This window comes from Lacerta agilis, chromosome 11, assembly GCF_009819535.1.
Source record: "Lacerta agilis isolate rLacAgi1 chromosome 11, rLacAgi1.pri, whole genome shotgun sequence".
NCBI lineage: Eukaryota > Metazoa > Chordata > Lepidosauria > Squamata > Lacertidae > Lacerta > Lacerta agilis.
In genome coordinates, this window is record NC_046322.1 from 16,274,882 (window position 1) to 16,396,777 (window position 121,896).

The window sequence follows — 121,896 nt, forward strand, 5'->3', positions numbered from 1 at the left end:
TCCCCCCCTTTTCTTTTCTGGAAGCAATTAACGTGGAAATGAGCGTTAAACTTCCACTAGATTGCCAGAAGTTGCTTTTGCGTCACGTGAAAATTCAAATATAATGCAGAAATGAACAGTTTGGGAAATGAGATAAACTGCCATGTGAAGGCAGCCTTTGGGAGGGGATTACCTGGAAAACGCTCCCCACCTTGTAAATAGCTTAAATAAAAAAAGCAAATAATAAAATTAGGGACAGGAAGGATGTGTTTATTATGTGGTAAGAGCCCTGTGGGTTAAGAAAAATTATGAGAGTAGCATGTTCTGTTGTGGGGGCAGGATTGTGAGTTTTTACATACTGCAACTAGGATTCAGAATGATCGAAGTAAGCTAATAAGATCCACCGCACCAGGGAGTTAGAGCTACCGGTAGTTAATGTGCATTAGGCACACAGCCAAAAAATCCAGATATCAGGAGGTCATGAACTTGTAATGTGGAAAATGGTCAGGAATTAAAAACAGAAGGAACCCTGCAGAAGCTTGTTTCTCTTAAAAACAATGTATTTATTATTATGATATATTTATTTGTACCCCGCCATTTCCCCTGACAGGACTCAAGGAGGCTAACATAAAAATGCAAATCACTAACTACACAGAAAAAGCAATAATTTTTTAAAAAAAACAAACCCAAACAATTAGGCACTGTTAGAAGTAAAACCATAAAATCTATCAAACCATACAAATAATTACAATAAAAGCAACACGTACTATTATAACCTCATTTACACCATTTAAAGAGTTTTGATACTACTTGAAACAGTCATGGCTTCCCCCAAAGAATTCTGGGAGCTGTAGTTTCTTAAGGGTACTGAGAGTTGTTAGAAGCCTCCTCGCAGAGCTACATGTGCGAGTTCATATTTCAAGACTGACTTTTCAAAGCACATGCCAAGCTTTCCACACCCCAATGCTTTTTAACAAGATCCTTTTCTTCCATTCTAGAATTCTTTTGAACATCTTTCGCTAGGATTGTGCTCTTTTCTTTTCCCACCCCACCAAATTCATATTTACTTTTTTACCAATTCATATTTCTTTTGCACCCTGATCTTTGGTACAAGGGCATTTTTAGCTTTGAATTTAACAGAAGAGGAATCAACAAACAGTATCACTATGGATACGACCCAACCAATCTCTAGCATTTTCCAATCATATCAGCTGTCCATGGAGTTTTAACAGTGCTTACTCTCAGGTAAATGGATTACAGCTTAACTCTTCTTCAGGCTTGAAAGCGCTTAACTTTGGCTGGATTGTGCTAAGCATGCTCACATGTATCTGAAGAGGTGTGCATGCACACAAAAGCTCATACCAATAACAAACTTAGTTGGTCTTTAAGGTACTGCTGGAAGGATTTTTTTAAAAAACATTTTTTAATTTTGTTTCAACTATGGCAGACCAACACGGCTTGTTGTTGTTGTTCAATCGTTCAGCCATGTCCGACTCTTCGTGACCCCATGGACCAGAGCACGTGACCCCATGGACCAGAGTCTTCTCTTCTCATGAGGTGGCCAAAGTACTGGAGCCCCAACTTCAGGATCTGTCCTTCTAGTGAGCACTCAGGGCTGATTTCTTTGAGAATGGATAGGTTTGATCTTCTTGCAGTCCATGGGACTCTCAAGAGTCTCCTCCAGCACCATAATTCAAAAGCATCAATTCATAATTCAAAAGCATCAATTCTACCTACCTGTAACTAGAACTATGGATGGCACCACATTGAGCCGCATGAAATGGAAGTCCATCAACTGTGTATCTGAAGAAGTGTCCATGCACACGAAAGCTCATACCAATAACAAACTTAGTTGGTCTCTAAGGTGCTACTGGAAGGAATTTTTTTTTTTTAATTTTGTTTCATGCTCACATCGTAAGCAACTTGTGTGTGGCTGATTATAGTTTCCCTGTTGGCTTTCAGCCAATCCCTTCCACCCTCTGTATTAAGCAAATTACGAATAGCTAAGCGCTAACATTCTTGGAGGATCATGCAGCCTATAAAAGTATGTTTGGGTTTTATGTCCAGATGGATTGCTGCTTCTCGCAGATATAAACACACGAGAGTGGACAAAGACTGAGAGTTCGTAATCTGAACAGTTACAGATGCCTCTGTGATGCTCTTAGGCATACCAGGCATGTTGCGTCGCAAGGGAACATTTGAAACAAGAAAGAAAGCAAAAGAGTAAAGGCAGGCAAAGTCAGTGCTTGTGCACCATGTCGTTATTTCAGTACCAAAAATACGTCTCTGCATATCTTTCTGCACCCACCCCTCCTCCAGCACGATATTCTCTTTTGTGCATATTAGGGTGAAATGGCTGAGTTTGGTGTATCAGTGCCTTCTCTCCAAAAACGACCTGTCAATCTCCTGATAAAATAAACTTGTGTCACCCAGTGGGGCATAAGCTTATTATTTCAGCACCGCAAATGCAAAGCACCACTCAATATTTAAGAATGAACTGCTTACTTAAAGGAAAAGTGGGGCTAGTTGACTCAGCTGCCTTTCTGCGCTCTTCTACGCTTTCCTGTTCCGACTTGACTATTTTCGGATTCCATGGCTGAAAACATTGCTGGCTCTCTCTGTCTGGGAGGCGCTGGTTCATCCTAAGTTTATCACAACTGCTTCATAAAGTTCTTAAAAACTTGCATTCTAAAAACAACAACGCTGCCAACACTTTCCTAAATAACATTTTCAGTCATCACCCGTTACCGCACCTTTAATTTTCTTAACAATAACCGGTCATTCATAACACTTGTCTTACTTACAGAAAGTGTCCATCTCAGCTGGGAAACGAGTCAGCTGTTTGAATAATCCACCTTCAATGTTCCAGTTGGGTACACAGCACGAGGTTGTCTGTCTAGTTTGCAGGTAGCTTCCACCTTCCAGAGGGATACCTGCATAGTATAGACCAGATAGATTGTGTTGTGCTCTGATAAGGTCACTGAGGCTTAGCTAGAATCTAGTAATGCTTAATCCTCATTGGTCTTGCCTGCTTAGCACAGGGCTGTTTCCTTGACAACGCAGTTGCAGTTGCTACAGCATCCTTGGCCACATGTGATGTCAAGGTTTGATGTCAACATAAAAAAACCCCTACAACTTTATGATTTATTTCCTACCAGTCCAATGTGTACATCTGCCTGTTCTCTCTCTCTCTGTGTGTGTATAGAGAATCTTTTACTCATTGGTTTCCCCCCTTCTCGTTCTGGAAATCATTTGTGTCTTATTTGCCTAGGAAATGCATTGCAAATTCATTAGTAAACACAGGGAAGCAAACACATCAGTCCCAGTCCAGTAGTATTGACAATTGCTCTGACAACCCATTTATTTGAAAGGAACTGCAGCCTGGAAAATAGTGGTTGAGGCAATGACAAAAAGCAGCTCCACAGAATGTGATGGTGGTCTAGTTCCTCTCTTTTCTTCTGTAGTAGAACTTACCTGGCATCATGGACATCACAGCAATTGAGTGGTCCCCTATCCTCAGCTCCATATCCTTGACTGCTGAGGGTGAGAGTGAGGAAACATGAAATGTCAAGACATCACAGTGTGAGGTACTGTATGTTCTACTCAGGGTGATGGTGGTGGCCTAGACTTAAGTCTTCCATTTTAGGATATTTCCTCCCTCCGCTATCAGAATCAGTTATGGGAATCACAAGTAGGGAAGGACACTGTTGCACTTAGGTCCTGCTTCCAGGCTTCCTGTAGGCCCAACCCTTCCGTTCAGACAATTTACAGTCTCAGGAATAGAGTGGATCCTGAAAACACCCATCTCAGGGGTCAAAGTCAGGGTGCATCTTCAGCATTCACTGAAAACCGTATAGCAAAGGTGGGGAGAGAATTCTACCACAGAGAATGCATACCCCCTCAACCGTCACGATTTCAGTGGGACATCCTGGAATTACAGAAGCCATCCTGGCTTTTGATTGGATCCCAGAATGTCATGTTTCTTGGTCCGGCACTCTGGCGTGAGTCAGCTGGCTCCCACAAGAACTTGGGACCAAAAAACTAGTGTCCCAATATCGATCAGCAGGATGTTGGAGGGTATGAGAATGCCAGCTCTGTCCTGGGCCACCGCCTCCTGGAACTGCTGAGGGTGGTGGAACTACCAAGAACCAGGAACCTTCTGCATGCTAAGCAGATGCTACACCTGAGTCACTGAGCTATGTCTCTTTCATACTATCCTATGGCGCATGGGATGCTCATAGGATTATAGCCAAAATATGTTATCATGTGTTAACTGGATGTTGTTTTATCTTCTTCTTTTTTACTAGTTATGCATTTTATGTACTGCTGTTGCCCACCTCAAGTGCCACAATTAACCAACAATTACACTAATTATCCCAAGCTAAAGGAATATCCATTTTGCATCAAAACACAGGGACACTGGCAGAAGCATTTTGAGGTAACAGATTTCTGTTATAGAAGCTGTGCCATTTCTTTCCCCATATTGCTGCTCAGTCATGACTGTGAGTGCAGTAATTAGGCCATGCTAGGATTCAAGATTTCTCTAAGCAAGTGCATCTGCCAAATCATAGAAAAGAAGGGGATGCAATGCATAGCACAAAAATAAATTGGAGCAACATGACAAAAATAGAGCAAATAATTACAGACAAATGACATCAAAGGTCATATGAATATAAATATAATATTTCTAAAACTGTGGATAGGGAGAAAAATTTATCCATCTCTCATTATATTAAGGCCTGGGGGCTACCCAATGAAACTAATTGGCAGCAATAGAATCTAAACAGGCACACACCCAGCGTAATCCACTGCTACAAGTCATGATGGAGGCCACTTACTTAGATGGATTTAAAGAAGGAATAGACAAATTCATGGACCAGCAACTATTTCCTACAAGAGTTAAATGGTGCTTCCATGTTCGGAAGCAATATACCTCTCGATGCCGGACACTGAGGACAAACAGTTCAAGGACTTTGGCCTCATGCCCTGTTTGAGAGCTCCCCCTCTGGCTGGTGTTTGAAACACAAACCTAGAGTGCGTCCAGATGAGTATTCATTGTGGGATCACAAGTATGCATCGGAGTACAATTTTGTGCATATCTACTTGGAAGTAGACGCGGGTGGTGCTGTGGGTTAAACCACATAGCCCAGGGCTTGTCGATCAGAAGGTCGGCGGTTCGAATTCCCGCAACAGGGTGAGCTCCCGTTGCTCTGTCCCAGCTCCTGCCCACCTAGCAGTTCGAAAGCACGTCAAATTGCAAGTATATAAATAGGTACCACTCCAGCGGGAAGGTAAACGGCGTTTCCGTGCGCTGCTCTGGTTTGCCAGAAGCGGCTTAGTCATGCCGGAAGCTGTATGCTGGCTCCCTCGGCCAGTAACGCGAGATGAGCGCAGCAACCCCAGAGTCGGACACGACTGGACCTAATGGTCAGGGGTCCCCTTTACCTTTACCTTTACTCGGAAGGAAGTCTATGGAAGTAAGGCTCTGCCGCCACAGTCAGAGGCAGTATGCTTCTGAAAACCATAGAAGGGGAGCGTGGTGTTGCATTCAGGTCTTGCCCTTGGGTTTTCCACAGACATCTGGTTAGCAACTGTGAGAACAGGATGCTGTGGCTAGATGTTGGAAGCTGCCCAGAGTGGCTGGGGAAACCCAGCCAGATGGGCGGGCTATAAATAATAATAAATTATTATTATTATTATTATTATTATTATTATTATTATTATTATTATTATTAGACATTGGCCTGATTCAGCAAGTTCTTCTAAAGTCCAGCGGGGAAGGACTGGTGTATCTCAGCTAAGTGTATATAGCAGCCAAACTTGCAGCCTTTAAGCGGAAATTGTGTTTACAGACCCTGCATTCACTTCTGGCTTATCATTGGTCCAGGACTTAAATGTTATCTGAATGTGTTTTGCAGTATCCATATCGCCCTATTGTTAGCATCATCTCAAATGCCATGTGATCCAAGACCCAAGTTGTAAGCACTTTCTCATTACATTATCATATCCACAGCTTCCCCCCGTTGTTATTCCAAATTCAATTTCATTACCCTAATTATACTTCATTGTAACATCTTTCTAAACTAAAAGCATCAAATTACAGATTGCCATTTATCCTTTTTATTTAGCACTTCTAGAAACACAGTCTAGGTGGATATTGTGTATGTCTGTTCCTCCCCCCCAAAAAAACCTCACTTTGATCAATTTCAAACACTACCCACTGCAATGAATCTGTTGAAGGCTGCCAGCTATAACATCCAGAGGTGCAAACTTCAATTTAATTACAAAATAGGGGTAAGATTCATCAGCAGAAGCCCCACTCGACAACTTCTGCTTGTGCAAAGGGCTTTCTCCCCTCTCCCCCCTGCATGCACCCCAAAATTGGCTTGCGGAGATTGGGAGAACCCCTGGAACTGTGTATGGGGGAGAAGAGGGGGCTGTTCCATCTGGCAAGCCAAAAAATGCTTCTCCTGATAGAAGGAGCAGCACAGTGCAAATTTGAATCTACTCCTCTGTCATATAGCTATCTATGGACTCAGCTACATTAGTAAAAAAAAAAATCAACACTTTGAATGCGTTATAAACATGCAACACCAGATGGCACCAGAGAGCAAAAAAAATTCTATGCAATTTTTACAAAGCTTTTCCTTTTGTTATAACGATTTAATTTCTGACTTATTTATAGTGGTTTTTCATGTGTGTAGATCCACCCTATATCTTTATGTATAAATAAAGTATGATATTAAGGGTTGTATTCAACACTAGTCCACTGAAATTAATGGACCCAAGTTAGTCATATCCATTAACCTCTATGGGTCTACTCTGAGCAGGACAAGCATTGAATACTTCCTAAGTATACTAATAGTTAGCAACATGGGTGTTACTCAAAGCACGAAGTAAAAGGAAAGTGGGGTGTTCTAAGTGACACCCCTCATTAAGTTCCAAAAGTCGCCATAGATGATGTGGTGCTTATTCTGCTCCTTTTTCTTCAGCAGTTGAATGTTGTTTCTTGCCTCTCCCACAGATATATTTACTTGTCCAGGTCTCTAACTGCCTACATGACAGTGTTAAAAGGTGACAGTGAAGTTTAAAAGGGAAAGAAGTAAACATATTGTGCCCTTGGATGGAGAAGAACTGGATTGTTCACAATCCTGTCTTGATGTGTGTATTTATAACCAAAAGGTCAGCAAAAGAGACCAAAAGGGCCTCCCTCAGGTCCATGAGGACAAGCTTGGACCAACAACATGAACTCAGCATGGAAGAGTAAACCTTTCTGAGTGATCAATTTTTATATATACTATATTTCAGAAGATTCCTGTTCCATACAGCCAGCATTTCTAGTTTCATTAAAATCTACAAAAGAAACAAGCACTCCCAGCTCCAAGGAACTTTCTGTTCTTCCATTCAGCAAAAGACTCCATTCAGCAAAACATAGCCCCCAAGACGCTTGCTACAAAATATAACCTGACAGCATTAAATGCCTTGGATTTGTTTTTAAATAAGCATACCAAGTAATAAGACAGAGTTGACACATAGGGTCTTGCTACCAGATTGGGATCAGATAAAGATCCTTAATCTCTGGAAAATATGAGCCTAGCTCAGGATATACTGAATATTTTCTCCACTGTCACTATGGACTCAAAGTTAAAACCGTGTTTATGGAAGACAATCTTACTCGGCTACGAGTGATCTCCAAAGAAGAAGAAGATGGTGAATAACATTAGAGTCACTTTACAACTCAAGCAGAAATATATAAGGTAGGACCCTCTTCTAAGGTATAGATGCTGCAAGATCTCTGTCTCAGTTTATTGGTTTCATAATAAAAACATCAACTAGTTCACTGCCATGTTTTTAGAACCGGCTGTGTAAAATATGTGACAGCTTAAGTATCAGTTGTGTGGTTGCAAACAGGAGCCTGGAGTTTTGTAGGCTACAGTGCCTGGAAAGAATGCATGTATGGTAAGCATGGGGGCCTGATTTATAGCACAGAACATCAAGCCAGCTGAGGATCATCATGTTTGCAGAACACTTTATGCCCACACAACGTAACACTTCAGAAAGAAACAAAATGCAGTCACACCGCCAGGACAAAGAAGTTGAGCTAAGGACTGAGCTAGACATTCACTTAATCCATAGCGTACACTTTGTTTTTCCTAAAGAAATTATAGGCAAGCACATCACCCCCATGCCCACTATGGCATTAAAAGCCTTTGAAAAAGTCCCTATGGGGATTCTCCCCTGCCCCAAGACTCCTTGTGACAGGGAAAGGAGCAGGGCTGATCTCCAGATCATGGTGCGGGAAGAAGAAGAAGAGTTTGGATTTGATATCCTGCTTTATCACTACCCGAAGGAGTCTCAAAGCGGCTAACATTCTCCTTTCCCTTCCTCCCCCACAACAAACACTCTGTGAGGTGAGTGGGGCTGAGAGACTTCAAAGAAGTGTGACTAGCCCAAGGTCACCCAGCAGCTGCATGTGGAGGAGCGGAGACACGAACCCGGTTCCCCAGATTACGAGTCTACCGCTCTTAACCACTACATCACACTGGAGAGAAGATATAAGCCTTTCCTCCTTGCATATAGACTTCCCGTTGACTCCTTCTCTCCCACTCCTGTAATTGCTTATTCCTTTATTTAAAGTCCCCGTAAGCTAGTGGCCATGGGACTTGTCAACCCTGAACCTACTGACAGTCAATCTCAGTCAAGATTTAAGGAAACCACCAATCTAGTGCCCTCTAGACTCCCATCAGCCCAATTCTTAGCAAAAGTATTTCCTGCTTAATGTGAGAAGGTCAGGGGGAAGGGGCTGCCACATGTGGCCCCATCCCAGCGACAGAACTTAAGAGTACCTGAAGAAGGCTCCTGTTGTGTGTAAACAAGCCCCCATGAATTCAGTACGACTGTCTAATTAAGCACAACAAAAACTGTACATGATAAAAGTAATCCAAAGCTGAATTGGGCTGTCTGAAAAGAGCAAATATAACCACATCCTCTTAAAGCAGGCTGCATTTATGGAGAAGGTTTATACTCCACACATAATGAGGCTTGGTCCAAGTGTGAAATCAAATATGAACGGGCTTCAGTATTTGTGACTTACAATAATTTAATCCAATTAGTAGCTTGAACCTGAATAGATAAGCATGGCATTACAGAGCCAGAGCAAGGAATGGCATGACTAGCTAACCCATAATCTGCGTCGATGTTGCTGAAGGGCAGGATTAACTAATGCAGTCATTCCAGTTCTCCCCTTTGTTTTTCTGCTTCTAAATTATTCCAGGGTAAGGCGAGATGTAATATGCAGATGTTCTGAAACCTGGAAAAGAATGGAACAAATATGACAAGATAATTTCCAGTAAGATGTGCATTGAAAATAGATACTTCTCAGAAGATGTTTTTTTCTGAGAAAAACTGAGCATATTCTTTTTCTCACACCCATAGAAAAAGAAGGCCACTTTATAGAACTTTCTCCAAAGAATCTTCACCCTATTTTTTGTGACGCCCACAATTTCCCCTCCACAATGCCCCACAATGATATCCAGTCCATGTGAAGGATGAAAAATGGTGGCCAGGGTGCCAACACAGGGCTGGTGACATCCATCTGGGATATTCCAGGATGTGCCTCATGCAATTCCATTGGAACTTTATGTCATCCTTGAGGAGGAACCACTACTTGCATGTCCCACAAAATATAGCCATCCTCTCTATGCCTGGGTCCAAAAGGAATGAAAGGTATCCTTCAGGATTATGTTCTGGTCAGCTCTATAACTTGTAATGCATATCTTAGACAGGATAGGATCCTGCCTAGTATATGTTCTAATCTGGAAAGTCTTCACTAGGGTCCACTCCAGATGTTCCAACAACCATATCCTTCCCTCAGGGCACTCTTCAATAGGGGCTGAGTCTAGGAATGGTAGTCTGCTCAGAGCATCAGCATTGCCATATTGATGGCCCATCCTGTAACTCCATTGTTGTCAATCTCATTGTGTAAGTACTATGCTTCACTCTTTCTGCAAAATATGTTTTGCTTGGTTTCCTCCCTTTTTTCCAGTCTCTGAAACACTCTCGTGTAGAGAGGTGTTCTTCATCATTTTGATCTGTGTTGGGAGTGTCATCAATCCATGTCTTTATTTTGACACCTGGGATTTTGCCAGGTGCTGATGAAACTCCACTGGGCAATCTATGTGTGTATTTATGGGCTTATGGTGTTCCTTATCTGCTGGTAAACCTGGTGCATGTCAAACTTGCTCAAATGTTGGCCTTCTCCCATCACTGTAAAATGAGGCACTTGTCTGAACTTAAAGGCTTGACTGAATATGACTTTACAGTTCCCATAAATATGGATACAACCAACAGGGTGAACTAGGGACACTATGCATGTTGCCCATTCAGAAAACCACATTGAGGAAATGACGCGTTGCTATTTTAATTTATCCAGCTCTGTTTTTGTTTTCTATTGGAGGGCATATGGAATTCCTCTGGCTTCTTTTTTGGAAAATGTGGGCTGGCTGATCTCCTGGATCTATATCCTGGCCTTCACTCCCCTCAATGTAAAGCTCTCTTGGTAGAACCTGATAATTCCTGCTAGGGCTGGAACTTTCTGTACATCTAATGTCAGGGCCTGGTTGGATGAGGAGGAGAGCTGGGAGCCGCCAGCCCAAGAACCCCCCAGGAAGAGCTCCAAAGATGACATCTTTGGGCCTGAAGTCTAGCGGTGGGACACTGAGGAGACGAGCTGGGAGCTGATAGAAGCAGAAGACTTGAGCGATCAAGGACTGTTGGGAGGACTGTTGGGAGGAGGGCCTTACAGGACTGAATTAGAAGCTGAGAGTCACAGTATGCATGCAGAGAGTCCCAGTCCTGCTGACTCTCTTCCCCCTTAGACCCCCCTCTTGAGGAGGGTCCTGCACATTACTGAGCAATGCACCAGACTGGCCTAGAAGAGGAGCTCACTCCCTTGGTGCAGCCTTCATCTGCTCGGGAGGGATCCAGACTGAAAGTCTAGAGAGGGAACGGCGTGCCTAGAGCTTTGTTTCAGCAATGCCTTCATTAAGACGAACCAGGGACATTGCTATGTTGTTGTTTTCTGCTAATAAAAAGCTAATTGCATTCCGTGCCTTTCTCTTTCTCTCTCTTTCTCTCTTTCTCTCTTTCTCTCTCTCTCTCTCTCTCTCTCTCTGTGTGTGTGTGTGTGTGTGTGTGTGCCTGTCCTGTGGATGACCTGGCTTGTTGATAGCTCCTTGACATCTAAATTATATGCTTCGTCCCAATCTACTAGACTCTTTCAGCCATGTTTGACCTTTCTCCTTTTGCTATGAAGTATTCCCCCCCCCCCTGCCAATTATATGTAACAGGAACAGTTACTCATCCTACCACTGGGATATTTTCCCCAGTGTAAGTCTTCATTTCAATGAATTCAAGCCTGCCTTGCACTGTTGGTAAGTTTCTTTCTTGACTGCTCTAACAGAAACTCCTGTATCTAATCCTCCTAACACTGGAACAGATTTTTTTTTGGGGGGGGGGGTACACAGGACATGCACAGGGGGAGTAGAACGGTATGTCCCATTGCACAAATGGAAATCTTTGCACTAACAAAGCACAGTAGTTGAATACTGCCAGGATATTCTATACAGCTTCAGTTTTCTGAGTGCTTACACTGTACAATTATGCTCCATAAATAAATTAACCATGATTTCATTTTAAAACCTCGCAATGCTGGAGAAACAAAGATACCTCACTTTTCCCTGACAAAATCCACTACGTCTACTACTGCTAACAGGATTAAGAATCAGGTTTCAGAACATGGATTTCTGAAATTACACTGTGCAATTAAGCCCACATGTCATGTTCCTAATCTTTTGATCCTTGAGGTGGAGGACAAACATTTATGCAAAACAAAATTGCTTCATTAGGAAAGGCTGCCTGAGGTCCTAACCAGTCGTGATATTTCGGGACAAGGAGGGCTTGCTACATAAAACTTTCAAAATAACTTGAAATTGGGTGATTAGCTCATCCTCTCCCAGCTTTCTTATTTGCTGGAAGAACAGATACAGCACAATAAAGGAAAATAATAGTATATGTGATCTATGTCGAGCATGCATGGTTTTTGCAAGAGGCAGAGAAAGTGGAGCAGCTGGTTGCCAATAACTTTAATTCTGACTCAGTATAGACTATAGTACTGATAGCGGAATTTCCCGCAAAAAAAGGGAAGGTTGACAGCTATGATTCTGAGAACGTCAGCCTGTTGGACTTACTAACAGTTGCTTCAGAGATGCCAAGAGATCCAACAATGTTAGTAAAAAACAAACAAACAAAGGGAGAACTGGCTGCACACGGTGGACACATTAACACCACATGGCCTCAGCCTAGATGGCAGTGCAAACATCACTTAGCTTCAAAGAATGAAGGGCTTCTGAGATTTCCATCCTCAAAGCTTTGTAACAAACACCTTGGGAACAGCATCGTTTTTATTAGAGGTGCAAGCTGAACTGATGAAGGTGTAAGCTGAAATGTTTTACTATAAGAAATTAAAATTCCTGTTTTGTTAGAAAGATATGGAGGTCTCGTACACCCCAGGTAGTGTGGTTGCTGACCTTCTGCATATAAGTTAAATAAGCAAGGGAGACAATATACAGCCTTGTCATACTCCTTTCCCAATTTTGAACCAATCAGTAAAACCATATCCAGTTCTAACTGTAGCTTCTTGTCCCACATAGAGATTTCTCAGGAGACCGATGAGGTGATCAGGCACTCCCATTTCTTTAAGAACTTGCCATAGTTTGCTGTGGTCAACACAGTCAAATGCTTTTGCATAGTCAATGAAGCAGAAGTAGATGTTTTTTCTGGAACTCTCTAGCTTTCTCCATAATCCAGCGCATGTTTGCAGTTCTGTCTCTGGTTCCTCTGCCCCTTCGAAATCCAGGTTGCACTTCTGGGAGTTCTCAGTCCATATACTGATTAAGCCTGCCTTGTAGAATTTTAAGCATAACCTTAAATGAGCGCAATTGTGCGGTAGTTGGAGCATTTTTTGGCACTGCCCTTCTTTGGGATTGGGATGTAGACTGATCTTCTCCAATCCTCTGGCCACTGCTGAGTTTTCCAAACTTGCTGGCATATTGAGTGTAGCACCTTAACAGAATCATCTTTTAAAATTTTAAATAGTTCAGCTGGAATATCATCACTTCCACTGGCCTTGATGTTAGCAAGGCTTTCCAAGGCCCATTTGACTTCACTCTCCAGGATGTTTGGCTCAAGGTCAGCAACGACACTACCTGGGGTGTACGAGACCTCCATATCTTTCTGGTATAATTCCTCTGTGTATTCTTGCCACCTCTTCTTGATGTCTTCTGCTTCTGTTAGGTCCTTTCCACTTTTGCCCTTAATTGTGGTAATCTTTGTACGACATGTTCCTTTCATATCTCCAATTTTCTTGAACAGATATCTGGTTTTTCCCATTCTGTTCTTTTCCTCTATTTCTTTGCATTGCTCGTTTAGAAAGGCCCTCTTGTCTCTCCTTGCTATTCTTTGGAAATCTGCATTCAGTTTCCTATATCTTTCACTATCTCCCTCGCATTTTTGCTTGCCTTCTTTCCCCCGCTATTTGTAAGGCCTCATTGGACAGCCACTTTGCTTTCTTGCATTTCTTTTTCATTGGGATGGTTTTCGTTGCTGCTTCCTGTATAATGTTATGAGCCTCCATCCACAGTTCTTCAGGCACTCTATCCACCAAATCTAAATCCTTAAACCTGTTCTTCACTTCAACTGTGTATTCATAAGGAATTTAATTTAGATTGTATCTTACTGGCCCAGTGGTTTTTCCTACTTTCTTCAGTTTAAGCTGGAATTTTGCTATAAGAAGCTGATGATCTGAGCCACAGTCAGCTCCAGGTCTTGTTTTTGCTGAGTGTATAGAGCTTCTCCATCTTTGGCTGCAGAGAATATAATCAATCTGATTTCGATGTTGCCCATCTGGTGATGTCCATGTGTAGAGTCGTCTCTTGTGTTGTTGGAAAAGAGTGTTTGTGATGACCAGCTTGTTCTCTTGACAGAACTCTATTAGCCTTTGCCCTGCTTCATTTTGATCTCCAAGGCCAAACTTGCCAGTTGTTCCTTTTATCTCTTGACTTCCTACTTTAGCATTCCAATCCCCTATAATGAGAAGAACATCCTTCTTTGGTGTCATTTCTATAAGGTGTTGTAAGTCTTCATAGAATTGATCAATTTCGGTTTCTTCAGCATTGGTAGTTGGTGCATAAACTTGGATTACTGTGATGTTAAAAGGTCTGCCTTGGATTCGTATTGAGATCATTCTATCATTTTTGAAATTGCATCCCAGTACAGCTTTTGCTACTCTTTTGTTGACTATGAGGGCCACTCCATTTCTTTTACGGGATTCCTGCCCACAGTAGTAGATATGATAGTCATCCGAAATGAATTTGCCCATTCCCATCCATTTTAGTTCACTGATGCCTAAGATGCCAATGTTTATTCTTGCTATCTCATTTTTTACCACATCCAGCTTACCAAGGTTCATGGTTCTTACATTCCAGGTTCCTGTGCAATACTTTTCTTTACAGCATTGGACTTTCCTTTCGCTTCCAGGCATATCCGCAACTGAGCGACCTTTCGGCTTTGGCCCAGCCGCTTCATCAGCTCTGAATCTACTTGTACTTGTCCTCCGCTCTTCCCCAGTAGCATGTTGGACGCCTTCCGACCTGAGGGGCTCATCTTCCAGCGTCATATCTTTTATATGCCTGTTGTCTTTGTCCATGGAGTTTTCTTGGCAGGGATACTGGAGTGGCTTGCCAGTTCCTCCTCCAGGTGGATCACGTTTGGTCCAAACTTTCCACTATGAGCTGTCCATCTTGACCTGTCCATAGCTTCCCTGAGTAATTCAAGCCCCTTCGCCATGACAAGGCAGTGATCCATAAAGGGGATGACAAACCTAGACAGCATCTTAAAAAGCAGAGACATCACCTTGCCAATAAAGGTCCATATAGTTAAAGCTATGGTTTTCCCAGCAGTGATGTATGGAAGTGAGAGCTAGACCATGAAGAAGGCTGATCGCCAAAGAATTGATGCTTTTGAATTCTGGTGCTGGAGGAGACTCTTCAGACTCCCATGGACTACAAGAAGATCAAACCTATCCATCTGAGTGCTTACTGGAAGGACAGATCCTGAAGCTGAGGCTCCAATACTTTGGCCACCTCATGAGAAGAGAAGACTCCCTGGAAAAGACCCTGATGTTGGGAAAGATGGAGGGCACAAGGAGAAGGAGATGACAGAGGACGAGGTGGTTGGACAGTGTTCTTGAAGCTACCAACATGAGTCTGACCAAACTGTGGGAGGCAGTGGAAGACAGAAGTGCCTGGCGTGCTCTGGTCCATGGGGTCATGAAGAGTCGGACACGACTAAATGACTGAACAACAACAACAACAACAACAACAACATGATAAATGTAGGGTTTTAGTGCTTAACTGCATCCTACCAGGATCTGGAAGAAACTTGCTTAAAGTGCTACTTGATACCTTCCCCCCCAATTGAAGCTGAGCAATATATTTGCTAAAACCCTTGAATATCAACTTATTCCGCCATCTGGCAATATTCAAGGAAAAGCATATTTATCTGCATTGTAATTGCCTCTTTGAATCCAATTTTCCAGCTTGTTGAATTAAAAATGATAATTTTCCTTGTTTAGGTCAGAGGAAGCCCCCCCCCCCCTTAAGCCAGGAACTGGTGGCTGATACTAAATATATAAGGAAATGTAAGCTTACATCAAGTAAGATGTGAGAGTTGTATGTCAGCTCAGGATTTGGCCTGTTCATTTTCATAAACAGGCTACCTATATTATTCCACCATCAGTCGTTTGGGTTTATGAAAAACAGAGACTTAGCCTTCTGCCACCTTCAATTTTGGCAGTGGAAGCCTTTGAGTTCTAAGGGCCATACTGTGGGTGTGCTCAGCCCATTCTGTAGGACTGGTGGCAGTTTCATGGCCGTTCCTGCTTTTGTAGGATTGGGGAGTCTAGATGAATTTGCTTCTCCTTCCCTCTAGGTCTAAGATCAGTTTGACAGATTAAATATTATGGGCTAAGGCAGAAAGTGGAAGCCAGGCATTCTGCCACCAAAGAATTTGGCTACAGCAGGCAAGGCTGAGAATATCCTTACGGCCATGATAAAGTCAGCACAATAAGGTTGGCAGGAGGTCATCATCACCAGTTTTGCTGGGGCTAAGGAGATTTGCCTCTTACTCTCACTAGCCTCTGGGCTCAGACAGAAAAAATGTGCGGAGACAGACATCAAAGATGCCAGTGCTGTAATGACAAAACTAGACATTACTTTAGACTTCGGGCAATTGCTGCAAACAGAAAACATGTGCCTGACTCCATCCCTTTTCCTCTGTGGAATGTACAACATACCGGTAGCTTGACCTCAAGGCTGAGGCTCTATGAAGTAATGCAGAAGATGAGGGGGGAGGCAGATTGTGTGGTTACCACATAATGTCTTGTTTGTTTATTACATTCATCTACCATCCTTCCCCCATGGAGCTGTCTCCAATTATGCTTGTAACTTCCAGCCCAATATAATGAAAATAATAAAAAATGCATTATAGCAAGGGAAATTGCTCTGCAAAAATGTGTATATTAGTGGGAACTGCATGCTAAAGTGTGTATGTTAGGAGAAAGTCACTGATGGATTTTTTTTTTAATGCAAGTAGATATGGAAATGTGGTGAATCGAACTCAAGATTGAAGAAATGGAAAGAAAACCCTCCCTAGGTCAATAAGATTTACTTCTGGGTAAATATGTATGGGACTGAAGACTTCATTCTTCATTCAGAGCAACATTCTAGGTCTGTACCACTTAGGGGAGTGCGGGACTTATAAGAAATAGGAACTGCAGCAAACCTTTATACTCTCAGCATGAACAAATATATTTTAGCTGTTTCTTGTAATGCTAACTGCTAAACCTTGGGGTAAAGTGGTTCTGTAGAGTAATGCATTTAGTGTTCTAAACTGAGTTCTCCTGCAATATAGATTTAAGTGACAAATACACAAAAGAAACTTGTTTCCCCGAACTAGTGTTTCACCAAAACTGTATGTTCTGGATCTAAAAGTTACCTGAGGTGAACTGCCCTGAGCTAATAACAGGAACTGCTGCATCAAGGACATTCATTATATAAGGTTAGGTTAGGTTTATTGACTTCCTGAAGCAATTTACAGGCAAGTAAAAAAATACAATAATGAAACCACAGTATCAGATTTAGCAGCACAATATAATGTCAGATTGGTGTTGCCCAACTGCCTAGGAAAATAACATCAAAACATATTTGCCTGGTAAACAATGTACTGGAATGTATACAGATCCAGCATCTCAGGACACATGGAGGCAGTAGGGCAACACCACAACACCTTTGAACAGACTGAACCCACTCTTAATGGAAATAACAAGCTACGTATTATTTCTTATGACAGCAGCTGTCAAGAGCTGGAGTCAAGTCAATCGGCAATAAAAACACAGTGTTAGTGAAGCTAACACTTTATTCAAAGCAACCAAAACAGTGCAGACCTAGTGGTCCAAGCAACTCTTCCCAGTAGGTTTTGCCCCAATGAGGCAGTTGCAAGGATTGAAGGTCCCTGCCTGCCCATAACTGCCTAAGTCCCCTCCTCTCCAGGGTTTTCCCCAAGCAGTTGTAGACTGCGTTTGCACACAAGCAACTTCTGCTCTGCTCTTTCATTTGTCTGCATTTCTAGGAGACTCTAGGGCAGGGGTCTCCAAACTACGGGATGCGGGCTGGATCCGGCCCAATTGCCTTCAGGATCCAGCCTGCGAACGGTCCGAGGATCAGTGTGGGCCATGGGCTTCTGTTCTTTTTTCTTCTTCTTTTTTTCGGCCATTTTTTCCTGCACCGCCATTTCCCCTCTCATGCACCGCGGTGGCGCCTCCTCCCTCCCTCCCTCATTCACTGAGCCACCGCTGACACGCAGCGTCTCAACAAATGAAAAGCCATGCCGGAGCTTGCCTCAGCACGGCACGGGGACTGACCAATCAGTTTCTGCGCCGTGCTGAGGCATGCTCCAGCACGGCATTTCATTTGTTAATCTGCTATGTTTCGGCGGCAGTTCAGCGAATGAGGGGCCACATCGGAGCTCACCTCAGCACTCGGATGAAAAGCTGCACCGGAGCCCACCTCAGCATGGCGCGGGGACTGACCAATCAGTTTCCGTGCCATGCTGAGGCAAGCTCTGGCATGGCTTTTCATTTGTTGAGCTGCTGCATGTCGGCAGCAGCTCAGCGAATGAGGGGCCGCATCAGCGCCCACCTCAGCACGGCGCGGAAACTGATTGCTCAGTCCCCATGCCGTGCTGAGGTGGGCTCCGTTGCGGCCCCTCATTCACTGAGCCGCCACTGACACGCAGCGGCAGATCCTGCCAGGCACCCCGGCTGCTCTCCCTTCCTGCCTTCTGGGCGGTCCTGGCTGCGCCAGAGGCCGCCGCTGCCACTCGGTGAGAAGCCGGCCAGTGCCAGTGCTGCCACCACCCTCACCATGAAAGAATTTTAGTACCTGCAGCAGGTACTCCGGACCCCACAAGGTCTGAGGGACAGTGGACCAGCCCCCTGCTGAAAAAGTTTGCTGACCCCTGCTCTAGGGGGAGGGGGGCTGGTTGCAGCAGGAGGAAACATCACAGAAACATGGACCCAATATGTGTGGAATATGACACTTATGGAATGTTTAACTCACCATCGGAGGTTGATAAGAGGAATAACAAAGAAAGATTGGTTTGACTCCGCATAGTCTCCATTTATATCATTTACTTACGTACAGTAATCTCCCTTCCACCTCAGTTGCAACAGCCACTATGGAGAAATTGTCTTAACACTTTACATTGAAGTATGTGGATGTGAGCTGAATTTGTAACGTAATTTCCCCCCAACTTTGTTTTGATGCCATGTGGATGGCTGCATACAAGACTGTACATGTGTTCGTCTCGGAAGACAACTTTCTGTTTGGTAACTGTTTTTAAAAATGTGTGTAAAGTTTATAGAAAACAACAACAATCCAGAATAAATACAAGAAGTGCTAAGCGCTTTTTCAACCATGGTGATGACACTACCTAAAGACACCTGAAGTCTAGTTGGTTGTAGTGGCGGAAGAAGAGGAGTGCGGGGGGAGTGCATCGCCCTCAACAGTGCGATCCTGGTGGAGTGCCATCACGGCTGCCCCTCCACCCACGCTGGGTGTCACACCCCTGCAGGTGGTGTGCCACGCCCCCAAGACATACACCACACCCCTGTGGGAGGCACACCATGCCCCTGGGATGCACACCAGCCCCGCCCCTGCCTGCTCTCTGCCCCCTGGTGCCGGAGCATGAAGCTCTGCCACTGGTTGGTTGTAGAGACTGTAAAATGCTTCATCTGTGTTGTTCCTTAATGAGGACTGCAATGGGGGAACCGGCTAGTCAGAGAATTATAAAGTAACACATTGATTTGCTATTTGCTTTCAGGAAGTAACTGGCTTCAAGTTCAAAGCAATTCCTCTTGCCATATCTGAAGCAGAACCATTCATTATTGCATAAAGGTTATAGCAATGGGTTTTGGCACTCAAATGCTCCCCTGTTTCAGCTCCATTTGGTACTGCTAATGGATCTGATGAAACAGCATCCCTCAGAGGTTCACTCGACCTTTCGTTTTAAAATCAAAGCAAAACTTGTACTAATTACTTGAGACATCAACACTACCCTAAAGGAGTTTTCCATAATTCTTCCAGATGACAGCGTCAAAACTTGAAAGTTTAAGTAAATATTAATGAAAGCATAAAATGGTTAGCATCCATTGGAAGGTAGTGACTGGCATGCAAAAGTGCTGAGTGATACCTCCAGTGAGAAGCTGTGTAGTATAGCGAGTGGACTAGGATCTGGGAGATCAGGGTTCAAATCTCTATCCAGCTATGAAGGTCACTGGGTGACCTTCAGCCAGACACAGTCTCTTAGCCTGATCTTCTGCACAGAATTGTTGTGAAGATAAAATCAGCAAAGAGAGAGCAGCATATACCATCTTGAGCGCCCTGAATGAAAAGTGAGATATAAAGGCCCTGTTTGACCCAAACAGTGTCAAGGTTTCTCTTCCTGCCTTGGGTGATATTTATGCCTCAATTTTGAAAACTAAAGGTATCTCCGCTGCAATTAAAGGAAGAAGAAGAAATAAGATCCCAAATCTTGATGCAAGTAATAAATTAATGGAGGACTGTTTTTTTTTTTAATGATTAGCAAAATTATTTAGGGGATGAAACTAGAGAGAACCAATCAGAGAGTGTGGCTGATAATTTGAAATTAGAAGGATTTCATATTAGGGAAAACACAGAGAAGGTTCATTCTCTGGCCTGCTCTCTCTCTCTTACAAGCTTTAGCTGAAATTGGTTTTCCTTTGGCCCTTTCTTCCTCTATCCAGCAGCATCTTTCACGAAGGCATGCTGGCTTGGTGTTTTGGGGAGATAAATACATTACTTCTGGTAAAAGAGCCACCATAGCTGCTAGAGGGCCGTGGAAATTTGTGTCCTGGGCTTTTCAGACTCATCTACCCATGTGCTATCTGAAACCAAAGGGGCACATCAGTTGCCAGATGCAAACTATATTGGCATTGTATTTTCAGCTTTCCTGTCCCACCACTAGGAGACCAATTCTTTCTGTCTTGGAACTGCTCTAGGCTTAATAGAAGTTAGGTCTGCAATGCTCTACAGAAATGCTGTACTGAAGCATAACAATCAGAGTTGTGTGTGACTTGCAGCAACATTCTCTTGCCAAACTAATGACAGCTTGCAAAGGTAAAATGTTATTGTGTAATTGCTGGCATATGAGTCTAAGTGCATCCAGCTGCCATCAAAGGGTGAACATTGATGAGTCCATTTTCTATGCTTATTGACAAGGTTGACATGCCACAGGAATCCAAAACCTGGGGCAGGGGATATATATTCACCAGCTCATCTCTGCCAGGGTAGCATTTCAATGAAATATGTATTATTTATATCATTGTGACATTAAACTGCCTTAGGCAGAGGCCTGGGGTGATATGCAGGTGTACAGAGCAGCATCAAACCTGCCATAACATTTAAATAGAGGATAAAATGAGAAGCTCCAAAGGTGAGCAGGTATTTCGGTAGTTTGGGTTAGGTCTGACAGACAGTATTTTGCTGGAAGCATTCAAGCTCATGCCAAGAAATGTAGCTTTGTGTTAATCAAATGGATTGCAGCACTCTGTTGACCTAGTGCAAAAAACCCGCCTTTAAAAAATACCATACTTTATACCAAAGCTTTCCAAACTGTGTGTCGCGACATGTTAGTTGCAGTGTGTAGGTGTGTTGTGCAAACGCTCCCTGCGCTCCTCCCAGGGCTGGAAAGGGGTTAATTTAACCTCCAGTTTGCTAGTAAAACTTAATTACTGTGTCACAAAATAATGCATGTCTAAAAAGTGTTGCCAGCACGAAAAGTTTGGAAAGCTCTGCTTTATGCACCTAGGAAAGTGATGGGGTGAAACACGCGGGAAGAATGATTGATTGATGGGAAATAGGTGTAGGGGAATTTTTTCCATTTTGGTTCCTCTTCATTTCTCATTATTCCAGTTTTACAGTTCTCCACATTTCCATGTCAGTTTGCCAGGTTTTTGTAAAACAAATCCTCATGAAAATTCACCAGCATTTTAGTGTGAATTGCTCATAATGTACACAATTGTTATGCAATTCTGCCAAATAAAGACATTTTTGCATGCATTTTCACGGATATATGCATTTATATGCACACTTTACCCAAGTGTATGCGGGGTTTTTCATATTACATATCTGGAGAACTGCACTGCAAAATTCATTGAAGTGCAACTTTTGAAGGATGGCTGCCATTTGGTTGACGCATTGTTTCAGGAAGTATGAATATATTCATTTTTGAATGTGGACAGCGTTGAATTTCTCCCGTTTCTCATGGGAAGTCATATAAACTCTCCACAATGAAATCAGAATTGATGCAGGATGAAGGCTGATTGTTGTATAATTGCTCTGCAAACAAATTGGAACAAATGATCAGTGAAGACCAGATGTAGTCTTCCCTTTGCATAAGCTTTCTGGAAGCAAATCAGAATAAATGCCCATCTGAAAGAGCCCAAAGTCACACTCAGAGCTTTATGGATCTGTTAAAGTGAACCTTTGTGGCAAATTTGGAGGTTTCATCTTGGGAGATGAAGGCTGAAGAAGGAAGCAAAACTAATTTCAGTAAGACTAATGATCTCTGGGGAGTTCTGTCTGTTCCCTGAAAAGCAATTTCACTTCCCAAGTCTGCAATGTTATGGGCATTGCTGAATTAGACTGCAAGGACTTACTAGCCCTTGTTTTTAGGATGTGGATCCAACCTTTCTACATAAAACAACTAAGGACAAGCTAATAACAGACTCTGCCCATGCAGAATGCACACACACAACCAAAAGGAAGCTGCCACTTTGCCATTTCTTAGAACCCTTGAATCAAGTAAAGCAAGTCCTTGAATCGAGTAACGTAAGGGAGGTAAATTGGGGCATTTTAACTATGAGTAGTTTCATAAATGCTAAATTGCCAACAAGGGGGGAAACTGTGGGGCATAGCAAAACAGAGAGAAAAGAGCACACAAATATTTTTTCTGCATTGACAACCGATTTCTAAAATACTTATTGTAGTTATGTTGGTTTTAATGTCTGCTAGCAAGATTAAAGGAGGCTTAAAGTAGCCCTTGCTTGGTCAGTCCAGAATGTAGAAGCTGCGCTGGGTCAGAATGCTCATCAGCATTATTATTCATCTTCTCTCCAGAGCTTTGACAGCATTGCTAGATCTGTCAGCTGGGAAAGAGTGTGGTGCTGTCTGGAAACCAATTTGATTCCTCAGCCTCCAAGGGTTGACCATTCAAATAGAGGGCCACACCTCTGTTGTGGGCAGTCACCAGCTTGCAAGAGTGCCTCTTCCTGCCCTCCTCCTGCCCCAGTGAGGAAATCTGCCCACTGCGGCTGCTTTGCTCTGCTAAAATGGGCATGGGCTTGGCACAGAGTCAGTGAAGAATTATAGCTGTCAAAATATTGATGAAATTATTCACTGCCTGTGAAGCAGCACTTTTTGTTTCTAGAGGAACATATGGGCTTTCATCCTACCCAAGGGTGCTTCTGTGCCAAAGCAAAGGCTCTACTTGGCTCGACGCTGCAATTACAAAAGTAGCAAGGCTTTGTCACTGCCAATGTAAAATGGATCCACCCTAGGGGTGGAAGCACATTGTGGAGATCACACAAAGTTACAGAAAGAGGAGGTGTGTGAAGGTGGTATTGCATACCCTCCAACATTCGTCTGATTGAAATAGGGACGTCCTAAGGAAACATGGGACATTCTGGGATCAAATCAGAAACCAGGGCAGCTTCTGTAAATGTCCCTGGAAAATGGGGACACTTGGAGGTGCTGGTACTGTATTGTACCACTCAACCTCGCTGGTGCTTTGGTAAAGCACCAAAAACAGGTGCAGGGAGGATGCTTCTGTTCTCGCAGTGTTTCATTAAGAGGCTAAAGTATACATGGTCATCTAAAGTAAATTCCAAATGGGTTGTGGTGCAAACATGAGCTGATAGCTTAGCAGAGCCAAGCAGAGACAGGGACAAAGGTGCGCCCCTGTCAGGCCAGTAGTTGGGTACCAAGACAGGAAGATGAGGCTCCAGTGGGCAGAGGCAGGAGACACAGTCAAGATCAGGGCAGCAATATGGCCAGAGGCATCTGCTGAGTTTATAGCCCCAACCCACACATTTAGCTACGCCGTGCAAGAGGTTTAGGGCTTTTTACTGGTGTTAAATGTGCCTATGTTATGGCTGTGTGTATCTCCCCTTGACGTTATATCCATAAATCGGCACCTTTCATATGAAAGTTACGGTAACATATGTCTTACATGCTTCCTTAATCATGACTTCATTTTGGGAGGAGGATTCCATTGTCTGTGCAGAACCCCATTATTTCCTACAGGAGGTGATAATTAAACTTTGCTCGTAACGCAGGATTAGTGGACTGATTGTTACTTTAGGTACTAAGACGTCAGGATATTTACACATGTCTTCCAGGTCATGTTTAAGGTAAGAACCAGTACCAAGGTTAAAATAGGTCATAATGGGATAAAATAGGTTATAATCATTTTTAATTGTTCTTTATTGATTAAATTTTTTTGCATAGTTATACAAACATTGTGTAATATCACTTAATAGGTAAGGGGGGAATAAATAAAAAAGAAAAGATTTAGAGAAAGGAAAAAGAAGAAAAAAAGAATTAACAAAGCCAAAAAAACCACACAAAGAAAACAGAAAAAACCAATTTACATAGTGAAAGTACACATCTGTACAGTCCTTCCAATCATTCTCATTATACTGTTGATATATCATTCTTTTTTACACAGATTTATATTGTATGATTTCATTTCTTTCTATTGTATGTACCGCGTTCCCCCAAAAATAAGACATACCCTGAAAATAAGCCGTAGCAGGATTTCTTATGCATTTGCACAATATAAGCCATACCCCGAAAATAAGACATAGTGACACGGCACCTCCCTTAAGACAGCCTGGATAGGTGTGGCTATGCAGCGTACCGACTCGGAGCGGTTAAAATAAGATATCCCCCCAAAATAAGCCATAGTGTGTTTTCTTGAGGAAAGAAAATATAAGACAGTGTCTTATTTTCGGCGAAACACGGTACATTCCTTTAATATTTTCTTTACAAATATCACTCAATTTCTGCTAAGATGGAATTATTTGTACAATAAAGTTTTAAATAGTCCTTAAATATTATCCATTCTCTAGATGTTTTTTTCTTTCAATATTCCTCTTACTGATCCCGTCGGTTTTGCTGATTGTAAATATTCTAACATGAGCATCTGCCAATCTATAATCTCTGGTAGCGTTTCATTCTTCCAATTTCTTGCTATAAGAGTTCTAGCTGCTGTTATACTATACATAAACAGCGACCTTATATCTTTTTTTATTTCTAGTGGTAATATACCAAGCAGGAAAATCTCTGGATTTTTTTAAAGGTTCGTATAGTTAAAGCTATGGTTTTCCCAGTAGTAATGTATGGAAGTGAGAGCTGGACCATCAAGAAGGCTGATCGCCGAAGAATTGATGCTTTTGAATTATGGTGCTGGAGGAGACTCTTGAGAGTCCCATGGACTGCAAGAAGATCAGACCTATCCATTCTCAAAGAAATCAGCCCTGAGTGCTCACTAGAGGGCCAGATCCTGAAGTTGAGGCTCCAGTACTTTGGCCACCTCATGAGAAGAGAAGACTTCCTAGAAAAGACCCTGATGTTGGGAAAGATGGAGGGCACAAGGAGAAGGGGGCGACAGAGGATGAGATGGTTGGACAGTGTTCTCGAAGCTACTAACATGAGTTTGGCCAAACTGCGGGAGGCAGTGAAGGATAGGCGTGCCTGGCGTGCTCTGGTCCATGGGGTCACAAAGAGTCGGACACGACTGGACGACAACACACAGGTCAACCACATATGATACTATGACCCCTCCTCTTTTTTTTACATCTCCAACAGATTGATGATTTTCCTTTATACATTTTAGCAAGCTTTTTAGGGGTAAGATGCCATCTATATACCATCTTCATGGTATTTTCCCTGAGGTTATAGCATGCTGTGAATTTAATATGTCGTCCATAATCTCTCCCATTGTTCCATATATAATCATGCCAGCTTCACTGATGCCATGATTTATACCAATAAACCACATAAGAAGTTCAACTTGGCACCCATCATGACTGTGAGGGCGTTTGCAGCCACTGGTTGGCTAAGGTGCTGTGCTGAGAAATTTGGAAGTGTAGGTGCCTGTTCTGTTTTATTTTGATAATGTACTTTACTGTTCTTAGCTTTTCTAGCTTTTTTTTCTTAGCTTTGTCATCTTTCAAGTGTTATTTTAGCTTTTGCAAACAGCTCTGGGCTTACATTAAAACAGCCTATAAAAGAGGGCAAGGTATATAAGCAACATGAGCAAATATCCCAAGCCATGTGAGCATTTGGGCAGGCAGCTCTGAGCCTTAGGAGCATTGCTTGCCTGTGATGAATTGCACACATAACTCAGGAAGAAATGCAAAGGATGGCAAGTCTTCCCTTAGGTTATAATCAGCCCATCAAAACTGTAACTAGGAGTCAGAAAAAGTCATTCGTGTAAAATAATTAGTTTGGAAGGATTTTTTTTTAAACCTCATTACATTGTCTCTTATGACTAATGATGTATGTGTCTGATCCAAAAAGACAAAATAATTACAGGAGCTAAGAGAAAACATATTACTTTAAGTATAACACGTTCTATTTGTATGATTTGCAAGTGACAGAAAAATCCGGCATTTCATTGCTAATGTGCTGGGCACATAACATGGGCTAAATTTTCTTTTATGATCTACTTGGGCAACAAATACATTTTATAAACCATGCATGAGGAAGATGTGGTCATTCAGATATTGCTGGATTATAATCCTACCATGCCGGCCGTTGGCCATGCCAGCTGGGGCTGATGGGAGATGGAGTCCAACAACCTTATGGAGGGCCACAGGTTCCCCCATCCTTGTTATAAATTTACAGATATGCAATCTCTTGCTGTGAAGAACAGCTTTTAAATACCACCCATGCATGCGGAAATGTTACTTGGGTTTCTTGGGGAGATTTGGAGGAAGGCACTTGGAAGCACGTTGGACACACCAAATTGCTATTTGGCACCCAATACCTAAGAATTAGAGAGAGAACAAACATCAAACAATGAGCATTGTTTAAAACTGGCACTGTTAACGTTTCAGTGAACTGGTAACCTTTCCCTCCGCCATAAATCCCTCGAACTTTCCAACCTTAAACAGTGCTTTGGTATAGAATGCAAGTGGAAACTTGCAAAAGTGTCATGGGAAGACATCAGTTTTGTTTCACAATAGTTTTGTTTGTAGACATATGGAAAGCACACTATTATTAGGTTTATTTCTTCTGTGCCACTGCAGATTCCCCTAAATGGTTTCACAATTCTTTGCTCATTCTCTTATGCTTATAACCCCCTAATCCACTCAACACCCTACAAATGTGACACAAAAAATATTTTTCGAACTCTGGCAGATGTTTGCATTTTTTCCCGTATTTCAATTACCATCAGAAGTTGTGGAAGGTCACAGCAGCAGTTATTTGTGGAGGTTAGCTTGATAGCAATATTTGGTTTAGCTCTAGTCCAAAGCCTTGAGTGGAATTAGGCAAAAGCCCTATAAACACAAATCAGTTACTATTGCAAAAGCCCTAACAAATGGAAAGTAGTTACTATTTGCATCATCTTCATCAAATTCTCTGTCCAATCCACCAACTTTCAAGACTGAATTTATATTGGTTTTTGAAGCAGCAAACTCTGTCTTCTGCTCTTCTGTGTACCAGGCTGAAAGCTGAAAATAGTTCCATTACCGTATTTTTCGCTCCATTGGACGCACCGGACCATAGGGCGCACCTCATTTTTAGAGGAGGAAACAAGGGAAAAAATATTTTTCTGGTTTTCCTCCTCTAAAAGCCCTGGGTGTTTTTTTGGGTTTTTTTTAAGGATCAGCTAAAAGTTTTGCAGCTGTTTTTGCAAAGGCAAAAGGCCTTTTTTAGGATCAGCTAAAGGTTTTGCAGCTTTTTTGCAAAGGGAAAAGCCCTGGGTTTTTTTTGTTTTTTGTTTTTTAAGGATCAGCTAAAGGTTTTGCAGCTTTTTTGCAAAGGGAAAAGCCCTGGTTTTTTTTTTTTTTTTAGGATCAGCTAAAGGTTTTGCAGCTTTTTTTGCAAAGGGGGAAAAGCAAAGCTCCTTTTGCAAAGGGGGAAAAGCAAAGAGGAAAAGCCCCATTTTTATGGGGTTTAACTCACATTTCTGAAAAAATCTTAAGGAAAGGGAGCCATTTCTACTGTTTCCAGACAGATAATCTAATCAGCCAGTCACATGTCCTGGGGAAACAAACAACCTCCCTCTGCAGCACATTCAACAAAGGAGGGCGGGGCTGAAAGGGAGCCAGGACTCTTATCTCTCTCCCGATCTCTTGCTGATCAGCTGCTGAGCGGGTCCTTTCAACACTCCCTTTTCTCTTTGTAAAATAAAAAGCACAATCTGCTTTTGGCCCCTGGGCAATTCAGCTCCAGGGACCACCATTCGCTCCATAAGACGCACAGGTATTTCCCCTTACTGTTCAGGAGGAAAAAAGTGCGTCTTATGGAGCAAAAAATACAGTAAATCATCCTCAGGACCATTCAGTGTCTATAATGAACGATCTATCCCTGTGATGCAGGTCAGTAAATGATTTTCTTTTCATACCCAGCTCCTGTAGCCACATTTTCAGGGAGAAGACCTAGGGGGTACCAACAGTAAGTATTTAAAAAAATAAACCATGCTCTGCCAGATAACCAATACAGTGACGTAACACACAGAGAGAGATGCACCAAATTTTGCCAGACCCAGGGCTTTACCCTTGAATCACTAGGTGCAATCTTAAATTCACACTCAAACCATCAATCTTTCCTAAGTTCATATCTGATTCACTAGGTTATGTCCTGTTTCCACCTGCCCTGGGTCTATCCCTGGCACAGCCCAGCAAGTCAATATTTGTTTTGTTTTAAACAACAACAGGCAAGGCAATATTTCCAGCTACATCTATTGTACCAGGACATAACACAAGCAAGCTGACATGCCATTAGGGCAGAATCCAGCTGTGCTAGTCCTGAGGGTAATGCAAGAGGCAAGGTCCAAGTCTGGTCCCAAGTCCAAGGAGTCAACGAGGGGTCAGTCTGATGAAGTCAAGGCAGGGTGCAGGGCAGGAATCCAGGCAGGGTCAGGTCAGGAACAGGAACACAGGCAGGATCTGGCAAAGCAGCAATGTTGCTCCTGCAGCCTGGGGCAGGATCTGACCGCCCTTTTATCTCTGAGGAGGTAATGGCCAGTCCCAATCCCCCCCCCCCCGATGACTCACCATCCTGTCTTGCCTGAAGGCAAGCACTCCTCCTGTGAGTACTCAGGTCCCTCCTTCTCTCAGCCCTGAGTCTCTGCAGCTCGGGAGATGCCGGAGGGTTGCTAGACCCAGGGGCCGCCTCAGCCTCTGATGGCCCAGCTGACTGCAATGAGGTATCCTCAGCACCTGGAGCCAGGACAGGCTCAGGCCCCTGACTCGGCCCAGCTGGTGCTTGTTGCAGGGGAACCTGAGCAGACTGAGGCTCTTCAGAATCAGCTGGTGCCTGCGGCAGAGGATCCGATGTGAACTGAGCCTCCTGCGGTTCTGAGTCCGAGCCCGAGTCCACCACACCAGCCCTCAATGATGGTATTGACATCACTTCAACCCCCCCCCCCATTCCATCCTTTCTATTATGTTTGTTACAACATAAATCCAATCTTAACCTAATTTAATCAGAGATAGTAAATTGACTTCAGTAAGACTTATTTCCAGGTGTCTTTCAGACTGCAGATCATGCTTCTTAATGTCTACTGATACTCTCCCTCATGAAGCTGTGTAGAGCACTTAGGAATAGTTACATGCAAGCAGGAATTTATTTATTTCTTAACCTATCTCTCATCCTTTTTCTTTGGAAAACGTAGAACAGTTAAATGGGCTTTCCAGCAGCCCATAATACTTAGCTTCAACAATACTATAGAATCCAAGCCATTTGATGAACCAAAATTTATTCATGGCAACTCTGTAGGTAAAATTGCACACAAGATATAGAGCTACCATTAAAAACAACCTTCTGTGTTGATGAGCAGCATCAAATTAACCTGTGTTGTGATGACATCATGTGGTACCTTTCCCCATCCCTGCTCCTCTACTGGTGGAGTAAGGCATGGTGCAATGACAGCATGCAACGTACAGAGTGTATTGATACTACGAAGAATTTAGCATATCCTTTATAGGTCCACCTGTAACTACCAAGCTAAAAACACATTGTTAAAACACTTAGGACCCCTTCAGACTAATTCTCTCCCCCCCCCCATGTGTGTCTGTGTTTGTGTGCGCACACACAGGGGGTATTATGCCATTGATGCAACAATAGTGCAGATTTATCTACACATCATCCTACTTTATTAGTTGTTCCGAGATGCTTCCCCATTGTTAGCCCCCCCCAGACACTATAGCACAACAAAAGTGGTACCAAAAAAAAAAACCCACCCAGAAGAAACATTTGTGGTACAAAAAGTGACTGAGATACAGCTAAAAGCTGCAGGGCATGCACCAATTATATAGCCAACTTGACACCATCATAAGCACAAATCATACATGCACAATAAAGAGAATATTGAGGGGCCATTAATGCTGATAATATATTTAGATATATTTTAGCAAAGAGCTACCAGGATCCATGATTCAAAATACAAGTTGTTAGGCAATGCTTAAGAAAGTTATAGTCAATAGTTTCTCTTAAGAAAACTGAATAAGATGCATTAAGCTACAATGCTATGATTCACACCCTCACCCATTGGTGATATATCCCTACATCTATATATAGATGTAACACACACACAAACACACACACAAAATCTTGTACAGTATAAGAGACGCTGCTTCTTTGTAGCCTGTCCTTTCCACCTGAGCAAAGTTTATCCATTCCTTACATGCTCCTAGCTAGAATCAAGTCTACCTGTACCCCCAAAACAACCTTTGATATCTGGGAAAGGATTGTGTGAGAGCAATATTCTCCTGAAAACATTTCCTGGATATGCTTCTGCCTCCCAGCCAATTTCTATTATGCAGTTTCTAACATCAAGTACCGGAATATATTCCCAGGCGCCTGAGCAAATTACCATTCTCTTCGTTAAACCAACTTTGTTTGCATTCCCTTGGCAGTTGCAAATGCAAACATGGTTGCTCCCTAGACTCTTTCTTTTGGTTTGCTGTTGTCCAGGATTCTTCCTGCCGGCTCTGCACAGTCCAAGTCCATACCTGCTCACAGATACATAGATAGATAGAAGATAGATAGATGTGTGTGTGTGTGTGTGATATAAATATGAATATAAATTATAATAAATATATGCAAAAGCAATTCGTGCTCCAGGACTGACCCCACCCCACCCCACTCGAAATTAAAGTAACTAAATAAATCATGGGACCTCACTCGTCCCTTTAAACAGCGAGTTGGCGGGAAATGTTTTCGGCGCCGCTAAGCGACTTGAGGGAGAAACCTTTCCCCGCCACCCACCCCGCTGCGCACGCGCGCCCTCGTTCCTCCCGGCGCCTCCTCCCCGCCGAGTGGGTCGCCATGGTGACGGGACGCGGAGCTGAGCTCGAGGCGGCCTCGAGCCCAGTCGGGCGAGGAGCCGGGACCGCTCGCGGCCATGACGGACATCCTGTGCGATTGGCTGAACAGAGAAGTGAAGCTCTCGCGGGCAGTGAGTGAGTGCGGGAGCCTCCTTGCAGGGTTGAGGCGGGTGGGCGAGGAAGCCCCGGGAGGTGTGGGGCTCAGGCTTCCCGCGTCCCTCTCAGGCGGGCAGGCGCTTCATTTCGGCTCGCCTGAGGGAACACCCCCCCACACACCCCCTAAACCAGATTTTCCTCCAAAACCCTAGACGCGTGGAGACTTTTCTTCTTGCTTTTGTTGTTGTTGTGTTGCCCCTCGTGAGAGGAATGGCGCTTTGCACATGCTCAGGAGCACGGTTTGCTGCTGATTTATTTGCTTCCCCAACAGACATTTTATAGAAGGGGAGCCACGCGGGTCATCTCGTCCCGACGCGCTGCAGTGCAGGAGTTAAACAGCTAAACATGACATTAACGCCTTGCCTCCCTAATGTAATGCCCAGTATGGGGCTCGAACCCACAACCCTGAGATGGGAGTCTGGTGTGCTACCAGCTGAGCTACCCCTGGTTAATGTAGATTCTACTTATTTATCTGTTTCATGAAATCTGCACACCACTTGATTGTATGGGGTGGGTGAGTGGAAACCTCAAAGTGGTTTACAAGAGAGATAAAACAATAAAATTGCCAATAAAAAAAATTCCAATTAGCAATAAAAAGGGGGGAAATGACAGATGCAATTAATAAAACATGCATAGGATAGACTAAAATGAATTAAAACTCACACCAGCTTTCTAAACATCTGGGTAGACTTGTATAAATAAAAATGTCTTTGGCAGGCAGCAAAAAGCATACAGTACAGTGAAGGTGCCTGGTGACAATAGGCAGGAAGTTACAAAGTTTCAGCACTGTCACACTAAACCAGGGGTCAGCAAACTTTTTCAGCAGGGGGCCATTCCACTTGCCCTCATACCTTGTGGGGGGCCAGACTATATTTTTTGGAGGGGGGGATGAATGAATTCCTATGCCCCACAAATAACCTAGAGATGCATTTTAAATAGAAGGACACATTCTACTCATGTAAAAACACGCTGATTCCCGGACCGTCCATGGCCCGGATTTAGAAGGCGATGGGGCTGCATCCAGCTCACGGGCCTTAGGTTGCCTACCCCTGCACTAAACCATTGCATTCTTACAGATGCAGTGTGGGCCTTTATATACCCAGGTAGCAGAGTAGTAAGAAACTAACAAACAAAAGTACTTCAACAACAACAAAAGACTAATGCAGCAAACAAACTAATACAGCAAATTTAAATAACATGAGCCCATTCAAAACAGACAGTATGATCAAACTGCTTTAAGTTTAAAGTACTTGCATTAGTTGTTCTTATTCTTCCATCATTGAAAAATACTGTTAGTACCAGGAGGACTCTTCTTTCTGACTGCCTTTGCATAATCAGCCATGACAGAATTGCACAAGGAGCAGCTATTCTGTTGGTGGAAATAACTTTCACCCAAGTAACAAAAAAGTTATTACTGATGTTAATAACTGCTAGAGTACCAATATGCCCAAGCAGGGTTGGTGGGAGTGGGTTGGGTTTAGCCAGGGGAGGCAGTAATATTAAGTGTCAATATTAATAACTAATACTAGCAAATAACCTGTATGGCACTTGGAGGGATTCCATGCAGCTTGGTTGTCTTCTTTGATTTTGAAACTGGGGTTTTGAAACTTTGGGGATTTTGAAATGTTTTGTGAGCATTTGTATCAATTCTGAGAGTCTAGAATGATCAGAGGAATTTGTTTTTAGATATGGTACATTTGGAGAAAATGCAATGAAATCAAGCGAGAGCAGGTTTTGGTTAAAAATGAAATGACAGTAATACTTTATTGGAGAGGCTGTAAGTGTCGTAATATGTCGACAAGCAACTTCTCCTGATTTGAACCAAATGAGGCATATAGAAGTTTCCTTGTTTCCATGTAACTATGATGCAGCACAGAAAAGCCCCACTCCTGAATTGTACATTGGGTTGCATGGACAGAATGTCTGGTGTTTTCCACACTATAATGACCGTTTGCTCATACGTGCAAAAAGACACATCATGGCCTCAGTGTGGTTTTGTTAAAAGAACTATAGACCCTATATGGCACCGTATTTGAGGGAGGGACTATTTTCTAACCTAGGAATAGGGGGACCTGCGGCCCTCCAGATGTTGCTAGACTGCAGTTCCCATCATCCCTGAGTCCCTTGGCTGAGGTTGATGGGAATTGGACTACAATAAATCTGGAGTGCCATGGGTTTCCTATCACTGCAAATCATATTATTATCAGGTCCATAGAAGGTTGTATCTGCATTGGCTCACCTATCTCCCACTGTTTCCTCTCTTGTCATCCATCCTCCTGTTTCCGTGGCAAGTTGGGAAAGGCAGAGCAGCAGGGTGGGAGGGGGAGCAGGAGCAGGGGCTATTTCTTTTCTTGTTGCCTTGGACCTTTTCTCTAGGTTGGCAATCCTACACTCCTGAGCGGTCTATTCAAAATAAAGCAGGCTGCAACCTTCAGTCAGTTATTTGGCTCAAGAACCTTTTGATTGACTTATCGGGCAGAAGATAGCTTGAAAAACATTACTTTAGTTATTTTAGTGCAGCCTTACAAAAACTGTGGGTAGCAGGTGTGATCTTCCCTTTGCTCATACACAAAGGAATGCCTCTTCCCCTGAGAGCACCTGCTGTGACGCATGCAAGCATTATCAAAAAAGAAGTTGCAAATGTGTTTTCTTCTTCAGTTTATTCATGTGCAGATCAATGCACTTCTTATTGATTGAATGAGTTCTAATTGATTCAAACTCATAAATCTTTTTTCTTTTTCTAAAAATAGGAACTGGTAGAAGCTTCCCAAATAACCTTGTGTTTTATGACCTGTCTAGCACTTTACATTACAACCTCCACATTTTTTGGCAGTCCTAGAAAAGCAGTGGGTTGTTTCTCAAATGCCTTGTGAGCTGTATTTGCCTTAGCGGCTCAGAATTTTGAGTAGGCCTCGCTTAACGCCTTAAGACAGCAGAATTGTGTATGTACATTTTGCACACTTTCTGAAGTGGAGGCTCCTTAAGTAAAACACCTTTCATGGATGGTGTTCATTCTGAGTTACACAACATACCTCTAAAGCTCCCACGTGGCAATGATTTTCATCACCGGAGACTTTTCTGCAGTTTCAAGGGACACAAATCTGTTGAATTTCCTCAATTAATAAGGACTCTGGAGTACAGACAGTCCTTGTAGATATATGTTTATCCCATTGTTCCTACTATTTCATCTACAAATGCCTTTCCTCCAGAGAAGAATATCATCCACACAGAGAGATGAAATGCCCCTAATGAGAAGCTGAACTACCAGATTTCTAGAGCTCTTTAGGTTGTGGGAGAAGCAATTAAAAACTCTCAAATTACCATTGTATCTCAAGACTTCTTCATATTGCAAATTGGGGTTTTCTTACACTTCCCAGAAGAAGCATCTTGAAACATAGAGAATTTAACAAATTATTCCAACTTACTTTTAAGTTAGAACTTAAAAGAGGCAATAGTGAACTGCTGGTATTTTAATAATTTACTGTAGGTTGAATCCAGCTAAATAATACTCAAAACAGACCCATTGAAATAACTGGATGTGACTTAAATCAGTTGGCTTGAATGAGTACTGGTATATTTTATTTATTATTATTTATTAAATTTGTATACCACCCTTCATCTGAAGATCACAGGGTGGTTTACAAAATAAAAATACAAAATGAGAACACAAAATACATAATAAAACAAAAACAAACCAATGGGTCCCCTTCCACAAACACATGCTGAATATGACTTAGTTGGGTGCAACTCTTCATTTTAAAAATTTGTTTCATTAGGGCCAATTCATGCATTAATGCTTCTAGAGCAGGCCTGCACAAGTGTCAGTAATGCCCAGGGCATATCTGTGCAAGCTGTGGTACACCAAGTCAGTGACCCATCAGGGTTTGATAACTACCCTATCATTTATGCTGCCTGCCTGGGCCTGTAAAAAGGGGGTGGGTGTCATTGAGTGCTTCATAGGCCACAACGTGTGGTTAATAGACTTGGTGGGTCATGCGGATACAGGCCTGATTTAGATGGAGGAAGCACCTTGGTGAGGTGGATCATGTGGTTTCATCCCATGCTAGCTGAAACCTGGCCTGAGAAAAGGCAGTGTTGACTTCTCTGTGTAGATCAGAGGTGGGGAACCTGTGGCCCTCCAGGTGTTGTTGGACTCCAACTCTGATATGTCCCCTTCCAGCATGGTCAATGGTCAGGGAAGATGGTATTTGTAGCTCAGCAACATATTGAAGGCCACTGGTTAGCCGCTTCTGATCTGGATGTTACTGCAACTGCATGGGAGGAAGTCACAGGAAAATTACATGCACTTCACGGTGGTAACATATGAATCAGCCCTTAGGTCTGAACAAGTTGGGGGGAAAAAACCTATCCTTTTTCTCTTTAAAAATAAACCAGAAATGGAGTCTTTTGCCAGTGAATTTTCTTCAGGTTACCTCATCGGAGAACTTCTCAACAAGTTTGAACTCCAGGATGACTTTGCTCAGTTTTCGCAAAGCAGGTTAGTAGATGGTATATACACAACATCAAATGGTTAACATAGTAGGTTAAGTGGTGGTTCCAAGTCCTGGGGTAGGGGGCTTAAGTAAGATGCCCTCAGTAGGGGGAATCCTACCTCCTTGCCTGTTGCCACTGATGATTCATTAGCTTTCTCCCTTTGGGACCAATCTGCATCACTGCTCAATACAAGAGGGAGAGCCAGGGTTGTTGCTCCTCCATGTTCCTGCCTCTGCTTGTTTACTTGAAGATAGCTAGAGAGCAGGCAGTGACAGAAAGGAGAAGGACCAGGAGGGCCAAGGGACCATGGATGTTTGACATAAGACTTAGACATCTGCCTAACAATCCTGATTGCCGATGCCAGTCCAAATAGATTAAGATGACAGCTGGTGTAAAATACAGTGCCCCCCCAACTCAGTTTAGGAATATTGAAGGCATATGGGGGTCTGCAGGTATGAATGGGTTAGCCCCTCCCCCTTGATGATAGAATGTGCCTCCTAGCTGACATGTGATTGATTCAATCTCAAGGCCATCTATGCACATAGAGTTTCCAATTCTGGAGATGGGAAGGTATGTTGCTGCCATACACTTTAGTGTAGAGGTGGTGGGGCCAGCAGAAACGAAGGCCTGAATAGGGATAATGTTTATTGCTAAAAGGTGACTAATGATGTTTGGCCAACAGTCCTAGGCAACTACATTTCCCATTGGAAAAGGAGAGGAGGGATGTAGCCATATTTACATATTTCATCCAGCACTTCCCCATGTAGATGCTATATATACTTGTTGAATTGTGATTTCCATGCTTATCAAAACCCAGATAGATACAATAAGAAACTGGGATTGGTTCCATAGCTCAGTGAGTGCATGCTTTCCATGTAGAAGGTCCTGGGGTCCAACTCAGGTATCATTAGTTTAAAAACCTATTTAATGTATCAGGGTTAGGCCAAATCTCTGCCTTAGACCTTGGAGAATGGTGGCCAGAGTAATTAATGTTGGGGTAAGGCTGCAACCCTAATCCCACTTATCTGGGAACAAGCCTCATTTGATTCAGTAGGACTTACTTCTGAGTAGACAAAATTGGATCACCCTGTAAATGGACCAATAGTTTGATTCAGCACAAGGCAGTTTCATATGCTCAAAATCTTTATGTTTCAAAATGTGGTCACCCAAATGTTTTGATCTGTTCCTAATGATAATTTTGTTTAGCTCTATCTCTCTATAAATGAACATGCTTATTGAAGAATGCTGGGCTTTGGGATCAGTTTTTGGGAAGATTTTCACATTTCGAAGGAAATACAACCTTATATAATTGCAGAGTCTGTTTACGCTTTCAGGCTTGCCAGTGCAAAACTTAATAACTTTTCTCGCATGGAGCCCACCCTTCAACTCCTGGGCGTGCAGTTTGACCAGAATGTGGCCCGAAACATCATGACAGAGCAGCATGGAGCTGCCACCAAACTGATCTACCAATTATATGTGGCTCTAGAGAAAAAGAAAAAAGCAGGACTCACTGGAGTTGCCATGGATGCAATGAGACCCTCAGCTCCCGCAAAGCTCAAGAGCGTGGGAACTGAAATGTATCGAGAGGTGAGCTTGTTGAGATAAGAACACCTTTCCCAATAGAGAAGCAGAACATCACATGTGACTATACCTGTCAGATATACCCATGACACGAGAGATCAAAATAGAATTCCTGTAAACTAAATTTCTGTTCTGCCTACTGAATCTCTATGTAAAGGATGCAGTGACTTAATTGATGGGAGTTGTAGCCCAGCACCACTTGCAAGACACATATTGGCTACCTCTGCTCTAAGGGTTACTCCAAATTTGCTTTGACCAAACTAATAGCCACTTTAAGAACTCTCTGATCTCTTTGCTTCACAGTGTCCCATCAGGTATCTACATACCGTAGTTCCTTGCATTTTCAGTCTTACAACAAATAGCTTTGGCCATTCAATTCCTGGTTTCTATCTTGGCAAGCTGAAACTGGGCAAAAGGCCCAGAAGGCTAAATAAGGAGATCAGAGCTGTAAATCTTTCAGAACATATGTTCCATCCTCACACATACATCCTCACTCTGTATAAGCTGGCTGTACTACCATATGGGCAAGATTAACTTTAAATTAGCTACATATTTCAGGCCAAATTTACACTGAGGTGGCTGGCATTCCTTTTCACTTTGATTTAGTTTTGCTCAGGGTGGATTTAAATCACTAGTCAGTAAGACTTGATTTAATTTTTTTTTTAAAATTTTTTTTTTTACAGAAAGGCATTCCTGCTGGTATAATCTTAATATTTACAACCAGATGAAGGTTTCATTTTTGGAATAATAAATTTTCAGAGTTGTTTTTACACTTACGTCAAAAATTACTGATTTGGTTATACTATTAGAAATACATAAACAGATAATTGTGAAATTATTGTGAGGTTTAGTAAGTTAACTGTTTATATTTGAACAACTTTTCTGCTGTACTTTATTTGAAGGAGAAAAATAATCATTTCCTTAATAACAATTTTAAAAAAATAAACTAAAACAATAACATTATAGCATATTTCTCCATGTTTGTTAACTGATATGGTTAAACATAAAAAAAACTTAGACTGATTTCCTGATGGCCTTTGGAGTATAATGTAACTTAAATACAAAACTATCTTTAGGAAGATTTTTTCCTCCAAAATCATTTATTTAAAAAAAACACCAATTTAAATTTAAAAAATAGCAGAAGCACTGATCAGCAATCAGTGCTTACTTAACCACTCATTTCTGGTCAATGCACCAACATTAATTGAATTCCCTAGTCATTTGCTGAATAGCACCCCAGGGTAACAGATAAAAACTAGGATTGTATCTGAAACAAATCAATCTGTTTGTTGGTGTACTCACTGGCGGAAGAGGGGGGCGGTGGGAGCGCATCGCCCCTGGCAGCGCAATCCCGGTGGGGTTCCATCGCGGCTGCCCCCTGCCCGCACTGGGCGCCCCGCCCCCTGCAGGTGGCGCGCCACACACTGGGACTCACGCCATGCCCCTGCGGGCGGTGTGCCACACCCCAGGACATACACCAGCCCCCCCTGCCCCGCCCCCCTGCTCTTCGCCCCCAGTGTCGGAGCATGAAGCTCCGCCACTGGGTGTACAGTGCTTCATTGGAGGAATATTATAATCTTCATATAGCAAATTGTGATATGAGGAAATAGGAATAAAATAAATTAATGTAATGCAATATAGCAATATAATACTTTTAGAAAAATAGCTTTAAAATGTCCTAAGGATTTGGCCACCTTCTAATGTCCTCTAGCCCAACTAGTTGTGAAAAGGAATTTCTAAATTCTCTCACATATTCACATTTTGGAATAGCTACTCATCCAGGCCTGCAGCTGGGCAAAAACATGCAAAGCAGAGTTGAATAGGGAGCAAGCAGAGAGTGAAAATCATTCTGTGAAGCACCTTTTATATTGAACAGGAACTGTATCTGGAAGATGGAATTTCCCATCTTTTATATCAGTTTAATTACTTACGTAGGTAAGCTTACATAAACTGTCAATTGCGGATTACAATAATCTAAGCGTAACTGGAACCCTTACTTCTTCTCCACCTAGAGTATGTGCGCCCTGATGCATTCCAGTGCTTGCTTTCCAAAACAGCTCAGCATTGTCATGATTCCATGTATGTTTGGGCATCAAGGCTGTCATCTTCTTCACATTCCTTAACAGCACATTATGCTGATGGCATGAAATTTCCTTCTAATCGTAGTGTCATCCAAGATGTCAAAATCTCACACGACTGTCACCGAAAAGCAGCAAATATTTCCAAGCACAGTTAATTTTTTTTCATTCTTGTCATCACCATGGCTGCCAGTTAAAAAAAGAGTATGAATTAGCAGATTCACTGATTTAGCAGAAATCAAAGGTGGTGGCCACCACCTTTAGTTCTGCAGATTACAAACCAGTGCTTCGACCATATTGGCTGGCGGTGGATGCTGTTAATCTGAGTTATCCAAAACTAGGCCAAGATAAACTATGTTTCAGTTATGTAAAAAACTGTCCTAATTTGACCAGGGCTCAGAGGTAGAGCATATGCTTTGCATGTAATTCAGGCCCTGGTATCTCTAGTCAAAAGAAGCTGGCAGGAGGGGATGCGAAGAACTTTTCTTTGCCTGAGAACTTGGAGATCTGCTGCCAGTCAGAGTAGGCAATGCTTGGTTAGATGGAGATAAAGTTTACTATAAGGAGTTTACTATGACTCAATGCAGTATATAAAGATTTCTGCAAAACTTTTGGAAAATCTTCAGTGTGGTGTAGTGGTTAAGAGCGGTAGACTCGTAATCTGGTGAACCGGGTTCGCGTCCCCGCTCCTCCACATGCAGCTGCTGGGTGACCTTGGGCTAGTCACACTTCTTTGAAGTCTCTCAGCCCCACTCACCTCACAGAGTGTTTGTTGTGGGGGAGGAAGGGAAAGGAGAATGTTAGCCGCTTTGAGACTCCTTAGGGTAGTGGTAAAACGGGATATCAAATCCAAACTCCTCCTCCTCCTCCTCTTCTTCTTCTTCTTCTTCTTCTTCTTCTTCTTCTTCTCATTTCAGCGCCTTAAATCTCTAGTGCCGCGTCAGGTAGACTTGACACTGCAGCAGATTTCAGACAACTTTCACAGCAAAGCCAAGGACCTTGAAAGTAAGATAGCTCGGATGCAATTTGTGGAGCAACAGCAAGCAAAGAAAGTTCAGGCGGAAAAAATCGTTGAACAATTTGAAAATGTGAGAAGCCTATTTAATTTTTTTTAATATAAAAACCTCAAAGCTGCAGGAAATTTTTGTGCATTGTTTTATGCTTAAGCCTATGGATTTTCCCACCAGCCGCATCAAACACAATGGGAATTATTTCTAAGTAAATGAGAATTGTGTTGTATGTATAATAGAAAGCTAATGGAAATAAATTGTAGTGTTTTCATTGAATTCAGCTAGAACTGGTTCCGTTTGCCCCACAAAACCTGTAGTATAGCGCTGAATTGGAGCAAACAGCAATTGGGTTTTTGGAGGATTGCTGTTTGTTCCGATTTAGCACTAAAGAGTGGGTTTTCTGGGGGGAAGTAGTGGGGTAAGGCAAAACCAATGGGACTTGTGCCCAGAAAGCACGGGACAAGCATTAAACCTCTTGGACCCATGCTTTCCAGACACAGGACAAGTAAAAGTGTGGACGATCCCTTAGTTTCATTTGTATATTGATGAAGGTGATGCTGGAGTGTCATTCCAGTGCTTGGCAGTGGGATTCAGGTTGCTTTTGAAGTATATGAATCCTAGACTGCAGGGGGCTTTAATAGCAAGCACCAGTGCCTTGCATTTAGCCTGGCAGCAAATGGGCAACTAATGCAGTTCTTGCAAAGCTGGCTGAATAGGTTATTGCCTCCCAATAGGAGGGACACAAGCTGCAGCTTACAACACTGTTGACTTCCATTTTGCCTTCAAGAGCAGTCTCATGCAGAACACATTAAAGCAACTGACTCCAGAGCAGGAGTGGGCAAACCATTTTCCATTCAAGGCCAGCATTTCCTGGATAAATTTGCACTAAATCTTCACGGCAATCACGTTGGCAGTAAATGTAAGAAGACTTCAGTGGGAGGTCAAGAATGTGGTCTGTTGCCATTTTTGCAAAAGAAGCAAAATGTTATACTGAATTCCATTGCGTTGCATTTTTGTTTGAAACCCAGTTATGTTCCTCAGCAAATGATCATATGGAACAACTGATTGCCCTGAGTGGGGGTATGCATCTCTTTGGGCATCCAAAGACACATCCAGTCAGTTTAATGGGGCACAAATGACCAGTGGGGTGGAGATACATATCTGCAGTAGTTGCGAGTGTGGAAATTTGCTTCTAGGCATACAGCAAGTCTTCTTCCTGAATTTGGGTGTTTTTTAAATCTTTGGTCAAATACCATTTTGCCCCCACTTTTCAAGCTTTGCACATCCATGCAAAAACTCTTTACCCATTCACATTTCATTTGAATCATTTACTTAACAATATGCCTCAATAACAGTTTGATCTAGGGCATCATCATTTGGAATAAGACACCAGTCCAAAGCGATTGGGTTTAGGTTTACAGTTGCTCCACCCCCACCCACCCCTGCTACTTTGAAGACTGGCAGGGGAGGTTGTTTCCAATGCAACATTTCACGATTCCTGAAATAGGTTTTAGCCTGAAGCTTGACTCTGAACATTAGAAAATGAATCCTGCTGTGATAAATCATGTTATTTAGTTGCAGTTTCTATGGGAAATTTAAAAAGGCGTTTTTATAAATAACAATTTTTCAACTTATGCTGAGTCACACTTCCAGTGCACTTGCATGAGGTGGCAGACTACTTTTCAATTACATCTTCATTATAGCTGTTCAGCTTGTTACTCTGTGATTATTAAAGCAAATAGGACCAGCACCAGGTTTTGAGGGGGCACGTGCCAAAGTGCTAGTTTGTGGGGGCCCTTGTGTAGGTATAGCTGCCATTATTATGGGCAGCTTGGAGCCTCCATTTTCAGTTTTCTCCAAGCTGCCTCAACCGAGGGGTACAGAGTAGCTGTCAGCTAACGGTGGGCCCTGTGTTAGGACTAGGAACCCACTGGGGCACTTAAGCCCTAGTGATTGCCTGAGGATGCTGCATACTGTGAAAAACGTGAAAATACTGTGAAAAAGTGTGAAAAACGTGTAGGTTGTGAGGAATGTGCCATCCCACATTCAGCAGCAAGTTCCTCCTATGTGACATGGTAGGATGTCCTACCGCAGTCTGGGTAGCACTTGACAAACAGGAGGCAGGGCTCTGTGTGACTTGCACTACCCTGCAGCCCATCATTTGCTTGCAGAGAAACCACCCCTGGGCATGCTCATAGGTAGAACATCTGCTTTGCATTCAGAAGGTCCAAGCTTCCATTCCCAGCATCTCCAGGTAGGGCTGGGAGAGACTCCTGCCTGAAACCCTGGAGAGCCACTGCCAGTCAGTGCAGACAGTACTGAGCTAGGTAGACCAATGGTCTGATTCCTATGTTCTTATGTAACAAATAGGGGTGTGGGTGGTGCTGTGGTCTAAACCACCGAGCCTCTTGGGCTTGCCGATCAGAAGGTCAGCGGTTTGAATCCTCATGACGGGGTGAGCTCCCATTGCTCTGTCCCAGCTCCTGCCAACCTAGCAGTTCGAAAGCACACCAATGCAAGCAGATAAATAGGTACTGCTGTGGTGGGAAGGTAAACGGCGTTTCCGTGTGCTCTGGTTTCCATCACGTTGTTCCGTTGCACCAGAAGCGGTTAAGTCATGCTAGCCACATGACTCGGAAAGCTGTCTGCAGACAAACACTGGCTCCCTTGGCCTGAAAGCAAGATGAACGTCACAACCCCATAGTCACCTTTGACTGGACTTAACCGTCCAGGGGTCCAACATGTAACAAAAGCCAAATGGTAAGAAATGGCGAACTTATTTGAGATGCTGTTTATAGTGATTACAAGCCCTTTAACTTCTCATAATATCTCATTTACTTTTTGCTTTGTTTTTTTAAAACAAAAAACAAAAAAGCTCCCATTATTTACTCCTCCCAATTTTGTAATATGTTTCCGACCTTTGTGTGGGCAGAAAGTGACTCTAAAATGATAGCGCTTTGTGGGTAATTAATACTTACTTAACATTTGGTAGCCAGTTTTAAATAGCTCATTGCCTTCTCATTGGATATTTAGAAAATGGTGGAAAATCGAAGGCAGCATGAAATAATGGCTAAAATTCAAGCATCAATTATCCAGATTCCCAAACCAGTACTGCAGCGCCCCGTCAAGGCAATCGAAGACCAAAAGATTATGAGAAGGAGGAAAGAAGCAGAGGTAAGTTCTGAACTTTTAGAACTGGAAATTTAAAAATCATAGGCAGTGGAATGCACTAAGTATTCATTGCTCTGGCACTGCATCCCAAATACCTCCACTTGGAAACAAAGTCTGCTTAATGTGATTCAGGGGGGGAAATGTTTGTAGAATTATCAGTTATGTGAGCTATGGAATTATTCATCCATTGTGTATCATGATGTTTGAAGAATGTGTGCATGAGTGTGTAAATGAAATTCTGGTAGAATAGCTCTTGGGAAGGGGCTTGGGGACCCTGGCAGGTTAGCTATGAGGGTATGTGGCCTTTGAGCTGAAGAAGATGCCTCCCCTGTGTTGCAGGGTATTGAACAAAAGGAAGGAGATTCAGATGTGCCTGCTTGTTTTTCAGATCACCTATGCAGAAATTAAGAAGTTTGAAAAGCAGATGAAGAAAGAGAGTGGCATGCCTACCAGGCTGACTGAGAGGTAATGTTTGGAACAAGTGACTTCTGGGTAGTCTTGCTGTTCCATGTGGAAACTGAAGGAAGTGAGAGTCTCCCAGTCTTGAAGCTGCCAGTCACCTGGTTAATAAGCATTCTTTCTAGGCAAATAGCTTGTCATGCAGATAGGCAGATAAAATGTGTTGGAAGTTACTGCACTGACATTAAATTCTGCTTGCTGGAAACATTGCCTTCTTCGTTTTAATTTTTTGTTGGAAGTACTTTCTATTGACTTGTGGCTTATTATACAAATGCTTTTTCACGAGCTATTGGAGTGATATATACAGTTTAAGAATGTTTGTATATATTTCCACTCCAGAGTATCTTGGGGTTCCTAAAGCAATTGTAGGACTTCAAATGAAAACCTTTCTGTCCACTTGCTCCACCCTAGATATCCTGCTATACCCCTCTACCATGTCCCCCCCCCTTACTTAACTTTTTTTGTAAATTAAAACTCCCAGTTGTGGTTTTCTTTCTCATAGGGGAGTTGTTCTAGCTTCATGATAATTTTGGTTGCCATTTTCTGAACCTTTTCCAGCTCAACAATATTCTTTTCTGAGGTGTGTTGACCAGAACTGTATTCCAAGTGCACTAACTATAATCATAGCTGTCAACTTTTCCCTTTTCTTGTGAGGAATCCTATTCGGAATAAGGGAATTTCCTTTTAAAAAAGGGAAAAGTTGTCAGCTATAACTATAATTGGCAATATTATTTTCAGTTTCTTTCCTAATGATCAGCAATCTGGAATTTGCATCTTTCACAGCTGCCACATGCTGGTTCACCATTTTCAATTACCATTTTCACTATGACCCCGATATTTCCTTTGTGGCCAGTCTCCCACCAGTTCAGACCCCATTAGGTTATATGTGAAGTTAGGACCGTTTGTCCCAATGTACATCACATTACACTTGCTTACAGTGAATTGCATTTGGCATTTTACTGACCATTTACCCAGTTTGGAGAGAACCTTCTCGAGCTCTCTGCAATCCTTTTCTGTTCTTGTCACCCTGAGCAATTTATTATTATGAACAAAGTTAGTCACTTAATTGCTCACCCCTTACTCCAGAGACCAATACTGAACACTGAGAGACCTCAGCTGTTACATCCTTCCACTGTGAGAACCTGCTCTCTAATTCCTGTTATTTAAGCATTTACTGATCCATAAGATGGCCTGTCCTTTTATCCCATGACTATTAAACTTACTCAGGAGTCTTTGGCCAGCGATTTTATCAAAAGCTTTCTGAAAATCTTATTATACAATGTGTGCTCTGTTGGATCACTCCATCCACTTTCATTGCCTAATCCTACCCCTCTCTTCCATTGGGAAGTCTGAACCATTTTCACTATCATCCCTTAGTGATGATTTATCCTGAACTTCAACAGTAAATGCCTTTCCCTTAAAGATACTATTTAAAAAGCTGCTCTGCCAATAGATTTTATGCACCAGCAGTTCAGGTTCTGTACAGGTTCAAGTGCAGCAAATGGATCATAGGGGAGCTATGCTAATCTTTTTTATATACTGCCCTTTGGTCTTATTCCCAGGACAATTTCCAAAAAGAATTAAACAATTAAAATTCAAATTCAAAAAAATAACTGAATCATCTATAAGAGCCACAAACTGTATGAAACAGTCAAAGAGCTAAATATCCTCTCTTCCCTCCATCACCTACCCACCCACTTCATGGTTGTTCCAATCTGGATTGTGTGCCCTCACCCCCACGACCCAGCACATCCCCTACATAGTAAACAAAAAAACCAATTACAGGTAGGTAGCCGTGTTGGTCTGCCATAGTCAAAACAAACAAACAAACAAAAAATCCTTCCAGTAGCAAAAAAAAACCCCCAAGCATGTAAAGGCCAGACACATGATTAGCATCACATCTAGTTTCACGCTTGAGCACCATGGGACAGCAGCTGCCTCCTTTTTGTTGAATGTTCTCCTTTTAGCACTTTCGAAAGGGTGGTAGGGAATTAAAATGGAGAGAGCCCAGGCTCCCAGAACTTTAAAGGCCTAAAGACTTTGGAGGAAGATAGAAGCATGTAAGTAAAAAACAGATGCTTCTCCTTTCTTTTAACAGTTTCTGCCACCATCGCAAAGTGGTTGTGGCATTCCAATAGGTCTCCTGGGTCTTCTCACCTCAAAGTGCCTCCCCTCTGTGACATAGAACCCTTCCTCAGAGCAAGGCATCATGGGGCAAGATGGCCCTGGAGAGCCAATGGAGGCTGAAGCTGCAAAAGTTGAGAGGTGCTTCCTGGAAATGCTCTGATTCCACACACAAACACCATGTAACTCTATAAAGCTCTGTGCAAGGATTGACAGCACTGTGAAGATCATTGACAATAGTCACAACATTTGATGAGACATACTGGTGGCAGTTCCTTTGTGCCTTACATATGTATTTATATAACACTTGATGCCCCCAATTATTATTTTTAGCATGGTGCATTCGGTAATGCAGACACAGGAACTGGATACAACTCCAGCCATAACTGACCTGTTGAACACCTACTCAGATGACGAATATATCAGGAAAATTCAGAAACGTCTTGAGGAGGATACTTTTGCCCGCGAACAACGGGAGAAAAGACGGCGGAAAATGTTAAGGGAGCAACTAATAGCCCATGAAGCACAAGAAGTGAGTTAGATGTACTGCTTTCTCAGATTTTTGGGTTACACACTGACAAAATGGCAGCGAGTTATCAGTTTGTGCTAAGGTACACAACTACCATAGTGACGCCCATTAGTGGAGGGAAATCTGTACTTGGGCATTTTCAGGGACTGGCAGGAGTCTGACTTGGGAGTGGAGGTCAGTGATTTGCGGGGAACTGTACCAGCCAAGAGGCAAGAGTTAGAAGCAGGGGAAGCTTCAAAGCTGCAGGGTGGAGCACAGGGTACATCAGAAGAGGAGGGAGAGGCAGGCCAGGCAAGTGAAGGGCCGGGTGCTTCCCCACCCTCTCCTGCTCCACTGTCTCACAGAACCAAGAGGGGATTGAAAAGGGATGAGCAGAGGAAATTTGCACACAGGCATAGTCTCTGGCTGTTTGTGCGCAGCCTGTCGGGGGAAGATACATAAGCTGGTGGATGGGGACTGGCTGCAACTGCTCCATAGAGCGCAAACCTGGGAATAGTGTGTGTAAGCATCCAGAGCTATAGAAGCAACGCTAAGTGTTATATTTGACATTAAAGAGTTCACTATCTGCTGTGTGTATTCCATTGGCTGGGAAGCACCCTTGACAGCCATAGTTTTTATGGAGTCCAACCAAAACTGCAAACAAGCCTTTTTGTTCTTCAGAGTTCATCAGGCTTGATTTTGAGCAAAATGGTAGCAAGAAAAAACTGACATGACGCTGAAACTTCAAAGGGCAGCAGTTGTAGCAGTTTTCAGACTACATGCAGGGGCTCCTGCTTAGCACTTAGCAGGGGGTAATCTAATGTGCAGTGCAAAAGCTATGCGTGATTACTTGGCAGCAGGTCCCACTCAGTTCAATTGAGTTTACTCGCAAGTGAATTTAGGCCCTACCATGGATTTTCAGTTTGTTCTTTTGCTTTTTTCATACGTAGCAACGGGGGAAGTAGTTAAGCATACTATCGTAGGTTGTCTTTTAATTTTATTTCAGGAGGCATATAGAGAAGAGCAGCTCATCAACCGGCTAATGAGACAATCCCAGCAAGAGCGGAGGATCGCTGTGCAACTGCTGCACGTGCGGCATGAGAAAGAAGTGATGTGGCAGAACAGGATTTACAGAGAAAAGCAGTTTGAGGAGAGACGGCTCAAAGAATTCCAAGAAGCTCTTGACAGAGAGGAGGTAAACATTCATTATTTTCTCCTCCATCGTCCTTGTCCTTTTTTTTTTTTTTAAAGAAAGCTCTTGGTCTGTCTTGTCTCTTACATTCATAATTGCATTTATTCTGAGTTGAATTTGCCTTCAAGCTCCTTTGGAGGTATATGGTTAAAGGGCTCCAACTTGTTGCCAAAGAAACCCACGTAATCAGCAGAATAGAAGGACACAGAAAGTGGCTGAATCTTAGTGCTGGGTGGAAGCGGAAGGTTATCAACTCCTCCAATATACCAGTTTCCCTTAGGTTGGGAAGCAACTTTGTAAGCTTGGCCAGAACATTGTTTTCTTAGTCTACTGCCATAATTAGAGGATGCAAGGCCAGAACAAAATAATAATAATAATAATAATAATAATAATAATAATAATAATACAGCAAAGCCTTTTATTTATCTTTGTGGCGAGCATAAATAGGTACCGCTCCGGCGGGAAGGTAAATGGTGTTTCCGTGCACTGCTGTGGTTCGCCAGAAGTGGCTTAGTCATGCTGGCCACATGACCCAGAAGCTGTACGCCGGCTTCCTCGGCCAATAAAGCAAGATGAGTGCCACAACCCCAGAGTCGTCTGCGACTGGACCTAATGGTCAGGGGTCCCTTTACCTTTACCTTTAAGTGTTAGGTTTGGTTGCATTCTAATGCAGCTTGAAAATGTTGAGAATGGTGTGCATTGTGGATGTGAATGCATTCATCTTGTGCTGCCAGGTGGAGATTTGTCCCATGTAGGGGTTACGGCTAATTTACAGAGTGCACATAGCAGTGCTATGTTTGTATGCATTGGCTTCTAGTCATCACTGTGCAGGCAAACAAACAGCCCAGGCTTCTCCCTGAGCTCCCTATTGGCTTGCCCCTCCCCTTCTCCCTAATAGTGATTGGCAGCAATGTGCGGTGTTGGGAAAACAGGTGAGCAATCCAGCCCCACTCTGCTAGTCACTAACGCACACCACTCTTGGCCATCTCACGGTGATAAAGTAAGCTCAAACCCACAGCCACTGAAAATTAGGCATTAAGAGAGAAAACTTTTGCAGTGGAAGGAAGTCATGTGAGATCACATGGATTTGGGACTGTGGCTAGGAATCATGAAATTTGGATGACATGCTTACTTTTTTTTTTGTCCAACTCCTTTTAGGCTCTTGCAAAGCAAGAGAAAATTGAGCAGGAGGAACAGGCCCTCAAAGAAAAACAGTTGCATGCAATGCTTGCTGCCAAAAGAGCTGAAGATCGCTATAAGAAGCACTATTCAATTTGTTGGGAAGTGGTTGAGCAAATCATTGACTTATCAACTAAAATAGGAGAATATCGAACACTGACAAACAAGTAAGTTGTTTTATTCTGACAGGACTTGGCTTGATTTACCCCCACTGAACTGGGGAAAGTAAATGTTTGACACTCATTCCAAAGCTGCAGGAATAGATCTTTCCTCATTAGGAGTTTGGACAGTAAAGCAGCCAAGAAGGCACAGGCAGAACAATCTGCAACCAAGTCCAAACACTTCCTAATTCAGGATGGGTAAGCTGTGGCCCTCCAGATCCTTTTGGACTTCATCTCCTACCATTCCTCACCATTGGCCAAGCTGACTGGGGCAGATGGGAGTTGGAGCCCAGCAACATCTGGAGGACTACAGGTTCACCATCATTGACCTAGGTGATATCATGAGTCCTTTAATTTTCAAAAAAGAAAAAAATATCCTGTACATTTAATTATGTAAGAAACCAGTATATTTGTAACTTTGTGGTTTGCTTTTTCTTTGTTATGCAGTTCATGTTTCTCATAATAGTTTAGATGTAAAGAGAAAGCCATCTGCGTATTTTGCAAGTTTATCTCCTATTAATTTATTTATTTTCTAAAAAAAATTTTAGAGGTTTACCACAGACATACATTGAACCATACAATAGAAACCATATACACATTTTGAAATCAGCTGTTGCAGAATGATAGTATGTTCACTGTCAGTGTAAGAATGGCAGCATAGGAAAGTTTTCAACAGGTGCTTTAAAGTTTAAACAGAAGGTTCCTGCTGAAACTTTATTGGCAGAGTCTTCCAGAAGACTATGCCAATTACACTAGAGGCTCAGTTTTTTGTAGCTGTCAAATGAGTCTCGCCAATTTGGGGGACAGAGAATGACCCTTCTGCAGATGATCTCAGTGATCAAGGTGGGATATAATGGTCCATGCAGTCTGTAAGAGACCTAAGTTGTTCAGAGCTTAAATTAAGTCCTTAAAGCAAGTCGTTGAATCTTGCTTGGCTGCAGTTGGGCCAGTGCAGATGTTTTCTACAATGGTGTCTCATGTTGTCAGCCATGTTCCCCCATCAGCACTTTTGCTTCTGCATTCTGCACCAACCAGAGGTTCCTAACCAGGCCAAAGGGCAGCCCCACATAGAGCCTTTTTGTAGTAATCCAGCCTCTAGGTTATCAACACATGAGCTCCTTTCTAGGAATTGGCAAACCAGACAGAACTGGTAAGAAGCATTCCTAGCCACAGAAAACACTTTGGTTTAGTTTAGCATTACATCTGAACCTGGGCTTGTGGTTTGTCTTGCTCCAGACAAACTATGAGCTATAGTCAAGGTTTGTTCTTGGCTTGCTGCCACTCATGGTTTGTCTGTGAAAGGCAGACCATGAGCCCAGATTCACATGGCTCAGCTCCAGGAAGCATTGGCAGCAGGAAAACTAAAGGAGGAGTGAAGTGTGTCAATACATGCTTGTGCATGCTCACTTTGGCTTGGTAATAATACATGGGAACCACGTTGAATTCTGTTCTCTTCAGAGTAATTCATGTCTTAATTTCTTCTTTCTTTGCACTGCCTATTTTGTGTTGCTATTGATCCATGTAATTCTTAGAAAGCATGCTTTAATCGATCTGACCACAGATTTATTAATATATATATATATGCTTGATTTCCTCAGCTTAATCCCAATAAAGCTGATGCGTGACTGGAAAGAGCTATTCTTAAAAGGAAAGCCGATTTATGAGCAAGCTGAGTTTGAAATGCCTTTGCCAGATCAACCAACCCCAGGACAATTAGTAGAACTGGACAAAATGAATTTACTAGATGAAAAAGATTATGATGAATATAAGGTACTCCCAACTGACATGGCCTAGTGGAAGAAAATGCAGCTCATTAAAATCATTGCTCATGACTGCCACCTTTTGTCCATGATGCTGCATAGATTTCATATAATAGTTTATATTAGTTTAGCACACATAGTTAAATGTACTAAATAATCTGTCTTTCTGGGACTAGGGGATACTTTGAATTGTTCCCATTTTTGAAGGCTGTGCTGTCATCAACTGTTTTGCTGTTTGACACACAAATGCAGTAACCTCAATATGCAGGATCACCACAAATTTGTGAGAAGTGAGTTACATAGCTGTTATTTCAGCAGAAGTTAAACTGTAGTACATTCCACTGTGCTAGAAAATGTAACATAAAGGAGTCCACAAAATCTAATGTGAAATAAACGCCACGTCTGTCACAAAATGAGTAGTCTTATTTCATACAACAGCATCTGATAAAAAGGTGAATTGGTTTTTTCTAGTCAGATTCCTGGTATTTTGAGATCAGCTTATTTCAATATCATTACTTTTTATATAAGGCAGTTCTGAGAACGAGCTTTTATCATTATCATCTCCATGCAGGAATCTTAAGAAGAGAAACTATAGCTAAGTACATAATGTTTCTTTCTCTCCTTAGTTTGAAAAGCGGACTATGATTATATAATTGAACTCTGAATATATGTATCTTATGATACAATTTTTTCAAAATGCAGTCACTCTCCAAATGTCACTGTTATCAATTTGGCTGCATTGAGGGATAAAATAACATTTTTTTTCCTGGGTTTGGATCTACTAGCTTATTTGAGTCTATGCAGTACCATCTTTGCAAATAGTCTCTGTGTGTAATAGAGTTTTTTTTTAAATCTTGTTTGGGAAACCAATACCACATTTATATGTTCTCTTTGTGCCCACATCCTGAACCAATTTATTTTGGTACATTTTATTTTGTACTAAGTAGTAAGTCTACATTAGGAGTTTGTGTGGTGGCTGCCTCAACAACACAAAGCATGTTAGTTCTTTCTTTTAGGTTTTAACACCTCTAAGTAAAAGTTGTTGTTCATAATAGGTTGTATATTTGAACAGGGATTTCCTTTGAAGAACAAAGACTGTTCTCTTTAACATCAACACCACAGTAGTATTGGCTATCATTAAATTGTCCCATAGAAATCAAATGGTACATTCCCTTTATTTTCAACGTGTTTGGCTTGTAGATTTAAGCTCAGTCCTTATGATACCAGTACACTATGGTCATAGAATCATAAGGTGGCAATTGAGCTACGTTTTACTCATAGCAGACCCATTGAAAACAACTAAGTTCAGTCTAATCAGTCTACTTTGAGTAAAACTTAGTTGAATACTACCCATAGACTTGGGCTAGAGACCAAGCCCATTATTGGTGTAAGAAATCCCAGGGTTTGAGCATCCTCAACAATCTCTGCTTAAAGATCTCCAGTGGGGGAGAGCCAACCACCCCTCTAGATAGCTGGTTCTACTGTGAAACCTCTCTTGTATTCAAAGATGTTTCTCCAAATGTCTATTGAGGGAGGGATGGGGAACCTGTGACCCTCCTGATGTTGTTTGACTACAACTACCACCATCCCTGGCTATTTGCCAAACCGTCTGGGGCTGATGGAAGTTGAAGTCCAACAACTCTTCCTATAAGTAGAGAAGGGCTGTAGCTCATTGGAAGAGCTCATGCTTTGCATGGCAAAGGTTCTAGATTCCATCTCTGGCATTTCCAGGTGGGGAAGACTCCAGTCTGAAGTCACAGAGAGCTGCTGCTCCTTAGCACAGGAAATTCTAAGTTACACTGGGTCAATAACCTAACTCTGTGTTTTTGTCCTGTTGTACAGCTGGGCTGTACATCACAGAATGTGTTTATAGCCCTTATCAAATAGAGTGTTCTGCTGAAATAAAAGTGTGGTTTTGTGCCATGTGTAATCTTGATACCACAGACTCTATGCTTAAAAATATAGTTGTGGGGCCAAATTTTAGTGACTAAATCTGAAGTAGAAAGACTGCAAGAAGCACTCAGACCTGGTGCCTAATTAATCAGCAGTTTTAAAAGAAAAAATATGGTCTTAAATTGCTATTTAAACTTGACTTTTTTTTAGTGCTGCTATTTTAACTTTCGCTGTGCTTTAAATTTTGTATTCAGTTACATCTTTTTCTCCAAAAGCAGTTTGATAATGTAACATAAGAGGAGCCCTGCTGGATGGATCAGACCAAAGGCCCATTTAGCATTCTGTTTCCATAGCGGACAACCAGAATTCCTGCAGGAAACCCACACACTGGATATGCCTGCAAGAGCAATCTCCTATTTATGTTTCCCAGCAACTAGTTTCTATAGGCCTACTGCCCTGATTCGTTATTTTGCTTAAGATCCTAATCTGCAGGATGACCCTGATGGCTGTGTTATTTTTCCTGTTTTTATGCAGTTATTGCACTAAGATGCATATAAACCTCATTTTACATAGTCAGGCCAGTGGTCCATTTATTCTACAGTTAAGGGTAGCATATTGGACACAGACCAGCTGTCACCTCAAACACAGCTTTTGACTTTTTCCTCTCCATCTCATCACCCTAGATCTTGGAATGCTGTAGATCAGGGATGGGAAACCTTGGCCCTCCAAATGTTGGTGGGTCTACAACTACTATCTCTGTCCATTGGCCATGCTTTCTGGGACTGATGAGAGATGGAGTCCAACAACATCTGGAAGCTCACACGTTCCCAATCCCTGATGTAGTTCAGTCTTGGAGTTCTTATGCACTTTATGGCAGCTCTGCTATCCTTTTTATTGATTCTTTGTTTTCAAGGTAGATGTGCTTGTTCCATTCTTTCAGCTTGGGCAGCTGCTCTGAATGGAAATACCTCCGTTTTTAGAATTTGGGGGGAGTTCCATTCAATACCCTTAAGACATGCAAACTCCACAGTGACAGGGCACACTCAACAATGTCTCGTTGCCTCTTTGTATGACAGATGCAAGTAGGTATGGACTGCTCACCAGTTGTAGTTTCATGAAAGCGTGTGATCTGGACATGGGGAGAACCCATTCTGCATTATAACATATTTCACCTCTGAAGTACTGGTTCCCATGCTTCCAGTTGTGTACTTAGGCACAAACTGGAAGCAGAGGAGATGTCCTATGAAAACACACCCTTGTCTGCCTCCCCCAAATGCTCCTTTCCATCATCCTCTGTCTCCAATAGCTCCTTTCCTTCCCCGGTGTCAGCTGAGGAGATAAGCAGTGAGTTCAATCTCATCTAAAACCTAGCCTTGAATTGCTTTGAGAAAGTAAGTGGCTTTCTCAGGTTATGATAAGGCAAGCTAGAACTCTGATGTGTGCAGAAGAAGAAACCGCAGAGTTGTACAATATGGACAAGATAATGGCCCAGTGTGGAAGATCTCCATGTCATCTCAACCAGGAAACGGTGACTCAGTGCTGGTTGATATGCTCCTCCGCACACTCTTCCTCCTTCTCCAGCTGTTGTGTACCAGCTTTGCCACAAAGATCCTGGCTTGTATTCAGCCAAAGTTCCCAATTACATCCAAACCTGGGAATTCTGGCATAACGTTGGCTAACAGCCAAGAAAATAGGATGTTGCTTTGATCTGTTAACTCACATTAAGGTAGAGTTTCCCAGTTGAGATGCAGTCTGGCTTAATACAAGTCAGGTTTTCAGACCAGGTCAGCACACAGTGAGGGGGAGCAGGCTATGAAGAGGAGTGCTCATACTCTCTTTCTTCATACTCCCCCTCTTCTTTGCATATACTCAAAGTCAAATAGTTACTCCTGTTTTGGGTAAAATACACTTTTCCTTTTCTTTAGAAGCAGGAAACTATGATTTTAAACTTGCCTATCAAATCATTATTAGAAACTACAGTTTGAAGCTGGTTTCCAAGCCTGGCTTGAAGGGAAAGCACAACATTATAGTTTGTTGTTTTAGGCAAACAATGGTTTGGAGAATCAGAAATGTTATGGATGAACTGGTCAGGTATGAAAACTGAAAGTGGGGCCTTTTAGCCCGTGTATACAGTTTAGTAAAATAACAATTCTAAGGGAACTGAAAACCAAGATACTGCCAACATGTGTCTTGAAGTCATGGTAGAGAGATCACCCTCCATGTCCTCCCCCCCCCATTTCCAGAGAGGTGGCGGTGTTAGTCTGTTCCAGGGGGGAAAGTAACAATTATTATAGCATAAGCTATCATGGTTGAGATGGCCAACATGGTGCTCTCCAGATGTTATTAGAGCCAACTTTAATCTGCCTAGACATTGTGGCTAACGGTCAGGGATGATGGGATATGTAGTCCAAAAACATCAGTAGAGCACCACATTGACTACCCCTGGATTAGAGTCTGCTTCAATAAATGCATGAACCGGTATCTTAAGTTGTTAGCTATGTAGATGTGTGTCTGGATGCAGAAAGAAAAAAACCCAGTAAATTCAGAGGGGAAAGGAAATAATATTTTTCATTCATTTCTACTGACTTCACTGCTTGCATTTCCCTCCACCACACCCATGTGAATATATGCCTGCCAGCTTAGGACAACACTTTATACATTTGATGAAGTAGGCTTTTTACTTTATTTCATGTTCACCCCCTGAAATGTGGTCTTGGATTGTAAAGTCATTTGCTTTCCTATGCTTGTTGAAATCAAAAATTGTATTCGTATTTACACAAGTTGAATCTTCATCAGTTTAGATGTAGGAAACAGTAACTTCATATTCACCATCTAGTGTGTCTGAGTAAATGTAGTTACAATTAAAATAGATTGTTAGACAATCATAGGTCAGTGGCATCACTTGGGTTTTAGAGACTAAAGCACAGAACTATTCAGCTGTTGCCTGTATTATGTGTGTGTGTACTGGTGACTCTAACAGGAACAGAATCAGGCACATGATTTCAATTTCTAGTTGCAGGACCACATTTTTAATAGCCTGAGGGCCAACAACACATGAGGCAGAAATTCTGTGACTGGATCTTCAAATTTTTCTTTACAGACTTATTCGAAGAACCATGTTTCTGTCGAGGTCTGTGCTAATTAGATTAAGGAGGGAACAATGGGGAGTAAAGGGTTAAATTCTCCATCCCCAATTTTTCTATAATCTGTGTTACCTACCTGCATACCACAAAGTTGCTATTAGTCGCACTGGAGGAGGCTGCAAGTTAGCCATGCATTTTGTAAACCATCATGATGATTTGCATATGCCTCTAAAACTTTATCAGCCCCAGCTTGTACATATTTACTTGGATGGAAGTTATCTCTGGTTCAGTGGGACTCATTTCCACATAGGTGTGTCTAGAATTGCAGTCTTAATTGGTACCCCACTTTTTCTTTTTTCCCCTTTTACTGCAGCACTGAGTGGAAAATGTACACAGTTTTATTTTGTAATTTGTCTTGTTACAGAAAATGATTGAGGAGTGGTACCCACCTGAAGATATCAGAGCAAATAAACCTCCACCGGGTAACCCAATACTGGGCTATATCATTCATAGACTGTTGGGACTCTTCTATCCTCCGGAGCCAGAACCGCCTCCACCTGTATTGTCCCCATTTCCTATCAAGGGGTGCATTTTGGGAAAACTCTTCAGTGGGAAAAGCACCTGCTTAAAGTTCTTGGAAGAAGGTAGGGCTGTTGCTTCCCCCACATCCTTCTTCCTACTTACTGACTTGATTCATTTTTGCATTTTTGCTTTCTTTGCGGTCAACTGAACTCCCAGCAAAATTTAATGAGATACAGTAATGCATAATTTGACTTGGTAAGCACAGTCCAAGGAAAGTTAACTGCACTTAGGAGCCACTGAAAAGAGCAGAATTAAGTCATTGATGAGACAAATGAAACTACTATTACTCCTAAATACAGTTTGCATATGACGGTGAATGGGCTGGGCAGCTTTGCTCCTCTCCTCCCTGCCCACTTTGGGGAGAAGCAAGCCATAATATGTGGCTTAGCATGATGTCCAAACCAGGGCTCATGGTTGGAAAGTTAAAAGCAAATCTTGACTGTATACCACAGTTCCTTGGGAGCAAAGCAAACAATTATTCCTAGTTTGTGGTTCGTTTTCACTAGGGATATGGGAGAAATGGTATTCAGTTTGCATTTAGAGGCAAACCTACACAATATGTACTTTCTGAAACAATGTGCATATTGAAACACAGCCATTCTTTTAAATTTGCACTTTTCCAGATTTTGCAGGACAGTTTGCCAGCCAAGAAATGCAGAAACGTACAGGAGTAAAGTGTGCATAGAAATCTTAGTGAAATTAACATACAGAAATGCATTCGATTAGGAGGCACTGCTTCACAAAAAATGTGTATAGTAGGCGAAAGCTCATACAAAATAAAATGGTGTATTAAGAGAAATTCATAGTGGTGAATTTTCATGAGGACTTCAGCAAAAAAGAAATTCACAGACTAATGTTGAGAACCGAATTTAAGATGGGGGAAATGGGGAGAAAACAAAGTTGCCAGATTTGTCTGTCCCTAGTTTCCACCCAGCATGAGCCAGGAGGAGCAGGGCAGCTCAGAGTGGAATTTGTTCATGCATGGTAAGCCACGATTTGTAACTTATTATCATGACATGCAGATGTGCTTCAAATTTCCTAATAGTGCATTATCCCAGCAGTTGCTTATGAACTGGAGATCTATGTTCTGGGTCTCCACAGCTGCCTTATACTGAACCAGACCTCTGGTTTATCTTCTTTTTGTTTCATCTGTACTGGCAGCAGCTCTCTAAGGAATGGGTTTTGTATTTCCCCAGCACCCTGTCATTAAAATATCTGAGACCTTGGTCATTCAAAGCATGTGCTCTACAACTTCCCATGGCATGTTTATAGGTTCAGGTCCATCAATGGAGAATAACTTAGAACACAATGGCCAAGAATGTCTCCATCAGGAACAAGTGAGGATTTCTTAAGAGAATCCCTGTGCTGCTTTTGATAAAACCACATAGAATTCATGTGATACTGTTCAGCAGTATGTAAAAAAGCAGCAGTTTCTATTCTGGCCTGTATTCATCACAACCTGCGCTGTTTACATTCTTTCCACCAAATGCTATGTTATCTGTCTTGTTGTCTGCTATCTAAAATGAGTCACCTAACTTATGTAACTATTTATGTAGCTTACATTCATTTCAGTGTAAAGGAAATGTCAAAACTGTGTTTAAAAGGGTTCATTGATTGCATATCCTTTGATGAAAAATCCTGATTGTGTTTGCTTGACTGATTTCCATACCTGACCACAGACAAACACACTAACTGCAGCAGTTTCTGCTTCCTTCTCCATCTGCATCAGAATTCTCTGGCGTCCTTATTCGCTAGTATTCTCTTCTGGTGTTCTAAGATCTAAGCCTATGTCAACTGGGTTCTCTCTGTGTCAGTTTGCAATATCCAGGTGATGTCAATTGATAAATTGATCACAGAGGCAATCCAGGCCTCCAATGAGAATGAGCCAGAAAATGAAATTAGTCCTCTTCAAGCCGAACTGGAAGTGCCTTCTACAAATCAGATTGAAGTAAGTCTTTAAAAATTATTTGTTGTGGAGCAATAAACTGCTGCCTAATTGAATTAGTGCTTCTTCCAAAGGGGTGTTTGCTATATCAGTCTGTAGTGGTGGCACCATTCAATTCTCAGGAGGAGATGGGAAGTTAGCATATGGCTCTCTAAGGCAGGGATAAGGAATTTCTTACCCTTCAGATGTTTTTGCACTCCCACTCCCATCAGCCTTAGCCGGTATCAGCAATGGTCAGGGATGGTGGGAGTTGTAGTCCCAACACATATAGTGGGCCACATTTTTCTGGGTGATTAACTGAGCAATAAAAATATAACAACCCACCCACCCACCCATGTGTGCTCACACATCAATACTATTACAATCAAATATGACACCGGAATTCAGTAAAACAAAATAGCTATAATAAGACACAGAATAAATTTAATGACAACCGCTATTAAGTAACTTAATCATGCAAAGAAGCAAACAACTTCCTGGAACTAAAGCACATTTCTAACAACCATACAAATCTTTGGTCCCTTCTTGTTCACATATGTCACTGAAGCAAGGGATGTTGTAGAAATGGATCCAGTAGTTCTGTCTGGCCAGCAACCTCTGCACTATGACTAATGGTCAGCTTCCATCTGTATAATGGGAGCATGATAGGTGGGAACTGCCTGGTTTCTCTGGGAAAATGGAGAGGGATTCTCATTCACTTGGCTTCTGCAAAAATTATTTGTAGTTCCTTTCCTTCTGAGGCTAAATTCCTTTCCTTCTGAGGCTAAATGGCCTTTTGCAATAGAAATCTATCATGTGGTCCTATTTTGAATCCTCTGTACAATAATTCTGTATGCAGTTCACAATGCAAGAAAGTTATTCATAGAATCATGTGATGGTAGAACTGGAAGGGACTCCAAGGGTCATCCAGTCCAACCCCCTGCAATGCAGGAATTGTTGCTTAAGAATCCTTGACAGATTACCATCCAAATGGCCAAGTCCACCACCTTCTGAGGTAGTCCGTCCAATGTCGAATAGCTCTTACCACCTGAGAGCTGGAAATGTAGAAATAAAGGGCAGAAACTCCAACAGAAAAGGGCAACCAAAACTAACATGGGGTTTGCAGTACCTTCAATATGTAGCAAAGCTGAAGAGTATCAGACAAGCAAAGCAGGGCACGGTAGAGATTTATAGAATTATAAACACAGGTCATCCTGTGATACTGATATCAGGATATCAGAAGGGAAGTGCTTTTTCACACAACACATAATGTATGGAATGGAACAGAAAGTGTTTGATGCTGGTCACCAATTTAGGATTGAAGCCTAACTCCACTTAGGTGGGAGTGAGCCCTGTTTGGTTTCAACAGGACTAATACTTCTGAGCACATATAGTTAGGATTGTGCTGCTTTGTAACGCAATGAGGCAAATTCTTGGAAGTCAGTTTTATAGGCAGCTCTTAGTCATGGCAATTATGCCCAGAGACCGTATGCTTGATGCTCTGGACAAATAACAGGGAAGGTCTGCTTCCTTTGTGCCCTGCTTGTGAGCTTCCCCAAAGCACCTCTCTGACCAGTGTGGGAAGCCAATTTCTGCACAAGATGGAATTTTGATCTGATCTGGCAGGTCTCTTGTTGTGTTTGTGGAGTCAGTGGTGTTGTCGGGGCAGGGCTTTGGGACACAGGCCACAAAGTACAGTGGTACCTTGACTTACGAATTTAATCTGTTCCGAATGCACATTCGTAGGTCGAAAAATTCGTAAGTCGAAAAAAGCGATTTCCCCATAGGAATGCATTGGAAACAAAAAATTCAGAAAAATTCATAAGTCAAGTAAACCCCATCTAAAACCACCAACGGATGTCCTTCGGATGTCGAAAAATTTGTAGGCGTGCGGGCACTTTTTTCATTCGTAAATCGAAAAATTTGTATGTCAAGTAATTCGTAAGTCGAGGTACCACTGTAAGTGAAATAATGTATGTGGTAATCTAAAGAGGGGCTCCACATAAGTTCTTTAAGTCTGTTGCTTTCAGTTATCTAATTGTGCCACTGTTTAGAGCAGCCTTTCTCAACCTTGGGTCCCCAGATGTTGTTGGACTACAACTCCCACCATCCCTGACTGCTGGCCCTTCTCACTAGGGATGATGGGAGTTCTAGTTCAACAACATCTGGGGATCCATGGTTGAGAAAGTCTGGTTTAGAGTATTATATTAAATTTATTTATTTATTCCTTTTAATCAACCCCCCCCCCCAAATACCTACTCCTGTGTAACAATAGGAAAATAAAAATCTAATGGAGAGTTTGCTTGTTTTATCAAAAAGGTCTTGAAGGCAGCTTCCAGGGCTTCAATAACAATAGCACATGGCTTACTGGATGTGAAAGTCAATGAGACACCTGAGGTCGATAAAGGTAAAAATAAAAATATTAAGATTTAAATCATTGTTAAATCTCACTGAAAGTCAGATGGCAAAAACAAAACAAGCTTGCCTTATATTTTGCTCTGTACTTAACTGTAAGGTCCTCGGTTAGTTGCTCATGAGTAAGCAGGCAAAACTCCAAGTTTCCTTTACTAGTTTTATTGTGCAAACTATGTACAGTACAGAGCTAATAAGTTTATGTCTGTATCAAGCATCGTCAGAATCCGGGAATGGCCCCTTCCAGTTCTGACCCCAACAAAAGAGTTTTGGTATACGGAAACCCCGCCTCCCATCCTTTCGTTTCACCCCTCAACACCTTTGGGGCGCCCCTTGAGCTAGGGGAGTGCAGGGTCTCTCCAGCATCCCCAGAGCCTCTTCCCTCCATACCCTGAAATGCATGCCCCTCCCCGCTGGAAGCCTCACTGCTTCCTCTGCTGCCAGAGGAGGTGCTGCTGGTCAGGTGGGGCCGGGGCTCTCTGTAGCATCCCGAGAGCCCTTCCACCACTTTGCACTGAGCCGGGGACAGTTCCCTGACATTAACATTATAGTGCTTTGCATAGTTTCATATTTTTGACTTAATTCTGGTTTGTTGATGTTTATTATTACTGTATTATTATTATTATTATTATTATTATTATTATTAAATTTTGTGCATGCATTTTTACAACTTATATATGCATCATACAGTTTTCATCATTATCTAACATTCCCGGACTTCCCAATCCATCTCTCCATGGCTTTATAGGTAGTCTTTTTATTAAATTTATTTTCAACATAAACACATAACAAAGAACAATTAACAGTGGTATATAATCAATGCCAGTTTGCAGTGGAAATAACATGCAACATGGGTGGACAAAAAACTACCTAAAATGCCACCATTCTGGGTGGACAAAAGACTACCTAGAATGGTAGCGAGATAATGTGGTTTGGAAGGTGCTAAGAAAAGCTCCCAGTTTGAGAGCCATAGCATCAGCTCTTCAAGGAACTGCAAATCCCAGGCTTCCTGGAAAGAGACAATAAGGGTCAATTGACTGAGACTGCAGTGTGGCAGGCAGGCACCCCCAGGGCCCGCTACCCTTTCTCTGACACTAGCATCTGGGGCACAGGGCAGAACGAAGAAAAGGAGTAGAACTGGGAACTCCCTAGAGTACATCTGAGTGGGCATAGTTTATGATGAATTAAAGGTGCCAGACCCATTGCAATGGGTATGCTGATAGGAGTTGTTTGTCAGTACATGGCAAAAAAGGAAGAGCAAAACGTACAATCGGGGGGGGGGGGGTAGCTGCTATGTGGCTTGGATTCCCTGCTTTACTTCTGAGTTTGTGGAGCTGTCCAGCAGCATTGGCAAAACAGCAGGGAGCTGTCCAGCCATTAACTGGAACTGCTAGGCAGCAAGTCACAGTTTTTGTAGCTTATCTGGCTATGTTTGTGGATCTTCCTTCTGGAACCCATAGATGCAATGTCCCATGCTGCCAGACTTACATTGTACCCTTGGGTTTGGGCTTCAACTGGCAGTGATTGTGGAGAGTCTTAAGCAGGAATCAGGATTCCAAAGTGGGTTATCTTCCAGTGTGGTTGTCGCAGGACCAACCAAAACATTTTGCTGCCCGAGGGAAGGAAATAGGCTGTACCAATGATGCAGTAACTCAGTAATGTAGTACCCCAGGGATAAAAGTAAAATGAAATGGCAATTTCAAGAAAGATTGTAAAATAGTTAGGGTAGCTTATAAATGAGTCATCACATAAGGACAGACTTATGAGGTGAAGAGGAAAGGTGTATCATTTACACCAGCAACCATATTACAAAACACCTCGCTCAGGACAATGGAGTAGGTTGGAGAGGATTCTCACTCCAGAACATCACACTTCCACAAAAAGCAAAATATTTGTGGGGCTCGAAATTTTAGCTACTTTATTCAAATACTTTATTCAAATACTCCTTCAGGTAGTGAAAAGCGGGATATCAAATCCAAACTCTTCTTCTTCTCTTCTTCAAATGATTTATTAATTTCTTTTTTAACCAAAGTATCGAAGGTGATTATGAGGGACTGCCCCAAACTGCAAATAGGTGTCAGTTCCACATTAATTGCTGGAAGATAAGGTCATGCAGAAGCAGGCTTTGGTTTTATAACATACTTTGGAGAAATGGATTGATTTTGTTGGCAAAATTATTGAAGGGACCTTTTCCTGTGGCTATTGTAAGGTTCTGGCATGTTTGTTTGATGGACTATTGCTAATACTAGAAATGTCATCTAAAAATTGTACTCATTTTGCTGTTCCTAGAACCTGTGGAACAATCACCTTCCGCTCAAATGATTGAACAAGAGAAGATGAGTGATATTGAGGATGACATATCCAAAGTATGCACTTGATTTTTTATTTAAAAAAATTCCCTTCTATATAGTACAGGTTGAGCCTGACAAATCCATGACTTTAGGTTTTTGCTGGCTCACTTCTGTGTTACATATGTGCTGCTGGAATTTGTTGAATGATCGGGTATTGCTTATTTACAGTATTCATTTGAATCTGGAGTGGTGCTTTTTTGGAGTAGTATGTTTGTTTTATGCTGGGTTTTATTACTGCATTAACTACTTCAAGCTTGTTGGAGAAACGGGGAGCAAAGAAATTGCCTGTGGTGTACACACAATTTGTTTTGGCTCATTCATTTGTCCCACTGCAGGTTTTTGAGATACTACAAATCCCTGCAAATTCTGTTTACTGCAAATTCTGGGATTGAGTGTGAACACCTCAGGAGGCAATACCTCTGCAAAAAGCACTCTCAAATAAAACTACTTTTTCTAGTCTTGACAAGTGTTTAATTTATAAAACAAAAACCACCCAACAATTTACCGCTACCCTTCTTGATTTTGTTGACTATGCTGGGGGCAGTAGCTCAGGAGAAAGTGTCCAACCATTTGGCCATGATAAATAACTAAAGAAGTTGGAGTTCTTGATTGAAGCTTAGAGTAAACTTTAATCTACCAAAACAAAAAAAAAAACAAAAAAAAATCCTTCCTGTAGCACCTTAGAGACCAACTAAGATTGTTCTTGTAGTTGGTCTCTAAGGTGCTACTGGAAGGAATTTTTTTGTTTTTTTATTTTGTTTTGACTATGGCAGACCAACACGGCTACCTATCTGTAACTTAATCTACCAGTACACGTTGACTCTAAGACTGTCTGCTGAAGAAGAGTTTTCGAAACAGGGCCCTGTCCTGGTGTATATACTTCATCTGACGTATAAATTTAAATAAATCCATCTACAGAAGAGACTATTTGAAACATTTGTATCATTTGAACCACTATCCAATATTATTTTACGTCCGTAGCTCAGCAATAGTGCTCAGAAGCCTTTCCTAAAGTGCCCTGCCCTTTGAAAAGGGCTTTACATATATGACATCAGGTGCAGGATAGGAGGGTGTGGCCTGGAAGAAATGGCCTCAAAGGCCAAATGGGGATGCCCACAGATTCGCTACCTCTGTGCCAAGTTCTCAGGTTGCATTCCTGGTAGAGCAAATTAACCCAGAATCTTTCCAAGAGTTTTCTGAATATCTGAACTCACCAGTATCTCATCCTTTAATTGTCCATTTCTCCAGGTCAGGGGTGGGCAACTTTTTTGGCTCATGGCCCAGATCTTTATTTGGTCCCATCCCCTTGGGCTAGCAGGACAACCCACCTGTCAATCACATGGTGTCATTATGTGGCATCATGTGCTTGGCAGAGGGGTTGTCCCACCCACTTACATGTCAAAATCCCTCATGCGCTGTTTTCCTGCTCAAATATGAAAAACAGATATATTTTGCTATCGCAAGCCATTTCAGCCTAAGTAGCACTTTTGATCCCAGCCTTAATCATATGTTTCCATTGACAGTTTCATTGACGCTAATGGGAGCTTCTCCCCATGTAAATAGCGGGCATGGGGAGATTTGGATTTGAACTGCAGTGAGGGGCAAAAGGTTGAAGCCTGTCTACCCTCCTCCTCAGCCAGGGTTCCAGTGCGGGCCATTTGTAAAATAAAAGTCCTGCACTCATGGGCAAAGCATGTGATTGACCTCACATGTAGCTTGGCCCTTGGTTTTCATATAATTTGTATTTTCAGGTGAGCTGGAGATGGTCATTGAATGGGTGTCAGAAGTTGAGCCGGGGTAGGAACCAAACCAGGGGTGCTGAGCTAATGGTCCAGGAGCAGGAAACAAGCAGAGAGCAATGAAAGGCCTATCATTTCCTAGGCAAAGTTCCAGCCTTAACATGAAGTCTTTATAGCCTTTCTTGTGGAGGATAGTCAGTGGCTGCTCTGGGAGAACATTGAGTTATGCCAGGGATAGGCAACCTAAGGCCTGGGACCGGATGCAGCCCAATCGCCTTCTCAACCCAGCCTGCGGACAGACCGGGAATCAGCATGTTTTTACATGAGAGGAATGTGTGCTTTTATTTAAAATGCATCTCTGGGTTATTTGTGGGGCATAGGAATTCGTTCATTCCCCACCCCACCCCCCCAAATATATAGTCCGCTCCCCCACAAGGTCTGAGGGACAGTGGACCAGCCCCCTGCTGAAAAAGGTTGCTGACCCCCGATTATACAGTCAGTGGGGACATTTTTTCCGACTGGGAATAGAAATTGCAGGGCCGGACCAATTCTGACTGGGAATCAAAACCGAGCCATTTTCCTGCTTTGGCTCCCCCATACCACCTCACAAGCTATTTTCAAAAGGAAAACCAGTCATGCAAGTGCAAACCATAGGAATAGATATAGTTTGGCCTTAAGTTGTTTAGAAATGACCTCAGTGACATCAGGCTGGTCTGTCTTGGCCAAATGTCTTGCTCTCTATTGAAGTTAGAGAACTTAAGTTACAAATAGGTGTTTCTGTTCCTCTAATCAAATTAATGTACAATTGCCAAGGTTTCCTCTCCTTGTTTAAATTTCTCCCACAGCTTTCGATTCGCGCTCAGCTTGGTGCAGCAGCAGAGAGCTTATTAAAGAAAGGAAAAAGCATTCCAGATGAATTGCTAGTTGGCATCATGGTGGAGGCTATTAGGTATGGAATAGATGACTGCATGACTCTATTTGAATGTGGTTAAATGTGTCTGTTGTTAGGGTCAGGCTTTGCCATAATTACGATGAAGAGTAAATTGCTCTGGTAATAACCACTCATTAAAATAATTGAGCCTATTTCTAGAGGGAGATGCTATTCATCACCCCAGGAAGAGCAACCTTATTTGCCATGCACATATAGATCAGAAAGCATTATAGTTAATGCTCACCGAATAGCTTTCATCTTTCCCCATGCCCCTTAAAAGAAAAGGTAGGAGCATGTATCCATGCAAAAATCTACATGATTTTAAGCAGACCTGAAATACTTGGTGTAAATACTAGGGAAGGGTCCATTGTATTATAATCCATGCAGTTTATATTTTTTCCTTGATTTTCTCCTGGGGTTTTTTTTGTCTATTTAGACAGGGTTTTTTTCTGTGAAGAGGCTTCAGGGCACCGCAGATACCACAGCCAGTGATTTTTGGACAAGCTAGATTTATTAGATTTTTGTTCCTATTTTTTTTCCTGATAGGCAAAAGCTGTAGTCGAGCCTATCTTGTGGAGTCTTTTTAGCACAGAGATGCACAATTTGTGACCCACAAAGACAAATGCAATCCTTCAGCCCAATATTGCGGCCTGCTAGGTGCCTGACAACACCCAATGGTGCTTGCCATGCCTAGTAAGCAACCAGAGAAGAAGGTTTACTGAGTACCTAGAGGGATCCGTTCAGCTTTGTAGATCACAAGTTGTACAAGAACTTTAAATACCCCTTTCAGTTTCTTGTACCCGTACAACGAAGCCAATGTGCTTTATGTGTGTTCAGTGGTTAACTATTAGTGCTCTTAAAGAAGCTATGTCATGGAATCATAGAGTTTGAAAGAACCATGCTAGCCGGAGTATGTAATGGGTTAAAAAGGCATTCTGAAAAGCAGTCATGGGAGGTTGCTAGTGGGTGTTGGTGGTAAGAGGCTGCTTAACCACCACCCCTGCCTCCAGCTGCTAGTCTACCTGCAAGATGTGTGATGTCCATATGGGGATGGTCTATTTGTAACCCTAGTAACACCCCTTTTCAGGGAACAGGGTATAGCATATCCTTACTTCGTTTGGTTTTAATGGTCATATTTCTAAGGAATACAACGTATAAAATGTTATAGCCAATGGACTGCCTCCTACAGTGAAAATAGCCTTTGCCACCTTCTCAAGTTCAATTCCCTAACTTGGTGTGAGACACAAGGATATGTTTTCATCATCTTGTGAATGTAACTGAAGTGTATAGTTGATTGTACTCTTCAGTTATCTTGGCCTGGTAACGAATCACCTGCTGACCATTCGGTGCATGGGGAGCATAAGCCATGGACAGGCATCCTCATTTGAGCTAGTTGGGCCAATAATCTGACCTGATAGAAGGCAGTTTTCTATGCACGAGATTGTGGAATCAATGTTATCTCCTCTGCCATTCAAAAGACTTTGCTAGATTAGATTTCTTCTAATCTATTAGACTCCCAAAAAGAGAAATTTGGACTAACACTACAAATGCTGAGTCAACAAAGAAGTTGATTTGGGTGTGTGGCATCTGTGTTCATGGAATGAAAATCAGTTCAGGAGACCACGCAGCAGAAAACAGTAGTCTTTACATGTGGTTTGTTTTTAGCCTTGGCTAAGCTGAAATGTTCTTTTTCCTCCCCCCCCCCTTTTCTTTTCAGACGTCTTTATTTCAGTCTATATTCTTCTAGAACTCTTTTGAAATATTAAATCTGCCTCTTTTAGGATCTAAGAACTGCAGAGGAAAATGATTTGAGTGCTGGAACAATGGTTAGAATCTTCCGAATGTGCTTAACATTGGTTCTGCTTTTCCTTTAGCCGACTGCCACCTGAAAGCGGCTGGATCTTGGATGGATTTCCGATGACACTGAATCAGGCCAAACTGCTTGAAAAGGCACTGACAAGGCGAGATCCTGACCAGACAGAAGCAATGGCTAAAAACTTTAAACCTGTGTTGGTTCCAGATCCATCAGCTCTAAATGAGCCACCTGTGCATCCACCTGCTCTTGACTTTGCTATGTTGCTTGAAGTTTCAGACGACACTGTGCTGAACCGGGTGGCATTTGTCAAACGTAAGTTTAAAGTTCAATGCATGCAATTAAGGCACAAACCCATACTGACAGATTCACATAACTGTGTTAATTGCAACTATTGCACAATAGCCTATCGGCTGTGGATTTGTGGTTACGGCTTTTTCTGTAGATTTGTGGTTGAAGACAGATGGCACATCCATGGCATTAGATATTCATATGGATCCACCAAGACCCTCACCAATTTTCAAGTCCTCTGTGGGCACTGGCGGAGGAAGGGGTGTGCGGTAGGTGCAGCCCGCACCAAGTGTCGTCCCTGAGGGGGGTGACATCACTGCATCACCCCCCTGGGATGCTAACCCTGCCCCCGCAGGTGGCTAGCCCCATCCCTGGGTGCACAGCATGTGGACCGCTCTGGGTACTGCAGCAGCTAGCTCAGCCTCTTGTCTGTGGGGTGTGCGCGGGAAGTTTGTGAACCACTGGAACAGACAGCAAATGCACTCCAAAATCTTTCCTCTCATTGGGACCTGTAACAAATGTTGCGGTGTATCCTCACATCTCAAAAAGAGTGTCCTGTTCATTGTGCCAGCCAGCCAGCCAGCCATGCATTCTTTTAATACACTCAATTTCACCCCACCTAGACTCCCCACCCCACCCCCGCCATTACACAGCTGGAACATAATCCAGGGGTCGGCAAGGTTTACCTTGCCTGGGCCAGATTGGTCTTGCGGAGATCCTTCTCGTCCATGATTTTCGGTATCTGCGTCTGCACAGATGCAATTTCTGGCGCCGTGGAAGCAAGTCCCCACACCAGTTTAGCACAGCGTGCCAGGACTTGCCAAGCAGGCAGCTCAGTTCTGGGGCAGCTTGTTGGCCACATGTTGCCGACCTCTGATATAATCCATTCTAAGAGTCACATCCGTTGCACCCACTTTTGCCTCTGGCCTCACCCACCACCGTTTGTGGGATGTTGTTTACAAGGGAATGTTGCCCTTGAGGTGACTAAGGTTCCTCATTCCTGCCTTAGGTGTTCTCTCTCTCTCTCTCTCTCTCTCTCTCTCTCTCTCTCTCTCTCTGCACTTTTGTAAACACTGGTATGTCTCCCCCCCCCCCAGCATGCCAATACCTTGTCATCAACGTTCCTCAGTGGACTAGTTTTGTCTGAAAAAGTTTCCCCACTCTTTCCTTAAACCGTGTACTATCAAAGCATTCTCCCTGGAAATTTCCTTCCAAAAATTGTTATTTTTATATATATATTTTGCTGAACAGCCGACTCCCATCAAGGCAGGCTAGGAGAAGGTGATCAAATTTCAGAAGTTCAATTCCATGACAGAGAAAAAGATGATTCTGTGAGGAGCCAGATGCAGCACAGGTGAGTCAGTTACAGTCAATATGAGAGTCCTGTCAGATTTAGACTAAAGGTCCATTTAGTGTAACATCCTGTTCTCACAGCTGCCAACTAGAGACCTGTGGGAAGCCTGCAAGCAGGACCTAAGTGCTGTAGGATCTCCTCAAATTGTCCAATATTCAGCTTCATTGGATGGTCCTAGGTTCTACTTTCTCCACGGCATAAAATTCACCCACCTGTAACAGGATCTCCTCAGTTATTATTCTCCTCAACTGGTATACTGAGGCATATTTCCTTAGACCCTAGTAGTGGAAAATAGCCCTATCCTCCACAAATTTTACAGTCTTTTAAAGCCACCTAAGATAATGGCCACCACCGAACATGTGGGGGTGGATCCTATAGCCAGGAATTATGGGAATTCTAGTCTGAAAACTTCTATAAGGCACTACAGTGACTATCCCTGCCATTATTTAACTGTGCCGTGTGAAGAAGCACTTACTTTTGCCTGTCCCAAATTGTCCAATATTCAGCTTCATTGGATGGTCCTAGGTTCTACTTTCTCCACGGCATAAAATCCACCCTCGCCACCTTGCCCTGCTCCCAAATTTGTCCAGCTGCTTAAATTGCTTGTTATTTTGGCTTGACACTTTGCCTCCTCTCTTGCCCATGGAACAAAAAGAGTAAACAGCCCCTGTGTGGTATAGTGAGCAAAGTATCAAACTAGGACTGGAGAGAACCAGCTTGAAGTCCACACTCAGCCATGAAGCTCCCAGACTTTAGGCAGAGAGATTGTACTTGGCCCAACTTCCTGGATGAACATCATAATCCAAAGAACTAGTAGATAAATGCCAAATGAGGAATCTGATAATATATGCCATTGCACCAGTGTTTTGGGGACATTCTGCTGCGACTATCAATAGGCATTAAGTCATTTTTATTTTTTATTTTGTGTTGGGATTTTTGAAAGTTTCTTTAATACCTGATTTGTGTGTGATTCCAATTTCACAGAATTATAGGTTTCCTGGACACGTGGCCCAAGCTAGAAAACTGGTATTCTGAGCAGCAAAATATATTAATAAAGGTCAATGCAGAGACAGAGGAGGATCTTTTGTGTCAAAGGGTAAAAGAAATTTTAACAGAAGAAATTGTTAAAATCCAAAATAAAAGTAAGTAATGCTAATCCAGTGCTTATATGAATGTTTACAAATACAAATATTTACATATTTAAAGGGCTTTCAATGATCTGGCTGAATTTTTTCATGTAATGGGATAAAGAAATAGTCCACAGTGTGGCAATGAATACCCTTTCCTCATATCTTTACTTCCCCAGTCCTTTGGGCTATAACTAGCTGGGGGCGGAGAAGAAATTCAAATCAGTTTGCATTTAAAGGCAAGCCCACCTAATTTGCCATTTCTGAAACAAGATGTGAACTGAAACACAGCCATTTTTCTCTGAATTTTGCACCACAGTTCTCAATCCAAGCAGTATATACAAAAGTGCATATACTAGGATGGAGTGCACATAAAATAGATATATTACTGAAAATGAAACAAGGATGAATTTTGCTAGGGAAGATTGCTTTGCCAAAATTATTAAGCAAAATTGCATACAAAAATGTGTACATTAGAAGAAAATCACTGACAAAGTTTCATAAGGACTTTAAAAAAATCCAAATGGATGCAGAAATTTGGAGAATTTAATTTAAGATTAGAAGAATGAGAAGTTAAGAAGAACTGAAATTGAAAGATTCACCCATCCCTATAAACAGTTCATAATTTGATTCCAGCAAGGTGTACCAAGATGATTGATTGATTGATTGATTGATTAATTAATTAAAAAGTGTTAAATGCACAATACCCATACAGCAGGGAAAATCAACTGGCTCTTCACACAGCATTTCCCCATCACCAAAGGCATGAATAAACAAGGGTGCTTCTAAATGTTGGTGGAAGGATGTCAGTGCTGCAGACAAGCACAACTCCATCAAGAGGGAGTTCCATGAAGCCACCACAAAGAAGGCTGCGTCTGTTACCATTGCAAATGGAGCAATGCTCTCCCCCCCCCCCCCGGTATCTTAAAACTCAAGCCATCTGGTATTAGGGGAGGTGCTCTTGCAGGTAACTGCATCTCAGGCCATTCAGGGCTTTCAATATTAACCCCCAAAACTTGAATTGCCAGAGATCCCGCAATGTATTCAGATTCAGTGTGACGTGATCCCACTCTGTTGCCCTGCTTAATGAATGGCCGGCTACATTCCATCCCAGCTGCAGCTTCCAGACCATCTTCAAGGGCAGCCCTGGGGTGGAGTTCATTGCAGTAATCCAGCAGTGAGCAAATCCTTGAAGTTTATGCATTGTATCCATTGTCTGCCACATCCTGGGGGAGCAAAGGTGGCAGAGAGATAAAGATGTATGGGTTTGTTGCTGATTTGTATGTGTTTTGCTGCTGAAGGAAAAGAAGAGGAAAAGAGAGAAGCTGAAAGACTGCAAGCTCTAGAAGCTGCCAAGACTTTGCCACAAGAAGAGGTTCCAGCAGTCACGGTAGAAAAAGTGGAGGAACCCGCCCCTGCTTCCTCTCCAGAAGTGCTGGAGCCGTCACCTGCAGCACCTAAAGGTTGGTGGTGAATCATATAAACACACTGTAAATCAATCATGAATTCAGGAACCATAAAATGAGCTGAGAACTCTCTTTTTTTAAGTGACAAACTGCAACTTCTTTCTTTATAGAACTTGCACACATGCAAAAGAAATTCTGCTGGTCTAGCAGAAACCCTTTGGACTTTTCTGCAAATTCCTCAGCTATTTAGCCTACAGAATAACTTCTTTTCAGTTTGAATTTCACTCTAGGTGAAATCCAGGGGTGACATAGGAGTGTGGAAACCCTTTCTGAGGTATTTCACCCCTCGTTTTGAAACTATTTGGGACTGCCTCTCAAATTCTGCCTGCTGCTAAATTTGAAGCTCATCGGGGAGCTCCTTCCTAAGCAAAAGACTGTGAAGGATTTCATGGCTGATGAAAGCTTAGTGACCTCTACTTGAACTGATGTAATATTTTACCTGTACTGACCTTATAGAACATGTGACTGGTCTGTTAATATATTCTTGTATGTGCAACAAACAGGCTCTAAATGTCACAGATATAACAAGCACAGGTGCAAAATCTTAAGTCATACTTGGAGTAGAAATCATTGAATTTTCGGGAAAACCAAAAGAGATTCTGTAAGCCTAGCAACATTTGTTCTGCACGTGTTTTACATTGATTTCAGCAGGTTTACTCTCAGTATAAGTTAGTTGGGTATCACTTTCTATAATTAAGCTGAGCAAAAACAAACAGTTCACATGTAAGTAGCCATTGGACCAAATCCATGTGAATGACTTTCCCTGCTGTAGCCAAGTGTATGATATGCTTTAGTATGGACAATGTTTTTCGTGGCCTGTTATGGCTGACACTTTCCTGGTCTCTTACTGTAACTAAGAGGTTTGGAGTGAGCTGCCAAGACATTTCCTTCTCCCCAGCAACCTCTGCCTTTTCTTGTGCCTCTTCCCACTGGCTTCACCTCCCCACCCCACCCCCCTCCCCAACAGCCTTAATTAGGGGAATGGTGTGATTTTGTGGGAAATGCCTTCTCCATTATTAAGGGCGAAAGTTCTGCTGAGAACCTTTGGTTCAGCTCTAGGGCTACATATGCACCAGCCCTGACAAGATTACCTCTTAACTAGGGTTTGCAAATTAGCATCATGCTCTGCCAGTGTGGTGTAGTGGTTAAGAGCGGTAGTCTTGGAATCTGGTGAACCGGGTTCGCGTCTCCGCTCCTCCACATGCAGCTGCTGGGTGACCCTGGGCTAGTCACACTTCTTTGAAGTCTCGCAGCCTCACTCACCTCACAGAGTGTTTGTTGTGGGGGAGGAAGGGAAAGGAGAATGTTAGCCACTTTGAGACTCCTTAGGGTAGTAATAAAGTGGGATATCACATCCAAACTCTTCTTTTTCTTCTTTCAGACCCTGGTTATTGTTAACCCTTGTGAAAGTTGGAGCAGATGTAACCCATAGTTAAGGCATTGCGGGAATTTTCAGAGCAGATGATTGTGAGAGGCAAAGGTGTCCTTAATCTCATAGCCTGCTCCTGATCTCATAACCATGTTTAGAGATCTGGAGCACTAAATGTGTGCCAGAGCTGCGAATTGAAACAGCTGCATATGCACACACTTTCTCAAACACATCAAATTTCTGAAGTGGTGGTGGGGGAGGAGGAGAGATGGTCTTATGGAAGACTTGAAAAAGCCTTCTGAGCATGCACAAACATTTCATTTTCAAAAGGAACTTTGGGGAGTGGAGTTTCAAAATAAAGACCTGCAATTTCCTAAGTTACCAGTGCATGCTCTGAACATGCTCAGAAGTCTTCATTTCAGAGTGAGGAACTCCTTAGGACTGGAGGAAGTTGGAGACAACCTGTGGTCCTATGGAAAGGGCCATAACCCAGTGGTAGATCATCTCCTTTGTATGCAGAAGGTCCAAGATTGAATCCCTGACATCTGCAGCTAGGGTTGGGCATGTCCCCTGCCAGAACCCCTGGAGTCAATGTAGACAATATGAGCTGGATGGACCAGTTAGGAAGCTTCTTTTATTCCTATGTTCCTCCACATGCTGTTGGACTACAACTCCCACCATCCCTGGTCATTTACCATGTTGGCAGGGGCTGGTGGGAATTGAGAGTTCAATAGCAGCTAGGAAGCCACATGTTCCCCACCCATGGCTTGGGATTAACAGCCCTTGGGTTAACCTGGGGTGGGGGACTATAGCTTTCAATTCCTCTTGCTCAATGAGGAATAGGGGGAGGAGAGAAAAAAACACACTTCTTAAGAGTTCACATGTGCTGAAGTGGCTTAGAAGCAGCCTTCAACCTTAGCTGCAGTGGCTGCTTTCCCTCCGCCACCGCCACCCTCCTGCAGTTTGTAAAAGTGTGAAAAGCAGACTGGGGAGGGAAGCAGGCAGGTGAGAGAACCAGTGCTGAGCATCACAAGCAAAGGTGAAATTTGAAGTTGGTCTTGGCTCATAATGGCTAGCATCAAAAGCCAGAGCATGGGGGTTTCCACTTCCAAACAAACCCCTCTCCCATCCCTCTCCACCGCTGCGTAGAAGTGTGGTTCTGCACTGACATGGCTCAGTTGACATGTGCCAGAATTTTTGTCTGATACATATGGAATTTCCCTACAGAGTCCCCCCCAGGAGAGTCACCTAAGAAGGGTAAAAAAGGAAAGAAAGACAAAGGAGACAAAGGAAAAGAAGGTAAACCAGGTAAAGTATGGATTTATTTAATTTTTACAGCACTGTTTTGCTGACAGCTGCTTTCACTTTCACTTTCTCCTCTTCCTCCAAAAGCATTTTGGCAAGTTTTGATTAGGCAGGGGAAACATTTTGGTTGGCAAAGGGAAGAGGCAGACATTCTCCTGACCTTTCTCTGATATATACTATAGGGCACCTTGAATGATAAATAATATACTCATAAAATGTCCATCAATAAAAGGCATTCAGGGAAATCAACCAATGTTTGTTACTCACAACCTATTAAAGTATTCCTAGGTAAAATACTTTCCCAAATGTTAATGGTGCATTTATATTTAAGGTACTCCACGGGGGAAAGAGAAAGGGAAGGCCGCTCCAGCTTCAGCTGAAGAAGTATCGCCTCCCCCTCCTATAGAGCTACCTCGAATTAAACCAGGATCGGATGAATGGGTTTACGTTGATGAGCCACTTCCTCAAGTATGGCAGTCTAAAATCAGCATTGCATTATGGTGGTCTTCCTTCCTTCCTTCCCCACCCTCACCTTTGCCCTGATGTTTTGAATGGCTTCCAAAGCCATGGTAAACATAAAATGGGAAAGTTTTTTTTGTTGCAAAACTGGTTGACCAATTCTTGAGATAGGGAGAGTCATATGCACTGCAGCCTCCCCGTAGGTTGCTGTAGAAGGCAAGAAAAGTCTTAAAGTGAAGTTATTGGGTTGAATTTAATGTCATGCTACAGCGGATGTTCTGTCAGCGTAAACATTTCAGCTTGTCAGATGGAACGATTCCCCTTTCCTCCCCCTGTGTGCTTTTCTGCAGGTTCTCCTGGCTCCCCCTGGGCCAATTTGGGGGGTGGGGTGGAGAAAGCCCCATTGCACAAGATGAGGCTTGTTAGATGAATCCCATCCATGGTGGTTAAGGATTTGAGTTAGGAGGAGGAATTTTAAAAGTGCAGAATAAGCAAAAGGATTGCTATTCTTGTCATCCTGCCCAATTTCCAAGGCGTTTAGACATATATCTTCCACAACACCATTTGAGATAGTTTACTGAAAGACAGAAATTGGCTCAAGGCCAGCCATTGAGCTTGGAGATTTGAAATGAGGGCTTTCCCTTTCCATTCGTAACACTTTACCTATAGCATGACACTGGCTCTTGCCAAGAGGGTGGCTGTGTCAAGCATAGGGTCAGCAATGACATGGCAAGAAGGCATGGAAGTTGAGGTGAGAGAAGAAAAGAAAAAGGGGTAGAATGTGGTGCAATAACTTAACATACCCCCTTCCTAACAGCATTTTAGTTGGGCAGCCCATTGGTTGGCACATAAAACCAATGTCTTTTAAAACTTAACAGGAAGTGCCTGAATTTCTAGTTCCTTATTGGGAAACGGTGGAGAAAACCTATATGAATAACATCAAAGCCACACTTCGATGCCTCAGAGGTGAACAGCATGTCATCATTCATTATCTGTCACATGCTAGGTAAGCCAAGGGGATTTTAGGACTCAATGATATGCACTGTTCCTGCCACCATCTTTCGTTTATTGAACCTTTGGCTTCTTCTCATTTCGTTGTGCACAGAAATCATTTCAGGGAATTCTTAACACGCCCTGACCACAAGCAGGAGTTTGTGACTCAGTGGCAAGCTGATTATAACTCAGTGGCTGATGACCTGTGGGAAGATGATGAAACGAAAGAAGAGCTGCATCAAAGGGTTACTGTAAGTGGCATCTGAAAGTGTTGGATCACTTGCTGAGCTTTGTCAATCTGGATCTTGCCCTGGAGTAAACAAGAGTGCAGAGAAAATAGACTGTAATTCTCAAGCGCCTAACTCTTGAAGTCTTTAGTGTTTTATCGGATAGAGAATAGGCAAATCTGTCAATTTCGGTTTTGCTCAGTTTCTCACTTTTCCAATCTGAATTTCAATCGGACACATTTCTGCATCACTTTCTTTTTTTGAGGGTTGTAAAAACCAGTTTGCAAGCATTTTAGTGTGTATTTCTTCTAATGTATCCATTTTTGTATGCAATTTTGCCGAATACTGTAATGCATTGTATAGTATAATTATTATAATGCATTGTACATTATTTTTATTAATATATGCATTTTTATTTATACTCCCCCCACAATATACACATTTTTGGAGGCTTCTTTTTGCCTGGAAAACTGCATGTGAATATCAAAGGATAGCTGCATTTCGGTTCACATATTGCTTTAGATCCCTGGGAAAAGTGCCCTACAGTCAGAGGAGCACTGCAGCTCTCCAGTAGGAAGAGGAAATATTTGAGGCTCATCTCCTGACCTTGGTGTGATATACAGCACCGGTATCTGGTATGCCTGTGCACTAGGGTGGAGAACCTGTAGTGCTCCAGCAGTTGTTGGACTCCAGTTCCCGTCAGTCCCAGCCAGCATGGAGAATGGTCAGAGATAATGGGAGTTGTAGTCCAATATCTGGAGGGCCACAGGTTTCCCACTCTTGCTGTGCACCTTTTGCCTAAGACCTACAGAGTCTGCATGCATAGATGCAAAAGTTATTGTGGCACAAGAGCAAAGGCCATTTTCAGTATACTTTTAGAAATTTTACTTGGCTGTTTCATTTCCATCAGTGCATTTTTGCTGTTTGCAAGACAGGCATGAAATCGTCATGTCAGATGATTAGATGTTAGACGCATGAGATCTTACATTGCAATACTGAGGAAGTGTGAGACTTTAACTTGAAATTAAGTAGCAAGAGAACCGGGACTAGAAATCCAGCCCTAGCACATGACATACCCAAAGCTTATCTCCAAAGGCACATAGCTAATGTGGCTGCTGACCACAACACCTGTTTAAGTTACTGGGAAGAGAAATTTATGGTATCCTCTTCTCTGACAGCTCAGTGACTCAGGCAATAGAGCAATGGAAAAGTGAATGGCCTAAAATGAGTAGAACCTGAAGCTTGTTTGGTTCAGGGGGATATTTTTGCTTATTGTGGTAGAAGGCACCTGCTTTTTCTTAAGAAAAAAAATTCTCAGCCCTTATTCATAAACCACTGAGATGAAAGCCATTAAGATAAAAGTCACATCCTTCAATATCTCAATGGGAAACTAAGTTATACAAATGTGCAGTGATGTGAAAATTTACAGGCTACATGTTTATGAAAGAGGAGAGACAACAGTATAATAATCTTATTCCAAACTGGCATAGCTTCATTATTTACTGAGAAAGTTCCTGTTTTAAGACACGTTTTCAGTGCATCGCAACAAACTGCCATAGTAATGTCACTATTTATGGAAAGCGTTGGAAGCTTTTGGCTCTCCAGATGTTGCTAAACTACAACTCCCACCACCCCTGATCATTGGCCATGCTTGCTGGGGCTGATGGGAGTTGTAGTTCAGCAGCATCTGGAAGGCCAAAGACTCCCCATGACAACACCTGGAGGGCACCCTATTGGCTCACCCTGGTGTGGGGCCTCATTTAGAGACTGATGTGTGAACTGGAACGAAATATCAAAAATGCACTTTAACTGTCATTTTTATTTCTGTTGTGTTTTGGCAAAGCATTTTTGATGTTTTGGTACTTTTCATTTTTCATCTTTTCAGGACCTAAGAGATCGTCTGTGGGATATCTGTGAAAACAGGAGGGATGAAGCTGAGCAAGAGCGTAGTGATATCATGAACGATGGCTGGCTGCCAGACCGATTGGCACTTCTGATGAACCACATCTTTTCACTTATGCAGGTCTAGCAATATTATGTTGTTGGTGTATTTTTTAATAGTCTGAATGGTGGGGGGGGGGCTGACTTTTACACTGATGTGTGTTTTGAGCCCTTGACTGAAGCTATAACCTAACTAGGCCATTAGTGAAACATATTTAGCTACTCTATGGCTATGAGCAGCATCCTCCACTGTGCAAATTGAAGAGTTAAGGCCTGGTAAGCTGCTCGTTGCTTGTATTCTCATTGTGCTGCTGGATCCAGATGTAGCTGCACACATAGGGATGTAAGAAGGCATCTTCTCCCATTGGTATTTGGCAGGCAGTTTGTTGCAGCATCGTTTCCATTCATCTGCAGTTTGTCTTCCTCCAAAACCTATGTTATTTGTCTCACTGTCCACTGTAGCAAAACATTACTACCTTATTCCACCCCATTCATTTCAGTGCAAAAGTGGGGGAAATGCAATTAGTTAGGTATTGTTTGGGGACTGAAAGCAACAACAACTGCAAATACCAATTGCATTCATTGGACTGGTTTCCTTTCCTGGTATGGAAAGCAAACACCAGCAATTTCCGATCCCGTTTCTGCTTTCATCAGAATTCCCCAGCATTTGTATTCATGCATCAGTGTTTATGCAGCTTGAGATTGGTTTGTTTATTTCACAAAATTTGTGTTGCACTTAGCTTATAAGTCTCCAAGCAGTTTACCCCCCCCCCAAAAAAAAGTTGGGAAATGAAATTCAGATCGTCATTGCTGTACAGATCAGCATGCATGCCAGAATTCATACTATGTAGTGCCAGGCCAAACTGGTTGCTGGTTCTTAGCTTTTGGCTCAGTTCTTTCTCATTTTGCTTCTGCCTTCCTTTGCTCTGCCCTTGTCTTGCTTTTGCTTCATTTTGTCTAGCCTTGCCTTGATCCCAGGACTTGACCCTCTGGCTTGGCAGTAGACGGGTCTGACATTGAGCTAAAGTGCACGAGGCCTAAACCTTTGACCTGGTGTGCTTTTCTTCACAATTGGGTAGCAACACTCATGTTGATTGGTTTGGGGTCGTCCCCCCCCCCCGACACACACACCTTTGAGACTGTGGCTTTGTTAATTTTCCCATGAAAACACAGCACCGTTTTTGCTTTTCAGTTATATATTTAGAGGCTTCTGTTCTAATAATAAATCAAAAGTATGACAGGTGCATTATGCTTCTTGCCTGCACTTTGAAGGAATAGATGCTCTGAACTTGCCAAAATCCGCCTGGCACAACTGCTCATTCTGCAGTTAAGTATATTTATAGACTGAAAGTAAGGAGTTTGCATAAATGTGATGTAGGGCCAAAGCAGACCTTACAGAGCCACCATTCACATGTGAGACCCATTTGCATAAAAAGCAGGAAAAAGAACATATTGGGAAAGGGAGCTGAACCTGCTCACTGTGCTTTATCTCAACGGCTCTACGTCCTCCTCCATTTCCAGCTGTGATAGCAGAAATAAGCAAGGCAGGGAGAAAAAGTGGAGCAACAGGGAACATAAAACATAGGAGGAAGAAGGGTTCAGCACCTCCCATTTGCTCTGCTTTTACAAGCAGATCCACCTCCTGCTTTATATGTGAATGGGACAGACACATATGTGAATGTGAAGATCATAGCTCAGTGGAAGAGCATCTGCTTTGCATGCAGAAGGTCCTAAGTTCAATCCCCAGCATCTCCAGTTAAGACTGGGAGAGAACTGTGCCTGAATTCCTGGAAAGCCGCTGGCAGTCAGTGTGGACAATACTGAGTTAGATGGACCAATGGACAACTCAGCATAAGGCAGCTTCCCATATTCCTCTGTGTGAATGGGCCAGCATAGCACATCATTTGGCCCTCTTTTTTTCTGAGCAGAAGAGTGACTTCTAGGGCCATTGTAGTTATCCTTTGCTACCTGTCCCTTAACCTGAGCTAAGAGAATGGGAGCAGGGCAACGGATTGCACATGCTCTCCCCTTTCGCATTCAGATTTGCCTCCCCACCCTCTGCTAAGTTCCAACTATGGCTAGTCATTAGGTTTTCCCCATGCCAACCTTGATTAGCAGTAACCCTGGTTAAAGTCAGTACACAACAAGGCATGTTTTAGATTGATGGTGGGGAGAATTAACATGGAAGATGAGAAGCAAAGGGATAGGGATAGGAGAGTACAGTCTTTTGGAGAAGCCCTCAATCACAGTTTCCAAAAGGTCCTCAAGTTTCTGGGGGAAGGAATGCAACAGGTACAACTGTATAGTTCTGGTATGGGTAACATAGCAAAGGACTTTCTTGGTTGTTGTTAAAGAAAACATTAGGATTCTTTGGCTCAAGCTAGAGAAGGAAAAACAATATTCCCATATCTCTTCCTCAGCTTTGCCCCATAAAATCCAGTTTTGAAAAACACATAATGGGGTATCATTGCATCACATAACACTTTGATGTTACAAGTGAAAGGGTGGAAATATGTGGCTGCTGCACAATCATGGTTTGTCCTCAGTTGTGTCTTTAGTATGCTTGGTCCTAAAATTATTTAAATATTGAGTCCATTCTTTGAATCTATTCCCCCCATTTTGATGTTTTAAGAACTGCTTTGTGAATTATCCATGGAGATAAGGTGTCAGGAAATACTTGAATAATTTCTTCTGTTTTCTTTGTATATCATGAAGAATGAACTGGACCGTTTCCAGGATACCAAGAGGCTTTTGCATGACTATTACAGAGGAATGGAAGGCAAAATCCCAACGGAGACCAGCAATGAGTTTACCAGAATACCTTTGATAGATCTAACTGACAAAGAACAACCCATGGAAGAGGGCAAGACTAGAATGTATATTTAAAATTGTGGTATTGTAATAATCGCTGAAAGTGGGGGGGGGGAGGAGAGAGGGAGGGAGAATATAACTGATTAGGGAATAGAGTAAGCTATGTGCATGAATGGGGAAGTGTAAATAGCTCAGTAGTCAACCCCACACCCCGCATTCAAAAAATTCCAGGTTTAATCTCTGGCATTTCCAGTTGCAAAAGGGGATCTCAGATAGCAGATATTGGTAAATACTTCTGGTCAAGACCTTGGAGAGCTGTTGCTGCTGGTCAGAGCAAGCAACACTGGGCTAGATGGACCATTGGTCTGATCTTGTATAAAGTGGCTTCTTATGTTCCAATAGTACACCTGTGAGAAGAATTAAAGGTTACAGCTTTAGGTATTGTGGCTGTAGTGAAGTAAATAGTTACACTCTTTGTGTAATCAACATAACTGTGAATTCATAAGAATTAAAAGTCTGAAGAGAGGGCAGGCGCATGCATCCTATACTTACCCTCTCCACCTATCATGAATATATGCACACTGCACACTCGTGCACAATGCAGTGATGTGTGTGCACATTCACAAACACACAAAATACCTATGCTTTGTTCCTGGACACTCACCGGGTTGCTAAAGTGCAAATTCAAACCTGGATTAGATCACCAAATGAACAAAGGTACTTGTGCACATGCATGCATAAAGACAGAATACCAAGCAGACAGCTTTTCCCTAAGCTCAGATCTCTGTTCTTGCAAGCTAAAGGTCTCTCTCTTGCTTCCTTCTCTTTTCCCCAGTGACATGAGTTCCCTGGAAGGAGGGATTGATTGTTATGCCACTCTGGGAACTGTAGCTTTGTGAGGGCCATAGGGAGTCTCCTAATACCTCTCAGCACCCTTACAGTTTCCAGGATTCTTTGGGGGAAGCCATGACTGTTTAACGTGGTATAAAACTTCTTTAAATGTATGGTGCAGGTTTTACAAGTGCCATCAGGGAGTGAGAGTAAGATTTGGGTTCCTTCCCACCTCACCTCCAACAATACAGGTACGATGTTGAGTGTAAACTATACATAGATGAGTATGAGTCACTAGCCATCCGCTTTTTAAAAAGAAGAAGAAAGGGATAGATAATTTGGCAGGGACTTCACCCATCTATGTGCTTAATGTCCTACACGCAATGGGAGAATGTTGAAACTTGAGGCTTATCCCATGCACCATTTCTATGCAGAACGTAAACAAGAGGCCTGCATGGGAAACCAGCTTGTAATTTTTTGTATGAGACCTTTATAATGAACAGAAATATTCTCTTACAGAGCAAATATACAAATTTAAGTTTTGAGAAATGCAAAAGTAAATCTGTTTCCCCCCCTCTCTGTTTCTGTTTTAAGAATTCCTCTGAGTGTTCACAGAGCTGCTTCTCCAGAACCAAAGGACAGGATGAAAGCAATTCCAGTCAGGATCAAGGAAGATATGTTTTCTGAAAGTATAATCTTTAATTTTGCCCCAGAAGAAAAACAGATTACAGAGATGTGGCACAATATTGTAGCCACAATATCCAACATGGTAAGAAAAGCCGCAAGTATTAAAAGAGTTCAAACAGAGATCTGGATACAGCCAATAAGAATGTAAGAAGAGCTTGCTGGATCAGGCCAGTGACCCCTCCATAGTCTAGCATCCTGTTTGCATAGTGGCCAGCCAGGTGCCTGTAGGAAACCCGCACTCAGGAAATTGCGTGGCAATGTCCCGTCCTCCCCATGAAAAATAAATGACACGTGACACAATATATAAGGTTAATGGGCAGAAAAGGCCACAACTTTATTGGTTACAGATGTTGAGCGGTATTGGCTTAGGCATTGGATCTAACCAACTATATCTGACCCCAGCCCATGTGCTGGGAGTCGGGGAAGGGTTAACCACCAGTAAAGGGAGTCCTGTGATGCACATCAACTAGGAACTCCCCCTGGGGTCACCGATAGGGGCGTGCCTTAGGCCCTAACCTCCCTAGGCTTCGGACAGGGCCACGCCCCCGGAAACCTTTAATCGAATACCCTTCAAATTGCGGGGCAGGTGATGGCGCAACCTCCCCTCCTCACTTCTATAGAAATATTCCAATGCCTAACCGCCACTCGAGCCTAAAGGGCCCGTCACCAATACCCTCACACCTGCAACCAATACCTAATACCATTAATTATATCAGCCAACCAAATATCATTTCCTGCATTTGAAAGATGCATGCCATCATCACGGTAAAGGGACGCCTCGCTGTACTTTATGGCAGGGTGTTGGATAACCCCTTCAGCGTTATCACCCTGTGTACCACGGAACAGTCCAATAGCTTCCTTGCTTTGCTTATAGCGCTAGGGCAGCGGCCGTCTCGCCACACACGCCTCTCAAGTAGTGATGACCATAAAAGAGTCAGGTTTGTTTGGTCGGCCTGGCAAGTGATGCAGCCGGGATTCCTCCTATTGCACAGGGGCTGGGCACCCAGCTCCTGTGCACGTGGCAAGGACATGACTGCCTGTAATTCCACCTCCTCTTAAGGGCAGAAGTGGCTTTCTGCAATTTCCAACATTGGGCATCCTGCCTCCGACCATGGAGGCAATTTGGAAGCATCCTGATAAATGTTTTGCTGACTCCAGTGCAAGATTACTGCAGTGTTCTCTGTTTAAGGATTCCCCTGAAGACAGAAACTCTGATTTCTGCAAATTTTCACAGTTTTAATTGGGCATTCTCATCTATTATATAAATGTGCTGGCACTCCAGATGATCCCTTCAATATCTCAAAAAGGCATCTCTATAAAGAATTTGGTGATAAAAAAAAAATTCTTTGAAATTTGATCAGTTACTTACATGATAAAACAATATGAAAGTCAGATTCATCACTCAACAGCTGTAGTTGTCCCCACCACCACCTAAATCATACATAAACGATTTTCGACTTGGCTGCAGAGATCCCATGAGTGGAATGCTGCTGAGAGGATACTCTCGCTGGCAGAAGGGGAAGGGGAAGCAATTTTCATCTATTCCCCTTGAAGCCCCATGTGCCTCTCTGAACATCTGCAGTAGGTTGCTGAGCCTTTCAGAGCAGCACAAGTAGAAACAGCAAAAACTAGTCTTCTCTCCCCACTCTCTCCATCAGCAGGAGTGCCCCCACTGGACTGAAGACACTTCCATTCATGGAAGAGCAAGTCTGCATCCATGCCCTGTACTGTATGTTTCTCTGTATCTTATTTAGGTAAGGGATAGCCAGTGTGGTGTTCTCCAAATATTTATGAGGGGAGACTCCAGCTCCCATCAGCCTCAGCCAACACTGCCAAAGGGCAGAGATGATGGGAGTTGGGTTCCAGCAAAATTTGGAAGCCTGCAGATCATCCATAATCTAGATAATGTGCATTTGTGATGGATGGTCTGTCTTATTTATTTTATTTATTTATTAGGTTCATAAACCACCCTTCATCAAAATATCTCAGGGTGATTCACAAGACAAAAATACAAGATGAAAACACAAACGTGTAGTTAAAACAAAAACAACAAAACAATAGCCCCCTCTCCCACAAACACATTTAAAAGGCTGTAGAATATTAATCAGCCAACGACCTGATTGAAGAGGAACGTTTTTGCCTAGCACTTAAATATATATAATGAAGGCGCCAGACGAACGTCCCTGAGGAGAGCATTACACAATGGAGAGCCACTGCAGAAAAGGCCCCATTCTCATGTTGCCACCCTCCAAACCTCACATGGAGGAAGCACATTATGAAGGACCTCAGATTATGAACACAGAGTTTGAGTTGGTTTATATGGGGAGAGGCAGTTCTTATATAAGCCCTATGGGTCTCATCCAAAGAGTCCCTTACATGAGCAGAAGGCTCTTTTCTTACTTCAAGGGAGTGTCTCCAGTATCTGCCCATTCATTCTGTGGTTGAAGGCCCCATGCTACAGCCTGTGCCTTTCCAGAATGTTGTAAGAGCAGAAGAAGAGTATGGGAGCAGTTATATTAGATCCCCACCAACCACCTGGAGCAACGTGGGGACTGAAAGGAGAAAGTTCAGAAGTCACCGCATGATCTCTGGATCCCAACCGATAGAGAAGTAATAGTTTATCATGTTAAGTGGTCTGTTTCATAATGACATGCTGGTTATTGACAACCATGAAACAATGATTGTTTTGTTCAAAATGCTCCAGCTGCTTTTTTACTTAAGTGTGACCCTTTAAAATTAAGGTTACGGCTGAAATACAAGCAAAAGAGGCGGAGGAAGAAAAAGAACGGCTTCAGCAAGAAATGAAAGAAAAAGAGCGCCAAAAATCTTCCCAAGCAGAAAAGAAGGGGAAAGAAGGGAAAGGGAAAAAGGGGAAAGGAGGAAAGGATGCCAAAGGTGGAAAGGATGCCAAAGGTGGAAAGGATGCCAAAGGTGGGAAAGATGCCAAAGGAAAGGAAGGCAAAGATGCCAAAGGCAAAAAAGGAAAAAAGAAAGGTAAAAGAGAGGGAGGGTTCTGGATTAATGCAATTGTGTTTGATCAGTTTCTTAAAAAAAACAAAAAAACTTTGCATGCCCAGCAAAACAGAAAAGGGGGGTTAAGGAATAACCCTTACTGGAGCCTGTACACATGTTGGTCCCACTTTTCAGGAGTTAGTTCAGGGACAGGGAACCTGTGGCTGCTCACTTGTTGCTGGACTACAACTCCCACAATCTCAGGGGCATAGAAAAGGGGGTGCAGTCCACCCTGGGTGTCATTCTTGGGGGGGGGGGTGACAATGACACACCGCAGGGGGTGGCCTCTGTGGGCAGCTTGCCGCGATGCCCCCCTGGTCAGATCGCTGCGGTGCCCCCATGCATGGATCGCCACAGCGCCCCCATGCACATATTGCTGCACCGCCCTGTGTGCGGATCACCACAGCACCCCCGTGGTGGCTAGCTACGCCCCTGCACAATCCCCAACCATTTGCCATGCTGACAGGGGCATATGGGAGTTGGAGTCCAACAACTAAAGCAGTCAGGTTCTGGTCTAGAAATGACATCTAAAATTAAGGTAATCTACAAGCTCTATTGGGATACAGTATACGTAGGAGATGTGTTGCTTAATGCATGGTTTTATTATGGCTGTCAATTTCCCCTGTGTATTATTAATGATTGGTTGCAAGCTCACCGTGGCTGAAAAACAGCATACAAATGTAATAAACAGTAACTTCTGGAGGGTTGTAGGTTCCCCACTCCTAAATTAGACTGTACCCAAAGGTATTTTCTGGTCTGTTGTCAGAAAGAAGTCTTACAGTTCAAATAGCAAAGCCAAAAAGGCAGCATTTGACACTTGATGTTATAGATGAATGCGGTTTGGTATTTTGGCATTTTGTGTCTTGTCACGTTACACTTTTGTGGTGTACAGAGTCAAACCATTTGTCCATCTAGCTCTTTAGGATGTCAGACAGGGCCTACCTGGAGATGCCAGGGATTTAACCTTTGGCATGGAAACCATTGAGCTATGCTGCTTCCCAAATGGGCATCCATGCCATCTGACCCAAGCAGCAGCAGTAAGGGCAGCAGAAACACCTGGGGAATCAGGGAGAGAGGTTTGCCAGCGACCATTGCAAGGAAGAAGGAAAACCCAGGACCATGGTGGTTGGACATCAGCCCAGGGGAGGAAGGTCTGCATTAATGAAAAGGTCATAAGCCCAGCGCTCTATTTCAGAGATGGGTGTTATTCCCCTTATGACCACTGCTGCAGATCTAGAGAGGCAGCAGCGCCACCGCAAGGGAGCTGATGTCCCCTGTTGAGTAGTGGGAAAGAGGGATGAAGACACAGCTCTTAAAACAACCAGCTATTTATTTCAGCTCTGAGTCCTGAACAGAACAACAGCTTAGCTGCCTGGCTTATATAGTACTCAGTAACTTTCAACAGTAACAAACTCCCTCTAGCTCCCCAATCCGTGAACGGCACTCTCAATCCTTCATTTTCATGTTGGGGACTTGAGTGAGAACTGCAGCCATGGTGGGCAAAGTGAGAACTGCAGCCATGGTGGCCAGAATGAGTCCTGCCGTTAAACTTAATAGGCCTATATAACATCCCCCCTCCCAAGTGGTGCCAAAAGCCACTGATCCTGAGAGTTCTGAGGCCTGGGATCCATTGATTCCATCTGCCCAGAATAGCCAGACCAGCAGGTAGACTGGAAGAGGACTCTGAAAAGTATATGAAATCCCACAGTACCTCCCTTTTATTGCCTTAGCCCTTTTGAAGAGACACAGCTGCTGGATATTGGATCAGGTTTGTTTGATGCCAACAACACCTGATGTTCTGAAGAGAGGCAGATTCAAAAATAAGGCAACGTCACCTTCCTTGATATCTGATTTGTTGGGTTGTATTCAATCAAGTTTTAGTCGGGACAGACCTGTTGGAATTAATGGACCTCAATCATGTTCACTAATTTCAATGCATCTACTCTGAGTAAAACGTACTTGAATGCCACTCACTGTTGTTATGGCATACTTTGAGAACTGTCATGGTTGGATAGCAGTTATACTATTGTAAAATGAAGAAATAAGGTTTGTTCTTGGAATATCCAAATCAGTAGGTTTTTATTTTATTTCTTTATTAGATTTCTTTCCCACCTTTCACCCAAGGAGCTCAATGTGGTGGTATGCATGGTTCCCCCTCCTCCCCATTTTATCCTCACGACAACCCTTTGAGGTAGGCTGGGCTAAAAGGTAGTGACTGGCCCAAGGTCACCCAGTCAGTTTCACGACTGAGTGGGTATATGAACCCTGGTTTCCCAGACCCTAGTCCAACATTCTTAATTGCTACACCACATTGTCTTCTAGAAACCAGGACCACAAATATTCCCAGAGAAGGCTTTCCCCAAGTTTATACACCCTTCTCATTCACAACCTGTCAGACCTCTTATTCCCCTTTGGCAATTAATTGCTGAGATCTATTTCCTAGTATAACAATTACTCTTATCTATGCCCTAGTATAACCACAGTTCAGCTGTCCTTGCTGTTAGAATCGTAGAATTGTTGAGTTGGAAGGGATTCCAAGGGTCATCTAGTCCAACCCCCTGCAATGCTGGAATCTTTTGTCCAACGTGGGGCTTGAATCCATGACCCTGAGATCAGCATGCCCACCTCTTATTTCTGTGGATATTTCTGCCTTGCTCAGAAGTGGCCTTACATGTATCCAAAGCCAGACAGAATTTTTTGCAAGGTCAGGGTTGCAGTAAAAAAAACAAGATTTTCTTAATTGGTTGCCATGAATTGGTCAGCCATGAAGCTCACTGGGTGACCTTGGGCCATTTACCATATTTCCTCCTAACCTACCTTTACCAGGGGACAACCAGATATCCGGTCTGCACTCAGGTATGTCCTACATGTGAGTAATTCATGCATTAAGTTTAGGAAGCACCTGATGTAACTGTCCTGAAATGCTTTCCAAGCATTGTTTGTTTATTAAATTTATAGCTTGAGTTTTGTCCAAAGAGCTCAAGAAGGCATGCATCGTTACCTCTCACCCTTCCTTTTATCTTCACAATTTGAGAGTGGGAGCTTGAGAAAGACCCTGGGCCACCCAGGAAGCCTCGTGGTTGGATGGGCATTTGAACCCAGGTCTCCCCAGTCCCAGTCTGATGCTGCAATTGCTATGCCACACTACATAATGATCAAGTGAAGCTGTCTCTTGTTGCCTCTATTTTCAGATTCTGTTTCTGAAATGTTGACAAGTTCAGTTTTACCAACATTTTGAGTTGCATTCATTTTGTGAAATGGCCAATTAGTCCAGCAGTAGTCTAAGCATTAAGCATACAGAAATTTGCAGGTTCTTTTATGTGTAAAAATGCGTACTTCTCCTTGCAGGCACTCATTCTCCACCGGAGCCAACGCCAACGCCAATTCCTTTATCCCCGGAGGAACTGAAGAAGCTAGAACTGAGGCTTAAAATGAAGCAGGAATATTTTGCTGCGCTGGAACATGAAGGTATGCATTAAATTTCAATCAGGTAAATTCAGAAACAGCTCCACATTTGCAATTTAGGGAATGCTTAAGCTGGAAAATAGTGAGAAAGAAAGGCCACAGATTGCTTTAAATATTCAAAATGCTGCAGCAGTATTTGCTCAAACGTGTTGTGGGCATTATGCTTAACCTTTTTTTTATCACTAACCCTTATTTACTGCCAAAAGCTTGGATAAGAACTGAAACCTAGTGAAACCATGTTGTAGGTTGCTAAACTAGGCCTCGCCCCAGGAAGCTGTATATAATATGACATCGGAGAAACTTGCTTGTTATTGCCTTGTTACCGGAGAAAAGCCACCATAACCATGGTTTGCTTATCGCAGCTGAAATATTTAAGCTTTGATAATGAAATCCATGCTTTGCAAAACCATTTGAACCCATGGTTTTACATCACACTTGCAACGTTTAGGTATTACGATATAATGCTAACTAACAACGGTTAAGGGAAACTAATTTTGGCGGTAGCTGCAAGGCAGCCAACTAGTAGAAGTGAGTGGCCACAAATATATTTATCCAATTACAATATTAAGACAATTTTAACCCACCATTCACTGGATGACCTAATGGTGGAATTATTTAAAGCAGCAGCAAGCCAACAAAATGAGAAGTAAAGTATATAGAATACTGTATATACTTGAGTATAAGTCTAGTTTTTCAGCACATTTTTTGTGCTGAAAAAGCTGCCCTCGGCTTATACTCGAGTGAGGCGGGCGGTGGGGGTGGCGAGAAAGAAGCCCTTTCTCTCTGCTCGTGCTGCCACCCGCTCTCCCCAGTCAACCATTCCTTAAGAAGTGTACAAGAACGGCGGTTCTTTACTCTCCCCAGGCAACTTGTTTCATTCCTGAACTGCTCGCGTAAATGCAAACTTGGCAAAGGAGGAAGAGGAAGGAGCAGCCCAAAGGGCTGCTTTCGGGCTGCTTGTTCCACCTCCTCCTCCACAGCGGCAAAGGTGAACCAGCTTATACTCGAGTCAATAAGCTTTCCCAGGTTTTTGTAGGAAAATTAGGTGCCTCGGTTTATATTCAGGTCGGCTTATGCTCGGGTATATACGGTAAAACAAACAAACTATTCCAACATAAAGCCACAACGGTAAAGCAATGAAACTAGCATCCTGTGCAAGCCCAGGCAAACACATTTTAATCTGGCGCCAGAATGTCAGCCATATTGGTGCCTATCAAACTTCTGGGGAGAGACCATTACACAATTAAGGAGCAATTTAGTGACTTTAAAAGCAGATTAGTGGGGGGGGGGGGCTGCTGGCCATGGAGTAAGCAGCAGAAACTGAGAGCTCCCGGATAAAATATTTTAAAAGATGGATTCCTCACTTTTTATTTATTTATTTATTTATTTATTTATTTATTTATACTTTGTTCAAAATAAAAAAATAAAATAGTAATGCAGATTAGACAAATTCCTAGATGCTAAGGCTATCCATAGCTGCTTGTCACTAATGATGGATATATACTATCTCCAGGATCCGAATCATTGTGCCCCAGAATACTGGGGAACAACTGTGGGAGAAGGCTTTTGTGTCCATGTCTTGCTTGAGGCTCACTATAGGCATCTGGTTGGCTGCAGGAACAGATTAGCTTTCGGTCTCAACCAGCAAGTCTCTTCTGTTCTTCACAGGCTCTTACTTGGAGCAGCCCAGCTTTTGTCGACCCATCAGATCAGACTGCCAGTTTCCCAAATAATGCCTAACCCTAATGCTTGATTGCCAGACCTGTAAAACAGTGTTTGTGTTCTTACTTGTCCTTAAACAATTTTTTAAAACAGCGGAGGCTGCGAAATCTCGGCTTGAGCTGTTGAAAGCCAAAGCACTCGCCTTCACTGAAGATCTGCAAACGAAAGCAGAAGTAACATACAGGAATATGGAAAAATGGCTTGGGGAGAGATTCTTGGTTGAAATGGCAAGGTAACTGTTAATTTTGATGAAAGCATTAGAAGAATGGAATCATTAAACTGTAGAGTTGGAAGGGACCCCAAGGTTTCCTCTAGGAGGAAAGAGGAATTTTGCGCAAGCCTCTACAGGAGCGGGTGAGGTGGCGTTCAGGTTGGAGTTGCACAGAGGCACATTCAAGGCCAATCTGGTGCCCTTGCCTGGCATCTGCCACCACCTCGCTGCTCCCCCTTCTCTCCATAAGCAACATTTCTGTGGAGAAGCTATTGCTGTGGCTCTGTGTCACACCAAACAAGCTGCTCCTGGTTAAGCTTTTTAACCCCTCTGCCACTGTTTCTTAAATGTGTATCTTTACAGCGTTGACAAATTAATTGAGGTTGCCCGCCAACACATCGAAACCTCTACCAAGATCCAGTATGAATTAGTTCTAGAAGGGACAGAGTTTTACATTAACGGTGATGTCAAAGTCTTTCCAGATCCTCTTCCTCCACCTCGCCCTCCATCGGTAGAAATGCCTCCAAATGGTACTTTAACTATTTCGCAGCTTAGCACGCTTCATAAGCAGTTTCTGCAGGTGGCACCTAAAGGTAAGAAATTACCTCCTACATATGGTTGTTTTAAAAAAGTTATTTATTTATTATTTGTTTCCCAAAAGTATTTGTATCCTGTTCTTCACACACACACACACACACACACACACACACCAAGGCTTACACACGAAGTGGCTTACAGCGATCAATAACAAGATGATCTCTGGCATTAAATACTGACTCGGGATTTAAAACTACTAACAGTTTTATATCCCTGCTAGCAGTAATTTTGGAACTTCTTACAATGGCATGTTCCAGTATATGGAAATGCTTCTTTCAATTACAGTGGTACCTCAGTTTACAAACTTAATCCATTCTGGAAGTCCGTTCTTCAACCAAAACTGTTATTAAACCGAGGTGCGCTTTCCCTAATGAGGCCTCCCGCCGCCAGTGCCCTTCCACCGTTTGGATTCCATTCTTAGACTGAGGTAAAGTTCTCAAACCAAGACACTATTTCTGGTTTTGCAGAGTTTGTAAACCAAATGTTCTTAAACCGGACTGTTCTTAAACCGAGGTACCACTGTATAACTAAGAGCAGCGTCAAAACACTCATGAGCCATGTAGGTTACCTCACACATTAACAGTCCTGTCCTATACATCAGGCTTCCTCAAACTTGCCCTCCAGATGTTTTGAGACTACAATTCCCTGGCCACTGGTCCTGCTAGCTAGGGATCATGGGAGTTGTAGGCCAAAAACATCTGGAGGGCCGAGTTTGAGGAAGCCTGCTATACATCATGGGTCACTGATGTGGGGCTTTCCCTGGTGCCTACAATGTCCCGTCCTCTGCCTATCCTCCTTCTTAAATTACTCTGGAAAGATGCCTTCCTTAGCCAAGATAAGACTTTTTGCAGTCTATTTGTGACACTGGGAGTGATAGGGGCAGCAATATTACAGTTGAGGAGGGGAGAGTTGTGGCATGCATGTTGCACCCACATCAGTTTATCCACTTTGCAAATGTGCCCACAGGACCAAGAAGTTTGGCAACCCCTGCTGTACATGTTTACTTGGGAGTAAGCCCTACTTTGCTTCTTTAGTGCTTGCTCCCAGGAAAGGTTGAGTAGGATTCCAAGCTACATTTAGAACATTAAATACTTTTTTAAAAGGTTGTTAATTGAGCATTCTTCCTGATTTGATTTGCACAGTGTTTGCTGGGAGGTTAGGCGACATCAGCCTGGAAGCAGGCTGTAAAATGTGTTTTTTTCTGAAAACGTAGATCTGCTCTTATATATTGACACTGACCTGGTAACAACTTACCATCAGCATTAGCATCAAAACATCTATCACTGCCTTCTCCCCCAAGGAGATTGTGTTCTATTAAATGGTTTCCCAACTCAGTGCCCTCCAGATGTTTTGGACCACAATTTCTATCATTCCTGATAGAAATATGACTGGAGCTGACAGGATGGCAGCAGATTGGAGAAGGCTGGTCTGTAGCAAGCTATCTGGAGTAGCCAGATGAAAAAGCGGTCAGGTATCCTGCACCTTTTGATAGTTGTGAGGAAGGGGGAATTTCTGTAGCTATAGTTTACCATGCAAGCTGCACCTGCTGAAAATTCCCTCTTCCACTCAACTATTAAAAAGTTCAGGAGCCTTGTCCTTGTTTGTATCTGGCCCAGCCTAAAGCTATCAGGGGGTAGATATTTAGTATCGGTCAAAGACAGCCTTGCCACTCCCCACACCAAGCCCTGTTGATATAATCTCAGCTCTAGATTTATTTTCATAGAGGTATTTTTCCTCCTTGCTTGTCTCCAACTTGATACAGGGTGTAATACACTGCTGTACCAACTGAATTAGGAATAAGAGATCTTCTGACATTTTAATATGTAAAAACACTATATGCCTTTGCAGACCCCTTCAAAAGTACTGCATGAACAAGCAGAAAGGATTTGTAGAGCTTTGCTGAATGGTATCATATAGGAAGTCAGCAGAAAAAAGGGAAACGGTAGAAGGAAACTTACATGCTGTATACCAAATAGTATTTTGACTCAGAATCAACCAATATCTGTGGCTTCAGAGTACTTTTAGCCACAAAGGGAAGATTAGATCATACAGAGAAGCTTAGCTAGCAACATGGAAAGCACCCAGATTTGCTTAAGATGCCAACGGCCTTGTTACTGATTCTTCCTATAGGAAATAAAATTGCATTAAGTGGAACATTGACTATCTTAATAAAGTTATTTTCCTCAGGACGTTGACATTGCCTAGGAAAGATAACCCTTCTGGCCTCTTACAGAGCACAGTTGCAGCAGTCAATACTCTTGGTTTTTTGCTTCGCCATTGGTTTTCAGTTTGATACTGAACACACTTTTAATTAGAGTTGGATGGAGAGCTCTCCCTCTGCTCTCTCTGCACCAACCTCCACCCACAGCAGCAGAATGGGGGGGGGGTTGGGGGGCTCTTGTTCTTACCAGCCTCACCTCTTTTCCTTCCTTTCTTCTTCCCTACCATCCCTGACACCTGGAATGTTGGGGGATGTAGTTCCTGTGAGCAACTAATGTTGTCTAGCACTTTGTGAAAATTGCACTTCCCAGTGTTCAAGGCACAGGGTAGGGAGGAGGTGGAACAGAGATGGGAGGAGGGGAAAGGAGAGTTCCTGGCTGTGTTGCTTTTGCTGCTGGATCAGCAGTCATGTGAGTAGAAGGGAACTCTGCAGTTGAGATTAAAACCTGAGCCGGAGAAGAATTTGGAGGTTTTAGTGCTTACCTCATTTTTAAGGTGATCCTAATGAATTGTTGAGTTCATATTCATAGTTTTGGTAATGTGTCTGTCTGTGACTTGGGACGCAGGTGGCGCTGTGGATTAAACCACAGAGCCTAGGGCTTGCTGATCAGAAGGTCGGCGGTTCGAATCCCCACGACGGGGTGAGCTCCCGTTGCTCGGTCCCAGCTCCTGCCCACCTAGCAGTTCAAAAGCATGTCAAAGTGCAAGTAGATAAATAGGTACCGCTCCAGCGGGAAGGTAAACAGCATTTCCGTGCCCTGCTATGGTTCGCCAGAAGTGGCTTTGTCATGCTGACCACATGACCCGGAAGCTGTACGCCTCAGCCATTAATGCGAGATGAGCGCCGCAACCCCAGAGTCGGACACGACTAGACCTAATGGTCAGGGGTCCCTTTACCTTTACCTTCAAATCAAACAAGGAAAGCTGGTGTTGTGATGTTAAAATGGTTTATTTTATAAGAAAACATTACCAAATAAGAAACAACAACAACGAGAAATTAACAAGGTCCCTTTGCCTTTACCTGTCTGTGACTTACTTCCAAGTATGTGATCTTAGCCACTTAGACTACTTATTCATGCCTATATTTAGTTGTGTGCAACCACAATAATAATGCATCCTAATACTGAGTTATATTTAAAATATTTATAGCCATAGCAGCACTGAAACAATTTAAAAGCAAGAATATAAGTCCAGGCATCCAAAAACAACCAGGAAAGAATCACCAGTTTCAACAAATATGGCTGTCAAAGTACCCTTGGCTAAAACATGATAGTAAGAAGGGCATCATGTACTGTGCTTTGTGTCAGAAACATAACGTGGATTTAGGGGAGAAAACACACAATTTTTGTTCTGGGACTGATGACTTTGTACTTGAATTCATCAACGACCACCACAACAGTGAAGCTCATGCATGGGCTACCTGTATGGAAGCTGCCAGTGGCTCTGTCCCAGACACAGCTACCACTGAGCAGATGTTAAAGAGCATGAGCAAAACAACCTTAGGAAGAATAGAAAACCTTTTCAGAACATGCCACGCCATTGCCAAAACTGGACGCCCCATCACAGACCTGGACTGGATGTGTAAGCTGGATGATATGAAAGGGGTGGATATTGGTTCCATATTTAGAAATGACAAGGCAGCAAGGATCTTTATTCATTTCATTGCGGAAGTGGAACGAAGAGCCTTGAAAGAGAAATTAGAAAAATGCAAGTTCTTCTCACTCATTAGTGATGGCGTTACAGACAGCACAATAAGAGAAGCTGCCCTGGTGTACGTACGCTTTGCACTCCAAGGGAAGATCCACTGCCAGATTGTTGGAGTTCAGTCAGTAGACAAATGTGATGCAGCTGCTGTGAAGAATGCCATTGTGCAAACATTACAGACCAGTTTGCAGCTCAATTTGCCAAGCCAAGACTGGGCGAGAAAACTTGTTGGCTTCGGAAGCGGTGGTGGAGACATTATGGTTGGACAAAGCAATGGGGTAGCTAAACTGTTAAAAGAAATCCAGCCATGTGTTCAGAGTGTGCATTGCCTCGTGCATCACCTCGAAATAGCTTATAAGGCAGCACTGAAGAGCACCCAACTATACACCATTCTAACAGAGCTCTTGCACAACATGTACTACTATTATAACTCTCCACTGAACAAGAAAAACCTCAAGCTAGTGTATGAAGATCTCAACCTGAGAACATCCATTCCTTCTCGAATTGGTGGCTCCCGGTGGCTTCTTCGCCTACAGACAGCTCTTCAGATCCTTCTGAAAGGATACCCAGCATTTGTCCTACACATGAGTAAGGTAAAGGCTCTTTAAAACCAAGCATGATTTGAAGAAATAAGTGAAAAACTGCATTTGGTCATTGCTCTACTTACTTGTTTCTCTTGCATCCAGGTAGAAGAAGAACCATGTTCCTCAAATCACCAGAAAGCCAAAGACCTCTTAAAGCTTCTTCTGAAAACAGACATTGTCAAGTTTTCTCACTTTTTGCTTGATGTCACTAACGTCCTCAACATCCTCTCCCGCGTCGCCCAGGATCAGAACTCTTCCATCGCAGATGTGTTTGCAACAAGCCAGTCAACACTGGAAACACTCCAAATGTATCGAGCAAGGTTGTATATGCTTAACGAAAACTGTATATTAACTGGATGTATCCAAATCAGAGGCACACAGTACATTCGTTAAATGTAATATTTTTTCAGATCGGGGCCAAGGGAGCGTCTGGTGGAAGCCATCACACATTTTCACGGTCACCAGCTTGTAGGAGATGGTGACATATCAGCCATCCGGATAGAATTAATAAGCAATCTTTTGAAGCGGCTGCGCGATTGCTTCTGTGATGCTAGCGAGGATGTTTTGAGAGCAAGTGCTATTGGAAGTTTTAAACTCTGGCCAGACAAAATCGAACCAGGTACACAAAACCAGACTACATCCAAAGGGATTGTTTCTTTCCAAAATGCATGGGTGGTTTGTTTGCTTTTAAAATTAATATTCAACCTCTTGCAGAATTTGGTGAAGTGGAAGTGTCTGTCTTGACGAAGTATTATGAGCCGGTCCTGGAATGTGCCAACGTGAAGGTTTATGAAGTGGATACCGAATGGAACATGTTAAAAGCAGAGCTGTATAATAGGTATAATAATTAACAAGCAGGATGACATGAAATTCAAACGAATTTTCTGAATATGTCAGTGGAAGAAACACATTTAGCAACAGTTGTTATCCTTTCTAGATATCAGAGCATCCGGAGATTGACATGGGAAGCAGTGAACACAGATTATTCTCATAAATATCCAAACATCTTGACACTGGTAGATCTTGTCTTGACGCTACCTGCCAGTTCTGACGAGGCAGCACGAGGCTTCTCTCAGATGAAACTTACGATGATGAGGCTACGTTCAAAGCTGGTGTTTGAAAGCATGACTGATCGCATGGTAATTCTGATGAATTCTCCAGATATCAAGAAGTTTGACCCCCAAAAGGCTATCCAGTTGTGGAATATTTCCTCACAAAGGAATAGGAGACTACAGGCTGAGCAGGGCGTGGTGAACCCTGAGACACCAGATTGTTCATCTGACTCTGAATGGGAAAGGGAAAGGGAAAGCTCATTTGGAAGCTATTAGATGTGAAACACTCTCTCCAGCTGTCTCTTCAAATATTTTTTAATAATGTGCGTTGACTTTTCCTTTTCCTTTTTTTTTGGTAACTATTTACTGGACAATTTCTATTTATTTATTTATTTATTCATTCATTCATTCATTTTATTCCACCAAAATTTATATACTGCTTGATTATAATGGAACATCTAAGAGCACATATAATGTGTCATGAAACTAACACATACAGTGAGATGGAAAGGGAGAAAAATAAGTATATCTTTTGGGAAAGCTGTATATATTTCTTTTCAAACTGCTAGGTATTGTCAGAATATGCTTATCAGGTATTGCTTTTGAAATATGTGGTATTGGATTGGCATATGAAATTACCAAGTATCATTTTTGTCTATATATGTGTGTGTGTGTGGTTCGTTTTTATAAATTGAAGTGTACGCTCTTGACTCCTTGATGGAACTTCATAGCCTTCCTTCTTTCTGTTAAGCTGCTGTTAAGTTGATTTCGATTTATCACTGTCTTTCTAAGCCGGGGTCAGCAAACTTTTCAACAGGGGGCCGGTCCACTGCCCCTCAGACCTTGTGGGGGGCCAGATTATATTTTTTTGGGGGAGGGGGATGAACAAATTCCTATGCCCCACAAATAACCCAGAGATGCATTTTAAATAAAAGGACACATTCTACTCATGTAAAAACATGCTGATTCCCGGACCGTCCACAGGCCGGATTTAGAAGGCGATTGGGCCGGATCCGGTCCCCAGGCCTTAGTTTGCCTACCCATGTTCTAAGCGCTTGGAATTTTCCAATATATTTATACCAAGTGTTTAAGAATATTATGATTCTGGCTAGATACTGAAAAATCAAAACAATTATTTGAAATAACTGTTTATTATCCTGTATTGTATTACAGAAATTATTTTATCCCTGTTGTGGTTATTATGGATAAGCAATTATTTGTACTGTTTTTACTGACATCTGATTTCCTGTTCATTTTCATTCTTCTGGAGATTTGACATGTAAAAATAATTGCCTGTGGGAGGGAAATAAGGGTTGATTCCCTCAATAATTTGGACTTTCAAAATTGTTCAGAAGAGTCACAGTATTCATTCATGCATTTCTTCATTCTTAATTGCTGCAACTGTTCTACTTAGTGTTTAATTGGATTAAAAACAAGCAGTGGAAGAGAACACTTTTTATCAAACGCCTAACTACGAAGGATACAAAGACACTTAATTTTTCATATCTGCAAAATAACAAGAGAAAAGAAGAGATGAGACTTTCAGTGCCAGCAGAAACATGCAGAACGAAATATCTTTGTAGTAAAAATAAGTTGAGGATATTGCCTCCTTTACACATCAAGGATATCACCTGCGGATAAGACATCTTAAATGTTCCTGGTTCTAGAAGGTATCACAGCATCATCTCTTGTACCTTGATGCTTTCAGATTCAATAGCTGCAACCATAGATGTAGAACCCCGCTACTTTTGAATGCATGCGTAGCTTGATTAACTGGTTGACCAACGTAGAGCTTGCTAAAAGTAGTCATGGCCAAAGAGGTCATTGTGCATTATCTAGCAGCAGTAAAGGAACAAACCCATTTCCCTTTTCCCTCCATAGTCACTACTTGGCAGAGGTAGCTAAGAAGACGGGGAAGAACCCATGGGGCACAAATTGCATGGGTGCCCCCATACCTCTGTTTTTCGACCTGTTTTGCATAGTGAATGTCCATACAAATACTGGTTTCCACTTAGATGCACTGTAGTCAAATGACTAGAGAAATACATTCTTAAAATTTATAGTTTTAAAAACGCATACTTTGAACACTTTGCGAACCATCTTCGTAAAATGTATAACATTTTTTTTTGTGGATGACTGTAATAGTACCCAACTCATCATTTCTCTCTCACGGAATCAAACCTTTGTCATTTAGGAATCAACCAACATTTCAGATATTCACATAATCAAATGTGCCATTGTGCACATAGATCAAGTCGGTGGATGCATGCAGCATTTGGCATATACTGAAACTTAGACCAGTGTTTTTCAACCACTGTTCCGCGGCACACTAGTGTGCCGCGAGATGTTGCCTGGTGTGCCGTGGGAAAAATTGAAAAATTCAAGAGAATTACTTTATATATAGTCAATATAGGCACAGAGTTAAATTTTTTAACATTTTCTAATGGTGGTGTGCCTCGTGATTTTTTTCATGAAACAAGTGTGCCTTTGCCCAAAAAAGGTTGAAAAACACTGACTTAGACAACCACCCTTTCCCTCCCTACTGTGGACTGGAGGAAATTACTTCCCCTGAAGGTGCTTTTTGCATTGGGTGGAAATCCACTATTGTAATTCTTGAGTTATTATTATATAAGCTGCTTGGCTTGAGCGTCTATCCGTAGTTTCTAAAAGCTGTGCTGCATGGGAGCTTCTCTTAAAATTGAAAGAAAGAAATAAGATTACATTGTTTACTTGTAGCAGCTTTGATTCCTCTGCAGACATCTCATACTTCCTCTAAGGATCCACTGTACACATTGCCAGCTTTCAGCTTTAATTATATGAAGTGATAACTTGCCTAATTTGGATCAGATCTCCCCCAACTTTATTTCATGTATATCCCACTTTTCCTACAAGGAGGTCAAGGCCTCCTTCTACTTTAATCCACCCTGTGTGGTGAGTTAAGCTAAGACTGGCCCAATGTCACTCAAGTCAACTTCATAGTTGAATGGGATTTGAATCCAGTTCTCCCTGGAGTTAGGCTGGCACTCTAGCCACTACAACAAACCCCCGGGGCTCATGACAAAACATAGGCTGCCAGCTGCAGTATCTAACTGGCAGGCTACATTTGACTTGCTGGGTCACAAGCTAAGACCATTTTGCTCAGAATTGTCTACACTACCAGGCAGAACCTGGGACCTTCTGCATGCAAAGCAGATGATCTGTCACAGAGCTATGGGTCTTCCCCAAAGCTGTACTTTCTGAGTTTCAAGTACTGCATCAGATGCCCATAAGAAAAAACACCCAGGCAAGCAGCTCAATCCTACGCATACCTCCTTGGAAGTCGGAAGTCAATGGCAATGTATTCAGCATGGCCTACTCTCCAAATAGCTATGCACAGGATTTGCCTTTAAGCATGGCTGCATTTCATACAAGTTCCCATTGTTAGCTTTGTACCTCTGCGATGGATCAGGCAAAACAAAAACAAAGAAAAAACTGTTTGTTTGCGTTACAAAGTCGGGAAAGACTCAAATTAGTTTGCACAGTGCTATACATACATTTTCCTATCTGATTAAGAACCAATTATCCTGCAGTTCTAAAGAAAAAGAAATTAGAATCGTAGACACAGTAAATGTTTATTGACACACTGGGACTTACTCCTGAGTAAACATGCATAGGATTGTGCTTTCAGCTTCTTATTATATTATTACTGAGTAAATTGTACAGCATGTATGGCTATACATAGATTTTTTGACAAAGCCATGCTGCAGTGTGCAATTACAGTTTTTGTATAATTAGTAAATAAAAACAAGAGGTAGATGTGATATGCCTCCTCAGGAAGAGTCAGATTTTAAGATTATAACAGATTTTAAACTGTTCATATCAGCCCCAATGTGACACTTTTATTTTCTCTTGTCATTTGTCTAGGTATAATACCAAGCAAAACATTCATTGACATTGTTTATGACTTGATTACTTTGAATCTTGGCTCAAACTCGCTTCCTGATGCTTGGCTACACCTCTCCATGTATGATGTGAGTGCTCACTGTGTCCGCTATTCCTGTGATTTTTGACAGTCATTTGCTGTGTTGACTAGATGTACAATTGAGATGCTTACAATTTTAAATGGATGCTTACATTGCTAGAAAAGGATACATGTCTTTATTATAGAATTTATAGCCTTTGGGGTCTAATGGCCTTACGACTAAAAAAGAAAGAGGTAAAATACAGCAAAAGCATTTAAAAAATAATAATAACTACATTTTATTATTACATGAGTTTGGCCAAACTACATGAGTTTGGCCAAACTGCGGGAGGCAGTGAAGGATAGGCGTGCCTGGCGTGCTCTGGTCCATGGGGTCACGAAGAGTCGGACACGACTGAACGACTGAACAACAACAACAACTACATTAGCCATCCACAAAACAATAAAATGTAGTTAGCATAAAAAACAACTACCAGACTTTTAGAAGACATCTGAAGGCAGCCCTGTTTAGGGAAGCTATTAATGTTTAATAGATTATTGCATTTTAATATTCTGTTGGAAGCCACCCAGAGTGGCTGGGGTATAAATAATAAATTATTATTATTATTATTATTATTATTATAAACCAGATTGCACTGCAACTTCTGTTTAACAAGTGAGGCATACATCTCTTTTGCTTACAACATTGATCAGGTACACAACAGTACTAGTGAATAAACCCAGCTTGTTATCTGCAAAGATATGTTTCTGGCTGCCATGTCAATTTGTTGTATGCCGGGCAGCCACTGAAAATTTCTTCCTCCCAAAATCCAATACTTGTAGGCGAAATTGTGGAGGCTTGTTGAAATCATAGAATTGGAAGGGACCCAAGGGTCATACTAGTCCAATCCACAGCATAGCAGAAACCTCAGCTAAAGCATACATGACTGGTGGCCATTCAACCCCTGCTTTAAGGAAGGAGAGTCTACAAACTCTCATGGGAGCCCGTTCTGCTGTCATACAACTCTTACCACCAGAAAGTTCCTCCTGATGCTTAGTTGGAATCTCCTTTCTTGTAACTTGGATCTATTGGTTTTGGTCCTGGGCTCTGGAGCAGGAGAAAACAAGCTTGCCCCATCTTCTATTTTGACAGCCCTTTAGATATTTGAAGATGGCTATCGTATCTCCTCTCAGTCTCCTATTTTACAGGCTAAACATACCCAGCTCCCTCAACCATTCCTCATAAGGCTTGGTTTCCAGACCCTTGATCATTTTGGTCAACCTCCCCTGCACTCGTTGCAGCTTGTCAATATCCTTCTTTGGAATTCATTTTGTCAGTTTGGGCCCAATTCTCCAATCTTCTAAGGGTCATCTTGAATCCTGATTCTGTCTTCTGCAGCATCAGCTACCCCTCCCAGTTTGGTGTCACCTGCAAATTTGATCATCCCCTCAACTCCTTCATCCGTCATTTGTAAAGACGTTGAACAACAACGAGCCCAGAACAGAACCCTGTGGCACCCCTCTTGTCACTTTTTCCAGGATGACAAGGAACCTTTAGTGAGCACTCTGAGTTCAGTCAACCAGCTACAAATATATGTCTGTATCCAAATGGAGGCAAGGTTACCTTGTTTTCTGCTGGAGCACTGTCTCCTGTCACAAAGTAGAAGTCCTGTGTTGAGACGAGGCATTAAAATGTCTCTTTTGAAAAAACGTTCCTTGCAGTTGATGTCATGGACTATATTTCTGCCCGGTTTCAGCTTTCTGTTTGTTTGGGGAGCAGTCTGATTTTGAAGCCAAATTATTCTTCTGTCTGCATGAGATACACAGTGCATAAAATGGTCCTGCCCTTAATTACCCATTCCTCTTATTTTTACTGTGTTAAGTAAACTTGTGTATATTTGGAATTTACAGTTGCAGGGCCTGGCAGCAGCGTTAACAGTGGACTCGGACACTGTGGACTGGCGTATATTCTTGCAAGCAGCTTCCCAGCCTTGGCCACTGCCCTCAGTGACGGAGCTTCTCGAAACGCTGCAGAGATTCCAGGATGTGGATGTGGATGGATCGGGCTTTGTCACAGAGGAAGAATATGAACAGGTCCCAATTCTTTCTTTCCTCCAGTTTTATTCTTTGTGGCTGTGAGTTCCAGTGGGACAAGCAGCCAGCCAGTCTTCACACCCTGTGGGCCACAAGCTCTGAAATGGGGTGGAAGGAAAATTCAGTTCCATTCAAATTTAAAGCCCAGTCTACCAAATTTGCACAATATGGAAGCCAAATCACGGGCTTCCTTCGAAACTCAATCTTATCTGAATTTTGCAGTGCCTTGCCCCAAGCACACGGTGGTCACAAACATGCATACACCAGGGGGAAATGTGCGAAAATATCAAGGTACTGGTGAAAATAGCATAGCAAAATGCATTCTGTTAGGAGAAATTGTTTGCAAAGATGTGGACATTAGTCAACACTGCAGACAAATATGTTTTTTTAGAAGAAATTTGCACTAAAATGCTAATGAAGTTTCATGAGGATTTTTTTAAAACACACACACACACACACACACACACACACATTGCTTCAGAAATGTGGAGAACTAAACTTAAGATAGTAAAAATGAGAGGTGGAGAGAACCAAAACTGGCAGCTTCTTCTGCCCCTAGTCATTCATGCACCAATGTGGTTTTTAATTTCATTTTAGCCAACACAGGCCCATCCACCCCATGTCCTAACTCTAAGGCCAGTGTACTGACTTCAGAACAAGCCTCTCTGAACACAGTGAGACTTCTTTCCAAGTAGACATGCATAGGACTGTTTTGTAAAAGTGGCTTGTGGTTCAGAAATGACATAGGTTGGCATGTGTGTGTGAAACGAATCAGAAGTGCATGTCAGTTTCAAAACATTTAATAAATTATATTACTTCAAGTTAAACATTTCATACCAACTTATTTTAGGTCAGTTTCATGTGGTGCTCCCTTGCCCTTCCTTCAGAAGTGCATGATGTGGTTGGGGTGGGGTTCTGTAGAGTACCTGTCATCCTAGCACTGCAGTAAAGGTAAAGGTAAAGGGACCCCTGACCGTTAGGTTCAGTCGCAGACGACTCGGGGGTTGCGGTGCTCATCTCGCTTTATTGGCCAAGGGAGCCGGCATACAGCTTCCGGGTCATGTGCCAGCATGACTAAGCCGCTTCTGGCAAACCAGAGCAGCGCACAGAAACGCCGTTTACCTTCCCGCCAGAGTGGTGCCTATTTATCTACTTGCACTTTGACGTGCTTTGGAACTGCTAGGTTGGCAGGAGCAGGGACCGAGCAACGGGAGCTCACCCCGTCGCGGGGATTCAAACCGCCAACCTTCCAATCGGCAAGCCCTAGGCTCTGTGGTTCAAACCAGTGTTCCCCAACCTTGGGCCTCCAGCTATTTTTGGCCTACAATTCCCATCATCCCTGACCACTGGCCTTGCTAGCTAGGGATGATGGGAGCTGTAGTCCAAAAACAGCTGGAGGCCCAAGGTTGGGGAACACTGGTTTAGACCATAGCGCCACCCGTACTGTAGCAATTTATAACAAATAAGTTGGTTTTGCATTCCGGGGAGTGAGGGGTATTATTGCATTCCCTGTAAGATGTATCATAGTCATCCCAAAAGGTTAATCCCTGCATCTCCTCCCAAAATCTTTGACCTGTGAGAGGGAACAGCTTAGCGGATGATTTTGGTGTGAGGAAAAGTGGGTCTGGAGGAATGGATGAGATGTCTCCTGCTCCCTGACCTGTCTACACTCATCTTCCTAAGTGCCAACCCTGGGCAGATAATGGCTCATGCCTGTGTTTGCTGCTCTTTGCTGCCATTGTTCAATGGCAGCACAAAGGCAACTTTTCACTAGAAAAAGGAAAAGCAAACCCCCATCATGTGGCAACACATTTCACCAGAAAAAGGAAAAGAAACAGTCGCCACTAGGGATGGAAAAACCACAAAGAGATGCTGCTCTCAATATTTTACCCACCTACGCAGAGTTGTGGTATTTTGCTCAGCATAGGCAGAGACTAAAAACATACCAACAGCTCCAGAGCCAACACAGGAAGCTAGGTAGAACATCCTTTGGTTCAGTATCTGATATCAGTTCTCTGATCTTTGGGCTGGTAAATCTGAGCGAAACGAGAAATGTGTAAGTGATGTTGTTTTCAAGCAAAAATGTTTTTTTAAAAAATCTAAATCCACCCATAAAATTTGGTTACTTCCCAGTTGAAATCCCACAGAAGTCAATGAGGCTAAAATAATATGAACTGGGTCTTCTAGTTTACTGGGGCTGTGAATGGAGTTGTGGTGCTTCTGGTCCCAGATTATATTGACAAGAAAAAGAATCTGTTTTTATATACTGAAGATGTGGACTTGGGTTTTGCCTCCCATGTTATGTATCATCTATAGACTTGCAAAGAACCCTTCTGACATAAGTAGCTTTCAAGTCAACTGCTTTCATTTTCACCATAGAACAGATTGATGCTGGAGACAAACTGTAGTCAGGTTTTCTTTTCAGAGGCTTGAAAGTGTTATACCAAGCAGACACATCTTTTCCTGTGGTGTAAACATTCATTTCTTGTGTCAGAGAAGTCTGAAACACTGCAAAACTTCTAAATGAACATGATACAGGAATGAGTGTGCACACACCATTGGCGAAAATGTCTCCATGATACCCACTTCTGTTGCTGGACTAGCACTCCCATCATCCCTGACTACAGGCCATGTCGGCTGGAACTGATGGGAGATGGATTCCAGCTGCTCTACACACTGTTCCTTGCCCTGGGATCTAGAGCTAGTCCTTCTATGTGCTCTGGAAACCAGGTGCCTAGCTCATTTACTCACATAAGTTATACAGGCTCCAGAGTGCATCAACAGCATCGGCTTCCATTTCCATGGAGGTTTCAACATCCCTGATAAATGATGGCTACCCTTCCTTCCTGATGCCACATTCTGCACAGTATACGCCTGGCAGAATTAAAGTACTCCGGGACACAATTCTTCAGTGAGCATGTCACGTAGAGCGCCATGCTGCTCTCCTGCCTCTTGAACTGTGCATCGCAGGGCCAAACTAGAAGAGAATGCAATTCACACAATTAGCAGTTGTGTGAAGGGCTTTTTGAAAGCAACAGCAGAAGCCCTGATCCAAATTGGAACTCGGGGGGGGGGGCAGGGAGGGCCCTAACCCTTCACCTCCTGTTGCAGTCTTGATCTGTATTGAACCTCCTATGCTTCCTGCTTGCATTTAGGATGGATCTATAATTCACTCCAATGGGAACTTTCCTTCCAATCCTAATAGCAGGGCAAGAGGGGAGCAAGAGAGACCTTAATTGGAAACACAGCAAAGGATTACAGTTTCCCACTGTCCAACACAAGGATTCAGGATGGTTTTTAAAAGCCATTCATGCAACCGCAAATTGTGTGAATGGTGTCTTGTCAAAGTTTCTTCCCCAGAGTTTCCTGTACGAGTGCTTTCTTTTGCGCTTTTCTCTTATACACCCCCCCCCCAATAACACAGGGGGACTTGTTCTCTTCTTACTATGGTGTGAGCCCCTCCCTCCTGTTGCCAGCCAGCTAGCGCAGTCAGCTCTTCTTGCCTCATGCCTAGGAAATGCCAGCAAAACTAAGAAACTTGCAAGACATCATTGCGGACATGCATACATACATGTGCACAACCAGTACATTCTAAAATTTGTTGTTTGAGAGACAGCAAGAGCACTTTGTGTACGTGCTCCATTGGCTCACTGTTCTGAATGTTGTCTGTTCTGCTCTAAGATTCTTCTGAACTGCACCAGCAATCATGACGAGATTTAGATGGCTGATAATATAGCGTGCCTAAACATTCTTCAATAACAGCCACTAAGGCTTAGTTTTCCTCTTATGGTAACCAGCTTGCATCCTCCCTAGGGCCCTGTGCACGGAGTTCTGTCTGCAGATTACTGCTGGATGAGTAGTAGATGAAGAAGTTGCCCCATTTCATCTAAAACCAGCCACTGCAACTTTCCTTTTATCCTCCTCAGCTGTTGATTCCCCCCCAAAAAAATTTGCTTCTAGAACCAGAATCACTGACTCATATTTTGAAACACAAGAATGTTTCATTTAATGAGTCACTGAAGTCTTGCTGTTGCTGTATGTGACCTAGCATGGAAATAAATTTTTGCTGTCTCCTTAAGTACAGTTTTTCCCTCCCTGGAATATATCCTGCTGCTACATGTTGGTTTTGATAAATACCTGCACCAGAAAAGAAGTGTGTGTGTGTATTAACACTCTAGAGGTCCCGGGCCCTAAGGAAGTCAGATTAGCCTCAACCAGAGCCAGGGCCTTTTCAACACTGGCTCCGGCCTGGTGGAACGCTCTGTCTCATGAGACCAGGGCCCTGTGGGATCTGATTTATTCCTGCAGGGCCTGTAAGACAGAGTTGTTCTGCCTGGCCTTTGGCTTGGAATCAACTTGATCCCCTCCCCCTCTTTCCCTTTTCCTTCTGTGATGGAACTTCTATTTGGAGAGTTCCCTGGCTTTTTTCTGGCCCATGTGGGACCAGTCTGGATAGTTGGCCTTGGTGAAGATTTGACGTTTTCTTCCCCAAAGTTTTTGATTTGAGTTTCTACTGAAATGAGGCTGCATTTTAATGTTGTATTTTAATCAATTGTTTTTATACCTGGTGTTAGCTGCCCTGAGCCCAGTCTTGTCTGGGGAAGGCAGGGTATAAATAAAATTATTATTATTATTATTATTATTATTATTATTATTATTATTATCATCATCATCATCATCATCATCATCATGCATATACACAAACAGTTATAGATCTGTGCACACAAACATGTTAAAAAATTAATCATAAAATCAATTATATATCACTGCACTCAAAGGATATATACCGGTATCTATTCTAGAGTTGAACAGATGAGCCTTGAGAGAGATTGGCATGGTAGTCATTAGCAACAATGATTAAGTGACTCTGTGACCTTAGCAACAGCAGTGCCTCCATATCTGCCTAATAAGCCTTAATACTTAAAAGCAGTTAAAAGCAAGCTATTGCCTTGAAACTCAGCCTGCAGTTTTCCCAGAGGTATCTGGTTACTTTGGGAAACAGGATACTAGACTAAATGGGCCTTTGGTTGGATCCTCCTGTCCAAAGAGGGTCATCAATAATAACCATTCTTTGGGTTGTATCCAAGTAAATCATTGCATGTGCAGAACGACATCTGTGAACACAACAGAACTTCCCCTCCCATTCCTCCTTTTATGCACCCTGGCGCCACCCCCAGATAAGCCCCAGACCAAATTTGAGTGGCACATGGGGGGAAGAGAGAGGAAGGGGAAATTCTGTTGAAACTTGTGAAAGTTGTTCCATGTGCATGCAATGATTTGGTTGGATAGAACATTTTATGTCCAGGTGACCAGAATGGTGAGAAGTATAGAAATCAAGTCCTATGAGGAAAGAGTTGAGGAAAGAGATTAAGATGTAATAAGGAATGGTAGTTGTATTTAAATATCTGAAGAGCTGCCGCATGGTAGACAAGACTTGTTCTTAGTTGCTCCAGAGAACATGACTGGAAGCAACGGGTTAGCGGAGAAGCAGATTTGGCTAAACATTCAGAGAAACGTCATAATTGTAAGAGTTGTTCAGCAGTGGAACAGACTACCTTGGTATGTTGTGGTGGGTTATCCTTTGCTAGAGATCTGAACAGAGGTTGGACAGACATTTCTCAGGGATGCTTATGGTTTTTGCCTTTTGCATTGTGGACCCTGCAGTAATCAAGCAGTTTGGGCTAGTTGACCTACGCAATCCCTTTCAACTGTATGGTTCTGTCATTCCAGGTCGGTCTGTGGTTTAAAGGCAGTGAAGATTTACCTGTTCCAGAAAGCCCCACAGAACCTTTTCCATTTAACCGCCAGGAGCACCTTATAAAAGTAAGTGTAAAAAATGAATAAATCACAGGCTGCAACTCAAATTGAAGTTAAGCACAGTTAAGACCAGCCATTTCAATGTCCGGGAAATCTCAATTTTAAAAAAGCTGAACAATTTTGCCACACACACACACCCCCTCCGCAAAGAAGCTCAACTTTGCCACCATCCAAGATCTCAGCCAGAAATGTCCTGGGCCTGTTATCTGGAGCTACTATGAATTCAACCTGGGACGTTCTACATGTAAAGTGAGGGTTCAATCACTGAACCATTTGCCTTCTCCATTATGGTCACGTGGTCATATTTAACTTATATGTACACCTCTTGCCCCCAAAATAATAATAATCTGTTCACTGTAAGAAGCAATAACGAGGGTCCCCTTTTTCTGCTGAGCTGTAAGATCCTTCATCAGGATTGGTTTCCTTAAGAGGAAAGAGAGCATTAAAAACTTATCTCTGGGAAAATAGTTTTCTCTACAAAATGACGGGCTGTGTTTCACATCTGTGAGGCTTAAATCTCACAGGTCTATTTTTAATCAGCTTCATATCCGAGGGTAATAGTTTGCACTGACTGGGGTGCATATTGGGTTTTGATTCCAAGTCCTTTCCTGAATTGACAACCTACATGTCTGACACAAAAAGCCCTGGAGAGGATCACAGGGCCTTCCATCCTATATTTTCACACTTTGCTTCCCCCCCAAAAAAATAAAAAAGACTGCCCATTGGTTAGTAAGGGCCATAACTCAGTTGTAGAGCATATGTCTTGCAGTCAGAATGTGCAAGGTAAAACCCTTGCTGTCCCCTGCTAGATCTAGGTAACCTGTCTGCCACCCCAGAGAGCTGGTGCCAGGCAGTGTAGACAGTACAGACTTAGATCGAATAGTGATGTGATTCCTTTGTTCTTTGTGTAATTGTATAACACAAAACTGACACACAAGGTAGCCCAACCATGCAGGCAGAACGCTAAGCCAGCCATATGGCCAGACATTTTAAGATTTGTTCCAGAATTTCCTCCCTTAAGTTTTTATACATTCCTGGTTACAGTGGCAACCACATTGCCCCACATGAATGGAAAGTGGACTTCAGTATGGAAATACCCAACACAAAATTGCTGCAGATCACCACATGTACATTACAACCACACAAAGTTTTCCCAGCGCAGAGATGTTCCTCATTGCTGAAAGACTTGCAAAGTGGTTCGGACATTGCATGTATACTTGGATAGATTATTCTCATACTTTATCCTCTACATCAATTAACTGAAGCACGTTTCTTTTACAGTTTTTCTTTACTTTATTTGCTGATCCTGAAAAAGACCCTCCTCAGCTAAACTACACGGAGATGCTCCTTTATTTTGCATCCGATCCTGATTCTGTCGATGGTGTCTATCGGGCCCTCAGTGTCGCAACAGGGACACACATTCACAGGGAAAAACAGAAACTCCCTCCTGTTCCCCAACGGGTAAATGTGCTGTTGATCTTGACAATAATTTAGCATTTGCTGGTGACAATTGAATTTCTTATTCCTTAAAGATGGGCTGTTACATTGTTTTCATTTCAGTCTAAACTGACTGCACCAAACTGAAATGAGAATGCTAATTCTGCAGATTTTTCATTTAATCGCCCTTTCTGTTCTGGGTTGTTTCCACGCTTACTCCTTAGTCTGGAGTTGCCTTCTTCTGCTCACTCACTTTCTCTAGAGAATCAATATGATGTTATTGCTGATGCCATTGCATCCCAATGATTCCTGCTCAGTCCCTCCCATTCCCCACTTTAAAAAAAAATTGAAATGCAGTTTGTTCAGTCAGCCTGGCCATTGTGGACTGGTCAAGTGCTGTGGAGGCTTTTCAGGGCTGTAAATGCCTTTAATTAAAATCTGCTTGCAAGCTCTGCCACCCTATGGTCTTTTCCTGCAGCATGTGGCAGTAGCATTGTTGATAAAGAGCCTCTTTAATTACTGCTTTCCTCTGATTTTTTTATTTTTTTAATACTCTTTCTTGGATAATGAAATTGTACTATTTCAGTAAAATAGAAAAGAAGAAGAAAAGGGGGGGCAAATAATGACGTCCTAGCGACAGAAGTTGACACCATATTCCTCACTAACAGTCACTAAAGAGTTTGAAAGTGCTTTTGATGCCTTTCAGAATCCCACTACATTCATCTGAAGGCCATGGCATGATGCAGACATCCCTTCTGCTCAGAAATGTCAACTGGTCCACAATAAAGCAGCTACATTACTGGCTGGAGTTGCGTTTAGATCTCATTTAGATGTCACATAATCTCTGTTTTAAAACAGCCACGCTGACTGCCAGTTCATTTCCAGGCCTAATTCAAGGTGTTCATGTTAGTGTTTGAAGCCCTAAACAGTTTAGGCATCCAATATCTGAAAACTCTCTCCCACCCTACAGACCCTATTAGGTGCTAAGATTGGCAGAGGGGGGGCCCTCTTGGTAGTTCCTCCACCCTCAGAAGGTTGGAGGAGACTTTCCAGGAGATGATATTCCCTGTAGAAAGGTAAAGGTAAAGGGACCCCTGACCATTAGGTCCAGTTGTGTCCGACTCTGCAAAGAGGTGCATCTGGCACTTTCATTGTATAGCTTCTGGAAAATAGTGGGGACACACACAGACATATGGACCCATTTATTTTTTTTGTGGTTGCAAATTGTTTTAAATTGTTTTTTATATTGTGTTTTCATGTTGTAATTGCCCTGGGACCTTAGGGTGAAGGGTGGGTGGGGTGAATATTATTGTTAATAATAATAATAATAATAGTAAAGAATAGTTTCCACTATATATATTAGGAGAAAGGGATGGTTCAGCCTGATATTTCGAATCAGATTAGTATAATAGAGTACATGCCTTTCTTCAGGAACCACTGAAGAAGTGCATTAGACCCTAGCATTACAAATTCACACTTGTCTGAATTTTGCAATGCAGCTCTACAAACAGTATTTATGAAAATGCATATAACAGGGGGAAATAACATGTATATATCATGAAAAAATAATATGTTAGTGAAAAGGGCATACAAAAATGAATTATATCAGAGGAAATTGCTTCCAAAATGTGCACATTAGCCAAAACTCCTTATAAAACTTTGTTAATAGAAATTTGCACAAAATTCTAATGAATTTTGATGAAGGCTATCATAAATTGTTGCAGAAGGTGGCAAACTGAATTTAAGATTGGAAAAATGAGGAACAGAGAGAACTGAAATTAACAGTTCCTTCCTCCCTTAGTAGTCACCAAGCTTAATCATCTGATCATTAGCAAGCTATTCCAATCTGTCACACTTTCCATCCCCAGTATGTTCCTTCTGCTGAGCAGCTGATAACAAATGACGGACAGGATGAGCAGGAAGACGAGGATGCTGCTGAGGAAGGTGAAGAGGAAGAAGAAGAGAAGGAAAAAGAAGAGGAAGCTGAGTCTTTCACCAATGAAGGAAACATATCTCTAGATACACTACTCAAAGTGTTTCAGCATGAAACAATCAAAGCTGCCGACAACCACAGATTTAGTGGTTATCTGAAACCAGAGGATACTTATGAGGTTGGTTAACTAGCAAATGGTTCCAATGCTTGTTTAATTAATCTAGTATCCTACTCTTGTCCAGAAGCTCGTTGCAGGCAACATGTCAGTTATTACAATTTTAAAGATTAAACAGGATTGCTTAACTTTCGTCAACCAATAGCAGCCCAGTCAAAATGGCCTTCTGCTGCTTCTGAAATATGACCCGACTAGGGTTCACTTGGAACCTCCAGAGATGGGGAGATCCATAAATATAGGCAAACTACACAAACCTGTGTGTGTGTGTGTGTGTGTGTGTGTGATGTAAGATTACACAGAGTTCTAAGTATCAGGTTGTCAAACGCTCACCACGGACAGCCAGCTGGAAGCCCCCCAGGCTGATTTGTGAGGAAGGGTGGGGTGTAAATTAAATAAATAGACTTCAGTCTACTGGTGGTCTTAACCAACTTTAATCAAGATGTGGTAAGAGAGTTTCCTCTCAGTTTTACTTTTAAGGAAAATAGCATAGTTACATGTGCCCTGAAAAAAGTTGTGTCCCTCCATGGATGTCTCATGGATGCCTTTAATCTGAGCGTACAGTATAGCAGCTAACATTGTGAGACTGGAAGTTACCAGTTCCCTGAGCTTGAGCACAGGCAAGCCACAGCCTCAGACTCCTACCTGCAGCATGGGGATAATGCTCAGGACCTAATGGACCTAATGTAAGGATCACTGGGATAATGCTTGTGAAGCAGGTACCATCCATATGACCATCCTCATGGCCAAGTGTTAGACATTTGAAGCACTCTCTATAGTTGCTAAATATTTCGTGGAGCCTGACTGCCCAACAGTTGCATAGCAGAATAGAGTCACAGCCCCCCAGGCCACTGCCAGTAGAATAGAGCAGTCCCCGTGGCCATAAAGGATGTCCATCTCTGCCTTGCAGAAATGGTTTGCCGCCCAGCATCACAGCGACTTCCTAGGAGGGTGGGTAGTAGAGAGATCTGGGCTGGCAGCTCACCATCAGAGCCAATCCGGTGGTCCCATCAGTGTGCCCAATCTCCCCATTGCCTTGTTCTTCCCCTTGCTGGTAATCTGCAGCAATGCTGCTGCCAGGAAGCCAGTGCTGAGGCTCTGTCCCACTAGGTGAACTGTTTCTGACAGCGTTCTGATTGTTGCTTTCAAAATTGCTACACTTTCCTAATACAGTAAGCCGTTTGTATGTTCCCTTGAAGCATTTCATTAAGGTATATCAGGATCTTGGATCCGAAGATCTGACGCCCATCCCAGTGGCACTTCTTTTGAAGCACCCCTTCATTCAAGACTTGATTAACAGCTACCAGCAGTACAAGCTTCATGTAAGTATCTATTTCCCTGTAAGTACTCAGGGATCCGGAATGTCTTTTCTTTTTTTACATTCGGGAAATACAAAGTGCTGTGAAGTGAAAACAGACCTCTTCATTTATAGAGTCTCTATATATACAATTGTAACAACTGTTTTGCTTGGAGCAAGGAAGAGGGGGCATTTACTGGGGCTATGCTGAATGTTCTGCAACAGGCAGCTCAAAATTGGCACGTGGTTTGGTGGCCCGTTTGTTCCCTTGGTTGTTGTTTCTCAGTGCCATTGGACCTCCTCCACTTCCTCGTTTGCCCTCGCTGACCTTCGCTCTGTCTGTGTAGCTGACGGTCGTAATTAGCACTTGTACCATTCTTGATACCATCTTATCAGATAATAGCATTGTGACATCATTGACAACATTCATATGAGTTATCGCTGCTCAGTTAAATGGCAACGAGGGCAAATGTGGCATCTCCAAATTTTGCATGCATGATAGGAGGCTATGAATCAACCTCCACCTTCCTCACTCTGTATCTCCTTATACTTACTGCTGATAAATTGTGACACTCTAACAAGTCATTTCTTTATATTGTTTTGGTGCCCTTGAGCTTGGGAGGGATCAAGGGTTCTCTCTAGGTTGGGGAGGCCCACTATGACAAAGTGTTGAGAACACCTCATCCTAGATACCCCCAAAGCCTGCAGCTAGTCCTGCATGCTGGCAGTCAGGTTCAAGGTCAAATGTCTTTACGTCAGGTTCCAAGGTGATAGGGATTCTGCACCCACCTCTCCCAAGACTCATTGAATAAACAGCAATGCAAAAACAAAACAAAACAAAAAAGAGGTTTCTTTTCAAGAAGAATAAAACTGCACAAAAACAAACCCCATAGAGCTGTGTTATTCAGAGATCTCTTGGGAGATAAAAGGAGCAGAAGCTAACGGGTGTGGTTTATAAGGCACTTGTGAAGCTGATAGGGAACCAGAGGAGAAAGCAACGGCATGTTGCTGAGTAATGTCACATATTGCTCCTTTGTGGATGAAGTGCTGGCTTCTAAGCAAGACTTTGCAGCTTGTGACCCACCAAGCTGAACACATCCCAGAAGTGATGTAGTTGTGGCCTAGCTGGCCGGCCTGGGGCTTGGCAAATCCCAGGTTTTTGAAGCCCCAGGCAGGCACCACAACATATTAAATATTGCTATCTATGTGCATGGCACTTTGCACAGGGCAGACATGACTTGCTTCTGCCCCAAGGGGCTTATCGTCCAATGTAAATGCAGGGAAACAGCAGAGGAAGGTGGGAAATAGTATTAGGTGGACAGAGGAAGAGCAGGGGCAGAGGAAGGGGGCAGTGGGGGGCGGTTTGCTCTGGGTGGCACCACTGAGGGGGGTGACATTCAGCGGGCTGCCCGCCTGTGACTCCCAAGCCTACCCTGAGCCGTCAGGGAAGGGGCGGAGCTGCACCACCTTGCCGGCGGCCTTCCTCCCTTCCCTCTTTGTTTTGACAGCTCAGGGGAGGCTTCTTTGGGGGGGGAGCCTTCCCTGAGCTGTCAAAAGGAAGAGGGAAGGGGGGAAGGCTGCTGGCAAAGTGGCACGGCTCCCTCCCCCACCACCACCCAGGGAGCAGCCCTCCATGGGTGCCTCGCTCCACGCCCCATGGGCAGCGCACCCCTGGGACGCTTGCCCCACCCCCGTGGCCCTTGCTCTGGGTGCACAGCATGCTGGAGAAGCTAGCTCTGCCTCTGAGGAGTAAACTAGGAGGTGCATCAAGCCCCATGTTGGAGCTACTTTTTGACTTGGTGGGTCACAGCCTGTGCAGGCTTTTAAGTTATAGAGACGAAGGATTCTAAACTAGTTAAGCAAGCAGTTTATAATTATTAGTATTAGTATTGCTGGTGGCGATGATGATTTCTTGTATCCCACACATCTGACTCGGTTAACCCAGCCACTCTGGGCGGCTTCCAACAGAATATACAGCATACAAATATTGTATACAATCTTCCTGTACATCCAAATTCTTAGACTGTCCATATTACACAATTGCTTCATTGGATACAACTCGGTCTTTTTATTGTTCGCCATTATTGTACACCATATGCAGTTCAAGACAGCTGGTTGCTTGTATGTAGTTCACCCTTGAATTCTTTTTTCTCTCTCCATTGCATTGGTCAGTACAACAGACCTTCCTTGTTCTATATTTGTGTTCCAGATCATTTTGCAATAATGGCCCAAACCTCTTTGGTTTCTAAGGAATCAAGTGTATCCTGTATAGTACAGGCAAATAATTGTACTTAAGCAAGTTTAATTGTTTGATTTTTCACAACAGGGCAAGTCTGTGGCAACAAGTAATACATGCTATAACTGATTTTTCACTAATGTGCCTTTTATTGGGTATTTGGAAGATATGTGCCTTTTATTGGGTATTTGGAAGATATGCTAATGAAATGTTGATTGTATGTATCTGTCTCTTCTAGCATACTTGAACTGATAATGATTTACAGCCCTCCATTGGCTAACATTTTCCTTTTATGTTATTAGTACCATTTGCTAGTAACTACAGTGCTATGAATCCAGAGTTTTTGCATGGGATGTAAGCAGCATGCCTCAGTGAAACGCTTCTATAGCTGGTGTGCGGCATTTCTGCTGCAATCACTGGGTATATATATGGGCTCATCCAGACTTGCCCTTGCCCCTCCACTTTCCCCCTGGGAAACCCCATCTTTACTGCAGAACCAGAGCAAACATCAATTGGGATTTCTCCGGATTGACACCTGAGACGATTTATTGTTTAAAGAGTAGGTATTCCCGAGGAAAGCAGTGGGACAAGGGCAAAACCACTCAGAACCTTGCCTAGAAAGTGTAAAACAAATGGAAAACCACTTGGACCCATACTTTCTAGGCATGGGACAAGCAGAAGTGTGGGCGAACCCTATATTACAACAACAACAACAACAACAACAACAACAACAACATCAACAACAACCCTTCCATCTGGATGGGTTGCCTCAGCCACTTTGGGTGGCTCCCAACATAATATTAAAAACACAATAAAACATCACACATTAAAAAACACCCTATACAGGGCTGCCTTCAGATGTCTTCTAAAAGTCAGGTAGGCTAGTTGTTTACCTCTTTGACATATGATGGGAGGGCATTCCACAGTGTGTGTACCACTACTGAGAAGACCCTTTGCCTGGTCTCTTGTAACTTCACTTCTCTTTCTTTTTCTCTTTCTCTAACTACCCCCCCACACACCCCATTTTAAAAAAATGGAAATGGTTTGGTGCCCCATGGTGCAACCCACTTCTAAATCAAGTCACAACCCACAAGTATAAGCAAATAGGGTTGCATCCAAATTTAGTCCTACTCAGAGTAGATCTGCTGAAATTAAGGAACTTAAACTAGTTGTGGCCATTAATTTGAATAGGTCTACTCTGAGCAGAAGGACAGATCCTGAAGTTGAGGCTCCAGTACTTTGGCCACCTCATGAGAAGAGAAGAATCCCTAGAAAAGACCCTGATGTTGGGAAAGATGGAGGGCACAAGGAGAAGGGGACGACAGAGGATGAGATGGTTGGACAGTGTTCTTGAAGCTACTAACATGAGTTTGGCCAAACTGCGAGAGGCAGTGAAGGATAGGCGTGCCTGCGAGAGGCAGTGAAGGATAGGCGTGCCTGGCGTACTCTGGTCCATGGGGTCACGAAGAGTCGGACACGACTGAACGACTGAACAACAACTCTGAGCAGGGTTAACTTTGAATACAATACATAGTTCTATTTCAGCCTTTGGCTAATGGCATCACTCTTCTTTTAATGATGCTGTTTTCATCTTAATAAGGAGATACAATTCAGGGAAGCGTGTCCTCTTACTGCTGAACATTGAGGCACTCCAAGTATCCCCAGGGTTCCTTGGAGCTGAGTGGGGAGAAACAACAGATCTCCTGGAAATTTCTTAATCCCTTCATTCTGGGAGCTGTGAGTCACTCTGAAGGTTGTTGCAGTTCCTCATTCTTAAGGGGCAGTTCCTTGAAGTGGCATTTTTCTTTGAAATCAATTCCTCTCAGTTCTGAGCCACAACCTTTAAAAAGAAAGAGAGAGAGAGAGAGAGCATTCACTGTTCTGTTCTTTCTGTGTGCCAGAAGTAGAACTTCTCGTGCGGGTACTGATTAATAGATACTGGTGTGTGAAATAGCCTGGACGATAAGCTTGCCCGGGGCACACATCTGATGAAGGATTAGTAAGAAATCAGTTGTACTCTTTTGTGTCATTTCTAGCAAATTTCTGTGGTGCTGCCTGACAAACACACACACACAGTTCACATGCCCAGTTCTTTCTGCTCCACTCACTCTCCCTTTGATGTGCATCAGTGTACAATAGACTCTGGAGCTTTCAATTTGTCGCCCAGATACATCCATGCCCCTCTTCCTCTGCTCTTTTCCTTTGCTCTTGCATCCACAAAGCCATCCTCTCTTTTCAGGGCTTGCCCGACACATTTTGCTCCCTGAGATAAAGCAGCAAATGCCAGCAACTCAAGGGACAGATGGGCAGCCTCCAGTTTATACCTAGACCTTGCCTTTGGGTGTGCCCACTCCAACGAGTTATAGAGAATGGCAACATGTGAATGGGCCTTTTCAGTGGTGGCTGCTCCATTGTGGGATCCTCTCCCCAGAAAAGTATTCCTGGCACCATCATTACCAATTTCCAGGCACCAGGCTGAGACGTTCCTGTTTACCCAGGACATTCCCCCCCCCCTTCACTGGGATCCTATTGTATGATGACCTTGCCTGTTTGGTGTTCATCATTTAGGGTCGGGTAGCATTTATCCTTGTTTATAATATTGCTGGATGGGCACTTACAGTCAGTAATGTTGTTTTATGCCTTTGGGTGTTTGTTTTCAATTCTTGTAGGTGTAGGCCTATGCTTTTTTTTACAATTGTAAGTTGCTTCAAGACTTTTCTTTAAATACTCTATTAATTTTCCACAGTAGTTTAGAAAACAAAAACACAATAGGGAGAACTGTCAAATCACATATTGATGGATAGTAGATATAAATAATATAAGTGACTAGTATATCTTATACTTCACATGAGGAAAACAAACACAGGAAATGAGCTAAAAAGAAGGGGAAAGGGGGGGTGCATCAATATAACTCTGCAAAAATCATATCATTTTCACACAATCCCTATATCTGCCGAGGCTGCTGTCAAGGAGTGTGGCAGCCATGCCCTATTCATAACTTCAAAAATATCACGCCAAACTGCCCAAAAGGCTTCTGGCCTCGTCCTACCAGACAAAAGTCTTATATGCCATGTAAGCATTTCCTGTATAGCTATATTCCTGGTGTTAGTCCACCATTTTCCAGTGTTGATTCTTCCACTTCTGCACTATGGTAGTTCATTCCAAAGGCACTAATAATAATAATAATAATAATAATAATAATAATAATAATAATGCCTTCAGTTTTATTTCCTCATTTCTACTGTCAAATATTGATAATAGCACCAGCTGGGGTATAGGTTGAACAGGTTCTCTAAGAATATTCCTTTAGATTTTTTTTTGTAATAAGATGATAATAATAGTAATAGTAGTAGTAGTAAATTACCCAGAAAGAGGCAGTGCTGCAGCCCTCTTAGAGCAGTGGCTCCCCTTTCCATTCCCAAGATCTAAGCCTAGATCCCTTCCCTCCCCATTCCATGAACATGGCTCCCAACACACAGACCAGCCTGCTGCATCCTTTGCCTCTTCCTACTCAGCCTCCCCTTGAATTTTGAAACCCACACCAACCTTTTTGGTAGGCCAGGCCTCCCAGTGCCCAGCAGTGGAGCTTGACTTCGTGCTCCAGACCAGGCTCCTTCTCCACTTTCCATCCCACCACCTTTGTGGCCACCCGCTTCTGCGATTCATGTGCATTATTATTTTATCGGCCTGTGCAATTCTCCAGTGGAGCCCACCCTGTGCTCATCACATGAGCCTTTGGTTCTGCACCCAGAGAAAGACGTTGGATCCAGCAACTACCACCCCAAGCACCTCCAGTTGAGATGGAGGAGTTTCATTTGTTTGGTTTTTTTTCTTTTGTTTACCTGTTTGTTTTTTTACAGACAATTTACGGGCCAACTGGAATGCCCGCATGGCCCAAGCTCAATCTGGCAAGGTGGAGCAGATGGAGCACACTGATGGCTGTGCTCAAAGGGGGCAAATAATGGGATTTACCCTCACGAGTAACAGCTTCTAAAATATGAACTAACAAAGGTAGAGTTATTGGCTGGTTGTTGCACACGACAGCCTGTTTCTGTTTTGTTTTGTTTCAACATCATGAAGTTACGAAATTGTGACATCGTGAAATTAATATTATTGGTGGAAGAAATGCATGTTGGTTTGGAATTCAGGTAATATAGAAGCTAGATAAAATAGAATCTTATAACTCTGATTCATAACTACTTTTCTGGTTGTAAGCCTTTACATAGTATTAGGAGTAAGGTGATTTGTGTCCTTGGGGTATTACCGTATGTGTGTATAATTCTGTACCAATAACCATTCTGTATTACGCAAATCAATTTTGGTAATAGAGAATGTTGATAACTTCTAATTTTGTAAAAGGGGGTGCAGCCATGTTACTTTAATAAATTATATGTTGCTAGCATTATTTGAAAATGCTAAGTTTCCTACTATAGAGGAAGGTTTTTTGCTAGTTTTCCATTAGTTAAGTATTAGCCTGAGTGTTAAGTATTAGTTAAGTATTAGCCTGAGTGTTAAGTATTAGTTACTAAGTATTAGCCTGAGTGCTTATCTATTCATTAGGTCGATCAGCATGTCTATTTTTGATTGCTGAATCAGAGGACCTACTTCAGTAACCTTCAGCAGTCAGCTGGCTGTATAGGACATCCTTCTAACTTACTCTTTTCTTATTCCTGTAGGATTTTAAATTGATGTTGCAGACAGCGAACCAAGCAAATCCAAGTGATGGAGATACCGCTGTCATCCCAAGTTAAAATATTATGGAGTGGGGAGGCTTTCTAGTACAACAAAAGCATTTCCAAAGGTTGATCGTTGCTCCGTTGTGGAGCTGTTTACTTCAGTTAGCATAGTAATGTTTTGTATTCACTCTATTTTAAATAAAAGTCTATTTCAGCAATACAATGCTAACGTGATCTTAAACGCTCAGGGCCAGAGCCATTTCACATGTTATGCAATGACAAAAACCCAGGTGTGCTCACTTGGTGGGGGAGCTGTAAGAAAGCCTGGCTTCCTAATGAGTCACTAGTATCCATAGGAGTAATATTTATTTATTTATATACCACTGGTTTGCCATTGAAAGCTTAAAACCCAATTATAAATATATAGCCACCCAATGAAACCATTTCATCAAAACGTTAAAATAAACATTCACATTTATCAAAAGGTACAATAAACATGGGAGCCAGTGTGGTGTAGTGGTTAAGAGTGGTAGATTCGTAATCTGGGGAACCAGGTTCGTGTCTCCACTCCTCCACATGCAGCTGCTGGGTGACCTTGGGCCAGTCACACTTCTCTGAAGTCTCTCAGCCCCACTCACCTCACAGAGTGTTTGTTGTGGGGGAGGAAGGGAAAGGAGAATGTTAGCCGCTTTGAGACTCCTTCGGGTAGTGAAAAGCGGGATATCAAATCCAAACTCTTCTTCTTCTTCTTCTTCCAGCTAAAACAGTATAACATTTAAAACAGTTCCCCCAAAAAGCAGTTAAAATAGGAGGCTCAAGCCTGGAAATCAAGGGAATGCTTGTCTGAACAGCTGTGCCAGCACACTGCCAATACCAATGGGGTAGCATTTCACAACACCGATGCCACTAGTGAAAAAGCCCACCTCTATCCTACCAGTTGGCATCTGTCTGTCTCAGCAGACAATGGAGGAGTGCGCCTTTGTAGGTGAGGTCAAGCTGTTGGACGGTTGCAGCACCTGTTGTGGTTG

The 121,896-nt window shown here is 42.7% G+C and overlaps 1 protein-coding gene across 1 annotated transcript; it reads left to right on the forward strand.

The window, feature by feature from the left end:
• Nucleotides 1-31,220: 31,220 nt before the first annotated feature.
• SPEF2 (sperm flagellar 2) lies at nt 31,221-121,091 on the forward strand. The gene is made up of 38 exons (XM_033164731.1): nt 31,221-31,372; nt 35,789-35,891; nt 37,222-37,474; nt 40,464-40,634; nt 43,590-43,730; nt 44,116-44,192; nt 46,644-46,842; nt 47,825-48,013; nt 49,169-49,356; nt 50,949-51,120; nt 56,511-56,730; nt 58,483-58,616; nt 60,912-60,999; nt 63,294-63,370; nt 65,940-66,043; nt 67,900-68,153; nt 69,381-69,483; nt 70,468-70,625; nt 71,912-72,073; nt 74,673-74,753; nt 75,082-75,218; nt 76,088-76,215; nt 76,315-76,453; nt 78,315-78,452; nt 81,086-81,246; nt 82,607-82,781; nt 85,441-85,693; nt 89,060-89,179; nt 90,992-91,130; nt 91,473-91,702; nt 101,170-101,276; nt 103,118-103,300; nt 109,031-109,123; nt 110,399-110,578; nt 112,423-112,665; nt 113,859-113,981; nt 120,053-120,203; nt 120,869-121,091. The coding sequence occupies exons 1-37, from the start codon at nt 31,315-31,317 to the stop codon at nt 120,152-120,154; spliced, it is 5,583 nt and encodes a 1,860-aa protein (XP_033020622.1). The 5' UTR covers nt 31,221-31,314; the 3' UTR covers nt 120,155-120,203; nt 120,869-121,091.
• The last annotated feature ends 805 nt before the right edge of the window (nt 121,092-121,896 follow it).

Coding starts and splice junctions, on each gene's coding strand:
- SPEF2 (XM_033164731.1), top strand. CDS start 31,315: ATGACGGACATCCTGTGCGATTGGCTGAACAGAGAAGTGAAGCTCTCG. Junction 56,731..58,482: donor CTTAAAGTTCTTGGAAGAAG/GTAGGGCTGTTG, acceptor TCTCTGTGTCAG/TTTGCAATATCCAGGTGATG. Junction 63,371..65,939: donor TTGAGGATGACATATCCAAA/GTATGCACTTGA, acceptor TTTCTCCCACAG/CTTTCGATTCGCGCTCAGCT.